This window comes from Martes martes, assembly GCF_963455335.1.
Source record: "Martes martes genome assembly, chromosome: 7".
Lineage (NCBI taxonomy): Eukaryota > Metazoa > Chordata > Mammalia > Carnivora > Mustelidae > Martes > Martes martes.
In genome coordinates, this window is record NC_137894.1 from 118,639,656 (window position 1) to 118,783,834 (window position 144,179).

Consider the following 144,179-nt stretch of genomic DNA (forward strand, 5'->3'; position numbering starts at 1 on the left):
GGTAGGACTGGAAAGAAGCTATAATTTCTCACGAGCTCTGGTGGACTACCACTCCCCTAGATGCCACTGAAGAAGAAGGTGAATAATTTAATCAGAGTTCTCTGGGCTATTTTTCAGCACAAGTTGGTATTACTTAAATGCCTCCCCTTCTCTCTAATGGTTAAGTCAGGCTGATTTCAAGGAAAGTGTTTTTAAGTTTGATCTTGGATTCAATATTGGGCATAAATTGAAGAAGAGGAATCAGTATTTCAGATGGATCAAATGCTACTTGGAAATAGAAGTTCAGAAGGCTATCTAAGGTTTGAACCTGTAGTAAGTTTATATGTTTAGCCTATACTAGTTGGGAGATCAAAATCCAGAGGCTGGCACTCAGTTGGTGGGAAGGAAAGTCTCTCTGTTTTGATTTAGGACTTGAGTAGGTCAACAATCTCTGAGAACTTGTCCAAATTCATTATCTTTTCTTCTCTTTACCCTTTGTGTTTGTGCCCCACTGACCTCTGTCTGTGGGCCATCAGACATGCACTCCTCAGGACCTTTGCTTGTGTGGTTACCTCTACCTTGAATATCTTTCCTGGACTTGACTTGGCTGCTTCCTTTGCAATCTTATTTCCTGCACGCATAGGTCCCTTTCTCAGAGAAGCCTTTCTTGTTTGCCTGTGGTGGATAGTTTCTAATTGCTCCTCAGTTGCACTTACCATCATTCTCTACTCTGCTCTGTGTTCTGGGAGGCACCAACAGGCTTCCTCTTGGGATCAGAAGGTTGGGTGGAGAGGAGTAGGGTCCTTATTCTTTAGGCTCCCTCTCTGATGAGTTGCATTCTCCCAAAAGCTACTGTCAACAAGATGCTTCCTGCAACCACGGACAGATTCCTTCTCTTGCTCTGTTCCGTTGGTAAAGGTGGATTGCCAGCTTTCCTCTTGCCTTCCCTGCCAGAGGATTTCACCACTCCTTGCTAGCTTCTGTCAACCCTCCTCACACTTTTTTGGCTATCAGTCTTTCTTTAAACTTTCCTCAATTACTCTGCTTGAGTTTTCCATCTGTTACCTGCCAGGACCCTGACTAACACAGCACTCTATCCAAATGCCTCCTTCCCCCCATTATTTTCTTTCCCTTAACCTTATCTTTCTCTTCATGAACTTTTATGTAATTTTAAGTTTTAATTGCATATTTGTTTATTACATGTGTCCCCTCCTGATGGTGAGTTCCATGAAGATAGGGACAAGGCTTATTTTATTCATCAGTATATAGTCACTACCTGGTACTTTGTATCTGGCTCAAAAATATTTGTTAAGTGAGTAAACAAGCAAAGAAAAAAATGGATGGATACCAAGACAACTCATCAGGTTGCCAGAGAAGAAATGTTATTAATTGAGCAATTGCTGTTTGACAGGTTCTGTGCTGGGTGCTATCCATACGTTACCTCATTTACAGCAGCCTGTGGGTGGAGGAGATGAATGTTACTGTTACAGAAATGTGGAGACTAAACTTCTGGGAGTTTCTGTAACTTTCCAGAGGACACACAGCTAGCAGTAGTGGCTCCAGGATTCAAACCCAGTTCTGTCTGACTCTGAGTGCTGTGCTTTTCATCACTGCCCTAAACTGGCTGGTCACTGGCAAGAAGTGTAGGTGCCAGTAGCCAACCCCAATCTTTTGTTTGGCTGCAGTGGAAAATGTAACCGATAGTTGGATTAAAAGTCCTGGTCCCCCCAGGGCTTCCGGATGCACTGTTCAATCACATTTAGACCATGCAGCTGATAGAATCCCCCATCATTTGTTGTTCTCTCATCAGTGAATAATGGAACCTGGCTTCTGGCTTGGCGGGGTAGTTCTCAAGAGACAGCGGATTCTGTCTCTTGTCCATGTGTACCAAGGATAGACTTAATGATTTGCTCTTATGTATATAGAACATGTGAAAAGAGGTTAATTCCATACCAAACAGAACACCTGTCAAGAAATTAGGGCCTTAGTTTTATAAATCCCCAGCCTCCCTTTGATTATTGCTGTAACTCACGCAGACAGCAGATAATCTCCAAATTATACAGAGCTTCATGATTAAAATATTTTGCCCCTTTTTAATAGTTTGAGAAGAAAGATGATGTGGCTTTGGAGGCTTGGTGTCAAATTAAGCAGTAATAGAGCCGTAGAGGAATATAATAAATATGCATAAAGACACTAAAAAAAGTATTTCTAATAGGTCCATACCATAGGAATTTGCTATGTGTGAAATTGAAAGACTTCCTAGGGAAAATCCTTGGCCCATTTGCTTTTAAATTCACTTTTTATGCCCTTTTGTTAAAAAAAAAAAGTTTTAAGCTCCATTATTCCCTTGCAGAGGAATCTGATCAAAGGAACATTCTCGGAGCTCTAGAAAACCTTTGCTGAGGGCAGGTACCCACCGAGCCCCCTGCCAGCCCACAGTTAGGGTGGAAGATATTGCTGCTCTGGTTTTACCTCCAAAGACCAAGGCTATCACCTCAGGCATAATCAATCAATGGAAAGAACTGAGAAATATTTATCGAGACCATCTGGGCTAGGCTTAGCAGGGGAGAGAACTGGAAGGTGGCAACAGGCCCGGGGGAGCTCATAATTCAGCCGGGACACCGGACGTCCATCTGTTGTAATGGGCGGTCCCACAGATTGGTTCAAGGAACAAAATCTGGGGGAGCTCCAAGACTGAGAGCTGCCTGCCCAGAGGGATGACTTTTCAGAGGAGGCGGGGCTTACGCCTGGTGGTTGGGGATGATCTGGAGTGTCAGGAAGGGAGGCCAGGGCCCCTCAAGTGGAGCACGTCACCCCCAGAAGTTTGGAAATGGGTCTGCTGTGAATAAAGATTCTTGCTATCTCAAGGGCAGCACACATGCTGTAGAGGAAGGTTTTCAGAGCCAGTCTACATTCTGACACCACTTTTATTGCTTACAAGATGCATGTCCTTGGTTTTGCCTGCAACTCTCAATTTTCATCTTCCTAAAATAGCAAGAAGGGGAATATTGGAAAAGACAATGGAGATGAAAAGAAGTCTTTTACTCTTCAGAATATTCTATCTGTTCTAAGAAAGCCTGCAAATTTGCATGTGGTTCAACCTCTTTCCCCAAGATGTATCACAGTCGTGAAATTACTTCCTTGGAGAGGCAAAGCTTCCAGAACTTTCCTGCATATTATTTAGGTTTTTGGTAGCTTTGTACGATTTCAATAGCTCTATAAGCTGAGGAGATGTGGTGGATTTATTTAATGCTTTCTCCATCTTAATTCAAACATTATAGTTTTAGAAAAGTGCCGTAGACTACTTAAAGATCTCCAAAAACGTATGGGTTCTATTGGTGTCTGAGAATTTGGATTATACAAGGGGCCACTCTGTAAATGAGTCAGATAGCTATGTTTTTGTTTTGTTTGAGATCTTTCATGAAGTAGGTTGATTTTTAGCTCTTGTGAGTCAGATCACATTTATAAAGCAACAGAGAAAACAAATGAGCTAATATGACCCCTGTATTTTTCATCTTGCAGACCATGAGCTGAACTTTTATAGCTAATGTTTTCCTGAAGTTTGCCTATTTTCTTTTTATCTAGAGGCAAAGAAGTGAGAACATAATGATTTATTGAGCAACTTCTACATACTCCGTGCTAGGGGGTTTACAAGTGATTTCTCATTTAGTTCTCAGAATGACAATCGAGGGTGGTATCATTTCCATCATCTGCAAAATGGCATAATAATAGTGCCTATGTCTCAAAGATGCTGTTAGGATATAATGAGATAATGTCTGTACAGTAGTTAGCTTAATGTCTTCCTCATAGCTATAACCATTACTATTATTATTATCATTTAATTTTATTTACCTCACTAATGTTATCCAATCAGCAGGAGTTAGGATATAAGCATTCTTACAAAAAGGCCAAAAATGATCCTTATCTGTAAATAAGATGGCAAAATTAGTTTATTTATTGCTGCTAATGTGCAAGAAATAGGCTTAATATTCAAAAGCTTCTTCAAAAGTCAGTTGGATTTGGATGAATCCAAATTTAATTAGCACATATTGAAGCTCAAATCTTGGTTTTTAATACTGTTTTCTAGTAAAAGGATCCAGGGCTCTTTGGAGCAGTGGCTGATTCTAGGTCTGGGAAGGATAGTCACAGGATAAGCCTAGATCATTTTGTAATGTTAGAAAGTAATGATGTGCCCCCAAACCAAACCAAGCCAAACCAAAACAAAAAACCCCACCACAATGATGGGGATATGCCAAAGGGACACAGTAGCCAACTGAGAGAGCTCCCAATGGCCCAAACTGGAAAAATATGAATAAGAAAATAAAATAATATTGAATTCCAACTGAGAGCATAAAATAAATATCTACAAGTCCCTACTGACATAAATAAAGGATTGAATAATTAAGTAAATGGGGGGTGGGGAAGAAACAACCAGTACAAAAGGATTAAAAACAGTTACTGTAGATTCCTCATCCTCAAGAAGGTAGAGAACAAGTCCATGCAGGCTGTCCACAGTGACTTCCTTCCAAAGAGCACAGGACAGAAATGGAGAAAAGAGTAATGTTATGGTAAGTAAACTTGACAAACTACCTCATCTGGGTGGCCAAGGTCGACATCAACAGAGGTTAAGTAATGTTCATAGCAGGGGTGCAAGAAAACTGTTACTTTACCTCTGTGGTCTTCCTCCTAGAAACCTATAACCCCAGTGTAATCATGAGAAAAACATCAGACAAACTCAGATTGAGGGATAGTCTATGAAATGCCTATCAGCGCTACTCAAAACTGTCAAGGTCAGCAAAGCAGAAGGGAAGTCTAAGAGACTCTCACTGCCAGGAAGAGCCCAAAGATACACCGTTAAAGTTGTGTGGTATCCTGGATGCGATTCTGGCACAGGAAAAGCATGTAGGTAGGATCTAAGGAAATCTGAATAAAGTATGAACTTTAGTCGCCTGGGTGGCTCAGTGGGTTAAAGCCTCTGCCTTCGGCTCAGGTCATGATCCCAGGGTCCTGGAATCGAGCCCCGTATCAGGCTCTCTGCTCTGCGGGGAGCCTGCTTCCCCCTCTCTCTCTGCCTGCCTCTCTGCCTACTTGTGATTTCTGTCTGTCAAATAAATAAATAAAATCTTAAAAAAAAAAAAAAGAAGTGGAAACAGGGTCATCCTGTCTCCCTCCTGTCATTAAAGGGAAACATCTAATGTTTAAAAAAAATAGCTTATGGATGCTTTTTCATTAATTGTAAAAAAATATACCATATTAGCATAAAAAGTCAGTAATAAGGGAAGCCAGGTCTGGGGTAAACCGGAATGTTCCATGTCATCTTTGTGAATTTTCTGTACATCTAAAATCATTCTGATGATATTATTTTTGCATAAACTTGCTAAAATTCACATGTCTATCCTTGTGTCATATCCTAGATAAGAAGAGATCATGGATTTTTCTGAAATATACTTTGAGGGTGGAGAAGCTGTAGAAATAGGTGGTTAAGGAAGCAGATAACAATTTCTCATCTTTTTAGGTCATGGTTTGTAAACAGAGTGCCATGTATATACTAAGGAACAAGTGAAAGGAAAGCTAATTGTTTCTCCCACATTGTTAGCGGGGCCTATGCTGGGAGGAACAAGGGGCTCTGTGAGCCTGGTTTCTAGGTCCTGCTTGAATCTCCATCCTCAGAGTTGTTCTCGGAGCAAATGCCATCAGGGCTGTGAAAGTGATTTGCCAAGTGCCGTAAGTTCCCCACCATCACTGCTCTCCCCGAGTCAGGACAGGAGTTTTAGGAACTCTACCCAGAGAGCCGCCATCATCTTGGCTCCCTGACACAAGCCCCTGCCTTCTGTTTTGTGGACCAATGGGATTTGCTTTCAGAGCAGGTGGGCATCAAGGTCACGTAATGGTTCATGACTGTAATTTCGTTGGGGAAAGGGAATGGTGCCAAGGCAGGGACAACGTGATTCCCGTCAATAGAGGAAACAGAGCTCTAGGCTTGTGTGTCAGCCTTGGAGAGAGGGAGGGACCTCCCCAAAGAAAAACTGTGGTCGAGCGCCTGGGTGGCTCAGTCAGTTAAGTGTCTGCCTTTGGCTTGGGTCATGATCCTGGGGTCCTTGGGTCGAGTCCCACACTGGGCTCCCTGCTCCTTGGGGAGCCTGCTTCTCCCTCTGCCCCCACCCGTCTCTTATGAATAAATAAATAAAATCTTAAAAAAAATAAAGAAAGAAAGGTTTTGGTGGATGGGGGAAGGTGGCCTGTGACTCGGAAAAGAAGAAGAAAAGCCATAGATAACCTTAAGGAAGATAAATGGGAAAAGAAATTAATACCATTTAAAAGAAGTAGCAGTCCAGAGAGGAAAGAATATTGTGGGAGAGAGAGTTCAAAGATATATGGAAGATTGAGGTGTGGTTGGGATATTCAGGTAGAGGCTACTGTCAGCGGATGGAGATAGAGCCAGAACTTGGAAGCCAAGCTGGAAATATGGGTTAGGTGGATAATTCGGAGATGTATGAAGAGGTAGTGTGAACAAGGAGAGCTTTCTGAAGGAGAAAGACAGGAGCAAAGGTCAGGCAGAACCTCCTGAGGGATCCCTCATGCCTGAAGGAAGACAGACGAGGAGAATCTTCATTACACACTGTGTCCCAGGGTTCCATAGCTCTCTCCATGTCAGACGCTGGGCTGGGTCACCAACTGCCTCTTAGTGCTGTTTTGCTAGAACTGTTTGTGTAAATCTGGCCTAGGAAAAGCTGGAAAGGGCCAGCTATTGGGTCTGATCTGTGGGGACCCTTAAGTTCGCATGAGGAAGGTAATTCATTTGCTTGAGGGCCTATTTCCACAGGGACTTCATTACAGGGTGACACATCAAAGGGGCCACCGTGTATTTTTATCATCCACATCAGGATACTTTTGAGAGAGGAGTGAAGTACTATTCATAGTTCCAGCAGGAGAACATGAGGAAGCCAGAGCAGACCCAGGCAAACTTGGATGCATGGTCAAACTACATATCACAACATCCACAGAACCAGAAGAAGGTTTGCCCAAAACAAGCTGTTTCTATCAAGATCCTTTGGATGAGTGGGGCCCCCGGGTGTCTTAGTTGGTGTTTTGGCTCAGGTCAGGATCTCAGGGTCGTGAGATTGAGCCCCGAGTCCCCTTTGTGCTCAGTGAGGAGTCTGAATATTCTCTCCCTCTGCCCCTCCCCTTGTTCTCTCTTACGTACTCTCTCTCTCTCTCTTAAATAATAAATAAATAAACCTTAAAAAAAGATCCCTTAGATGGGTGAATGGACTCTTCAATCATCCTTTCTCCTTTTTCTCAGAGAGCTCTGCATACATTGCTCTCTGCCTGTATCTGGCTGACACTTACTTTTAAATGATCTCATATTTACCCAGGTATTTCAGTATTGGATATTCCTGAATTGAATGTGAAAACAAAATGAACATCTCTAACACTAGATAATTTTCTTGTTTCCTAAAGAGGTTTCAAAGAATAAGCCCTTTGAGGATGAAATAAGTGGTTTGACCTGTGGGGATGAAAGAGGTTCAGAAAGCTTCCTGGGAAAAAGGGAGTGAGTCCAGGAGAGGATAGCAGTTCTCTCTTTTTCTGTGTTGTTTGTTGGTTTATTTTTTAAAGATTTTATTTATTTATTTGAGAGAGAGAGAGCGAGAGCACACAAGCTGGGGAGAGAGGCAGAGGGAGAGGGAGAAGCAGCTTCCTTCCCTGCTGAGCAGGGAGCCCGATGTAGGGCTCGATCCCAGGGCTCTGCAATTATGACCTGAGCTGAATGCAGATGCTTAACCGACTGAGCCACCCAGATGCCCCCTTTTCTGTGTTGTTTAAATTTCTGGCACTTGTAAACTGTAAGGCACTGGTATAATTTTCTGATAATTCACAAAATTCCTACCCAAAGCTTTCTTTATCCAACTCCACATACTATAACCCAATTAGCCACATTTCACGGGCTGCAATTGATAATCAGCCATTACCCTTCTACATCTCAACGTTGAAGGGAGCCGACTGCCAAACAAAAAGCAGGATCAGCTGAGCTGACAGAGTGTCGACAAGGCACCGAGGTAAGTGGAATGGATAACCGCTTAGCCGGCTGCCCTCTTCAGCAGTGAGGCATCTACCAGGTTGCTGAAAGCAAACTTCAATATGAAAATGCTTTTTTATTCCTCATAAAATGCACTAGATTCGAGGAGAGTGAAGGTGGTCTTAAAAAGCGAAGTGCCTCCAAGCACTGCTCTTGTGTGAAAGCTCTCTCTCCACAGCTTTGTTATCTTTGATGTATCCTGATGGTATCTGACTTGAAAATTAAAGCTCCTGGCAGGCAGGACAGTTTTACTGGAAGCTTTATGTAATTTGGTGGCTTAATCAATGGATCATTGTGCTATCAGGTGACTACTATCTAAATGACATTTAATATACCTGTAGAGAGTTAGGGGGGACTTGGCTTCAATAATTTAGGATATCAGTTGGTTAAGTTATAGATCTCATTTTAGAAGACAATGTGATGGTTAATTTTATGTGTTAACTTCACTGGGCCACAGAGTGCCCAGACATTTTAGTCAAACATTATTCTGGGTGTGTCTGTCAAGATGGTTCTGGATGAGATTAACATCTAAGTTGGTAGGTTGAGTAAAGAGAATTTTGCTCCCTAAAGTGGGTGGGCCACATCCAATCAGTTGAAGACCTCAAGAGACAAAAAAAGCTGCTCCTTCTGTGAATAAGACAGAAAGCCTTCAAGAGGCAACATTGAGTTTTTCCCTGCCTTTGGATTTGGATTGAAACAGTTCTTTCCAGGTCTCGAGCCTGTGGGCATTCAGCCTGGAACAATATCATTGGCTCTCCTGGGTCTCTAGCTTGCTGATTATAGATCATGAGACTTAGCCTTCATAACAACATGAGCTGATTCCTTATTACCTATTATCCATCCATCCTTCTTACTTCCTTTGTTTCTCTGGAGAACCCTGGCTAATACAGATAGCATTAGTTTTCTAGGGCTGCCTTAACAAATTACCACACACTGGGTGGAATAAACAATATACATTTCTTTTCTTATGATTCTGGAGACTAAAAGTCCAAGACCAAGAGGTTGACAGAGTTGGTATCTTCTGAGGCCTCACTCTTTGGCTTGTAGATGGCCACCTTCTCCTTGTGTCTTGACATCATCTTCCCTTTTACATTTCTGTGCCCTTAATTTCCATTCCTACAAAGATACCAGTCATACTGGATAAGGATCCACACTCGGTGGCCTCATTTTAACTTAATTACCTCTTTAAAGACCCTGTCTCCAAATATAGGTGCATTCTGAGGCCCTTGAGGTTAAAGCTTCAACATAGGAATTTGAGGGGAGAGGGGCAATTTCAGCCCAAAACAAAGACCCTCTGTATGGATTCATGAGCTTCAAAGTCAGGCCTTCGTTCTTTAAAAGTAAGTACTGGAAATGGCTTACGTAGAAAGAGAGAGAGAGAGAGAGAGGGAGAGAGAGAGATTTTAATCAGGGGGATTATGAGGCCAAACAACCTTTTCTTTAAAAGTCTGTGCTATTTTCCTTAATGGATATAGTTGAAAGGATAAGAGTGGTTGAATGACTCTAGAGATACATAGTAAGCGAGGAGAGGATATAAAAAATTGCCTTTAGATTCCTAAATGGTAAGTAGAGAAATTGCAGAAGATTGCTTGAGGGCATCTCAGCTTAAAAGTAAAGGCTTTTAACTGTGTAGTTCCTCTGTGAACTTCCTGCCAGAAGACTCTTCTTAAATGAGACACATACATTAACCTCTTGTATTAGTGAGGACTCCTCAACCAAAGGTGACAGAAAGCAAACTCATTCTACTTATGGAAAAAAGGAAATTTATTGGCAGGAATCTGGGTATTTTGTGGAAGAGAAGAACAATCAGGCAACAGGAAAGAGAAGGAGGCTGCTAGCCTTAGAAGCAACTAGAAGCAGGTATTCAAATGCCATCGGGGCTTTCTCTTTGTCTCTAGGTGTTGCTTCTTGCTGCCATTGGCTTCATTCTTCTCTTTCTTCTTTCCTTCCCTTCCCTCTCTCTCTTTCTCTACTAGTTTAGAGAACAGCCACCAACACATTCTAAAGCTTTATATCTTAGACCTTCAGCCGGCCCATACGATCATTGACTCTGTGAGATCTAATTGATACCTTCCTGGGGAGGACTCTGGCTGGCTCTGATGGGCTGAGACTGTGTCAAGTATCTGCCCCCGGACCAACGAACTGTGGCTGCTTTCACAGTGGGAGTGGGAGGGAGGAGGCTGCCAAAGAAGGGAGAATAGGCGAATAATCCTATTGTTATTCTCCATAACTTGTGTTCCTGGTTCATCTACTTTCTAGAAAAAAGACCTTTAGATTATTTATGGTTTCGTTTAGGGACTGTTCAACTTTTGAATGAAAAAAAAATTCAAACCATAAACAGTTTGATTTCTACAAATTAGGGAATGTTCTGGCATAGTTATGATGGATGGTCAAGACACTTGGAAAGTTTCAGATTTTGCTACAAGAAAACTAAAAGGACCTATGTCAGCAGCCGTGGAATATCTAGTCTTCAAGGAGCTTTCAAAAAGCAAAAGTGAATTAAAGGTTTGCAGAAAAAAAAAATCTGCTGTCTGTTAGGGTGACATATCAATAGGATGCCCATGTGTTTTGTTAGCTGATCCAGGACGGGTGTGAAAGTAAAAAGGAGGCACTACTCATAATTATGGATGGAGAATGTGGGAACATGTGCAGTCACTCTTGCTTACATTACGCATCTATTTCTTCTTGCAAGTTGTCTACTTTTCCCATTAGAGCCCTTAACATATTAACTATAATGATTTTAATTCCCCTGTATAATTCCAATATCTATGTCATATCTGAGTCTTGGCCTGATGTTTGGTTTGTCTCTTCGGACTGTTTCTTGTTTCCTTTTAGCATGCCATGTAATTTTTGGATGAAAGCCCAAGGAGTTGGTTAGTAGAAACAGAGGTAAATTGGCCTCGAATGATATTTTATGCTAATTTGGCAAGGCATGGGGTTGTGTTTAATGCTTGCTATAGATACGAGTATCAGAAACTTCAAATTTCTGTAGTGACCTTGTTGGCTGCAGGCTTCTCTAAGGTCTCCAGGCTCAGTCTGTGTTTTGCAACTATTTTTTTGAAAGATTTTATTTTATTTATTTGACAGAGAGAGAGCACAAGTAGGCAGAAAGACAAGCAGAGAGAGAGGGGAGGAAGCAGGCTCCCTGCTGAGCACAGAGCCCGATGCGAGCTTGATCCCAGGGCCTTGAGATCTTAACCCAAGCTGAAGGCAGAGGCTCAACCCACTGAGCTACCCAGGTACCCCTGTTTTGCAACTATTTGTGTTGCAGTCCACGCTTTATACTGACCCATTTTGGTCTGGTGGTTGGGTGTGTGGGAGAAGAAACATTTTATAATCTAATGGTTAAATCTCAATTTTCTACTAGGCTTGTGTTGCAGGGCTGTGACCTTCACAAGTATTTCCCAACTACTCGAATTCCTGCCTAGACGAAACAAGATGGCTGGAGTGGGAAAGTGTCTTACCCCCTGGGTGGGTACTGCCCCTCTGGTAGTCTTTTCTCCTGGCTTTTGCTACAGAGAATATGGACAATGGCTACGTTCCTCCTCTTCCTATCAGAGCCATTAGGGGATCTTTTTTGGATCCTCACTATTAAAATCTAATGAGGCTCCAAGAGGTAAAACCCAAGAAAGTGTGGGGACACCTTTAAAGCTATGGTCCGTAGGAATTTCTCACTCTTGTGCTAATGCATCTAGCATCCAGCAATTTGTCAAAATTATCATTTAAGTGTTTCTGACTGCTTAGGGCTCCGGTAGCTTGTGTTCCAGGTAAACAGATCCCTGCTATGACTTTGTGGATTCACCCATGTCTCTAGACTTTTGGTCATGGTTTGCCCTGGAACCTCAGTTCTTGGATGGATCCATGAGAAGCCATTGATCTTCAGGCTTTTCTGATCTTTCTGAATTGTAAAGAGAAGAGGGACAGCTTCCAGGGTCTTTGCATGTTGGAGTTAAAATCAAAAGTTCCTGAACCTAAAAGTCTTTATATGCTCATGATAAACTATGTTTCCAGTGAGGACAAAGTAAAGATTTTTTTTTTTTTTTTTTTTTTTTTGAGATGTAAGGATTCAGGGGTTTTGCTATGCAGGAGATAATCTGAAAAAAAAAAAAGTATATATAATCTGGTGGTTACAAAGGAATTCAAACTTCTATTTCTCAGAGAATGGAATAGACATGTTTTTCACTATTCTTGCTACTAAATACAACTAAAAATCTTAGACATTAAATATAAAACAGACATACAAAGACGCTGAAAGCTGAAGAAAAGAATATAGGCCAGTGAAGGACCTTGAGAACCTTCTTTTACCTCATCTATCCCAGGAATTGAAGAAATTGGAAACTCACTAACACAGAAGGGAGAAGCCAAAAAGCCTGCTCTGTCTAGTGGGTGGAAGGTCCAGGACAGGGCAATCAAGTAAGAGAGAAAACTTTTAGACAAGAAATAAAGCATGAAACCCTTAGTTTATTTTAACATTGATGCACATTTTATAAAACTTAACACTGACTGTATAAAGATAATGACATGTTGGAATGAGGGGCAAGGGAGGGAGGGTTGGAGTGGTGTGAGGAGACACAATAGCAAAAGTGGGGGTCTTAATTCCCTCACCACCCCCTTACCATCTAAAGATAATGGGGCAAGATATTGTGTAAAGCCAATGGTTCAAAGACTCAAAATGTATAAGATTTGCAAATATAACTTACAGAATAAAAAAACATGACTGGCAGAAATGCAGAAGATATAATATTGGAGGCAGCATAAATGAACCAAATCCCTCATTTTCATTGCAGAGAGTCAATACATCATGCTTAAAGTTAGCAAATTAGAAAACAAACTATAAGCACCCACTTAGTATTGTGGAAGTAAGCCCATAAGAATTATACAAAAGAAGGAGTTATTGCCACTGAGGAATGGAACTCTTGGTTGCAGGGGGGGAAGGAAAACTTAGTTTTTAGCTTTTGAGCCAGGCTCGTCCTATTTGAATTAGTAGTACTATATGGATAGATTTCTTTTTATATTTATTAGTAAGTTATTAAAAACAGAAATGAACATTTTTCCATAAAGGTTTCCAAGATCCCAGTAACATTTCTGAATTAAGGCTTAAGTCAAAGTACCTAACAAGCAGTTTTTTAAAAACAGATTTAATTTGACTTAATTGTTTTTCAGTGTTCCAAAATTCATTGTTTATTCACCTCACCCACTCCTCCATGCAATACATGTGCCCCTTACTACCCACCACCAGACTCACCCAACCTCCCACCCCCCCCTCCTCTCCCAAACCCTCAGTTTGTTTCTTAGAGTCCACAGTCTCTCATGGTTTGTCTCCCTCTCCAGTTTCCCCCAACACAAGCAGGTTTTTGAAAGACAGTTTATTATAAGTTCATGGGTGCTTTAACCCTGAAACAGTGGCAGTAGAATGTGTATTCTGATTTCAAAGATAACCCAAGGATTGGAAACTACCCCCACTCCTCATCATGTTTATCAATATATATAGAAGCTAATCAGAGCTTCATGTCAGCCTCCCAAGAAATCAATCTTTTGAATGTGATGATCTAAGCCAGAAAACGGATTTTCTGCTAGGAATTGAGACAAGTTTTAGGAAGGGTTGCTGGACTCCAAACCCAGAGAAGGAAAATGTGTATCTTGTCTAACTGATAACACAGTTAGTGTATCAGTTACACGGGGTCAACTACAGGGGTCTCCATATGGCATGGTCACTCCTAGTAACAATTAGGCAAAGAAAGCAAGGAGATGATGTGGATGAGAGGGCAGAAGTTTAGTTTCACCATCTAGTCCTATGAGAGATCCAGGACACTGACTTTAGGCTACTGTTGGAGAGAAGGCAACTGGTGTGTGACTTGAAGTAAAGTGATCCTGGCAAGTCTCTGCAAACCCATGTACGGGTTGGGTGCTTGGAGAGCAGGGGCAGGGTAGGGGTGTGGAGGTGTTGGAGGATGCCATCGCAGAAACTCTTTTTTGGAGAAATGGGAGTTTCTCCATTTGGTTGAGCCTCATGGATATTAAAGACCACTCAAAGTTTGCGTTAGCAGATGTTTGGAAATTTTTTAGTATGTCTGGACCCATGATGAACAAGGAGACCTGTGCTAACATACATCTGTATGCACAAAAATGATGTATATGGAACCACATCTGGGGAAGTACTGGGGTGCCTGAAGAGACTATGTGTTGACTCTGTCTTCCAAATTCTACAATTGGGAGTCACAAAGAGTTAGAGTCTGTCAGTTGCTGGATTGGACTTTGTGAAGTGAACCTGAGGCCCAAATGGCCTTCCCTTCTCTCTCTGGCCTCTTCTCTGCCTCCCGTTGAACCCACAACCCAGATCCAGAGAGACTCTTTCTCACTGGCTGGCTGCATGGAGGGGGACTGGTATACAGGTAATGTATAAACAGGCCAAGGAGTGGGAGTGATGGTGAGAGATGGGCAGAGACTTGGTTAGTGGGCCTCAGTGCCTCATCCCAACCAGCCTAAGCAGATAAATGACCCCTCCTTACAGAGAAGAGGAAAAAGGGGCTGGGGAACAGGGCAATGAGTTTCCTCCATGTTCTTCTAAAAGGGAAGACTTTTCTGTTTCAAGTGCCTAGGTAAGTAAGTGTAGGAGAGGAAAATTTTTCTTCAAGCCTCTTAGAGTCCCTGCCTTCTTCTGAAAATGAAACTGATGAAGACAGATCAACAGGAGAAAAACATTCAAATTTTAGTGTATTTTAACATATCCATGACAGCCTTCAGAAGAGAATGAAGATCTGGAGAAGTGACCAGAGCAGGAAGCTTTTTTACCTTTTAGACAAAAAAAAAAAAAAAAAATACATTTTTGTGAAGAGTTGATAAGACAAAGGGATTTGGTTTGGGGGTAATAAATGGTGAAGAAGAAATTGGGAAAGTAAGGGTTAATTTGACAAAGATTATTTGTATAAATTTCTTGGCCCCGAATTCCCCATCTCTGGTGATGAGAATGTCTTCTCCTGGTACAGGGCACATAATCTTTCCCAGGAGAGTTTTATGACTTGTTTCAGGGAAGAAGGGTGGTGGGTGGTAGGAGAGGTCAGAGTGAACTTCCTGCTACTATTTAAAAAAAAAATTCCTTCATCTTCAGGCATTTAATATTCCATGGTGCTATATTTTGGGGTAGCATGTCCTGAACCCCATCACAGGAATCTAAGGAGAAAAACTGGGTCCCAGAACCAGCAGGCATCTTTATGCTGTGCCTTGTGTCTTGTGTTTTGTATATAGATGACATGTGTGAATCAGATCTAGTGATTGGTAAAGGATATTTACTCCTTTCTCCATAAAGGCAATTCTCAAGAAGAGAGAGTTGAATATTTAAAAAATTATTTTTTAAAAAAGATTTTATTTACTTATTTGACAGAGAGAGAAAGAGAGCACAAGCAGGGGGAGCAACAGAGGGAGAGGGAGAAGCAGACACCCTGCTGAGCAGAGAGCCCATGCAGGACTCATTCCCAGGACCCCAGGATCATGACCTGAGCCAAAGGCACATGCTTAACTGACTGAGCCACTCAGATGCCCCAAATATCTGAAGAATGATAAAGGCTAAGTCAGGATCAGAATTGGGAATGGTTTGCTTTTTTACTTCAAGCTTGAATCAACCAAACCCTAGAGAGTTAAAAACAAGGGTGTACTCTCACCTTTTTTTTTTTTTTGAGTTGTCATTGTCCACCCTACCAAGGAATACATCTAGCAACTTTATTTTTATATTTTAATCTAGTAAAGAAAATGTAATCAGATAGTAATTGTTTACTTAATACCATACCATTAGATTTGGAAAGTCAACTCTGAAAATGTGTAAGGTGAGATCACTAATTAAATGAAAAAGAAAAGAGATTTCTATTGGCTTACATATCCTATTAGCCTTTTCTACCCTTTTAAATATTAATGACATTGGCTATAAAATTCTATTTGTTAACATCTAGGACAGAAAAAATATTATTTACAATAGAAAGAGTAAATAATTTAATCTTACATGTCAACTCTAATCAATTGTTAACAGCTTATTAGAATCCTGTCTTGAGACGGATTCTGAGCACACTTGTGGGACTGATAAATAGTACCTGCCAAAGCTAGGAAGAGCAGTATTAATATCATATTATTATTATTATTTTAAAATATTTATTTATTTATTTTAGAGGGAGAGAGAGAAAGAATGTGTGTGTGTGTGTGTGTGCATGCGAGCGTGCAAGTCAGGGTGGGGGAGAGTGACGGAAGAAGAGAGAGTGAGAGAGAATCCCAAGCAGACTCTGCACTGAGTGCAGAGCCTGACGTGGGGCTTGATCCCAGGACCCTGAGATCATGACTTGAACCGAAAGCAAGAGTTAGACCCTCAACTGATCGAGCCACCAGTGCCCCAGTATTGTGTTATTATTGTCTCTGGTTTGGGAGAACCACACGAAACAACACCATCAACCATTTTCTGGCATCAGATTCTGTATCTGTTTCCTCATTCGTAAAATGAGAGTGAGACTGGATAAATGTTTTACAGATTGTGGGAGAAGAGCTTTCACTGTGATAGGGGTGGATTGTGGAAGCCCAGGGAGTAGTTGCTGGCCTCCTATCCCTCTTTTAGCCAGAGCACATCCATTTTTTATGTTTTTATGTTTTACATATTGGCTTCCATATCAGCGTTTGGTTGGACAAGTGTTCTCTAAGTAAAAAGGTTTGAAAATCAATGGGTCTCTACAGTTTTGTCAATTATTCTGTGATTTCTTTTCTCTATGTTCTTCACACCAATCCCCCCCCACCCCCCGCCGTCCCCAGTAGTGCTGGATAATCCAGAAAAAAGCTTCTCAGAGTGTGGCACTTAAGTTGGGCTGTGAAGGATGAATAGGAGCTCTCCATGAGGGGTGTTTGTGTGTGTGTGGTTATTCCAGGAAAGTAATATTTCCAAATGATCTACAAATCCAAGGCCAAAGGACACAGGCTAAAATTCAGAGAGAGCTGTCACTAGTTGCCAGGATGTCCCTCAATGGATAGCCACAGTGTGGACGTTTGTGAAAGCCCATTCTCAGACAATGACTCAGGCTGTTCTAAGAGAAGATGCATAAACCAAAACACAAGTTTATTAAATTACAGAAGATCATTAATTATTAAGTCCTGGATAATTCCGAACTCCTTCTATAAATCCACGAACCAAACTGGTAATCTGAAGACTGTTTGGTGAGCTTGCCATGGTTGCTTTCGATGGAACCTTCACCCTGGCCACCAGAAGGCCTGGTGAGCCTCCCCGAACCACCTGAGAGTCCACCTCTCTCACCTGCCCTGGCTTGTGCTGGCTAACCCCTCACCGATTATTGCCCTGGACTCTCATTTCCAGATACACAGAGGCTACCTGGTTAGTACTGTGATGACCTGTGAAGGTTCCTGAGCCCCCGCGGGGGAACGGCTGGTTGGGTGGGACTGCTGACTTTCCAGGCCCTCGCTCCAGCAAGGGGGGCTCGATCTTTTCATTCAGGAGGCACCTTATTGTTCCTCTGTATTTGGCTCCCAGTCTTTCATGTTGCCCTATTTCCCCTTCTCTGTGAAAAATCAGAGGTCGGCTCTGATCCGCAGACACGTTCCCTTTCCTCTTTCAGGAGCCTGCGCGCCTGGGTTCCACCTTCCGTTCGGGTTCAGGCGAGCAGAGACTGCCTCTGACAGTGTCTGGAGGGTATCGCTGCCCTGCTTGCTCTTGGCATTCCAGAACCCTTTTCTCTCCGTCCGGAATAGAACAATGACTCTCATTTGAGTGGTTAGCCCCATTTAAAATCAGAGATGCAAACTCTCACCTTGTAACTTCTGATGGAGCCCTCGTTTTAGGAAGCTGTGTGCACCATATGTTTCAAGGTGTAATTATACAATTCTGGAGTTTGGGGTGAAAACAATAACTACAATTTAAAAGGGAATAAGGCAGGGTTTGAGTTTTGGCAAAAGGGCTTCCCTGATTGGGAGATGGCAGATGTGGCTGGGAACGTCTAAGGGGGCTGCTTCCATCAAGAAGCATACCGGGCCCCCAATTACTGTGGGATGTGCATCATTCACTGAATATCAATTTAAGTTATTTCTCATGCTGTTTCAGGCACTGTGCCGATCCTGTGGCCAGACAGACGCACATTGGTTCCTTTTCTGTTTCCCAACCTCCAATCCTTGCCAGGCTGCTCCTGGCTCCTCTGGGGTTGAATTTAAGGCAGGGAGGGAGCTGAGGGGTGGGAAGATTCTTACTGAGTATGGTGGGCACAATAACGATGCCCCAGAGACATCCACATACGAGTCCCTGGAGCCTGTGTATACATTCTAGCTAGAATGAAGGTTGATAATCATCTGACCTTGAGATGGGGGCGATTATCCCGAGTTACTCAGGTGGGCTCAGTGCAATCACAAGGGTCCTTGTCACAGGAAAAGAAACGCAGAAGAGAGTCCAAGTGATGCGATATGAGGAAAACTGACCGTCGCAGTCAAGAGCCTAGGAATGCGGCTGCCTCTGGAGGCTGGAATAGAAAACAGACGTCAGGTTTTTATAAACTGTAAATAATCAATTTGTGTTGTGTGAGGCCACTAAATTTGTGATGATTTTCTGTAACAGCAACAGAGGACAAACACACGGATACCCGAAACTCACTCTCCGTGAGCTGGACTTTGCACTCCTTGGGCTTGGCAGTGAACAGCTGATTGTTCCTCGGATGGGGTTACCTTCCTGTTTCTTTCTTCCTCCAGAGAACTCCTCCTTCCCACACACCCTCCTCCCAGTCCTGCAGCACAGACCTTGACTAGCGATCCCTTACCTGTTTTCCCCCAGGTATGGTGAATGTCCGCTCCAACTGGTCACTCTGGGCTCCTTCCTCAGATCCTCGGCATTTCAAACTCGGTTCTCTGAGGTCTTCATTATTAGTGACCCTTTCAAACCCTCTTGCTAGCTCTTCTTCTTGTGGCCTGGATATGGCCAACAGGAAACGTTTCTGCCTTTGCCCCAGCAAACTTTCTGGATGCATGCCATTCTAGAACCGCCTCTCTTCTCCACCAGCAGGAGGTCTGTGTTCTTTGTGTTCCTCAGGAGTGAATCAGCTACCAGAGTCCCATGTCCCCCATTGAGGGGACACTTAGCAAGCTCTCCAAGTAGTACTTATGAAGTTCCTTTCCCCAGCTTGAAGGGAGGGATGCCTAACCCTTGGGAGAGCAGACCGTCACACCCACAGCTCTCCAAAAAGAGACCCTCTTCTCTTGTCATTTCTGCTCATGATCCTCTTACGCCCTCTGTGTGGCTGAAGGCCGAGGAGTGGCCACATCTCCAGTTACACCGTCTTGGAAAGTCCTGCTTGGTGGTCTCAAAGCTTGCTTTGGAATGTGAGAGGAGTTGGCATTTTACTATTCTAACATGTAATAATAACAAAAACAAAAACAAAATACTGGCATGTTTATGGGTTGCTTCATATGGCCTGGGCCCTGTGGTAAGAACACTGTAAGAATTACCTTGTCGGCTCCTCAGGAGGGCCTTATAGGAATAACTTGCTCTTGTCACAGGAAAACAAAACACAAAGAGTTGAAGTCATTTTTTTTCAAGGCCGTGCAGCTAGTAAGCGATACACCCAGACCTGCCTGCTGAGGAGTCACACCCAAGCTGCTCCCTTCATGGGGATGCCCTGTCCTTCCCTCACACGTCCCCACTGTTCTTCACGGCCTCCTTCAAGTACCTCCTCCATAGAAGTCTCCCCGATGGCTGGAGCCTTTGCAACATTTCCTTTTCTCTCGTGAACTTCAATCACTGCATGGCATGGACAGTTTGTGCCGATTGCTTTACGCGCATCAGTCTGACCTCCTGAGTCAGAGTCAAAATGCCCACAGTAGTGCATACAGTTCTCGTAGAGCAAGTGACAGCTTGCAGGCCCGGTGCGGCCCGAACGTGGACAGACCAAAGAGCCATTCCTTGCTGCCCAAAGCCAGGGACCTGGCGGGACGTGGCACTGAGGTGACTGCAAATACCAGGTTCCATTGCCATAGAGATCACTTCTCTGTGCCTCTGAAATGTCTGTGATTAGGGGGGCTCATAGTCTTTCTCAAGAAAAACTGGTGGTTTTCTTGAAAGAGAGAAACCGTTGCCTCAAAGAGGTATTCAAATCTCCAAATTTGCTGAGACAGAAAACTGCCTGGAGATTGGAAACAAATACCCCCGACCCTCTACTCCTGCCTCGGGCCTCCTGTGATGTTAGTGCGGACCCTTCTCTGTAAGGCAAACGCCGCGGGAGAGGGCATATCGGCCTCATGGCACCTCACAGCAGGTCTGGGAAACACAAGCCCCTTTCTGGGCCCAGGGGTCTTCCCTGCAAAGTAGCCTGGGGTCTGGAGCATTCACTCTATCTCTCGTTTTCTACACACTTCCTGCTTCTCTTTTCACCTTCCCACTGTCAGCAGGGAAACAAAGCCATCGGAGGGCACCTCCTTCCCGGTATAAACTCACTGCCTCCATCGCTTGGGCTCTGCTCCCTCGTTTGCCTCAGCCAAGCCGCCTCAGCCCGGCCTACCTGCAAGCCGGATTCCGTGGTCTCCTGCCTTCTCTGGAACCTGACGCAACAGCTCACGGCATTCCTACTATCCTTGCCCCCCACCCCAACACTCCAACGAAGTATGCTGGCTTCATTGCTTCCTGTTGATCTTGTAATAAACGTGGAAAGACCCTCAGGGGTTGATGAAGCCCTGTGTGGTTGGTTTGCCTCCCAGACTCATTTTATACCAAGGTCCTCCTTGCTGTCTGGGCGGCGGCTGGTCGAGCCTGCTCTCAGTAGCTATGACATGCCCTGGTCTTTCCCTCCACAGCACTTCCGTCCTCTCAGCCTAGAAAGTTCTCCCCCACCTCTCTCCCTTCCACCTAGTTAATTCTCACCTCCTTCAGATCTCAGCTCCACTGTTGCCTTCTGTGAACTTCTCTGCCCGGGGCACGTCCTCCAATTGTCTGGTCCTCTCACAGTGAAGCTGTGTAGCGTTTATTGGAGTCAGGAGGTTACGTTTATGTGGTGCTTAAATTTTTTTATTCACGTTTCCTTTCTACACTATGCTTTGGGTGTCTCCAAGGCAAAGATCGTATCTGTGACTCGTGTTGGTACATCAAAGGTGTTACATTAATTATTCTGACTTATATTTATTAAGCCCCTATTTTAAGCTCTATAAATTATAACTGCCATGGGATACACCATGAGAGATGGGGCAGATCCAGGTTTTTGAGACCTGGGGCATCTACAATTTGGAGGGCCATCTTACAGAAAAATAGTAACAGATCATGGTTATAAATTGTCTGTAGCCCTTCGAGAGAGGCCCCTGCTACTTGGGGTCCCTGAAGTGTAAGCTTCATTAGCTTGATGATGAATAAGCTTTTGCATAGAGTACAGCATTTGTTCAAAAGTGACTCTTGGGCTGGTTGGTCTGGGTTTGGCTGCTGAGAGAGGAGAATCTGGGGGATGGATGTCTGCAAGGAGCAGGGCAACTCTGCCCATGGGAACCAGCTGACTGGGGATCATGGGTAAACTCCATTTGTGCCTACTGGTATCTCGACTGGGTCAGGGCGCACTGGCCTCCCCTCTGAGACAGCTGGCAGCAGGAAGCAGGAGGTCAAAGCCCTCCTCTCTCTCTCTCTCTTTTTTCCCCAAAGATTTATTTATTTATTTGAGAGAGAGAGCGAATATGTGCGGGAGGGGATCACAGGGGGAGAAAGAATCTCAAGCATGCCGTGCTGAGCATAAAGCCCAATGGGGGGGCTCAATCCCAGGGCCCTGAGATCATGACCTGAGCTGAAACCAAGAATTGGATGCTTCACCAACTGAGCCATGCTCAGAAACCAGCCCCTAAAGCTGGTTTCTTTTAAGAGCATGAGCACTGCTTCTTGCTTGAGGCCAGGAATTAAGAGCATGTGGGATCCAGGGCCCTAGTTGCCAGGCGATTTTTTTCTGGACTCCATGATAATGGATTTTCCTAAAAAGCTCAAGGAATAATTCCCCTCAGAGTAAAGACACCATTTCTGGTAGCTGCTTCGTGCTCTTTGGCCAACCCCGACCCCTCCATCCTGCTTCAGGTGCCTCAGAGAGTGATGTTCTGGTCCATTTCCTCTTCCTCCTGACACCCCAGAGGCAGCCTTGAAACCTTCTCGTATGTGAAAGGGGAGTTCAGAAATAGGTGGTCAACTTGGTTCCCAAAGGAAAGGGTTTGGGACTTTCTTGTGTTCCAGGAAGTTGCCTAACCTTCATTTGCATGATGGGACAAGAATAACTACCTTTAGGTTTATTTTTGATTTTCCAAAATCTATAATTTAAATTCCTAAACATTTTTTTTTCTTTTTGTAAGAGACCACTATATTTTCTTCCATGACTTGTCAGGAGCCCTAAATGAATGAGAAGTTGCATGGTTTCCTTTCCTCCTTCCTCCCTCCCTTCCTTCCTTTCTCAAGTTATTTGTTTATTTATCTGAGACAGCACAAGGCAGAGGGAGAAGCCGGCTCCCTGCTATGCTAGAAGCCCAGTGTGGGACTCGATCTCAGGACCCTGGGTTTACCACCTGAGCTGAAGGCAGACACTTAACTGACTGAGCTACCCAGGTGCCCCATTTCATGGCTTCCTTAGAAGTTTTTCTCTTACATTCCTTTTCCCAATTTATGTAGACATCAACAGAAAGGAGACACAGAGCACAGATGGAAAGAGGGAGGGACATGCAAACTTTAAAAAAAATCGAGTTCTTGCATCATACTTGAAGAACTGCAGATTCCCATGGGTCGTAAGATGTGTCTAAGAAGCTCTTCTCCTCTCTCTCCAATGAGCTGGCAGGTTGGGTGTATCCCTCATGAGGTCAGAGGTGGAAACAATGTAGAAAAGGCTCCAGCCTGCAGTGGCTGGCTCAGTCTTTCAAATTCTCTTATATGGATATAATCTGAAAGTGAAACAACATCCAACATGGAGACCATGGGTGCTGGGATTCCACCCTGGTCCGGGTGATGGGCTTTTTGCCCTCTGGTATTCACAGGCCCTTTCCTGCCCGCTCTTTTGTACCTTTAGGGTCACTGACAGAACAGATATTTCAGGTTACTTTTTAGTTGTAACTACAGATAAGGTTTTCTTGGGATATTGTAGTGGGTTGAATGGTGACCTCCCCCCAAACTCCCTCCCCCTAAAATATATCCACAGCTCAATCCCCAGAATTTGTGAAGGGACCTTATTTGGAAAAAGGGTCTTTGTAGATGTAATTAAATTAAAGATCTCAAGATGAGATCATTCTGGATTATACGGGAGGGCAAATCCAATCATGAGTCTTTGTAAGAGACACACAGCAAGGATACCAAGTGAAGGGGGGGGTGGGAGTTGGTGGGATGCAGCCACTGGCAGGGAAAGCCTGGACCCATGGAAGCTGGCAGGACACAGGAAGGATTTTCTCCTAGGGCCTTCAGAGGGAACAGGGCTCTGTGCACACTTTGATTTCAGACTTTGGCCTCCAGAAGTGTGAGAAAATGAATTTTTGTTGTTTTAAGCTACCCCATCTATAGTAATTCATTATGATAGTGCTAGAAGACTAATAAAGGTACATATCAAATTCCAACTTACACTTAATATTTCCAGATTTTTCATTATTTTTACCAGCTTATGCAGGTACCAGTCATTGTTTTTACCAGCTTATGCAGGTGAATGAATGTGTGTGTGTGTGTGTGTGTGCATGTGTTAACAAATACAAATGATACAGAATATGTCTGTCTTACCATTTTCATTTGTATCAGTCTCTAATCATAAGGGTTGTTTGCTCAGTACTGCTGAATCCAAGGGAGACCCATTAGCAAGTGTGCGCTGAAGAAAGCAGATGTTCCCAGGAATTGGGGGTTGTGTTCCCTAAATCTCTCTATACCATTCTATATGCACAGGTGCTTAGGAAACATGCTGATACATGTTAGTCATTACTATTTGGTAACTATGTGATAAGTTGAATTCTTTTGTGTGTAACTTATATGGCAATTACAAAAGTATGAGTCTAGGCTTTATCTGGTGTCTGTTTGAAGGCTTTTGGTTTAGCTGGACAAGAGAATATAGCTCTTCTGATAATGAGATCAGAAAACACAAGCTACTTTTTTGAAGGGATGTGTCTATCACAGTCAGGGCATAAGACTGCACATAAGACCCTTCCTTTGCCTGTCAAAAGCAGCAGAGAAAGAATAATGATAAATCATTGTAACGACAGTGGAGTGGCAGTGGACTGTCAGCTCTGTGAGGGAATCCGGATGAACATCCCTTTTCAGGCCATCAATTTTAAGCAAATGAGATGCCCAAAGCAAAGAGTAAAAGTAACTGTTGTAAACCAAGAGAATGACTCTAGATACAAGAGATATTAACTGATAGGATTTCCTTTTTGCACTTTCTCTTCAAGGATGACTGGATACTGTAAAACCTCTTGAAATCAAGGGTGTTACATTTGCAACTTCTTTTCAGCTCTGACAAGGGCTGTGCTTGAAGTTCCTTATTTACCTTTGTCTCCCCTGCACATGGCAGGTAGGAATAATCACGAGAGTGACAGCGATCACAAACACTTTTTGCAGGTTTAGCTTTAGTCTGGCGCTGTTCTAGGTGCACTGCATATAATTTATCTTTGCAACAACCCTACGATGCAGGTACTGTCATTATTTCCATCCACACAAGAGGAAACTGAGGTGCAGAGGTTGCCCAAGGAGGGTTGGTAAGGTTTGCCCAAGCCTCACAGTTTGCATGAGTGGAGGTGACATGTGAACCCAGGTCCTGTTCCAGAGCCGTTGACCTTGGCAGCTCCAGCAAGATCAGCAAATGCTCAGTGAACCACAACAAGAAATTCACTATTACTCCACACTTAGTGGGTGCCTGGCACTGTTCGAAGTCTCTTGTATGTGTTAACTCATTTAATATCCATATGTACTTTTTCATAATACTTCTTCCTGCTTTGTTGCCCTATCATTGATGTATAACATTGTGTAAGTTGGAGATGTACAGTGTGATGATTTGATACATTGCAAAATGATTACCACAATAAGATAAGTTAACCCACCCATCACCTCACATAGTTACAATTTGTGTGTGTGTGTGTGTGTGTGTGTGTATGGGTGGTGAGAACATTTAAGACCTACTTTCTTAGCAACTTTTAAGGGGTTGCCTGAGTGGCTTAGTGGGTTAAGCATCTGTCTATGGCTCAGATCATGATCTCAGGGTCCTGGGATTGAGCCCCATGTCAGGCTCCCTGCTCTCCCTCTCCCCTCTGCTTGTGCTTTCTCTCTCTTTCTCAAATAAATAAATAAAATCTTAAAAAAAGTTTTTAAGTATATAACTGTTAACTATATAATGCAGTACTATAAAATATAATCACCATGCTGTATATTAAATCCTCAGAATTTATTCATCCTATCATAGGGAGATTAACCATTTGGCCAGTATCTTCCCATTTCCCTCACCCCTGCACCTGCCAATCTTCTCTGGATTCCTAAGAATTTGGCTTCTTTAGATTCCACATATAAGTGAGAACATACAGTATTTGTCTTTCTCTGACTTACTGTACTTCGCATAACACCCTCAAGGTTCATCCGTTGTTGCAAATGGCAGGATTGCCTCCTTTCTCATGGCTAATATTCCATTGTATATATGTATATGTGTGTGTATATGTGTGTATCTCTCACATCTTCTTTATTCATTCATCCATTGATGGACACTTCGATTGTTTCCCTGTCTTGACTACTGTAAATAATGCTAAAATGCACACAGGGGTACAGATACCTCTTCAGAATAGTGATTCACTCCTTCCCCTCAGAACTGGAATTACTGGATTGTAGGGTAGTTCTATTTTTAATTTTCTGAGAAAGCTCCATGCTGTTTTCCATGGTGGCCGCACCAGTTTGCATTCCCACCAGCAGAGCACGAGGCTTCCCTTTTTACCACCTCCATGCCAGTGCTTGTCTTTTTGAAGACAGCACTCCAACAGGTGTGAGGTCATAGCTCATTGTGGTTTATTTCATGATAAGTCATCTAATCATCACTGATGATTAGTGATGTGAACACACAGGTACTTTTTAAAATTTTTTTTTTTTATTTTTTACTTTATGGATAAGAAAACTGAGGCACTGAGCAGTTTAGGAAATTGCCCAAGGATCATAGCTATGAAGAGACAGTGGCAAGTTTCCAAGCCAGGAGGTCTGAGCTACCATTGTCAGGTGAACTGAGGAGTTGCTGGGCCCTGGGGCCTCGACCCAGCCAGACCGAAGAAGTTGCTGAAGGTTCTTGGTCTTGTCACCATTATGGATTCAAGGACACACATAAAGCACAATGGACAAGTGACACAAATAGGAAAGTTTATTAAAGCAAAAAGTACACTCTTGAGAGATGAGAGTGGGGTGGGGGAGCCTGCAGTGTCTGAGAGAGACATGGTTGGGGGAGGGAGGGAGAGAGGGAGGAGTGAGAGATGGAGAGGAAACAGATGGGGGAAAGAGGGAGGGAGGGAGAGGAGGAGAGGTGAAGGAAGGGGTGAGAGGAAAGAGAGAGAAAGAGGGAGGAAAGGAGAGGGAGGAAGAGAGAGAGCTGGGTTCTGGAGGTTGGATTTCTATCTCTTATCAGCAGTTGTTAACTAGGGGAGGAATATTCATTACCTGGGGCAAGAAGCAGGGTTTCCCACTTTTTCTTCCTAATTTGATCAGGGGTTCCCTGTCATGGCATCTGCCATCTTGGGCCTGGCTGATTTGATCAGGCTCCCTGTGGAATGCAGCCTGGACAGCCCTCGGGTCTTCCCTATAGTCAGCCATAACTTCCTCAGTGCTGACCTCCAGGTATCCTGTTAGAACCTAACTGAGCCTCAGTTCACTATTGTTTATACTCCTAACCACTCAGCAGTACCAAATCCTACACGAACAAATCATGAAATTCATCTTTGTGGCTGGGGGTGGAGGGAGAGATTGGCTGAAAATAATCATTGTAAAAAGCTTTTTTTAAAGATTTATTTGAGGGGAGGGGAGGGGCAGAGAGTGAGGGAGAGAATGTCCTAAGCAGATGCTGCCCTGATTGCAGAGCCCGATGGGGGTCTCCATCTTGGGATCCTGAGATCAAGACTGGAGCTGAAACCAATAGTCCAATGCTTAACCGACTATGCCCCTCAGGTGCCCCTCATTGCAGACTTCTTAAGGCCATGTAGAAATAACCATTTGCTATAGTCGACTAATAAGCAATTAACTCGAGAACATTGTTTTTATACATTCATTAAAGCAGCTTTTTCAGAACCTTAAAGTGACTGTCTAGTAGGGCTTTGCTACGCAGTGTGGCCCTCAGACCCATAGCATTAGCAGCACCTGGGAACTTTTTGAAAAGCAGACTATCAGGCCCATCCAAGGCTCATTGACAGAATCTGCATTTTAATCAGATTCCTAGTAGATTAAATGTAAATTTAAATCTGAGAGTGGGCTCTGGACCAAGGTTCTTAACTTCAGTTGCATAACAGAATCCCCTGGGGAGCCAGGTGATTTTAATTGACCTGGGGGTGTGTCCTGAGCAGGGGAATTTTAAAAGCCCCCCAGGTGATACTAATGTGCAGTCAAGGTCAAGGACCTGGGGAGTTGGTTCTTACCACTGTCAGCACCTCTAGGTTCATCTGAAAATTTTAAAACTGATTAATCTCCGGGGTTGATTTTTTTCTTTTTTAGAAGCCCCTGGTGATTCAAGTGTGCAGCCAAGGTTTAGAACAAGTGTAGGAGACCAAAGTTAAGTTTCTTGGCTTTGCTAATTATTCATTCAACAACTATTTTACTACTCTTCAATAACACAGGCAGGGAGGTGGGTACCAGGGCTAAGGAACACAGCAACTAGACCCAGCCCCTGACATGAGGGAGTGAGCTGGGCAAATTACTTCTCTCTGAGCCTCAGTTCACTCATCTGTGGGAGTGGGATAGTAATCAGGGGACCATTTCCCCTTCTCACCTGCGGGATGAATTCTTGCACACACATCTCACTGACTTCAGGCTTCCAGTGAGGCCAAAGCTGATTGGATGAGGGTGAACGTGTGATGGAGAAGTGGCCAATCCATGGGCTGACCAAAAGCCTAGGACTTGTGCCATTAGGGAAGTAATAATTTGTTTGCTGTGTTCTTTGACCGGAAAATACTGCTTCCTAGAACTAGAATTATGACTGAGAAAATACCCAAAGTCTGTGAGTGCCTGTTTGCTCCCAAGGGAGCTGACCTTTCTGAAAGAGCCTTTCTCAATGTACCTTGCAGGAAGGTGTAGTCCCTGAGAATAGCCAGCCTGGGGCTACCCGGAGGACAGCATTTGGGCTTGAATGGGTAAGGAGGCACTAGGGCTTACTGGTCTATTTCTTGGGGTTTTCACAGACCAATGCAATAGCTCTTGACATTGGAATGATGATTGACCTACGCTCTAAAACAACAAGCAGGTAAACATTTTTTGTCTACTCAGGGTCTCCCATGGTATTGGGAACATTTAAGTTCTTTTGGCTTTGCAAGGGAAATAGGATTTTCTACATCCTGAAGGAATTGGGGCCAAGTTCACCTAGTAAATTCAAGTCTGCGTGATTTCAGAGCCCATGCCCTTTCCATGATTTTTGATTTGCCCTTCTAACATTTTCTACAGATGTTGCTACTTGCTTAGGATAATTTCCTTAGGACTTTTCTTCTTGATAAGGTAAGTTTTTAGAAAAGTGAGAATGCACATCATCGTTACCACTTAGAGATTCCTCAGGGATGTATTTACCTATTACTCAACAAAATTTTCTAGAAAAATAAATTACTTTAAAGTTGAACGAGATCAGCATCAGTTTTGGCTTATGTAAAAATTTTTCTTAGTCTTCTCATTTTTTTCTCATCTTTTCCCTATGTAGGCATAGAAGCCTACCTGTGTGATTTGAGGAATGGTAGAGGTTGACCACTTAATGGATTGATTGCCATAATTCCTGAACATTTTAATCAAGGTGTTCTATATCTCTGTTAATGCTGATGCATTGCATTAAAGGTGCATCTATGTCACAGTTAAATTAATTTATTGGACATGGTTACCAGCTAATCATTGAGAGAATGGACTGCTAGACAGATAAGGTTTAATCAGATAGAGATATGCTATCCAAAATGGTAGCCACAGCCACATATGGCAACTGAGCACTGGAAATATGGATAATTTGATTGAGATGTGCTATGGTTGTAAATGACACGTTGGATTTTTATAACCAAAAAGAATGTGAAATCTTCCGTTAAATGTTTTTATATCAATTATATCTTGAAATAATAAAATTTTGGATATAATAAGTTAAATAGAAATATTAAAAACTAATTTTATCTGTTTCTTTCGACTTTAATGTGGCTATTACAAAATTTAAAATTATATGTGATTCACATTTGTGGCTTGCATTTATGTTTCTATTGGACTGTGCTACCCTAAATATGGAGAACTCCAGCCCTGGAAGAACTAATGTTTATGAAGGGGACAATGGTAGAACCCAGTAAGCAAGAAGGGAAACAAAGAAGTGTTAGAAATCTGTCCTATTTCACATTTTGTTACAGGTACAATGGACTTTTTCCAAAAGACAAAAGGTAACTTAGTTCACCCTGTTGCAAACACAACCTAGTAGTGGGATATATATCTCTGTATTTTCTCTTCATTTCTGCTGTAATGGTAATTCAGTCACCAGCAGAATCTGGCTGACTCACCAGCTGATGGTTGACCAGAAATCCCACAGCTTTCTTCTTGGGTGCTCTGAAGCTGAAAATGAGTGTGGAGAACAGAGTCTCTCAGGAGGCCCTGGGAAGGGCTTGGGTGTAATGGGGTTGTTGTTGTGATATGATGGGTGTGCTCTGAGTGGCCGAATCAAGAGTGGGAAGCTCAGGCCCACCTGATACTAGTACTTCTGGATCAGCCTTGGAGATCAGGCTCAGTGATGGCTCAATCATGATCAGCCTGCTTGGAATGGCTTTAAATATTGGCTCCAGGGGCCCCTGGGTGACTCAGTGGGTTAAAACCTCTGCCTTCGGCTCAGGTCATGATCCCAGGGTCATGGGATCAAGCCCCACATTGGGCTCTCTGCTCAGCGGGGAGCCTGCTTCTTCCTCTCTGCCTGCCACTCTGCCTACTTGTGATCTCTGTCAAAAAAATAAAATGTTAAAAAAAAGTAAAAATAAATATTGGCTCCAACCTCTTGCATGTTCCTTACAGTCTTCAGAACTGCCTCCTATGGCTGATCTGAACTGAGTCAGAAAACCCCACAGTGAATCTGAATATTACCTAGTATCTGCAGTTTGGGATGTGCTTGGCTGATTTTCGACAGGTTGCTAGAAACCTCTGTTTTGCTTGGTTTTGTCATTAATCATGTACCATGTATTCTCACAGGTATAAAGCTAGATTATTAATATACAAATATCTCTTCAAGGAGATAAAATGATAAAAAAGGAGATAAAAATACTGAAATTTGCTCCTCTAGTATGAAGATGAGCCAATTATTATTTGTTCCAACCTATCATACATCTTTTTATTTTATTATTTAAAAAAATTTTAAATGATGGTTTTCTCAGTGTCCAACATTTTTGTTGCAATTGGGTAAAGCAAGGATTATTTTACCAGCGTAATATAAACTTGCTTGCTACTCATTTCAGTTATTATTGCTATGTAACAGACTACCCCCAAGGCATAGCAACTTAAAACAATAGCCATTTTATTTCTTAGTATTCTGTGGATCAGAAATCCCATGAGGTCCTAGCAAGGACAGCTTGTCTCTGTTCCATGGGCAGCTGAGATAGCTCAAATAGGGGTTTGGCTGGGATGGCCTGACTATAGTTCTTGTTTTCAGCTGGGTATAATGGTTTTCTTTAACACTATCTCTTTATGTGACTAGCTTGGACTTCCTTATAGCATGGTGGTGAACTTCTTATGTAAGTGATTGGCTTAACCCAAGCTAAACCAAGTTCTCAAGACTCTTAAAGTTTATTACCCTATGAAAGAGAAAAATAATCCTTGGCATGTGGGAGCTGGCTGGGCACTATCCGCTAAACCCTGGTGTTGCTAGGAACTGTCCTGTACTCATTGATAGACTGTCCTGTTTTCCTATTAAATATGAACATTTTCACTGAAGACTGACATCAGACAAGTCATTCTGTGACCAGGGTGGGGGCAAGACAAAGAAGAGTCCATTCCGGAATCATGTCCAAATGCAGACACAGATAAGAACCTTGTGGCTTGTATGAGTGATGCCTGCTTCTTTACTAATTCTGACATAAACTTCATTCTGTTCTTTCTTCTGTCTAAATAGAAATTAAGATACCCAATCATGGAATTACCTCTGCTTCCTGACAGCATCCATTCCAGAGCCAAGCCTCACTTCTTGGACTCTTTTTTTTTTTTTTTTCTAAGATTTTATTTATTTATTTGTCAGAGAGAGAGAGAGAGGGAGAGAGCACACAACCAGGCAGAGGCAGAGAGAGAAGCAGGCTCCCTGCTGACAAGGAGCCCGATACAGGACTCGATCCCAGGACCCTGGGATCATGACCTGAGCCAAGGCAGCAGCTTAACCAACTGAGCCACCCATGCATCCCTCCTTGACTCTTTTTAAATTCACCTACTGCAGACCCAATCTCTGGAAGGTAGGGCTCAGACTGTTTTATTAAGATACTCCATGGTGCCCCCTGGTATGCATGCTCTCTCATAGCAGTTAGTCAATAAATTCAGTTTCATTTGGCTGCAGGTGTGCTCCTGGTAGTCTTTGTCTAGGGGCTATCGGCACTTCCATAGGGCACAGTGTCACTTCCATTGCATTATATTGGTCAAGGCAAGTCACAAAGCCACCTAACTGTGAGGAGAGGGGAAACAGACTCCTCCTTCTGGTGCGTGGGGCAGAATGGGCACACGAGGGATGAGTGTGCCCATCTTTGGCAACGGAACTGTAGCATACTCACTCATACTTTACAGACAGCAGTTGAATTTTACTTGGGAAGTGGACGTGGGACACTGGCACCCACCACCTGGTTGGGCCATGTTTGGTGACTAGGCCTTATTTACACTCTCAACATATGACTCCTTCAGTCTTTTTGTTTTTGGAATAAGGGAGGCTGCCTCCTATCTTTTCCTTTATCCCAAATGCTTCATACAACACCTCTGCTCTCCACTGGCCTTGGACAGCTACTTCTTATTCTGGGGCGTGTCTCCTTTCTGGTCACTTTGGGAACTCTGGGACAAACACCTTTGCTGGTTATCTTGCTGTTACCATTGTTGTGCCGTGGAGGAGAATTGGCGGGGCCAAGGCTACTCTCCTTCCCCAGCTCCCTCTGTCCTCCTGGATACCACCAACTGCAAGGCTGTTGTTCATAACAGAATTCAGCAGTGGTGAGGTGTGGCACAGAGGGAAAGCTGACAAAGCCGTGTGTGGTAGCTCAGTCCTTTACATCTGTCTGTCCCTGGTTTATCTCTCCTGCCCTCCTCCCCTAGGGGGACAGCGGACGCTTTCCAACAATTTCCGTTGTTGCTGCCTTTAGTCTTGATATATACAGCAGTCAGACAGATGAATCACCCTAGCATTAACCATGGTAATATCTACTTGTGCAAGACTGTGGGTGTTTTTTCCCTTCTTTTGGCTCATCTGTATTTTTCTACAAGGAGGGTGTGTTTCTTTTGTAATAGGACAAAAAGAAAATCAAGTCTCTTTCTAATTACAAACAGAAGAGGGGGCTGTTCACAGAGATCCCTTTCCTTAGGAAAGACTTTCCCCATGAGCCTTAAATTTCTCATTACTTTCTGTTTAACCTTGCCAGAGACTGTTTAGGATGTAGTATGGGACGAGACAGTGTAGTTTTTAATGTAAATGCTTAATGGCTTTTTCAATACTTTTCAGACACGTGATCAGAGAGCCGGTCCTAATAAAGAAATGAGGTGTTGCCTGACTTCGTAATCAATTTAGTTAGTGAGCAGCTTGAGAGAGGAAAGAGGTGAATTCCTTGGCAGGCAGCGACTGCATAGGTAATACTCTGGAGCTTCAGAAAATGGCATTGTAGGAGTGTCTGTGGAAGCAAGATAAAGATGAGGGCATCTCATACTATGATCTTGCAGACACTTCCTCATGGGCGGAGTTCTATAAAGTCCCAACTCAAAACAAATTCTGCTGGAAGCAAGGGGTGTCCTGCTTCTCCTGCTGAGTGCCTTTTCCTAGCACATGGCCATTGAACTTGAAGGTGACAAAATGAGAACAGGAGAGACGAATATACATCCTGTAAGCACAGGAAAAGGGGGATCATGCATGCCTCCTCTCAAGCACTTTGGCTTTTATTTACTTTGTTACTGATTCACTTTTCCACTTGTAGGCAAAGAGGTTGAATGGAGGGTGACGAGGCTAAGGATGGAGGTTTCTTCATTTAGGGACCTACGTAAGCACTTACTGCATACCTCATACTGTGCTATACACTTTCCCATTGCTAAACAATGTATTTTTTAATCTTTTTTTTATGCTAGACAATATTTATGATAGCAATAATACCCATTCTTGATGCCTGTTGTGTGCCAGGGTCCAGGGGTGGCCGCTGTGACATTCAGGCCTTAAGACCACCCTGCAAAAGTTCAGGCCAGTCTCATGAACTCTTCTACAAATGAAGTAACTGATCCTTAGGAAGTGTAAGTGATCTACCCAAAGCCACGTAGCGAATATGAATCCATTCTAGGAAATTAAACACAGCGTTAGGGTCTCCTGACTCTCAGACTTGAGGTATTTCCATTAACTTCGTTCTGACACCTCCTTGATTTTGATTATTAAATCTGCTCTTTTGCTCTGAGCAAGTGGTGTTTGCTGTTTTCCTTTTGATTTGACCCTTGGGAGCCAATCTTTTACTGGTACAAATGTGATAAAAGGATTAAAATGATTCCAGCAAACTCCCTCTATAACGTTCTTAAATTTTCCCTCATCCCACATCGATCTACTAAGTATCTGGCCTCGTGCAAACATATGCAGTGATTCCCTCTCACAATGTTTTACTACTTATTGAATTTTCTCTTCTTGGTCCTTGGGGCCCATATTGTGAGAACACATCCACAGCAATCCCTTAATGGGAGCAGAACCCCTGAAGGTCTGAAGAGCTGTGTGAGCATTTCCTATCAGCCTGACATTTTTTTTCCCCCCTTCTGGAATTCTCTTCCATGAATGATGCAGTTTGAAACAAATTCCCTCATAGTGAGATACCTAGGGAAGCTCAGTGGAGAGCAACAAAAATGATGAAATGTTTTCAAAATAAGACCCTTGAGGAAGAAGTAAGAAACCAAACCTGTTCAGCCTCGTGTCAAGAAGACTTAGGGGAGAAATAACTATAAACATGTGCTGATGTAGTGGACAAAGTAGAAGGTAGTTTGCCTCATTATAGAGGAGGGCAAAGGAACTAGGAAGGGGGCTGAGTTATAGTATGGAGAATTTAGTCTAAAAGAGGAGATTAACACATCCTGAGGTAGCTTACTGAAAATCCCATTTCTACCCATTATCACTACAATGTATTTACCCCCTGTAGGCACACTTTCATATCGGGTTGACTATGGCAGAACATGGTGAGGAGCGGGCGGGGTACGGGGAAGAGGGTTCTTGTATTCATGGACAACCGTGGTCTTGTTTTGTACCGAACTTGAAGGACTGAGCAAAGGTCAATGTTTGATCAGTTTGTGACTCCTCTTTGACAGTTACAGAGCAATTTTCTATATTCATAATAATAATATAATGATAACAACAACAACAACATTTACTGAGCACTTCTAAGTGCCAAGCATTGTGCTAATAAGTGCCTCACATGTCTGGAAGTTAAGAGTGATTGGACACTGGTTTCCTCATTGGAGAAGTGTGTCTGATAGTCATGGTGGATCTGAGGGCACTCTACGTATTTAGCCAATGGAAGCCAGGTTTGCTCTGGGTCCTACAATGCATGAGGCAGTTTCCTGAAGTTGGCTGGCTCAGAATGCCAATAGAATTTCTCTTGAGAACATTTTAGCTCTAAAGAAACCCCTAAGTTTCGCACAAGCCCCCCAGCTTCAATGTGACATGAAGCTCTTCACCGTATGATGGGGCCTTGGGAGCCTTCTGCCAACAGCAGTAACAAAGCTGTAAAGGCAGGGGAGGGTGATTACTGAAGCTAAAGGATTTTATCTGTGGCATCCAGGGAGTCTCAGACCTGACAGACCTTAAGAATCTGCTGGAAACCTTCGAAAGCTACAGATTTCCTGGGCACCAGCCCTGGAAATTCTGACCCTGTAAGTCCTAGGTGGACAGCTAGCCAGGGAAACTTTGGTTGTTGCTATCCCACAAGGGATTCTAACGGCTAGCTGTGGGCCCCACTACCCCTGTCCCATCTGTCCATTTATGAATGGAGGTTGTGAGCGCTCGGGGATGCAGAGCTGGACTTTGCAGGCAGGTCTCCCGGTTACCCCTCTTGCACCCCAACACTCTGCTCATGGCTTGTTGCTGCTGCTTAGTGTTGGGTCCTGATAAAGAAAGAAAAAGAGAACATGAAAAAAGGACATCCCAAATTTCCATGATAGGTTCATGATTGTGTGCAGGTCCCTCCCTCCCCGTGGGCCCTCTTCACTGGGTGTTTGCTGGGGTCTGGATTGTAGGCCATTATGCTTTATGATGATTAGCGCAGGCCCAAGATTGATGTGAGCACAGGCAGAGCTTGCAGCCACCCAGATAATTAGGGAAGCTCTCTAAATAAAAGTCATAGCTCCAGTACTTCATTACTTAAGGCTTGCGACTGTCAGGGAGTAACATAAAACGTGTATTTTTTTTTTTTTAAAGGGGTTGAGATGACGTCAGGAAGGAGAAGAGTCAAAGGAGCCCTTTCTGCTGGGGAATCAAAGTGGGAGAAGCCCAGAGGAAGTTGTTTGTATTTTACCCAGCGCCCACTGAGCTCCGGAGTCGCTGAGGAGGGAGCGCTGGTTGAACAGGTGACTGAGTCTGTTTGTATAGGGTGTGTGTGCATGTGTGTGTGTGCGTGCACGCGTGCGGCAACTTCAAATCCTTGAGGTTAGGGGAAGCGTTCAGCTCATTTCAGAAATAAGTTAAATGGAAACCCAGCAAGAGGTTAACAACCTGCTTAGGTCGGGGGCACAGCTGGGATTTGAACTGCAGCCAACTGTCGAATTGCCAAGCCTGAACACAGACCTGCCGCTCTTCCTGCCCACAGTGAGATGGTTGTATCGGGCCAGGGCAGAACAGAGCAAGAGCCCGTCCAGGGGTCAAAATCCACATGCTAACCTGAAGGTCATTTGTCCTAGTCCCAGGCTCAGAACTCAGTCTTCTGTTCTCATTGTTCTGCTTAAATTCTGGCTTAAGTCTCTTTGCTCTGGATCACCCTCTCCTGGCCCCATCCTGGCTGAGCAGTTTAGTGGGGGGTGGGGGGTGGGGGGAGTGGTGGGGGAGCGGGGGGGCAGAGGGTATGGGGGGTTGGGGGGTGGGCAGGTGGTGCTCCTGGCCCTGCTGCCTTACCTGTAGCTTCCAGCCTTGCCTCAGCATCCTCACTGGGACTCTTGAATGGCACCTACTCACCCACAGTCCCTATGGACCTCTTGAATTGGAGCCAGTCTTCAGCTAAACCCATTCTGCAGTGCGCTGCCTTGTGGGGCAGAGAGAAAGAGGGGATTCAGTGCGGAGTTTGTCTGGGAGCGCCGCCGTGAGACCTCAGCAGGACAAGTCAGAGCTGGGGGAGGGTTTCCTCCCAGGGAGTGCAGATTTGCCTTTTCTGGGACATATGCCAGGGTGGGCAGCTGCCCCATGGAGTAGCACTTATGGCCTCTGGTGGGAATGGCATGTGGATGGCATACATGACACAACCAACCAGATTTTTGACTTTGAGTTCCAAAGACCTTGAGCCTGAGGGAAATCAGTAGCAAAAGTGAGATGTCCAGCTGCCTGCTTCTGGAGCCTCGGCTGAGGGGGACATGGAAGAAAAGGAGGAGAGAGACTCAGTTTGGGGGCTGAGGCTTACAGCTGCAGAAGTGGGGGGCTTCCATAACCCCAGTTAGGTTTGGAGGAACTGGAATGGAGGAAAAGCCTCTAGTGCAGGGTCCCCATTTCCCGCAGAGATTCAGGAGATGTTGTTCCCCAGGACGGAGGTGACTGCACAGGATATCCAATAAGTTGTCCTGAGACGGCCTCGCTCACTGCACCCGCCAAGCCCAGCATGGCATGGCACCAACAGGGCCATCCCCCTGCACCAAAGAGGAGGATATCAGAGGCAGAGATTCTAGCCTCACAAGGGTCCCTGTGCACCAGCGTGATGTCAGAGCAGCTTTCCAGAAGAAGGCAGGGAATATAAGAGATAGCAGGATCCAAAGAGGCTCCGGAGATCAAGAATAAGGACTGAGACTGCACTGAGCAATGTAGACTGAGGACAGGTGTAGACTGAGGATAGGAGCCTAGTTGAAGAGGGGGGCGTGTCCTGACGCCAGAGTGGGCAGGTGTTGAGTGAGGGCCAGCCAGCCTCTTGTAGAGTCTGAAATACAGACACAGCCCTGTGACTTCTGGGGCCAGGGAAGCAGAGAGACTGAGTCTCTGGGTTCACATCCAGCACCTTCCACTCCTCCCACGTCTTTGAGAGCTTCCCTGCCCAGAGGCAGATGGCTGCTTCTGACAGCCCAACTTCCTCCTTTTGTGGGCTGCTAGGATTTAACCTCTGCAAGATCAGCTTTATTATGATCACTCCAATTTATCTGGTACCATCCCAGCATGCGGCTGCTTGCTGAAAGGTACGGTCTATTAGGGGACGTGGTTAAGCGGTAGGAGGAGAGCAAGGACATGGCTGCTTTGCTGCTGTCCCTATAGTTTAGTGTTTGACTGATAGGTGTGTAAACAAGAAAACATTGTGGCTGGATCCCTGCGCTTCCAAGGAGTCCGATGACATACAAGATGATGTCTTAGTTGCACTAATATAGCCAAATTAATTGATATCCAATAATTGATATCTATAAATATCTAATATTAGATATTAGATATAAAATTAATTGGTATTAACTTAATTAATTAATGGCTCAGATCTGTGGAGCACCCATTATGTGCTAGGTTCTATAACAGAACACTAATGCCCTAGAATAAGTATATATACATATATATTAAATATATATATGTGTGTGTATATATATACATATACATATACATATATATATATATGTCAGAATCCATATAATTTCAAATCAGAAAATATATATGTTTTCTATCAGAGGAAGTTTCTTGAAGCAGCTTTCCCGACCAGTTCTATTTTTAGATTCCGACTTGTGCCTATTTCGTTCCGATTTAACCATGAGTCTGCAATATAGGCATCTAATAGTTTTTTCCCCTGGTAGCATTTAATCCTGGCTTTAAATGTATTAATAATTGCTTATCATTTATTAATACTGGTCTGTGTGTATTCCGCATGTGGCACATCTCTTAACATTATCTCCTTTAAACCTCATAAAAAACTAGTGAGGTAGAAATGATCATTTCGGAACTACCCACTGAGAAAGGGATTCTCAGAGGGTTTGCTTTGCCTAAGGTAACAGAGGAGGTAAGTGACAGACAGGACTCGAACCTTGACCAGCTTCTCTCCACGTCCCTGGCCATACTGAAATGCACAGGGCCCTTGCTCTGTGTCTAGCACTGTATCAGGGGGATCCCACTCCCGTCATCTCCTTAGTCCTCACCAGAGCCCTTTGAGGGCTCTGTTTTACAGATGGAGAAGCTGAGGCGCAGAGAGGGTGGTAACTTGCCCAAGGCTGAAGACTTTGAACCCTGGTCTTTCTGATTTCAGTAGCACCTATGTTATATCTACTTGTGTACATTTAACTGATTATATCCAGGTGGAAGGGAAGAAATTAATATTTATGGAATGCCTTTTCTGAAATAGCTCTATTAGGTGGAAATTATCCCTACTTACTGATAGAGCAGGTTCTCTGGGCAGGGGTTCTTTACTCACTGTCACAGAGCAAGTTAAATGTGAACTAACTTCCCAAAGAAATAAAAATTCATGTACAAAAGTCATTTTGTGCATTCCTTAGGTTTAATTCCTGGAGGACTAGCAAAGAAAAACACCTATGGCTAGTGGTGGAGGTCAATTCACTTAACTCATTGAATGATTGGTACTGCCCCCTGTGTTTTGAAAAAAGCATCTTCTAAGTCATAAACATGAGTGAGTTGTGATGCTTCTAGTTCTTGTTGGGTTTATTTAAAGAATTTTTTTTTAATGGTTTAGGTTATGGAGATATATTGTCTCTTGCGCACGGGACATATCCTACTGCCCATGGCTTGAAAACGCTGTATGTAGGCTTATCATGTGCCCAAATGGGTAGTAAAAACGATTTTTATGATAGAGCATCATTGTAACTTATGAGAAAATATAAAATAAGGGACTGTCCTGTGTGGTAAAAATAAGTCATGGATAAAAATAAAAGAGATAATCCAGACAAGGTGATGAGAAAGTTTGAAAGTATAGAAACTACCTTATAGGGACAGATAGCATTGGGCCCAAACACAGAGGTCAGGAGCCCAAACTTCATAGGTAACTACCGTGTGTCTGAAGGGCGCTGTCCAGCAATTTATCATAATCCATCTGCAGGAGTCATTCCTCCCACTAAAAATTGGTATGCAAATTCCGCTATTACAGTGTTGAAGGTTAGGATGCCTAGTAGAATGTTAGGAATTATGAATAAAGCCCTGAGATTCTAGGAGCCCAGGGAAATTTAGGAAAGTCACAAGTTTTTTGAAAGCTTCCAAGATCCCATTAAAAGAAGTTATGCCTTGTGATGCAGAGAAATAAAAGCTTAAAAAAATTAGTCTGTTTTATTTATTTTTCCTTTTTTTAAAAGGAAGAACCGGTACTTAGTGACTTTAATCAAATGTATTCTTTTTATTTGTTGCTTTCTTTTATTGGTTTCTAGAACAAGTAGAAACTGTGTGTGTGTGTGTGTGTGTGTGTGTGTGTGTGTGTGTTGGTGGGGAGTGGGAAGACTTGATGTTATTGCCGCAATAAATATTACAGTGCAAAATCCTGCCAGACCATTTCCTCTAGAGATAGCTGTTTGAGAGTGTACTAAGACTTGGTGTCTGTGAATTCATGCCTTGTGTATGTTATTGTAAAATGAACATTGTGACAATACATTGCCTTAATGGATCTGGAATTGGCAATGAGTAAGAGAGGCAGGCTAAGCAAGGGGGCCAGTTACAGGAGTAGCTGAGAGACGGGGAGCTGTGGCCAGTTTGTCAGGAGGCCAACTTGCATCTTTTTACTGTGAGGAAACTTTCAGCACTGCCAATTATTAGCCTCAATTTCTGTACTTAAAATAATAATATTTGCTCCTGAAGTTGTTTTGAGGTTGATGAATTAACATAAAGTGATGTAATGTAACATAGTCTTAAATAGCCGTTGAACCAAGGTCCCCTCCCTTCTCTTTCTGTTTTGATAAAAACAGTTTCCTCTTTTATTTCCTTGGATACTCTCCAAAAGTCTTATTTAATGTGATTCTTACTAATGACATAATATGAACACTCTTAGGAAAAGTTTTGAAAAGGGACTCCTGGAAATAATATGCTTTGATGCCACAGAACTACTTTGGGGCCACAGGGCCCCTTAAATCTCATGCACTGAGTAACCGATGCCTATCCCCAAAGCTTAACTATCTTGAGATGCAGGTTTCATTTGCTCTGGTGTTGTCTTTGACAGATCAACATTGGCTTCATCTCAGTTATTGGATTTTGATTTATTTCCAGAATTACCTGGACTGAGTTCAATGCCAGAGAGTATTTGAAATGATGGACTATCACATGGACTTCATTTTCTTGAAATGTCGCATGTTCTAATGTTCCAATTTTTCTCAGCAGACAGTAGTGTGATGGTTAGTTTTATGTGTCAACCTGACTAGGCAACAGTACCAAGTTATTCAATTAAATGCTAACCTAGGTGTTGATGTGAATGTATTTTGTAGGTGTGGCTAGCATCTATAATCAGTTGACTTTAAGTAAAAGTGATTAACTGTGATAATCTGGGAGAGCCTTAACCAATCATTTGAAAAACCTAAGAACAAACTGAGGTTTCCCTGAGGAAGAAGAAATTACACATCTGGATGCAGCATCAGTTCCTGCTCAAGAGTTTCCAATCCTCTGGCCTAGTTTATGGATTTCAGATTTGCCAGTCCCTAATTTTTATCTCTCTCTTTCTACCTATCTTGTTCCTCCCTCTCTTTCTCTTTCACCTTCCTGCTTTCATCCCTCCTTTCCTCCCTCCCTCCCTTTCTGCCTGCCTTCCTTCCTTCCTTCCTTCCTTCCTTCTTCCCTATTTAAATTGGTTCCCTTTCTCTTTTAGAACACTGGTTGATAAAGAGTTTGGTACCAATAGTAGTTCCAGAAGTACAGAATCTCAAAGACAAGTTTCTGAATTGATTCTAGCTTTTCTGGAATTGGTTTTCTAACCTGATTGGATCAGTTAGATTATTTAAATTTAGAGGCACTTGTAACTCTATTTCCTGTGGTGAAGAGAGCACTGGTAGTCTGATGCTGTGGCAATAGAGAAACAAAATATCATCATTGGATATTCCTTATCAAGTGGATATATAAGGCAAAGTTCCGGGTGACTGTATTTGATTGGTACTTCAGAACGTTTAAGTCAAATTAAGGAGTATAATGAGATTGGTTGGTTACTTCTAACTGCCCTGGAGAAACTAGGGAAACACAAGGATGAACTCAGAGCTGTAAATTACTGCTTCAAGCTCTACATACATGTCCTGAAAGAAACCCTGATCTTCTATAGTTGCAGGGCTGAGATTTCTGAAAGCCAAATTCTAAGTCTTATCCTATGAGTAGCTGTAATAGAGCAAACACTGAATCCCAACCTCACAGAGTTTCTTCTGTTAAAGTGAGCCCATTTATGGGAAGGAATGGGATCCTGAACATTGGAATGGGGAGGTGGGATGTGTGAGGGAGGAGAGCCCAATGAACCTGAAGATATCTAACCCTCAAATTCTGCTCAGCCTTCTTTTCCAATAGTAGCTTCCTTTCCTTCTCTGAGGAGGTTAACTCTGCTTTGGCTGAAGGATCTGTAATAATCTCCTTGATGCAGTTCCCTGACAAGACACTGCTGATTTTCCTGAGGACATACTCCCTTACCCCTCTTTGCTCCTAAAATTATAATGAGACTGAAGTTCCAGAGGGTAAGGTACAAAGTGTGGTGCATGAGGAAATGCAATATATACCCAAAGAAGCGCATGAGTTCTCCAATTCATACAGCCAATAATCTGTGATATGTCTGAGAATTGATAGTGAGGGAGTGAGATATACTGAAAGAAACATAAAGTTGGGTCAGGCTGAATTTACTGACATGCATTCACTAAGCAAAATTTCTGGATTCAGTTTTTTAGCCTGAGGATTTAGGAAGAGCTCTAAGTTCATCTGGTCCAAAGTGTCATTCAAAGCTCTTGTTTCTTTGTTGATATTCTGTTTAGTTGACCTGTCTAGTGCTGAGAGTGGAGTGTTAAAATCTCCTACTATTAATGTATTATTGTTGATCTGATTCTTTATTTTAATTAATGGCTGGCTTATGTAGTTGGCTGCTCCCATGTTGGGGTCATAGATATTTACAATTGTTGGATTTTCTTGTTGGATAGACCCTTTAAAAATGATACAGTGTCAAAAAATGATATAGTGTCCCTTTGGATATGTTATTACAGTCTTTGGTTTAAATTATAGTTTATCTGATGTAAGAATTGCTACCTCAGCTTTTTTTGAGGTCTATTGCCATGAAAAATGGTTCTCCATCCACTCATTTTCAGTCTGGAGGTGACTTTAGGTTCAAAATGAGTCTTTTGTAGACAGCATATGGATGAGTCCTGTCTTTGTATCCAATCTGCAACCCTGTGCCATTTCATGGGAGCATTTAGGCTGTTCACATTGAGGGTTGCTACTGAAAGATATGTGTTTATTGCCATCCTACTATCTGTACATTCCCTTCAATGAGTGGTACTGGGAAAATTGGACAGCTACATATAGAAGAATGAAACTGGACCATATCCTTATACCATGCACAAAGACAGACTCAAAATGGATGGAAGACCTCGATGTGAGACAGGAATCCATTAAAATCCTAGAGGAGAACATAAGTAGTTACCTCTTCAATATTGCCACAGTAACTTCTTTTAAGACAGGTCTCCAGAGGCAAGTGAAACAAAAGCAGAAATGAACTTTTGGGACTTCATCAAGATAAAAAGCTTCTGTGCAGCAAAGGAAACAGTCAACGAAACTAAGAGGCAGCCCATAGAATGGGAGCAGATATTTACAAATGACACTACAGATAAAGGACTGATATTCAAGATCTATAAAGAACTTCTCAAACTCAATACTCAAAAAACTAATAACCCAACAAAAAAAATGGGCAGAAGACATGAACAGACACTCGTTTAAAAAAGATATAAAAATGGCTAACAGACACATGAAAAAATGTTCAACTAAATTATCATTCTTGATCTGTACAAGTGGAAGGGTTGCAGTTTAACCATCAGGGAAATACAAATAAAAACCATAATGATATACTACCTTGCACCAGTTAGAATGGCAAAAATTAACAAAACAGGAAACAACAAATGTTGGCAAGGATGTGGAGAAAGGGGAACCCTCTTGCACTGTTGGTGGGAAGGTAAGTTGGGACAGCCACTCTGGAAAACAGTATGGAGTTTCCTCAAGATGTTAAGAATAGAGTTACACTATGACCCAGCAATTGAACTACTGGGTATTTACCCCAAAGATACAGATGTAGTGAAAAGAAGGGGCACATGCACCCCAATGTTCATAGCAGCAATGTCCACAATAACTAAACTGTGAAAGGAGCTGAGAGATCCTTCAGCAGATGAATGGATAAAGAAGATATGGTATATATATATATATATATATATATATATATATATATATATATATACAATGGAATATTATTCAGCTATCAGAATTGATGAATACCTACCATTTGCATCAACATGGATGGAACTGGAGGGGATTATGTTAAGTGAAGTAATTCAAACAGAGAAAGACAATTATCATATGGTTTCACTCATATGTGGAACATTAGCAATAGCATGGAGGACCATAGGGGAAGGGAGAGAAATCCAAAGGAGGAGAAATCAGAGAGGCAGATGAGCCATGAGAAACTATAGACCCTGAGAAATAATCTGGGGGTCTCAGAGGGAAGGAGTGTGGGGGGAGAGGGTAACAGGGTGATGGGCATTGAGAAGGGCACATGCTGTGATGAGCACTGGGTATTATACTTAACTAATGAATCACTGAATACTGCATCAAGGACTAAATATGTACTATACAGTGGCTAACTGAACATAAAAAAAAAGAGCTCTAAGTTTGTTCAATTGGCTGAAAAATGGACCAAAATATTGTCTACTCTAAATTAAGTTGATATGCCAGAACTGCCTTAGTACACTATAAAGGAAGGTATTTAAAGGCTTAGGGAGATTGGAATTGTAGAGTAGATTTATCACCTAAGAACTGCTCATCTACCCTGAGAGGATTTAGGGGACACGTCTTTCACTACAACTGTGAGAAATAAATTTTTGAGGGCAGTCTCAGTGTCCTTCAAGAGTTCTATGGTTGCTCTTCTCTTCAGGTCAGAATTTATAGTGGGAACTGTTGCCACCAAAGCTGTAAGTAGAATAATCTGACTCACAAAGACCTATGGTGCTGGTTAGTTGATCATGGTGTCCCTAGAAAAGGAATAGTCTCCTAAATTCTCATTCTTGATCTGTGCAAGTGGAAGGTTTGCAGGTTAGAGGGAACAGAAAGAAGTCTAACTCAAAGCACTGAAACAGAGACTTATGCACTGAAATGTGTCCTCCCCAAATTTGTATATTGAAGCCCTAATTCCCAATGTGACTATATTTGGCGATAAGGCTTTTAAAGGGGTAGTGAAAGTTAAATGAAATCATAGGGGTAGTGCACTAATCTAGTATGATCCATGTCTTTATAAGAGGAGGAAGAGATACTAGCGATTCATGAGCACAGAGAAAAGGCTATGAGAGGACAAAGAGAGCCATCTTTAAGCCAACTAGAGAAGCTTCAGGAGAAACCAAACTTGACATCTTGCTCTTGGGCTCCAGGGCTGTGAGAAAATTTTTGTTGTTCAAGTCACCCAGTATTTTGTTGTGGGATTTTGTTGTGGTCACCTGAGTGAGACAGAAGTAAGACAGAAGTAAGAAGTAAGACAGAAGTTAAGAAGTAAGAAGTAAGACAGAAAGTCATGATGTAAGACAGAAGACAGAAGTAAGAAGTAAGACAGAAGTAAGAAGTAAGAAGTAAGACAGAAAGTCATGACTCCTCAACTACCAGACTTGAACCAGTTAAGGCCAAGTACTCTCAAGAAAGGACCTGCTACCCTGCCAAAAATGAATCCTTTTAATCTTACTTCCAGACTTCCTTAAAGTGATCTATGGACTTTTACCAGAATAACTGCCCTGGGCAAAAGGAAACAATCAGAACTTTCAGGAACTACTGGACTCTTGCTCTGAACTGATACTGATTTCAGAAGACTCAAAACATCACTGTGGTCAGAAAGAGCAGGAGTTATGGAGATCTGGTGATCAATGGAGTTTTAGCTCAGATACATATCACAGGGGATTCATTGAGTTACTGAACCCATGTTATGGTTTTTCTTTCAATTTTGGAATGCATAATTAGAAAAGACGTACTCAGCAACTGACAGAATCCACACACTGGTTCCCTGACCTGTGGAGTAAGAATTATTATGAGGAGAAGCCCAACTGGAAACCGCTAGAGCTTATGCTACCTAAGAAAGTAGTGAACCAAAAGCACTACTGTGTTCCTAGAGGGATTTCAGGCATTACTGTGACTAATCAAGGACTTCAAAGACACAAGGTGGTGATTCCCACCATATCTCCATTCAGTTCATCTATTTGGCCTGTGTAGAAGACAGATGGATCTTGGAGAATGACAGTGGATTATTGCAAACTTAACCAGCAGCTGCTGTTCCAGATATGGTTTCATTGCTTGTGCAAATTAGCATATTCCTTACTACTTGATATGCAGATTTTGCACTGGCTTATGCCTTTTAAAAAAAGTATCTGTTAGTAAAGATAATCAATAACAGTTTGATTTCAGCTGGCAAGGCCAGCAATACACCTTCAATGTATTATTGAATGTATCCCAACGTATCCCAAGCAATACATCTTGGGAATATATGAATTCTCCATCCTTAGGTCACAATTTAGTCTGTAGGAACCTTGATCAACTTTGCCTTCCACAAGACATCATACTGGTCCACGACATTGATGCTGTTATGCTGATTGGTCAGTGCAGATGCTTAGGACTTTGGAGCAAAGCCTTGCCATCCCCTGTGGATAACTACTCTCCTTTGGAGAAACTACCTTTTTTTTTTTTTTTTTTTTTTTTTTTTTTTGCAACTGGGCCTTAATAGAAACTGAATGCTTAACCAGAGGCCACCAAGTTTCCATGTAACTTAGCAAGTTTCCATGTATTCATGACAGCATAATGAACTTGCTATTGTCTTATCTGCCCAAGTCAATGGATGTGTACAGTGGCATTCCATTTTAAATGGAGGTGGTGTCTACAAAATCAGATATTGAAGTCACAATAATTTACATGAGGACGTGACCAAATGTCTATAGTTCCTAATCCTAATCTATTACCATCTCTCTCCATACCCATATCTATGGTCTCATGGGGAGTTCCCTTTGATCGACTGATGAAAGAGGAGAGACAGTTTTGATTGACAGATGGTTCTGCATGCTGTTCAGGCACCACCCAAAAGTGGACAGCTGCAGCACCACAGCCCTTTTCTGGGACATTCCTGGAGAATATGGTGAAGGGAAAGCTCTCTGTGGTTGCTCATTCTGCTTGTAGGAGAAATGGCCAGACGTATGAGTTTATATCGGTTCATGAGTTATAGCCAATGGTGTGGCTGGATGGTCAGGGACTTGGAAGGAATATATTGGAAAACTGGTGATAAGAAGGTTTGGGGAAGAGGTGTGTGGATCAATATCTTTGAATGGGAAACAAAGTGACGATATCTGTCTCATGTGAGTGCTCACAAAGGGGTAACATCTGTAGAGGAGGCTATTAATAATCAAATGGATAGGATGACCTATTTTGTGGATACCAGTCAGCTTCTTTCCCCATTATTTCCCAGTGGGCTCATGAACAAAGTGGGTATGGTGGCAGAAACTGAGGTTCAGTAACATGAATTTCTACTCACCAAGGCCAGTCTATCTACAGCCATAGCTGAGTATCAGTCTGCCAGTAACAGAAACCAACAGTGAGTCTCTGATATGGCACCATTCTCAAGGGTGATCAGCTTGCTACTTGGTGGCAGGTTGATTACACTAGACTTTTTCCATAATGGAAGGGACAGTGTTTTGTTCTTACTGGAATAAGCATTTCTCTAGATATGGATTTGCCTTTGCTGAATACAGTGCTTCTGCTGAGTTACCATCTGTGGACATACAGAATTCCTTATCTCCCATAATGGTACTCTGCACAGCATTGCTTTGGATCAAGAAACTCCCTTCATAGTGAATCAAGTATGGCAATGGCCCCATAATCATGGAATTCATGAGCTTTACCATGTTTCACATTATCCTGAAGCAGCTGGCTTGATTAAAAAGTGCAATGGCCTTTCGAAGACTCAGTTGCAATGCCAGTGAGATGGTAATAGCTTGCAGGGCTGGAGCAATGTCATATAACAGGCTATATATAGTCTGAATCAGCATTTAATACACGGTTCAGTTTCTCCAATAGCTAGAATTCACAGGTCCAGGAAATGAGGAGTAGAAATGGAAATGACACTATTTACTATTACCTCTAGTGATCCACTAGCAAAAATTTTATTTTCTGTCTCTGTGACCTTATTCTCTGTTATTCGAGAGGTCTTAGCTCCAAAGGAAGAAATTATTTCCCACTAGGAGACACAATACTGATTCCACTGAATAGGAAATTAAGACTACCATCTGGCCACTTATGGCTCTTTAAGCCTTTAAATCAACAAGCAAGGGAGTTCTATGCTGGATGGGTTGATTGATCCTGATTACCAATGGGAAACTGGAATAGTAAGGGTGAGGAAGAACATGTCTAGAATGCAGATCTCTTAGGACATTTCCTTAACCACTATTGATGTGTGATAAAAGTCAATGGAAAACTTCAGTGATTTGATTCAGGCTGGACTAATGGCTCAGACCTTCCAGGAATTGAAGGTTTGGGTCACCCCACTAGGCAAAAACCCATGACTAGCTGAGGTTCTTGCAGAAGATGAGGAGAATATGGGATGAATTGTGGAAGAAAGTAGTTATAAATACCAGGTATGACCATGCGGCCATTGCAGAAACAAGAACTGTAATTGTTGTTAATATTTTTCCCAATTTTTTATGAATGTATGTGTGTCTATGTATACATGTGTCTATTCATATGTGCAATATTTTTGTTTTCTTTTCTCTCTTATCCCCTTATCATTTAACATAAGATGTATTAACAATAGTTAAGTTTACATCACAGTATTTAAGTTATGGAATATAAAAGACAAGTGTGAATGTCACCTAAAAACTTTGCATCCTCTTTTAGGGAAGAAGGGTTAGTACATTTTCAGTTATACATAAGATAGTTGTGTTCTATTAGGCAGAAGTATTACTTTGTTTTTGTCTTTGGAGGTTATGTATGGTTTAGGGAGGTGTGTATGGGTGCCAACTTGATAAGGAGGGGAATATAATAGCTTCATATATCAACTTGGTTAGGTTATAATACCCAGTGATTGCTGTGAAGGTATTTTTATGTGATTAATACTTCCAATCAGTTGAGTTTCAATAAAGAAGATTATAAGGTAGGTGAGCCTCATCTAATCAGTTGAAATGCCTTAAGAGAAAAACTGAGGTTTTGCTGAGGAAGAAGAAACTCTACCTCAGGATGGCAGCATCAGGTTCTCTCTGAGTTTCCAGCCTGCTGGTCTGCCCTAGAAACTTAAGACTTGCCAGTCCCTACATTGTGCAAGCCAATTCTTTGAAATATGTGTGTATTTGCATACATGTGTGTGCATATATGTATTAAATATGTTCACATATTATGTAATATATATAATATATACTATATCTGTCCAACTCATTCTATTTCTCTGGTAGAATCCTGACTAATCCAGATAACAAAGCAGATATGCAATGAGGTAGATATCACCAAATACAAAATTATATTAAGCAAAATGCTATGTAATGTAAGCATAATGCTGAAAACTCATGACCTTACACTTCATCCACCTAGGAGAAATGGAAAGAAAACACTTTCTGGCTATTTGTCACCCAAAGCCATATCAATTTTAAGAGTAGCCATTTATTGAATGCCTATTTATATAAGCCAGGCAGAAAGCTGGGGGCTTTACATTTATTTATGATTTTAAAAATGTGGCAAAATAAACATCATTTCTAATTTACAGAGTATGAAATTAAGTTTCAGAGAGGAGGAATAATTTACCCAAGCATATGCTTGTGAAAGGCAGTGCCAGGACTTGAACTCAGATTGACCTGATTCCAGAGTCTGGGCTTTTTATAAAACAGATGATGGTCTTTCAGCCTGGAACGTAGCCCCATGTCTATGGGATTTGGTAGTAGCTTTCATGGCGACAAGTGACATAAATGTCATCTTCATGTATGTTTTTAGTGCTTGTGAAATGAAACAAGGTACTTTGTCAGCCTCCAGACAACTGGTATGCTGCTTACGTAGTGTAATAACCATTCAACTCTGTGATGGGGGCAGTAAAAGATCCCAGTACTGATCTAGTTGTGTGTCCATGCTTGACGTAGTCCTGGACAACTTATTTTTTAATTCTCAGGACCACTGTTGAGCCCTGAAGTTGAAAATCATATAACACAAAGGCAGACCAGAGAATACATGTAATGAAACCCCTGGTTTTCTAAACCTAATGCTCTTGGTTAGAATATTTCCATCAGTCTGAGATTTCTAACCTTTAGGATACTTATGGACTGATAATCAGGGCTGGGAAAGTTGAAATTTAGAGGTGAAGTTGAAATCAGTTATGAGGCATCTCTGGTACAGCAAAGAGAACACTGGACCAGGAGTCAGGAGACCAAGACTGGACATTGCAACTTTACACCTTACTAAACACTGTCACCTTGTCCAGGTCACCTAACATTCTCAGTCCTCACTCTTTCCATCTATGGTATGAATAGAAAATCCCACAAGATGGCTGTGGGGTTTTCAGCATACTTAAATAAGAACACATGGGTTGAAAATTATGTAGCATAATTCTTGGTTTGTAATAGGTACTCAATACATTGCATAACTTAGTAATCACTCCCTTTCAGGCTTACTAATGCTCTGTTACCACCACAGAGGTCTTAGTGAGAGAGTAATTCCAGACACCCCCTACCCAGGAAGCCAAGAGGATGAAGGTCTTTCCACTCCAAGCAAGCCGGTGAGCCCAGTTAGCCTCTCTTCCCTGGGACATTGCGTCTTCAGTGAAAGAAGCAAGGTCAGAAGAAACAGAGATCACTCATGTTAGGGACAGTGGCAGCTGAGGCTTCTAGTTATGTGGACATTGCTGGGTTGTTTGCTTCCAGCCTCATGTCCTTTAGGAGCTTCTGGCTCCCTACTCATTCCTAAGTTTGGTCTTCCAGCTTCTCACTGATTATGTTAGCAGCAGCACCCTCCCTCCATTGATATTCTTCTGACAAAATCTTCCTTTGCTTAAATTAGCTGAAGTTAGCCTTTATTTCTTGCCATTAGGACCCTGGCTGACACGCATGCCAAGAACTGATTTGAGACAACAGGTAGACTATGGCTTATAGTTGTTTGCATATTTCACTAGGTTTGGTGAGTTTGCAATTGTTGGTGTGGATGTAAAATTGCGATTTACTTCTCTAATGTACTCTTCAAAGATTGACCTGCTCCTAATTCAGCTGTACATTATTATAGCTAAATGTTGATTGCTACAAAAAGACCTTGTTTTGACCTCATAAGAAAACAGCATTCAAAATCAACTGGAGGAAAGCAAAACACATGGCCCAAAGTCAGGGAAGAAGTTCACTGCATGTGTGTTTTAGGGTTGGCTGTGTCCTTATTACCATCCCTTTCCTAATACACTAACTGTACATTTGACCACTATTTAACATGATCAGACAAAAAAGGAGACATCCTGTGTTAAAAATGACCCACCTTCTTGGGTGTGTTTTGTGATTTCTGTGGCTGGAGGTTACAATAGGCCATTTGATTAATGAGCTGTTTTATTGGGATGCAAATAATGCATAATGTCATAAGATCCATATGTTGTACATTACTGAGGCATAAAACTTACCTTGGCACAAAATGGAAAATTTAAAGCATCTTTCTTGAAAAAATATATCATGCTGAACAAAAAGCATGTGGATATTTCTGGTATTTATGAAACTGATGAATGCTGTGCCAGATTTGTTTAGTTTTACTTCTAACTCTGATCTTGTCTCTGTGTGTGTGTGTGTGTGTGTGTTCTCTATTCATCAGAAGTACCTTTATGCTTCTGTTCCCTCTTAGTCTGTTCTGAATAGTTGAAAAGAGCCAAACAGCTGGTTCTGATAACACACAGTAGCTATAACTTTCATGGTTTAGAACTAAAACACTAGATACTGGAAAAAATGTAATTATAATAAAAACAGCAGTTGGAGATTAGAGATGTAATTGCCCATGCATCACCAGAGAGGAGGAACATGAGAAAGATGTGTAAATACTCAGTCCACTGGATACGAATCTCAAAGAAATAAAACCTTTTGTGGATATAGAGACTAGCAGTGTACTGGGAGTGAAGCAAGGTGGAACATTGAAGTTTTGGTTAATATGGAGATTTCACATTCAGGGAAACACTCATGAGACCAGATGAAACGGATCAACCATCTTCCCAGAGCCTTCACATGGGTAACTGCTTTTCATCCTTCAGCTTTTGCTCAAATGTCATTTCTCAATGAGCCTTTCCCTAGTCAATCCCTGGCTGCCATGGTTACTCTTATTCACATGATGTTATTAACATGATGTTATTCTCTTCAGGAAAATTTTAACTGCCTGAATCATCTTGTTTATCTGTTGGTTTACTTAGGTAGTGTATGTTTTGTATGAGAAAATAGGCTCCTGATGACTGAGTTCATAGCTTTAAACTCTGATCATAGCCTGGAACACAAGAAGTGCTAATAGATATATATTAAATGTTGAATTTGAGGATAATAATAGTCCTTCTCCCCTTTAGGGAATTCTGCAATGTTTAATTGAGATAATCTTTTTTAAATTAACATATAATGTATTATTTACTTCAGGGGTACAGGTCTGTGAATCATCAGTCTTACACAAATCACAGTACTCACCATAACACATACCCTCCCCAATGATGAGATAATCTTTGAGAACTTGGCATTACAGTGCCAGGCACAGAGTAATTATTTGGCAACTGTTAGCTAGTATGTATGTATGTATGTATGTATGTATTATGAAGAATTGACTCATTTGATGATTATGAAGCCTGAGAAGTCCAATAACCTGCCATCTGCAAACTGGAATCCCAGGAAAGCTGATGGTGTAAGTTATAGCTCAGTCTCAAAGTTCTGATAACCAAGAGTGCCAGTGATATAAGTCTTAGTACAAGGGCAAGAGAAGGCCATGTCCATCTCAAAGAGAGAGAGAGGGCAAATTTCCCTTCCCTCTACCTTTTGCTCTATCCAGGCCCTCAATGGATTGCATGATGCTGCCTGCCACCCCCCCACCCAACCATAGGAGGGAAATCTACTTACTTAGCCTACCAATTCAAATTCTTTGTTTGTTTTTTGCTTTTGTTCTTTTCTATTTTTCTTATTGTGTTATGTTAGTCACCAAACAGTATATTATTAGTTTTTGATAGAGTGTTCAATGATTCATTATTTGCATAAAACACCCAGTGCTCATTACAACATGTGCCCTCCTTAATACCCATCACTAGGCTACACCATCCCCCTAACCCCCTCCCCTCTGAAACCCTCAGACTGTTTCCCAGAGTCCAAAGTCTCTCATGGTTCATCTCTCCCTCTGATTTTCACCCCCTTCAGTTTTCCCTTCCTTCCCCTAATGTCTTCCATGCTAGTCCTTATGTTCCACATATGAGTGAAACCATGTAATTGTCTTTCTCTGCCTGACTTATTTCACTTAGCATAATCCCCTCCAGTTCCATCCATGTTGATGCAAATGGTGGGTATTCATCCTTCCTGATGGCTGAGTAACATTACATTGTGTATATGTTCCATGTTTTCTTTATCCATTTATCTGTTGAAGGGTCTCTCAGCTCCTTCCACTGTTTGGCTATTATGGACATTGCTGCTGTGAACACTGGGGTGCATGTACCCCTTCTTTTCACTACGTCTGTATCTTTGGGGTAAATACCCAGTAGTTCAATTGCTGGGTTGTAAGGTAACTCTATTCCTAACATCTTGAGGAAACTCCATACTGTTTTCCAGAGTGGCTGTGCCAACTTGCCTTCGCACCAACTGTGCGAAGATTGTTCGCACAGTTGTAAGATTGTTCGCACAGATTGTAAGAGGATTCCCCTTTCTCTACATCCTCACCAACATTTGTTGTTTCCTGTTTTGTTAATTTTCGCCATTCTAACTGGTATAAGGTGGTATCTCAGTGTGGTTTTGATTTGAATGTCCCTGATGGCTAATGATGATGAACATTTTTTCATGTGTCTGTTAGCCATTTGTATGTCTTCTTTGGAGAAGTGTCTATTCATGTCTTCTGCCCATTTTTTGACTTGATTATTTATTTTTTTGGGTGTTGATTTTGAGAAGTTCTTCATCCTGCAGGTAAAGGATACCAGTGCTTTATCTGTAATGCCATTTGCAAATATCTTCTCCCATTCCTTGGGTTGCTTTTTAGTTTTGTTGACTGATTTCCTTTGCTGTGCAAATTCTAATCTCCTTAGAAACACCCTCACAGACCTATCCAGACATAATATTTAACCAAATATCTGGGAATCTCATGACCCAGTCAAGTTGATATATAAAATTCACCATTATACTTATGATGATATACCATCAAAAAGAATATTTAATTGACACCCACAGGGAATGATTTAACTTGGCTATGTTAATATATAACTTACCCATTTAAAAAGTTTGGAAAGTAAAGTTTCACAAACATAGCTCAAGAATTAATTGCACAGATTATTAACATTCTCCATTTAGTATGGAAGTAGGATTATGCCCACTGTCAGAGAATTATGATTTCACCAAGAACCAAGAAGTTACAACATAGACTCAGCAGGAAAACTCCACAGGAAAGAAGTTGAGCTAGAAAGCTCTTTCAGATCTTGTGGTGCCTCTGGGTCATTGGGTTATCATTAGGAACATTAATTATTTCTGAGCTTTAGTTAAGTGCTTTCTCAGAAAATTCTGGCTCAATGTAATTGTAATTACTTTAGATCATTTGATAGCATTTTACTCTGTACAATTAATAAGGCTGCTTTTTAGGAAAAAAAAGATATATCAAATTTCTTTTATTTACAAAACACAACATATGTAGGCTTTATTCTTAAGCTCCTTACCCATAGAGTGATGGGATACATGATCTTTGCTGATTCAAGTCCCACTCTTTAAGCAAAAGTTGTGAATGTATTGCTACTTCTTTTCTCATTGATAGAATTTTACTTTCCATCCAGGTTTATCTCACCTACCAGAAGGTCAGGGCATGGGGCAGTCCCAGCTTGGGAGGGACCATTATCCCCATGAAATGTTTCCTCACTGGTTCACTGCATGCCAGAGCTCCCATTCACAGCTATTGATTTTTGCTCAGTGAAATTCTGACCGCTTCCTCAAAGGGGCCAATTTTTTTCAGATTAACAGCTGCTCTGTTAATGTAAGAAGAGCTTGGTGGCTAAAAAAGGTCTTTATTTATGGACATCAAAGAGCATGTCTCAAAACAGGCCCCTCCAATTCAAAACAAAAGAAACATAATAAATGGAAAATCACAGTTTATATGAACTATCCTTTTTCAATATAACACACTTTGAATAATAATGTCAGGAGATAAGAAGACAGGAGGCATTCTCATTATTTATGTGGTATGTTGACTTCATGCCATTTCTACACGGGCAGTAAAAATCCACACTTAGTGTTCTTTTAAATTTTATTTAATTTTATTAATGACCCAAGCAATGACTTGGTTATTTTTTTTTTTCTTCTTTTTCCTGTTGTAGTAGAAACAAAGAGGCAAGTAGGCATGGATCATCTTTTATAGTTCATGAGATCATTTGTAGTCTAACATGAGTCATGGTAGGAGACAGAATCTGAATGGAGCCCAGATATCAGGGCTGGATACAGACTTTCTATTTATCAGACCACTAGCTACTTATCCTGGAAGCAGACAGTGAAGGGGCTCTTTGGCTAATAGTTGATCAGGTTTAATACTTCTGAATGAACAGGAGAGATCAAAACTGCCCCAAGCAAGAAGACAGAGAAACGGCCCTAATATGTAGGAAGGTGGATGACTCTTGCCACCCCACTGTTACATGTGGTTCTGAATCAAGGAACTTGTGTGTGATGTAGTGTGGTCCCCCACAAGCCTTCCAGTTTTCAAGGTTTCCCAGGGTGTGCTTCAGCTCCCAGGTAGCTATCTGTCACCTCTCTCTCCATCTTTCTCCCTATGGCCCAATTCTTCATCTCTGAAAATGAATTTTTATCAGAGTAATGCAAGCAATAGAGTAAGAGTCAAATATTAAAGAGCCTGTAATAGAAAACAGCTGCAGACAGAAATGCAGCTTGAAAACATGGAGGGGAGAGATGCCTATTCTCTCTTTGTCCTCTTGCCTTGTGATCTCATACCGGTGTCTACCATGGGCCAGTCCTTATCCGAGACAGGAGCCTGCATGATGCATTCAACAGGGCAGAAGATGGGTGAGTGGAGAATAAATGAAGTTGGCAGACAAGCAAACAAAAATAACCAGTTCAGGAGTGAATACCTATGTGGAGCAGCGAGGGTGAGACCTGAATGAGTAAATATGACGAGCACCAGGTAAAGAAACTGGCAGATGGTCGATCCTCAAGGATGTGTTTTCCTCTCCCTTCTTCCCCTTTCTCACTGATCAGAATCTGTTCTTTAAAAATTGTGATTTGCTCATTACATAAGCTGTAAATATCTTGGAAAGGATTTTAAGAACAATAAGACGATTTCAAAGCATTTTGGATATTTTAGGGTTAGTAACTTGTGAGTGGTATTTTGGTGGCATGGATGGGCAGGAGAGGCTCGTTTCCATTTCTTGTTTGTGCTGCAGGGCAGCGGCCTGTTCAGTTTGCCCTGCGTTGTGTGGTAAGGTCCTGCCTGCATTGCTCAAGGGCCCTCTCAGCTTTTCCTGTAGGACTCCTGGTGACTGTTCCCACAGAAGGGTGCTGTTATCTGAAAATGTGGGTCATTTATCTCTCTGGAACCTGGGAAGCCTGGTTGCCTCGCACCCCTGTGCTGTTGCCCGCAGACTGTCTTGCTGCCATGTGTGCCCTTTTGCATTCTCCAGCATGTTTGCCACAACCACAGGCCATTTGGTTGGTGCTAAAGAAACGACTTTCTTCCCTCCAACTCTTGTTTCCCACCAGTCTTGCCCCTGATGCTGTGGGTTTTGAGGGGTTGGCAGTGCTCCCTGTTCTTTAAGATTGACTTCTCCCTGGCCCTTACTATTAACCCTTCAGTGGATCCAAGTGAATTCCTGGGTTATCACTGGAGCAGTTGCCTGATCTCGGGAGTCTGGACATCTTTCTGGTAGAGAGAGATGGTTTCCGGTATTGCAATACCTGCTTCAGTCACTGGAGGCTGAGCATCGACGCTGCTCAGGGAAACTTTCCTGGCTTCTGGAATGGGCTGACCAGCAGAGAGTACCCCGGGAGCTGGGCTGGCCTTCCCGTTGGGATCTGGGACAGCCCCCAACCACATGAACCCTGAGGAATATAATTTTCTCTCAGGGCTCCTATCCGCTCTCCCATAATCCACTCCACTCAGGTTCCTCATTAAAGTAAAAATCATCAGTGTTCTTTTAATGTGGCTTTTTGTGTTTCATTTCCTTTGTTGGTTAAAAATGTTTCCAATGAAACATTTTATAAGATTTCTATACAGTGCATACATTTTGAACATTTTGTTCCTATTAACATAAAATATTATTCTCATTTCCTCTTGTGTTGGGAAGAAAGAGAAAAAAAAAGCATTATAAAAATTAAAAATAATTTCTTTGTTATTAAGGAAGTATGAATGATTTATGAGCACAATAAAGGCAAATCTCTTTGGTCAACATTATGAATTTGAAAATAAGACTTCTTTTCAGATTTTTGAAATGGCTTCAGTGACAGTAGGCCCTAAAATAACAAAGGAGACCAGGTTATAATACGAAATTCTTTCCCTTGACTTCCTTTCCAGGGGACGTGGTGTGCTCTTACCTTTGAGAAGCAAAATTGAATCATCCCAGGGCAGAGTCAGGGAACTCTGTGTCAAATAGCTTGTTTCCAGATGTGTCTGTGGGTCATCTGCATCTGTACAGTGATGCATTTTCAAATTCTCTCTGTCATTTTGATGTACCCTTAAAGGTCATATCTAGTTGGGTCTTACTGGAGTCACCCATGTTGACTGACTTGCCCTGCCATGTTTCTCTCAGTGACACAGGAGCTCCTGGTTTCTCCCACATGCTGACGGCTTGGTAGCTCTGTGATTCTGCTCTTCTACTGTGTGTTCTCAGAGTAATTCCCCCGTACCTCCACCAGGTCCTGCCTGTTAAATCTCATGCTCTCTAGAGTGAGGGGCTCTATATTTGGTTTTTGGTTCTGGGTCTTGTGGTTCCCAGCCCAGAGGTCTAGTTCTGTAACATTAGAATATATATTAAGCTGAGGGTGTCACCAGGGGAAGCTGACATGTTGCAAGGGGGCCCTTAAATGGCATTTCCTAGGAGAATTCACCGAGTTTAAGGTCATGTAGCTGGCAATGCATGCTCAGAAAACAGATTCTCTTAGCATATTAGGAATGTTCTGGGGAATGGCCTTCTATTAACCAACTTATAAGGCTGAGGAAGAGCCTGGCACTCCAATTTCTTAGTTTACAAGATAAATACCTCCTTCCAAACCCTTGTATTTTCACTAGATCATTGCAGGGAGAAGGTACCTGCTTCCTTCCTTTCCACCTAGAAAGACTGGTGTTGACATCATTAGGATGCCAGCTGCTGGAGGTTCAAGTTTTCAACAATTTACTGATCAGGTTGAGGGCAGGTTCTAGGCACTGGTGGTGCAGCAGAGAACAAAGCAGACAAGAATTCCTGCCCTCAGGAGCTTATGTTGTAGTGACTACTTGAACCCAGTAGTTTGAGTATCTCAGTCATGCCCACAGATGTTTGGTTTTCCATTTTCTCTGCTTGAAATTCCACAAACTCACACCAGAAGTAAAAGCATACTGAGACAGTCCTTTGGAGGAATCACATAAAGAGAGGACAAGATGGTGAGATGGTGAGAAATTTTTCTCCAGACTTTCAATTTTCATCTAGAAAATTCTATGCATGGGAATAAGGACATGATTTAATGTGTTGTTATGGTTTTCTTTCTTCCCCAATTCTGCTAACTACAGAAAAGGTGTTGCCATCCTACTTAGTGGACTTAAAATGGAAAGAATACATGAAGAGGGAGAAGCCACAAACTGAGAGAAAGGAGAGAAGCCACATCAATCTTCAGGATTAAAGGTGAGTGGTGCAGAGAGAGGGCCTGACTTGCCAGATCCAAAGCCATTATGAAGAGCCAGAGATGTGAAGACAGGAGGAAGGGTTTTCAAAATGGTTGTGGTGAATTATGAACTGAATTTCCTTTCATGCTTTTTTGAATGGAGCTACTTTTGAACTACTTTTGATTACTAGTCTGCAAAGATTAAGCTGTACAGGGCCCTAGGATTTATTAAAGTTCATGAATTCTGGAAAGTTCATTATGTATTGATATTCTGTTATGATAGACAAGGGTTTAACTCTCATTCTCTAGCACCTCCCACCCTGCCTACCTTCTCTTCCTACGCTCCTGTTCAAATTATATAAACAGTTTTTGATTAAATCAGCAGTCAGGATTGACATTACTGTGACTATGAAAAAAGTTAATAACCATCAACTGTGTCTTTCTTGTACGTATTCTATTTTTTCCTAGAATTAATATTTTCTTCACTTTTTTCATTTGCTTCTGTTTTTGTGTGCTTCTATTTAATATTTTTTATGCTCTATCATATTTTCTTATATGTCCATCAATATTATTTTCCAAATGGTCAAACAAATAAAATAATCTATCAATTAATTACTTTTCCCTCTGCATTCCTCTCTCCAAGTGCATCCTCTCTTGGGTTCCATGTGGACCGTTGCTTCCCAGACATGCTGCATGGCTTTCATCACGGATTTCCTTTTCTGTGTCCTTGTGTCAGATCCCCTGTTTCCTAGGAAACTCATTTTGCATTCACTCCCTCACTTTGCTGGAGCATATGCTCTTGTACCTCTGGGAGGTTGTTTATGATATGATATGATATGATAATTATATTTTTAAAGTCTTGTGTCTGTGTTTCTAATCTACGTTCCTACTTAGTTGATAATTTAGCTGGGTATGTAATGCTAGGTTGCAAATAATTTTGCCTAACGATTTTGAAATTATTTTTTCTATTGCTTTTTAACCCCCGGATTTGTTGTCAAGAAGTCTCATATTATTCCATTCCATACTCTTTGTCAGTGACCTTTCCTTCCACCCACAAAGAAATTTATAGGATTTCTTTTTTTTTTTTTTAATTTCTTTTCAGTGTTCCAGAATTAATTGTTTATGCACCTCACCCAGTGCTCCATGCAACACATTCCCTCAGTACCCACCACACTCTAGTACTCTGAAATTTTATTCTCTGTGCCGGTCTGTTCTTTCAGTCTGGAGAGTCTCGTATCTTTCAGCTCTGGAAAATGTTCTTTGGTATAAATTTGAAAAAAACTTTCTTTCCATTTTTTCCCCTCTGTTTTGTTAATCTCTTGTTGGATTTCCTGGGTCAATACTCTATTTCTTATCTTTTCTCTTCATAGTCTTTTGATTTTATTTGCTCTACTTACTGAAATGCTTCTTAATTTTTCTCTCTCAAACCTGGTGTTACATTTTTTATGTTGACTAATAATTTTCCAGTTTCTTCCAGTTGTTCCTTAACACATATCTATGCAGCTTCCCATCTTATATTTGCCGTATCTTTTCTTATCTCTCTAATTTTATTCTTTCTAGCTTATTCACTAAGCTCATAGTTTTCTTTCCTTCCCTCCCTCCCTCCCTCCTTAACTCCCTCCCTCTCTCCCTCCCCGCCTCCCTCTCCCTCTCTCTCCTTCTTCCTCCTCCTTTTTCTGTCAGTTGTGGTGTTTGAGGTTCTTCTAGAATTTTGAAAATTTTTGCTGTGTTTTGGGTTCTTCTCATGTTGGATGCTTTTTTCCAAATGTCTGTTTGCCTGTTCACATTTAATAGTGATGACTAAAAGCAGATTAGAAGTCCTGAAAGTAGAGACTGGACATAGTCATAAATAATTTTTAAGATACTGGGATTGAAAGCTACCTATAGAGGTGATATCAGTATCTGACAGCTTTTTGTTCGGGGATCTTAGGTTTCTCAAAAGAAGACTTTTTACATCTTCTAACTATAAGGCCTATTTCTAGAACTAGAAATTTCATTTAAAGTTCTATTTTCAATTCTTGACTTTTCTCTTTCCTGGATTTTGACTAATGTCCTGAGCTTTTTCTGTTTTTCTCCTGATAATAAATCATGAGTTTATTATCACAAAGTGATAATAAGTGTGTGCACTTTGTGAGGTGAAGGAGGAGACAAGGAGCTAACCATTCCACAAAGGACTTTTGACTCTTTCCTTTGTTTTATGGGCTGAACTGTGTGTCCTCCAAATTCATATGTTAAAGTACCTCAGAATGTGACTATATATGAAGATAGTGTTTTAAAGTGGTAATTTAATTAAAATGAAGTCATCAGAGTAGCCCTAATCCAATATGATTGGTATCCTTATAAGAAAAGAAATTGGTGGGGGCACCTGGGTGGCTCAGTGGGTTAAGCCTCTGCCTTCGGCTCAGGTCATGATCTCAGGGTCCTGGGATCAAGCCCTACATTGGGCTCTCTGCTCCGCAAGCAAGGAGCCTGCTTCTCCATATCTCTCTGCCTGCCTCTCTGCCTACTGATCTCTTTCTATCAAATAAATAAATAAAATCTTAAAAAAAAAGAGAAGAGATATTGGGACACAGGCAATTACAGAAGGAAAACTATGTGAAGATACAGACAGAAGACAAACATTCACAAGCTAAGGAAGGAGATCTCAGAAGAATTTGGCTCTGCCAATATCTCGATCTGGACTTTTAAACTCTGGAACTGTGAGAAAATAAATTTGTTTAAGCCTCCTGTCTGTGGTACTTTGTTATGGTAGCCCAAGCAAACTTACGTACCATGTTTTCAGCCTTGTTCTTCATCCCTAAATTTTTTGATGCCTGCTGCCTCCATAATCTGTTCCTTCCAAGGTCCTGTGGGGTGAATTGGCTCACATCCCCTTTGCAGGCATCTTTGGCTATAGCTGCAACTACTCTATGTCATTTAGCATGCTTCCCTCCATTTTCTTTGTATCTTCCTAAAATTTGTTGAATTATGAAAATGTCTTTAAGTGTGCCTCCTACTGTCTTTATTCATTAGAGTTTTATACTAGAAAAAAAAAATCCTTTACTGCCATTTTTGTGGGTTTTAGGAGAGGGAAGAGTTATACCTCCACTTTGACCTAAGCTGCATTTCTAAAATTCTACTTTTAATATAGCAATAGTGATAATCAACAGAAGTTATGAAATTGTTCTTTTGATATATTACATATGTATTGGCATCCAATGTGTTCATTCTCAGCTCCAAACTCATGCTTCTTTGCCCTGTTTCTGATATTGGAGCTGTATCCTGTAAATAATTCTGGTTTACCAGATGGCTTGATAGTCAGCTTCATCAATAGGAGACTTTGGGGGGACATGGTTGGGGGAAGGGATTCCTCTTCCTGGTTCCCCTGTACTTTTATCTCTGGCTCCCATGGTATGAGGCTGCCAAAGGCATGTGGGGCAGCCAGTGGCACAAATACTTCAGTGAGTTTCACAGCTACCCATCTGTGAATTCCTAGTGAGTTCCGGGGCCCCCTAATGGGGGCTTCCTGGTGAGTCCCATCACAGTCCAGTGAGCAGTTTCCAACTTGACAGCATGGGCTTACAGTATTTAAGTGAGTTTTCCTGCCATCCAGAGGGTCCCAGTCACACCTCCTCACATGCTGTCTGAGTCTCCGCCTGGTGTGGTGGGGTGCTTTTTTTCTCAGATTGTTCTTTTTTTTTTGGAGGTGGGGAGTACTCTGTCTCAGCCCTAGAGGTAGTGGCATTCTCCTTTATCTGCTATTCTTGAATTCTCTAGAGCAAACCATTTTTGGAAAGAGCCAGAGAGTAAATACTTTAGGCTTTGTGGGCCACAGGGTCTCTATTATCCAATGCAATGTTGTAGTGAGAAAACAGCTGCAGACAGCAAACAAATGAATGGGTATGGCCAGATGGGCCCAGAAGCCTATTCCTGCTTTCATGTGCTCCTTACCCCGTAAGTATCAATCACCTTTTACCAGTTAACAGTTCTTTTCTCTTTTTAAATAGATTTTATTTATTTATTTATTTATTTATTTATTTATTTATTTATTTATTTATTTGAGAGAGTGCACAAGCAAGGGGGAGGGGCAGAAAGAGAGGGAGAAGCAAGCTGCCTGCTGAGCAGGGAGCCTGATGTGGGTCTGGATCTCAGGACCCTGGGATCATGACCTGAGCTGAAGGCTTAATGGACTGAACCACCCAGATGCCCTAGTTAACAGTTCTTTATATGAAATTCTCACTGTTCAAATTACTGGAGTGGTTACTTCTTCTGACTGGATTCTGACTGGTACACCACATTGAAATTTTAGGCAAGGTCTTGGCTTTTGACTGGGACCAGCTCAGAGGGTTTGCTTGGATCTTACAATTCCGGTCAGTGTTGCAGTGGAGGTGGGGTGGGGTGAAGAATGAATGAGAGAAGGAGTGAATTTGTGGCAATCTTAAACAAAGAGAGTAACAACCAGGTGGGCATTTTAGGCAGGGCTTTCTTACCAGTGTACAGATGAGACTTGGAGAAAGCAGCAGAAAAGTCTTCTCTTCTTGTCAGTTGTAAACTTCAGGTTCACAAAATGTTCCCTCCCATGATCTACTCTATAAAACTTTCATGTTAGATGTAATTTCCCCCAAGAACTTCAGGTGAAAGTGATGGTCTAGGAAGATGTAGGGTGTTTTTCTGGGGCTCACTCTCCCCTTGGCTCAAGATGGCAGTGCTCCTGGGGAGCGTGTGTTCAGTGCTCTTTGGAGTGGCAATTTCATGCCCTCTGCAAGCTTTTCTCAGGCAAAGTACATTGCAATTGATTAGTTTTCTGCTTTCTAAATTGCTGTCAAGTTCCAGACTCATCTCCCTGAGATTATTCCCATCATCTTTATTGGAGGTTTGGGTGTCTGCAAATTCTTCAGTGACACATTTACAGGCTGTCTTTTGTTTTATGCTCACAGATGGCTAATCACAATCATGCCGTGAATTTTACTGGTTTAATTCTCGGAGGGTAACCTCTTTTCCAAAATTTTGTTTCTCCATGTATTGCCACTCCCAAGGAAATGTTCCCTGATCACACTGGGGCAGAGAACACTTACCCAGAGGCTATCGCAAAAACATGGCTCTGCGACTTCTTGAAAGTAGAACCTTGCCTAAGATGTTTCTGCCAGGTTCCCTATGGGTTTTAATTCATGTGATGGCTTATGGAGAGAAATGAAAGGAAAAAGCGTGCTCACAGGCAATTCTGGTGCAAAAGCAATAGTAGTTGGCAAAACCTTTGCCCTCACTGCCTATCAATTTTTCTCTTTGTTATGGTACAAGCAGGGAAGGTTGTAAGATCAGCTGTTGTAAATGATGAATTAAGCCAGAATTACAAGCAGCAGATGCCTATTGCTGGTGTCAGATTTAAACCTCTGAAGGGAAAAAGGGGAAGAGGGAAAGAAATATTTTTTTCCCTTTGCTCATTTAAGGCTTGGAATTGACTATGAGAAGACACCTCGATCACCAGCTGAGAGCTTTCCACTGCCCCTCCCTCCCATGAGACCAACCAATATTCTTTGTAGATAGAATACGGGGTCCACAAAGTGCCATACATTCGCAAGAATTCGAAACAGAGAATTCACAACAGAAAAGAATTTGATCGTTCCCTGGGTTAAGCTATAAAACTGACTTAGATCCGTGTGAGAAAGTGCAAAGTCATCTTAGAAAGAAAATGTTTTCTAGGCTAAGACATCATGAGAAATGGACTGTAGGCACGGACACAGGCAGAGGAAGAAAATGCTTTTCAGAAAGAAGTTGAAGAGAAGCAGCTCATGTCCAGGTCTGTTACACAGGAGAAGCACTCCACATCCAGCCTCCATCCCTGTGCTATCAGGAGCATCAGCCATTACCGTATTTACTCTCATCACCTGCCTTATTTGATCTCTGCCTGGCCAACTGCTGCTCATGGTCTTGTTCCCTGGGTGGATTTGTCTACAAAGAGAGAATGGCTTGATCTCCAAACATCCCTATCATACCCACTTGACAGCTGTTGTCTCATGGGATATGAACAAATTAGCAACATGATAGCTGCAAAGCTGGTTGAGTGCTATCTAAAACTTGGGGTGCTAACAGATCAGTTATCTGCCATGTTGGATAAGGAGCCCCAGTATGGGACCAGCCAGACACCTATGATATTTGTAAATAGTCCTAAAACATCTCTGAACTTTTTTTTTTCAGATAATGACATTTTTATTACCTAGAAACTTAATTCTAAGGAGAAGAAGTTGATTAAATTGCCACTACGAAGAAACTCAGAATACTGTAATGATTAAGAGCAGGAACTTTGGGCTCCAGTCCTGGTCCTCTTGTCTTTCTTCATGAAGTCCAGAGGCATTTGGTTGGTCTCTGTGTGTTCCGGTTTCATCTATAAAGTGAGAACAGTAATACATGAGAAAGTGTTTATGTACCAGGCTTGTTGTGAGCCTTAAATGAAATTTGCCCATAAAGTACTTACCACAATGCCTGGGGCATGGTAAGGGATCAATATGTTATAGCTGTCATTATCATAATTTTTATGATCAAGTATTTTTTCTCCTTTTTAAGGATCAAAGTCATATGCTACTGCCAATCAGAATTTAGATCAGCCCAAGAGAATCGGTGCTAAAAACCCAAGTTGAAAGAACTTTTGACCAGCAACAATGGTAGTATAAAATAAAAATTATACTCTGATTTAATGAAGGATATTGAATTTAATTTCAGATAGTAATAAATGAAATAAAAGGGAGATGAAGGCTGTGGGAGGGTGATGGTGCTGATGTTAAAGGAGCTCTGCCAGTTTTAGATGCAAAGAACGATCGATATGAGCTGGATGGGCTGAAAAACCCAACGAGGAAGTGGCATCAGAGCCCAGAGCCAAAGGATATGGTGAGCCCTTTAGGATTTGCAGGAAAGATTCGGGAAGGGGGTGCAGCTAATACAGCCTGGAGGGGGGAAAGGCTTGGCATTTTCTTGAAATAGAAGGAAGGCCAGTGAGGATGGAAAGCAGTGATGGGGGATGGAGAGCAGGGTGGGTCTGGAGGGAGGACTTGTGGTTTCACACCCAAGGGAGAAGGAATGACTGTGGGGTTTGAGGCAGGGCAGCCCCAGACTGGAGTGTGGAGAACGGACTGTCACGGGGTAATGTATCCCCGAGGAGCAGGGAGAAGGTCTGGAGGGTAACAGGCTTAGGCTGGAGCAGAGAGAGTGGAAACGGAGAGGAATGCTTGGATGTCTTTTGGAAGTAAAACTGATAGGACTTTCTGACAAATTGAATGTGGGCAGTAAGGACCAGAGAGAAGTCAGAGATGATTGTTGGATTTTTGGCTGGAATAGTGATGTGAATGATTGTTTCAGTGAGGCGGGGTGGATGGACTAGAACAAAGTCGATTTGGTGGGAAAATTAGGTTATTTGAAATAAGTTTAGACGACTAGATGTCAATTGGAAATATTGTTTTAGATACTTCAGTGGCCTTTGCAGGGAACGTTTGTGTTTTCTATAAAGTTTTAAAAATCAAAAAGCCTATTTTGAGGAGCTGCACCACCCTAGAGCCCTGTTCTGGGAACCGCTCTTCTTGTTCAATCCTTTTGTTATACATGAAAAAAAAAACGTTATTTTGCGACGAGATTTCCACTGTGACTCGGTGGTGGAGCTGGCCCTGGCACCTGAGCTTATTCACTGATCTATTTATTTCTGATGAGTTATCCTATTCTGAGCTTCACATTAGCCCCAAGATTATCTCTATAATAAGAAGAGTCTTAGCATGCCCTGAGCATAAGAATGCCTTTTGGGTAAAGCAAGGATCTTGGTTTCATGCAAATGTGGTCTCATACATGGAGACAGGTGGAAATGGAGAGAAAGCCAAGTTGTGGAAGCTAAATAAATTTTTAAAAAAACACCAACAACTTCTTAAGGGATTGTTTGCCCAGTTGGGTTTATTGGGACTTCTGGGAAAAACCAGGTCATGTGATCATGTCCAAAGAGTAGGCCCTGTCAGACACAAAATAATTATTTAAATTGTATTATTGGGATCCTGTCTGAATTCATAGTTTTCTGCCCCAGGGATTGGGGGTGGTCAGGGAAGCCATTAGTGATTGCTGAGAAACCAATACTACATATTCCAAATAAACCTGCACACGGTCTCCCATAAAAATCTCATTACTCACCCTGTTCTCTCTGAATCAGCATTCTGGGCATTGTCAGAGATATCCTGTAAATTGCACACTTATAAATTACTCATTTATAACATCTGTCGGAAAGCAGCTACAGAGGCAGATAATTTTTTTCCTTCTAGCCTCAGTTAGAGGAGCAGATTGCTTTCAGATTGAATTTTGGCTTTTTTCGGCATCCCTGAAGACCTCGACCTGTTGTTGACTGGCTTCAAAGTATCTGGGAGGGTTCCAGTTAATCTGGACTGCGTCTTTGACCCAGTCATAGAGGAGGCTGGAAATCAGCCATGCGCCAGGAATTAGATCTTGGGAATGAAGAGTTGGAAGAGACAGTCCCTGTTCAAGACAGCCACAGAGGGCTCAGAAAATTCATGAAGACAGCACAGCACGAAGAGGACTGCTATAGGGATTTGCACAGGGTATTGGTGAGAATGGAAGAAGCATCTCACTCTGCTTGGGTAACACGCCAGGAGAAAAGAGGTGGGGGAATGCTTCAAAGCGACACCCGAGGAGCTCACACACTGCTGGTGGGAATGCAAAATGATGTAATCACTCTGGAAAACAGCCTGGCCGTTCCTCCAAAGGTAAAACATCGAGTTACCACCATATGATCCAGCACTTGCACTCCTAGGTCTCCACCAGAGAAATATGAAAACACAGGTTAACAAAAAAAACTTGCCCATGAATGTTCAGAAGAGTATAACTCACAATAGCGGCAGCGTGAAAACAACCCAAGTGTTCCTCAAATGATGAATGGATAATTAAAACATAGCATCCATACATCCATATAGTATTTGACATTAAAGAAAAAAGAAGCCCCAGTGCATACTACAAATGGTTGAAGCTTGAACCCATGATACTGAGTGAATTAAGTCAGTTAAGGCTCAAATATTGTGTGATTTCCTTTTATGAAATATCTAGAATAGAGGAATCTATAAAACCTATAGAGACGGGGATTAGATTACCATTTAGCAAGGTCTGGGGAAAATGGGAAGGTTGAGGGGTTATGGCTAAGGGCTGCAGGATTTCTTTTTCGGATAGTGCTTTGAAATTGATTGCTGTGATGGACACACATCTTTGTGAGTATACTAAAAGCCCTTGAACCCTATACTCAATTGTGTGAATTCACTCAATTGTGAATTGGGTGAATTTTATGGTATATGAATTAAATATAAATAAAGTTGTTCAAAAACACAGCGACACCTGAGGACCAGTTGGGGAGAAGGTTACTAGGAAGAGAACATTCTGAGGAGTGACAATAATGAGCAAATCTACCCCATTAGCAACCCCTCTTGACTCTACTTCCAGAATGCAATCCAGATTCCTTCTAATCCTCTCTATTCCCACCACGACCCTCCTCATCTGGGCCACTGGCATCTGTTATCTGGACCACTGAAGTAGTGTCCTAACTCCTGTCCCTCTGCCGGGGAGTTGAATGGCAACGACTGTCCTCCTTCTCTGTAGGGGCTGAAAATATGGGGAGATCATTTTTTAGAGGCCCTGCTGCCAGGTTCCAGGCTGCTCATGCCCCTTCCCCACTGCCCCTTCCTTGTTCTGATTGTCCAGCTCAACCCCAATTGCACTGTCCTCCTTGGTGACACTCGATCACAACTGACAGTGGTTTTCTTTGTAGCTCCTGACACCTGCTGAGGTCACTTGTTCATGTGTGTCCTTTTTTGTTTACTCTCTGTCTCCTTCCTAGAATGCAAGATCCATGCAAGAGGGACTTAATTCACAGTGGTACGTGCAGTGTCTAGTTCAGTCTCTCATACACAGAAGCTTCTCAGACTCTTGCTTGGTGATTATGCCAGTGAGGAGGGACGAGGGAGGGAAGGGCCTTGAGCACCTATTTCACACCTTCCACAGCTGGCAATTCATAGGGTGGATGTGGCTGGTGGAGGGAAGGGAGTGTTGCTGGGGAAGACGGGTCACACAGAGCTTTTTCATTCCTCACTGTGCCATCTTAGAAAAGGCATTTCATCTCTCCAAGCCTCCATTTCTCTATTTCTAAAACCCAACTTGTGAGGGTTAAATGGGTACACATTCCATGAAAACCCTGTGGAAATTACAAAGTGACCTATTCATACATTTAACATTGACTATTATCATGTACCCACAGGGGCTCTGAAAATTTGGAGATTAAAAAAGATATATGTTCTCTGTCCTTGAGGAACCCATGTCTGCCAAGGAAGACAGACCCACAAGAAGTTATGAAGGGGTGTCTTACATGATTATTGCCTCGAGGCCTCCCAGTTGGAGTACCTGATCTCCAGTTGTTTCTCATGACCTGGTGCCTGTCTGCTTTGTGCCTTTATTAGTGCTGGGACCTCTTCAAGGACAGCAGTGGGCCTCCATGGCTTCCGCAGGGCCTGTGGGGTATCCTTGGGGTCCAGACATTCAGGAACCCCCACCTCTTCCCTTGAATGGAGGGCTTAGCTTGTCTTCAAAACTGTAGGATCAAAAAAAAATGTGGGATCAAAAAAAAAAAACAACAAACCAAACCATGGGATCAAAAATCCCAGGTCTCCCAACCTTATACCCTGAGTCACAAAAAGACATTTCCTTTGATAACAGGAGGGTTCTTTATTCTCCTTATGTCGCCTCTCCCAGATGGTTATTCCACCAGGGGCCATTCTGATGTGGCTCTACTTTTCATGTACAGTTTCATTTTGTACTGCCTTGTTGCCGCCTCATCTCTCCCCTTTCATCCTCTTCCCTTTGCTAAGATTTGTTCTGCCCTATGTTCATTTTTTTTTTAAACAAGCTGCTGCGATTCTTTGTGACTAGGGACTCTGCTCCGTACCCTTTCGGGTTCTCAGAGCCTAGCAGCGTCCACAGAAATGTCCTCTGTGCTCCCCAGAATCTTGTCCAAACCCCGTAATTGTTTTGGGCACATGACAGGGCAGTGTGTGTTTCTCAGCTGCTTCTGACATGAGACAGAGAACTCCCTTGGGAGGACTTGTCTCTGACACCTTGTCACCGCGTGTGCCTGGCACAGAGTGGACCACGGTTTATGGGATGGAGGTGTGATGAGTCATAGTGACAATAACATCCTCAAAACTATCCTCTTGCTCTTCCTTGAATCTAAGTAAAAACTTTCAGGTGAACAGCCTCTTCCCTCTCTCCCTCAAGCCCACAGGGATGTCTCGGTTGCCTGCAGGGTGGTTCATATGGGGGAGATGCTGTGTTTTACTGTCATATCTCCATTCTCGAAGTTTCTCAAGGGCTTCATTTCTGTCTCTTGACTGGGGGACTCAAGGGTCTGAGTGGGGTGGATTATTTTCCCAGCTTCTGATTCACCTCAGGACAGGACCTGCAGGCTGTATCTGAAAAGGAGATGGTGCTGGTGGGGATAGAAGGAGAATGAGGGGTAGGTTTTGATTAGAAATAAATGGAGGAAAAGAAGACCCAGGGAAATGCTTTCTTCAAAGATTTACAACATGTTTGCTCAATAAACCTTTATTTATTGCCCAAAGTCTGATTTCTTTCAGAAGATTACTTTGGCATAGAGTCATTAAGTAAAGGCGACTTAGCAGAATTGGAAAAATCTAGGCAAAGGGGAGCCTTAGAAAGTGTTGTCCATCTGTGTGAACTTTTACACAACTTTTTTTTTTTTTTTTTGGTGGCATTGGATGGTGATTGTATGGAGGAATTGGTCCCCTTGGAAGTCAGCAGGAATGCAATTGTGCTGTCCTGGGTTTGACGCTTCTACTGTGAAATCTTCATCTTTTACCTAATTCTGTCTGCTTCTGATCAGCCCTTCTTGGGGAAAAATGTTTTCTCCTTCTAACTACACATCTGACTGTACATTTGTCAAATTGTTGATCAAGGGCTCTTTCTTCTTTTAATGTGATGTATCCATTCCAAAGTGTTCCTTCTATAATTAATAACAATAAGATCTGGTTACCTGGGGAGAGTGGAGACATTGAAAAAGAACCAGAAGAAATACAAGATGGTATCAGCAGCCCAACAATAGTGTTCTCAGCCTTCTCTCGCCCCTGCCCAGACTCTGCCTGCTACCCAGAGACCCCAGCTCCCTGTGGAGGGCCCCTGGCTCCCTTCAGGGCTCTTCTTGGTGCTATATTTGTAAAGGAGAAAAAGCTAGACTGCAGCAAGAAGATATATCTCATTTAAGAAGGATAAAGATAAGATAAAATATTATACTTGCAAAACAATAATGCAAGCAGTGTTATTTGTCCTGGACACTTATTCACTGAGGGTCTGTCTTGTCACTGGTCACAATGCAAATACAGAGAACACAGGGAGACCTATGATACCCTTCTGGTTAAATTCTCCTCCTTCAAATGAACTGTTTAGGACAGACTGAAACCCAAGTAAGAGGTGATTCTGCCCAGACTGTTCCAGGCATCACCTGGGAAATTCGTTGTACTTTTATATAATACTAACAGCTACCTTGTGGAGAGCTCTGCATCACCTGTGTTATTTATAGTCATCATCATAGCTAATATTTATTGAAGCTCTCCCCAGAGGTCAGGTGCTGTTCTAAGGCACTTTATGTGTTTGATGGATTCCTCCAAAACCCATATGGTAAAAGACTTGCCACATATTTTTTCTAAATTAAGTCAACTCTAGTCCTGATGCTGCATTTCACAATGTTGTGGAAAAGTAACTTGTTAGTCTCTTTCTCTTGAGTCTTACCAGGCCCTAGGGCTAAAGTACTGTAGGAAAAAGGGGCATGAGTTCTCCGTGCATGAAATGGTTGTGTTGTGGGGGCGGTCCTTGCCAAAGTCACTGCTTGGTCACTTGGAGGGCCTCAAATATGGATGGCTCCATTGATAGGATCTAGATCTAGATCTGCGTACTATCTAGGTTTACATATATCCTATGTCACTGAAGAACCCTGACTAATACACTCCCCTTAGTGAGACCAGACCTGGAATAATAGTCTTATTAGGACATGTTTCCAGGGAAATGGGAAATTAGCTCTTTTTAGCTCTTAAATGAGTTATTGCCTTTTTCTAGAGAGAGCCTAGTCTTCAAGAACCAAAACCTGTCTAACTCTTGGGGCAAGAACAGGAAATGGTTCTTTTAGGTTTTTATCTTTTTATTTTTTAAAAGATTTTATTTATTTATTTGGCAGAGAGAGAGAGAGAGTGAGTGCACAAGCAGGGGGAGCAGCAGGCAGAGGGAGAGGGAGAAGCAGACTCCCTGCTGAGCAGAAAGCCAGATGTGGAGCTCCATCCCAGGATCCTGGGATCAAGACCTGAGCTAAAGGCAGATGCTAAACTGACTGAGCCACCCAGGCGCCCTCTTTTAGTCCTTTTAGAATAATCCATATGAGCAAGAAAAACAACACTATTTGCTAAATGCTTATACTGCTGTCCACACGGTTTGTCTTTCATTCTTGCAATAACTCCCTGGGGAAGGGATTGATAGTGTGATCATTTCCTCTTTCAGATAGAGACACTGAGGTCATAAAGAAGTCAGGGAACTTGCCCAAACCATTCCAACAGGTCGATGCTGTTAAGGTCAGGATTTACACTTGACCAGGCTGACTCCAAACCCATTCTCTGGATATTGCTGTGTGTTAATCTCAGTGCTTGGAAGTGGATTGCCTGTGAGCTTTTCAGGTAGTTTTGGGTGACATGCTGGCTTTGCCACTTCAAAACTGCATGGATGCATTGTGTGACCTCAACCGTCCCCTTCCCAGTGCCTATTGCCCCTTTGGCCACACTAGCTTTCTTTCTGCATCTTCTTTCTGCCTTCCTCTGGGGTGCTTTGTCCTCTCTCTTCATTCTGCTTAAAAAGCCCACACCAGCACATTTTCATGGATGGTCCATCATTACTGAACGCTCTACCCAAATGTCCTTGCCTCTGCCCTAGATCCCCTCCACCAAATCACCCTGTAACAAATCAACTACTACTTCCCTTCATGGCACTGATTTGTGCTTGAAATGACGCTGTTTGTCAGTTTCAGTGTTTATTTTTATTTTTCTCTACCAGAATGTCTGTTCCTTGTAGGGCCCTGTGTCTTTCATATTCACCACATCCTTAACATAGAGAACTCATGGTGCCGGGTCCATCATGGATGCCCAAAAAACATCTATGAACTTCCAGACTCTCTGGCCCTCGATTTATTTTTGGGTATAATATTGGGAGGATATTGGTAACTTTCAGCATGATTGTTAGAAATTGAGGGATAGGTACACTAGCTGAGTGCTTGGGGCTCCGTAAATAGTAGCTGCTCTGGTGATCATTGTCTGCTTTCCTTTTCATGACCCAAGGGCTTGGAAAAATGTTTCATTGAATGCAATCTTGGCAGCAAAGAGGTCCCCAAAGCATTGCCTTGCCTGTCCTCAGCCTTGGGGAAAATAAATCACATTTTCTACTGAAGGGTGATGTAACATTGCCACAAAAAGGAACTTTATCTGTTTAGCCCTATCCATCATTACTCTCTCCCTACCCCTCCTGGCCTCTCCCTCCCTGGGAAGGTGCTCACATTTACCATGTGTGCTCTAATCTTCACTGTGTTTCTGTCTGCCATGATGATTGATCTTTAGCTAACAAATCAGCTTGGATGGCAGCGTGGCCGCTGTCGCCTTCCGCCTCTGATGGAAGGTGTGGCTGCTCTGTAAATCATCCTGGGAGATGCCGGCCTAGTGCTGCTGGGGCACAGCTTCCTGAGGGTTCTCTCTCCATGGAGTTGTGCTCTGTCGAAGCGGCTCCAGTGTGCACTCTCCTCCAGGTGAGGTGGCGGTGTTTTCATCGGCCCTTGGATCAGGGCATGGATTTGTGTTTTTGTGGCCAGTTCCTTCGCTTCCTTCTGTGAGCTCTTAAATCAGAACTGGGCACAGCAGAGAGGACAGGAAGCCAGGGCTTCCTGGGGTCTTGGTTGGGCCTTTTCATGACTAATTACAATAATAAAAGGATTGAACAAGGATCTTTGAACATTCTTTAGCAGATAAAATAGTCATGCTTTGTTGGGAAATTCCTCCTCCTTCCCCCATTCGCACCATGATGAGAAATCTGTGGGGTAGGATCTCAGGCAGCGTCACAGGTAAAACCCAGCGACCCCTCATGATGATGATGACGACGATGATGATGATGACGATGATGACGATTATGATAGTGATGGGCGTTAACATTTATGAGACCCTACCAAGTATCCTGCACCATTAATCACTTTATATACAGATGTATTTAATCTTCCAGGAATAATGGACTAAGGAAGCAGGTTAGAGACCCATTTGGTGGGAAAGCATGCAGGGTTGGAATCTTGATTTTAAAATTCAGAAAGGACTGGGCAGGAGGGACTGGTATTCATCTGGTACCTATGCTACGTTCAGCCCTTTTATGTAAGGTGTGCCTCAACCTCTTACCTCCATTTTTACAGGTGAAAACTGAGACTCTAGAAGCCATAGTAGCCTGTCCAAGATCACACACAGTTGCTAAGAGGCAGAGCCAGGATTTAAACCAGGTCTGTCTGCCCCCAAACTCTGGTTATAGAAAGAAATGGTCTGAACAGGGTCTGTCTTGTATGTAGGCAGTCAGATGAGAAGTCCCTGTATTAGAAGAGCTTTGCCTCCAAGCCTCAGAGTTTTCTCGTATTCCTAATGCATAGGCAAACCACTCTCCACATACCCAAGTCTAGGGGTGGAACTAGACAACCTTTGCAAAGCATCATGAAACCGAAGAGACTGAACTATTCAAAGCTTTCACTTTATCACTATTCCAGCTTCTAAACTTGTCATTTTTATAGTCTATTGAATTAATAAAAGAAGCGAATACTCGTTGACATTGACAGAGCAGGACACTATGTATTACATAAACTGCTCTCTGCAACCCCATCTGATTGCTATAGAGACACAAATTCATACTTTTCACCATCGTAACCCATAATCGTAACCCAACATCCATTCAAATTAAAGCACTGTAACTCTTTTTAGGAGTAGGAAAAAAAAATAGTTGCTGCTTTTTACTAGTTGATTTATTGTTACACGACAATATTGGGTATATTAAATTTTAATATTGGTGCTGTCTTTTCCACCATAAGTCTTGTGCTGAGGAGTTCAGAAATTATTTCATTTTAAAAGGGACATTTATTGCTCTGTATAGGCAGGTAGGTAATTCCTTCCTCTGAGAAACTCGCGGATTATTCTCCTTCTGAGGTGTGAGGACTTTTGATTTGCACTCGCTATGGCATTAAAGTGCAAAGGAAAGGTGATTGACTGTTTCCATTGGCATAAATAATGTGCTGTTTGTTTCTGCATCATTTTCCAACACCCACTATTGATAGTGCCTCACAGTTTACTAGGCAGAGAATTCAGCCTTTTACTGTAAATGTCAGGGAGAGAGAATGGAAAAACAGCTTTGGATTTCAGCCTAATGTTTAGATGGGTCCCTAGTCACACTGGAAAGAGAGAATCCAGTCATGGTGGGCTAGTGCTACAAAGCACCTATCCTTTCTAGTTCATTTCTTGGAACCATTAAAACTCTTTAGGGAACATGGCAACCTTCTGATCCTTCCAGTAAGACAATTCCCTGGATAATTTATGCTTTTACCAAAGATGAGCCCTCTTTTCTGTGACTACTTCTCTCATCCACCCATTTTCTCCATTCGACTCTGACCTTTTTACCACCAGTTTTTAAAAATATATGCCAATCTGTGAAAATATTATGTGAGAATTGTGACATAGCACAACTTTCTGGGGATCTCTATAAAACAGATATGGCAGGAACTATTTGGTACTGATCCGATGTCCATTTTCCTTTTCTTCCTCAGTTATAAAGGCTGCTTTTCTTTGGAGTGATATATGCTCACCTGAGATACAAATTCTTCTGCTCCCATTACAACTTCATGTGGCCATTCTGGCTAATGAGGTGGAAATAGAAGTTACTGGGCAGACACTCTGGAAACCAGAACTGTGAGGCAGATGATTTGCATGGGCCCATTTTTGCCTTTCCCTTCTAACTTCTACTTCCTGTTGGATTGTGGACAGATGGCTGGATCTTTAGGAGCCATACTGACAGAGGAGGTGACCTTAAGTTCTTATAATAAGGGTGGGGGGACAGAGTGATACAAGTATACAAGGCACCAATGACATGGTGCTACTATGCCAATCACATTCCACCTGCCTTAGGACTTTGATAAATGACAGAACACATATCTACTTTCTTTAAGCAAATATAGTCATGTCTATTATGAGCATCTGGGGTTGCCAGTCACCATAGTGTGAGGGCATCAAAGTGGTCCTCTGAGGAGGTCTACACGGTAAGGAACTTAGGCCTTCTGCCAATAGTCAGCATTGACTGGTCAGCTGTATGAGTGTGCCATCTTGGAAGTGGATCCTCTAAGACCAGTCAAACTTTCAGACAACTGGGAGATGCTGGCTCACAGCTTGCCTCTGACCTCACGAGAGATTCCAGATAAATGTTTATAGTTATTTGAAGCTGCTACAGCAATATATAAATAATATATATTTTTAGTATTAGGTATGTAGTCTTATGTATATATTTTAAAACTGATGTGATCATGTGAGTAATGCAAACTCTTAATGTTCTGAAACTCTACAAATGAAAATACCCATAAAGGTATTTAAGTGCTTCCTCTTTTTAAGGCATCATAGTTAAATATGGTTGCATACTTAATCACCTTTTAGCTGCTCTTATGAATACAGTAGATAACTATCCTCATGAATTTCACATTCCACTAAACAGGCCATTTTCTTAACTGACCGCATGACAAGTCAGAATTAGACTGAAAAGCCCATATTCACCTCCCCTGCTTCCTCACTATTGTGGTCTCCCCCTCCCCTCAGTTCTGGAAGACTAGAGTGACTCCTTAGACCCCAGATCATAGAGAATTGAAGATTCCCAGCCGCATCCCCCCTCTTTATGATATGCAGTGTTTCACGGGGAAAACTAGCCTTTGGAAAGGACCATGACTTCCCAATTTCAAGTTCAATTTAACTTGATGGGAATGAACTTGCCTTCTCAATTTAAAGGGAGATCTGTGTGGTTAGCTGCCTGAGTTCTCTGACAATGGACCCCCAGCTCCTTTCTTGATTTTCAAAAACACCTACTAAGTTTCCAGATACCTGGTTTCATTTATAGCAGCCAGCAGGTTCTTCATAGAGCATGAACCCTCCACCCATTCTGAGACTTCTGTAGCTTTCCATCTCTTAACTTGCCATACTGACCCCTGGGCATTAGGTGAGGTTGTTAGCCAAGCTGCATAACATGACACCTACAGTTCTAATGTCCTTTAGAGCATCTTTTGAGCTGGAGCTGGAGCATCTTTTAGGTTAGATGCTGAGTTTCAAGACCTGATGTTTACTGGTCACTTAGTTATGATTAACTACCACTGGTTGCCTTTCCTGTGCACCAGATCCTGCCTGCCTGGTGTATAAAGTCAAGTAGCCGAATAGTGGCACAATCTTGATCAAAGGAGGGAAGTCATGACAATTGCAGAGTGAAGGGGGCTGCAGAGCATTTCTGGGGAAACCCCCACTTGCCATAACATCAGGAATGAAGGCTGTCCTACCCGCAGGGTGATTCATTATCCCCTATTTCAAACCTATTCCATTTGTGACTCCATTTGGTTGATAAATATCAAGGACTTCAGCAGGGTAATGGTAAAGTGTCCAGCTGAATTTGCTTGCATCCCCCTGTTAAATCCTATCTCACTGCTCAGAGCTATCATTATCACTTACATGCCACCTTTTAATTTGGATTTTGTTGTCTTCCCCCTTCTCTTCTGCCCTCTCCTTCTCTTCCTTTTTCTGTCCATATCCTTTCAGGTGAGAAGTTGGGTCTCCTGACTTAATGCTTGTTGGTTGGATCTTCCCTCCCTCGTTTCTTCCCTTCCTTCCTTCCCTCCTTTCTTTTTTATTTTCTTAAGAAGTATTCAATTATGTGGTGTGCAAACTTCAGAACACAGAAGAGGAATCTTCATTGGCTTAGCTCTGTGCCAGAAACATTTAGAAAAGTGTGGGTAGTCTCCATTTCCTCCCCTTTCAACACTATGTTGGGGTAAGCCTTCATAATAACACCTTCAGCTGGCCAGCCACAGATGGGTGATCTCTATAGAATTTGGAATTGACTGGTCAATCAGAGCTCCTCCTGCTGGAAGGAGGGACTAGTGCACCTGTGTCCTGGTCCGTGTTTACTCTCAACCTCAAAATTAAGCAATTTGGTGGCAGGTCTGATTGCAGAGGACTTTTCTTTGGTTGCGGGTGGGGTGGGTGGAGGATGAAAAGGAAGTTCTCATTAAGATACTGTTCTGTTCTTGCCAAACAGATAACATAAAGGGAATCCATTGCTAGATATTCTGTTTGTGGCCATTGAAGGGTAAATGCTGATTTTTATCCTTTTCTGAACAGGTACCTTATTTCCTGCTCTCATCCTATGCCCAAGGTAGCAATCTCAAAGGGGCTTGAGGTAAATGGCAGTGAACAATCAGATGTACTTTATTTCCAGGCTCAGCTTGTGTATTGTAGTGACTTCACTCCAGCCACTCTCCAGTGACTGTAGGCACACACATATGTGCTTACACATACACGTAAATGTATATTTCTTTCTCTCCCACTATCTCATCTGAACCTTGTATTCATTGTCAGAGGTAACAAGCCTAAACACACGAATGGTTTTTGAGTGAAATGAAGGTATTTGCCCCTGCAGGGTGAAAACCCAAAGAGATAGGAACCTTGAGTTAGCAAGCTTACTCCGGCATTTATCTCTTTTGCCTCCAGGAGAGTTGTAATAATAGTAATGGAAAAAAAAAAAAAAAAAAACCCTGCCATTTAGGGAGCCTTGGCCATGTGCCAGGCTCACAGTAGCTTTCCTTTGTTGGTTAACTTCCTCTTCCTCTTCTTTTTTTTTTTAAGCTTTACTTATTTGAGAGGGAGAGAGAATTGGGGAGGGGCGGAGGGAGAAGGAATGAGAGAGAGAGAAGCAGACTCTTTTGAGTGTGGAGCCTTATTCAGGACTTGATCTTATGACTCTGAGATCATGACCTGAGCTGGAACCAAGAGTCGGATGGTTACTGACAGAGCCACTCTGGCACTCCAACTTCCTCTTCTTATCAACCTCATCCAGTGGGTGGGTGCAAAATCCCATAGTCACTCTGTGGGGAAGAATGAGGTAGTCCTACCCGCTGTGGCTAAGAAGACCTAAGGATTAAGCGTGATCAATAACTCTCTTCTTTCTTTCCCCCTCCACACTAACTCAGATTTTCTTCCCATACATCCTTCCAGTGGCCATTCTGGACATGTAGATTTGTTAGTCTTTATTCCAAACCCCTGGTTATTGTTTGACTTGGGGAAAGAAACGTGCTATGTGAGCATTTGTCCTGCTTCCAAAGCCCTTTCTGTGTAATGCTTAGAGACCGCTCCGTGGGCCCTGCTTTGAATGTACAGCCCTTTATAGAACAAGATAATGCTGCTGATACCCTCAGAGCCTTTTTTCTTTCAGGAACCATGATGGGGTATGCGGAGCTGTCCACACTGATCTCTGCCGTTGCGCTGTGTCCCTGGTCAAGGTTAGGCATATAGGCAATACCATCTTAAGAGCTCCAGCTAGAACACCAATCTGAGTTGGGTCCAAATCCTAACCACCCTCAGTAGCTGTGTCAATTTGGTTAAGTTGTTGTTACTCTTTCGTAGCTTTAGTGTCCATGTTCAGAAAAGTCAAGTTAGTACTAGTGCTTACCCCATATTTGTGACAAAGTTTAAATGGAATCATTTATTAGTTAAATGAAAAAAGAAGGTGTCTACTGGGTGCAGGTGCTTTTCTAGGCATTGGGAATGGAGGGGTTAATAAGCAAACAAACTCTGCCTGTGGTCACAGTGGTTATAGGCTGGAGGGTAGACGCAGGTGATACATAAAGGAATCAGGAAAGAAGATCATTACAGAGTGTGAGAGTACTGTGAAAAAAGTAAAACTAACTCATGGATATGTGAAGAGCAAGTTGGGGAGGTGGGGTTATTCTATACTGGAGGGTCCAGAAAGTTTCTCCAAGGAGGAGGTGAATGAATGTGAATTATGTAGCTCTGTACCTGGCAGTAGCTAAGGACTCCACAAATGTTGTTAAATTAAAATACAGAAAACTCTCTATTTCTGCTATAGCTAGTAGAGTTTTGCAACCTGATGTTATGGTGTTATGATCAACCCCTCTGCCCTCTTTTCTGCAGGCTCCAACCCATGGAGCAAACAGTAAAGCAAAGTGCTTGGAGAGAAGGTTTTATTCATTCTTCATGTACAAATAAGACACTGGCCTTGCTAGAAATCAGTGAACAGGACAGTCCTTGGATCGAATGTGAATATCCAAATTATCTTTGATAGGAGGCTTCCCTTCTGTGATACGCTGTGATTCCCTAGGTATAAATAGAGGGGAGTTGAAATTGACTTTTTCCTGGGTGATTGTGAAGTGGGTCTTCCACTGTGGCCGCAAAAGCACCCAGAATATTGTCTCACTTGTGAGGAGGTATTGTTCTGGAAAGCCCAGAGACAGAGATAGATTCCCAGGGAGACACTGAGAAACACTCTTCTTCCAGCCCTATTTTGGTGAAGGGCTTCACTATTCGGCCCTTAGTGGAACCAGGAACCATGGCATCTGCTTGAGACCCTCCTCCACCTTGCGTTCAGGTGGCCAGTTCTGCAGGGTTTACCTCTTCCTTGTCTCACCCATTCTGTTCACTTCCTCTCCATCCCCACTGCAGTTGCCTCTTCTAGACTTCTATCCACTCTCTCCCTGTGATCCACTACTGGCTTCACTTGAAGGTCTTGACTCTAGTAGCTTACAAAATATTAAGATCTTTAGGGCAAAAACCAGGCCTCTCTTGCATCTCTTTTGCCTCCTCTACGATTCCCAAGTTATGGACTGAGAACTTCTTGGAGCAAGGGCTAAGGAAATATGGCAAGAGACCCTTGGATTTGTTATCTGTGGATTGGATAAGCAGTAAGTGCCTTTGTCTGTTTGGGCAGCTATAGTGAAGCACATAGACTGGGAGCTCATAAACAACAGAAATTTATTTCTTATTATTTAGGAAGCTGGAAGCCCAAGATCAGAGTGCCAGCACGGCTGAGTTCTGGTGAGAGTCCTCTTCCGGTTGCAGACGGCACTCCTCTTGTGTCCTAACAAGGTGGCAGGGGCTAGGGAGCTCTGTGGGGTCCCTTTTTTCACTTACTAATCCCATTCATGGGGGCTCCATCCTTATGACATAATCACCTCCCCAAGACCCTACTTCCTGATGCCTTTATGCTGGGGAATAGGGTTTCAATATATGAATTTGGGGGAAGGGGACACAAACATTTACTTCATAAAAGTAAGTTCAAAAATAGTCAAAGATTTTCAAATATATGTAAATACTGTTTTGAGGATAAGATGCAAAATTACTGATAGACTTACTGAATTGATTTTTTCATTATATATTTTTTAAATCAGTAAATGCTAAAAAGGAATCTTTTCTACCTTAAGGGTTTCATGACAGCAATTTCATCTGTAAATGGGTCTTTGGACTTGAGACAGAGTCTTGGTCACCACTGGTGTGAGGTATAAGACTGCTCCGGCACCCACCAGTCCACAGTGCTCAATAAATGTAGGTGTCAGTTTGGACCAGCATCTTGTGTGTGGGTTTGAAGAGGGACCTCACCAAACAGTACTACGATCCCTAAAGTAGGTCAAGGGATGCAGAAGCAAGCTATCTGGTTGCTGCTACCCTCAGGTGCAGAGGGGATAATCTAATCTGGATCCCATTCGGGCACCATTTTCGTCTTAAACATTTGAGGGAGTGAAGTGTGCTCACAGTTCATAGAGAAAACACAAGGGGATTCTAAATGGCAGTTTTTACCAATTTGTATTCGTGTGAAAGGTTGTGTCGGAGCTGTTTCCATCTCTGCTTGCTCTGTGTATTCAGTGTGAATGTCTGCAACGTGCCCTTGTTCTGCTGACTTTTATCAGCGACGCCATCCCAAGGTACCACGGGGAATATCTTCATTATTAACATAATAAGAGGAAAGCAGGCTGCTTGTGGAAACTGTCTGCATATTTCTAGAACGTGCTTTGTGTTATGTACTGGCTGCTAATTAGAACCCAACGAACAGCAGCAGGATATCAAAGGAGGAAGTGATCCACAGGAACACCATAGACTGTTAGGACAGTGGCTAGGGTGACTGCTCTGTTCAGAGTTTGCCTTTTGAAGAAAAAAGTTACAGGAAATGGAACATAATGAAGAGACGCCTACTAGGGGGTTTCTTGGAGCCTGAGAACTGAGCAGGTACATGCTTACTTCTGGGGAGAAGAGCCTATGTCTATCTGTCCTTCCCCAGACATCTCTTCAGCACGTGATGGGACCATTCCTTTGCTCACTGATGTAGCCCTGAGGTACACGTGACTGAGTTTCTCCGAGGGGCCAGAAAAGGAGTATCAGAAAGGGAAGGGAAGGACATTTTGCCCCCTCTGGATTGCTCTTCCACACTTTCAATTACTATACAATTAAAAAATTGTACATAATGACAATATAGTATTGTAAATTCTCAAGTAATTCCCAAATGCATAAACAGAAAGTGAGAATACTTGTAATTGAGCTTAAGTTTTAAAGCATTGTGGTCTGAAAATATGCATAGTCAAATCTCAATCTTTTTATATCAGTCAAGACTTGATTTGTGACCCAGTATACTGTTTATTCTGGAGAATATTCCATGTGCACTCAAGAAGAATGTGTATTCTGTTGCTTTAGGATGAAATGTTTTAATATATCTCTTAAGTCCATTTAATATCTCTCTTAAGTGCATCTCTTAAGTCTTGGTCAAAGGTGTCATTCAAGGTCCTTGTTTCCTTGTTGATCTTCTGCTTAGATGATCCGTCCATTGCTGTGAACAGGGCTTAAAGTCCCCTACTATTATTGTGGTATTATCAATGTGTTTCTTTAATTTTGTTATTAATTGGTTTACATCCAGAGGATGCAAACATAGTGATTCGGAGGGGAATGTTCACCCCAATGTTTATAGCAGCAATGTCCACAGTAGCCAAAATATGGAAGGAGCCAAGATGTCCATTGACAGATGAATGGATAAAAAAACATGGTATAGATCTACAGTGGAATATTACTCAGCCATCAAAAATGAAATCTTGCTATTTGCGACGACATGTTTAGAACCAGAGGGTATTATGCTAAGTGAAATAAGTTGGAGAAAGATAACTACTATTTGAATTCACTTATATGTGAATGGAATGTAAGAAATAAAACAGATGACCACAGGGGAAGGGAAATTAAAATAAAATAAGGTAAAGACAGAGAGGAAGGCAAACCATAAGAGATGCTAAATTCTAGGAAACAAACTGAGGGTTGCTGGAGAGGAGTGGGGGGAGGGGTTACTGGGTGTTGGGCATTAAGGAGGGCACCTGATGTAATGAGCACTGGATGTTATACGCAACTGATGAATCAACGGAATTCTACCTCTGAAACTGAAAAAAAAAAAAAAAAAAAAAAAAAGAGGTGAGAATTCCCCTTCATGTCCCCACTTGATCCCACTTTCCCCTCTGGTGATAACCATGTGAAGACATTTCTACCATATCTAGAGTTCATATCCTCACACATTTAGCATTGCTTTTCCCAGTTCCTGTACCTTGAAATCTTGCCATGTCATGACATGTGATGTTAACACAAGATGACCTAACTCATTTGTCATAACTGCATAGTATTTCAATTATGTATGGATGTACTATAATGCATTTGATAATTCTTTTATCCACAACATTTTTTAAGTCTTTGAGGAAAAGCCTTGGCAGGATTTTAGCCCTTTATATTTTCCCTGTTTTTTTCTAGCTTCTGCTTTTCCTACATTTTTTGAATAATGCCCTCTATTCCCCCAGTCTCTGGAAACAGTGAATATACCCTTATATGGCAAAGGACCTTAGTAATGAAGGACTTGAGATAGGGACATTGTGCTGGATTATCTGGGTGAGCTCCGTGCAGTCACAAGGCTCATTATAGGAGGGGCGGTGGAGGGTTCAGTGGGAGGGGAGAGCAATGTGAAGAAGTAAGCAAAGGTTGGAGTCATGTGGCCATAAACAGAGGATGCCAGTGGTGTTTGGAAACTGGAGGAGGCAAGGGATAGATTCTCTCCTGGAGCCCCCAGAAGAAGCCAGCCTTCCCTGCATACATCTTGATTTTTGGACTCCCTCTTTTGTGGTAATTTTTTATGGCACCAATAGGAAGCACATATAGTTGGCTCATCTGGTTGTATCCTTTGATTAACTGATCATACCGTCTTACCATTTCCCAAAGATATTTTTTGGAAAAAGAGAAAAAAAAAACCCCAAACCTCTTGACTCTCATACAGATATAAAAATGAACATGTGCTGGGAGGTAGGAACAGTTCATGAGCGGTGGGGGCGGGGGGCGGGGGGCGGGCTGGCCTTGACTCAGAGGAAGATGCTGGGGGCCCAGAGCTGGTCTGCAGGACTCGGTCCACGGAATGGCAGGGAAACTCTGCAGAGAATGAGCACCCTGGGTATCCTTCATACTGATCTTCTGCATATTCACCCAAATATAAATAAGTGAAAAATGAGCTGAAATGATCAGTGGAGGTATGAAGAATGTGGAGATAGACTGAACACAGGCAAACGCTTAAGCTTTGAAACACTATTTATTGTTCTACGTCTAGTTCCTCTCCCTGAGCAGTGTACTGTGGACATCTTTCATTGTCAGTGGATGTGCACCTGTCTCTTCCTCCTGGTAGCTGTAAGGGGTCCCTTCGAACACACGCCCCACAATCTAATTTCACTACTTTTCTATTTTTTTATTTTTATTTTTTTACTGCTGGGTATTTAGGTTGTTTCAAAGTGTTCACTACAGTCAAAAAAGGAAAGCTTCAATATGCCTTCTTGTTAGTTTACTTAAAAACAAGGTATATACACAGAGAGAATTCTGGAAGAATATACATGGAAATATTTACTCAAGTTGTCTTTGAAGGTGGGGTATTTTGCAGAATGTTTTCTTCCTACTTTATTTATTGCTGGGCTGTTTGGATTTTTTTTTTTTACAAGAATGTATCATTTCTTTATAATTAAAAGTAACACAAAAAGAGTTTTCAATGTTGAAAAGAAATACAGCCTAATTGAAACTGTTAAGCTGTCACTGATGTTCTGTTAGATGCTCGGGTAGACGTTCTGTTAGATGCTCAGGTATTTCTGTGACAAACGCGTTTTTGGCTTTCTGGGAGGGAGAAGCAGTTGGGAACTGCTGTCTCAGAGTGCGGGCAAGGAAGTGCAGGTGTGTTTTAAGCGGCCTCTAGCCTGAGCTTGTGTCCGGATAGCAGGAAATGTCCTTACTGAGGCATCTTGCCAGGTGGTGAGGCATACATGGGAGAGGGCAGAGCGTCTCCAACCAGATCTCCTGGGGGCTCCTGGGAGAAGGGGAGGTGGTGGTTCAGTGTCCACAGCGCTGGGCTTGTTCTGAAATGACTATTGCATCTGAAGGGGTTAATAATCTAGTAAGAGCTCTCCCAGTCCTAGAGATAAAATCCTTTTCCTGATGAGCTGCTGTACAAACTGAAGATGAGCAGAGTCTGTGGGACCAGTTTTGTCTGGATGAAGGGGTTGCTCACTGCTACAAAGGGGGACGTGGAAAAGCCCAGCTTAGGTTGGGGGACACCCAGAGGATGGAGGGCACAAGCAGACAGGAGAGCCACAGCCTCATGCCAGGGTTGGAGAGGAGCTCAAGTTCCAGTGTCTCTGGGATTTGAGGGATGCAGGAGAGGTAACATTTCACTCTCTCTTTTAATAGATGATTTGTGACATTGGGGGAAGGGGTAGACACTCCTTGTGCAGCTGGAAGGGAGGGCCGCAGTAGGAAAGCATCAAATCCCTCCACAGCAGGCTTTTTCAGGGACACAAAATACCAGCTATAGCAAACAGAGGCGAATAATAACCATCATTTTAAGATCGCAAGACTTGGCCCTCAGGCCCTTTGCTTTCTCCTGGGTGCTGAAAATAGTCCTGGAAATGGGACTTCATGGATGGTTCTGAGCATCCTGCAGCTTCAAATAGCGGAGCAGTCTGCCTGGTGGGATGGACCTTTAGCCTGCCATCACCTTCTTTGTTTTGTCAGCATTACGGGAAAGAAAAAGGGTGAAAATCACTTGCACAGTGAATCACTTCTCTTTCTGACATTATTTTGCCCAGACTTTCTTTCCGAGGGGTCATATTGAAAGCAGATTAATATCAGAAGCATGAAGAATACATCACCATTAACCTGGGATTCAGTGTTTATTTCAGCACAAAAACTCAAAGTCATGATCTGAGAGATTCCCCCTTTGACTCCTCTGCCTTCTCAGAAAGGATACTGCTGATTGTCTTTGCAGAAACTCTGGGATACAGAGGGCACTAATGCTTGTGCCTTAGACGAGTCTTGGCATCGGAAGCATAACTCAAGGGTAGCATTATTCATGGAAGAGAATGAGTCAGCCTAGGATGGAAAGGTGCTTCATGAAATTGTTGTGGATCATTTTCCCACCATGGAGAGGCAAACCACCGTCTCCCATCCCTCCAGTCCCAAATCCTACAGCTCCTTGGTTCCTGTCAGAGCTCAGGTTAAACAATTACTTGTGTCTTGGTGTTTTCTCTACTTTCTCTGGCTGCACTGGCTTCGCCTTTCTGCTCTTCTTTCTTGCCTAAATAGCTGCCCAAACAAATACCCCGATTGTGATGAATCACGACCCTAAATAACAGCCATGTGGCATCTTAACTGACAAAACTCTTCGGTATTCATTTTTTAGGTTTGGGACTTAGCAGGCTTGTGAGATCAGCAGGGTAGCTATCATTCTGTGCATGGAATAGACACAGAGATAGAGGTTCACCAGAGAGGTTATATGGCTAGCCCAAAGCCACACAGCCAGCGAGTGCCAAAGCAGGAAAACAAATCTGAGTTTGTCTGACTTCAAGTCCACTCTCTTTGTCTGTCTCTAGTCTAAACAATGACACCACCTTCCATTTCCACCACTCTGTGTCCTTTACAAACACCTTCACCTTACAGGACCCGACAACTAGTGACCAGGACCCGACCACCAGAAAAAGAGAACTCCAATGGCCAAGGTGACAGAGCTGGTCAGCAACAGAATCAGGATGTCAACTCATTTTTGATGAAGCCCAGTGCTTTGTCCTCTCTCCTTGTCTTCCCATCAAGGAAGCATATGTATCCGTGCCTTTGTGTGGTACTGACTATGTTTCTTAGAGTCAATGTGTATCTGCAAAGAGAGGCTTCTCTGTGACTTGATCATGGTGACTAACATTTATAGAGTTCTTACCATGTGGTAAGCAGTGGTGTGTGTTTGTGTGTGTGTGTGTCTGTGTAAATTTCCTCATCTAATTCGTCTTCATCACAAACCCATGCAACATGTACCATAACTATCCCCATTTTATAGGTGAGAATCTAATGATGTTGAGGCTCAGGGAGATTAAGTAACTGCCTGAGGACACAGAGCACATGAGGCAATATTTGACTGCTGGTTTGCTTACTTCTAGTATTTTACTTATCAGCACATAGGTCATTTTCTGGTCTTCCTCTAAGCTTCACAGGAGACTATTCTATGCTTCATGTGGGTAGCTCTCTGTGGCAGATCCACTCTCGACACTGTTACCTGATTATCTGACTGTAATGAACACCACTGTAATGTGAACCAGGGAACATCTCTCTCTGTTCACCAGATGTAGTGTGAAGAGGAGCTACCTTCATTGAGCGTCAGCTCCACTGCCTGTGTCAGCACAACTAGCCCTCTAACAACCCGTGAGGGGAGATTTCCTTCTTGTCACAGTGACCAAGAAGTGGAGTGTTAGAGATGTTATGTCACCTGCCACTGTTCCAAAGACCGCAAGTGTGGGGGTCATCATTTGGACATCTGTGCCATCCCAAACCTCAGAGAAGTCTCCAACTTGACCCAGACCCCATGTGCCACCATTAGGTGGGTGCCTGAAACCCATGGTAGGTGCACAGGAGGATATTTGTGACATGATTGACTAAAACAAGCCCTCTGTGATTTTAGACTTCAACTGAAGGTTTTGAGGGAGTGGGCATGGGAGGAAGTCCCAGTCTCTTCCTGTGTCTCCAGTGACATCTTCAGACCCTGGAGCCACAACTCAGCTCCCACTTCCCCTCCCAGAAAAGTTCTGCCCAGACCTCAGGCATTGAGGTCTTACCAAGAATGATAGGTTTTCACACACTGTAGCCTTATTCTGTAGCAGCTGCCAAGAGGAGGCATATTTCATTGGGTTGCATATCAGTTGCTGTTATCCATGGTGCATAGACAGAGTTTTCTGCATCTAAGGAGAGAGGAGGACACGGAACTCACCTCTACATTGGCCACCTAATGTTTTCAGAACAAACAGGAAGAGAAATGATAAATATTTCAAAGCTGGAAGGCAAGCTTTCCAGCACCACAGCCTTACAAATGTTCTAAGGCTGCTGCAAATCTCCTCTACGAGTGCATTAAGGTGATTCACAAGAATAGGAAATTCATCCTTGTCAGCCAGGGTTGAGCAGGACAGATCACCTGTGGGGCCGCTATTACACCTGTTCTTAGTGCTTCCGCAATTACAGCTGACATTTATTTCTAATAAGTCATGGGGAAATCGGTGAGATAGTTTACCTGTGCTAGAAGATAGAAAAGTCCTTTCTTTCCCCCCCAAACCATATCATTTTTTGCGTGTTTAAAATAGATAAAGCACCCAGGGAAGGGGATATTCTTTATAAAAGAGCATAGGAGGCAGATTGCCCTGGGGAATCAACACAACTTGATAGCAGACCATTGCGAGGGTGGCTTTTTCCTATCAGGTTGCTTGTAGCTGGTGTCCAGGGGATGACGAAGGATAATGCCATTTGCAGCTATAAAAGCCAGGGCCAATTAAAATCATAGTTTCTAAAATGTATGCAAGATGGCTTTTGGCCAGGCAGCCGCCTAATGTTCAGGAAATATTGTGTGTGCCTGTGTATGTTTGTAAATGTGTCTGTGGGTCTGTGAGTGTTCCCTTATCTTCACCACATCACATAGCATCTTCCTGAGTGGTTTCTTTCCTCAGTCTGGCTTGGCTCTTGGCTCAGAATCATACTTGCCTCATGGGCTAATGTATACTGTCTTACATTCTAAACTGGCTTGCCGGGAAGGAACAAAGAAAGGAAAGCACAGTTCCCAAGTGTGGATAACATGCAGGAGTGGTAAAGGAGTGGAAAGTGGACTTTCCTCTGCATTGTTGGGGGGACCAAATACTTGTGTCCTTTTTATATCCAGAGAAGTAGCCATTTACCAGCAATTTCTCCTCCAGATTTTCTTGTACATATGAGAAAACAATATATAATATTGTTTGTAATAAAAACTGCAATCAAATTAAATGGCTAGCCATATGGAACTGGCCAAATAAATTGTGATTTACTCATGTAGTAGAATATTACACAGCTGTTGAAAAGAACGAAGGTCTGTATATGCTGAATTTGAAACAAATTCCAAGATATATCATAAAGTAAAAAGAACATGTTACAGAGCAATGTGTATTGCTGGTTAACTTCTGTGGAAAGAAGGAAAAGAAAAAGAAAAGAAAAAAAAGAGAGAGAAAGAAAGAGAAAAGAAAGAAAAGAAAAGCAAGCAAGCAAGCAAGCAAGATAGAAAGAAAGACACTGTCCATCACTCTTGGGGCCCCTCGTTCTTAGTACTCACTGTCATGTGATGGAAAGTATTGAAGGCAGCCAGTGGTGAGCATCTGCTGGCTGCTGATCATCTCCTCTGGCTGCTGGGAATGCTCAGCCAGTAGGCAAGGCAAGACAAAAGAGGGGTGCCTTATTGTCTCAGAAGCAGCCTCTGACCAGTAATAGGCAAGGAGCCTTCATCTCCTACTTCTTAGCTTTTCAACTGGGATGACTCCAAGGTAGTGTGTTCTATACCAGCCCCTGGAATTTCCTGGTGGATTTAAGCTGCAACTGCCCACTGTAGTGACTCTGTCCATCTGTGTGGTGGTTCAGCTCAATAACAGCCCCTTCACTGACTTTCTTCCCTTCCCTGTATCACTTCCACTCTCTCCATTGACAGTTTCCTGAAACCACCTCCCCAGCAAACTACAAAAAGATGTCATATCCAGAAAGAAGTATCCTTAGAGAAGTATTCTCAAGTGATTTGCACTAGAAGCCACGAGAGAGGCTTTTCTCCTGTTATAAATATAAACACCAAGAGAAGTCCGCAACCCACCCTAGAAGACTCCAGACTGCCCCCTTGCAAGTCCCAGCTTAAGTGGTGTCAAATCCCGTTCAGAATCGAGCTGGACTTTTGCATGGAAGATGCTTCCCAAAGCTGGGTTCTTACTCCAGCTCATGAAGGCTTCAACCTTAACTGTAAAGTTTTCCTGCTCTTTCAATCTGACCTCCGAATTAGTGCTCTAAATGCAGCTTTTGTGATGTGAACTTCTCTTCCTCTGAAGGGATAATCAGGTGAAAAAGAAAAAAAAATAGGCTTAAGCTCAAATGTCATTTCTGGTTCACATGAGATTCCTCTTGGAGCTGAAGGACCAGGAGGGCAAAGGACTCAGCCCCAAGATCATCCTCGGGGTCTGGGTCTTATACCAGATTCGACCTTTCCCACACACCTGTGTTCTGTGAGAGCCAGAGGCTGGGATTTGGTACAGAGAGTAAGTCGTGGAATCTGGGGACAGGCTAATGAATCCTTCCTGCAGGTACAGGGGACTGTAGCTGAGGTCCCACAGGATGTTTGTTGCCCAGGCGACCTGGAGAAAGCCGTCGGGTACCTGAGAACTAGCTGAGAGGAAGCAGCTAAGGGCTTCTGGGAGTTTTTAAAACTTCCACTCAAGCCACTCTCAAGGATGGTCACACGTTTGTCTGCCAAGCTCCATACAGATGATCAGAGGCATGTTTCTCCAGAGAGAATCACCCAGTGGTGATTCTTGGTGAGGCAACATGGCAGAGGTAGATGCTTGGAATGTGGGGCCTGGATCCTTAGACAAGATCATGCAGGATGCTGGTTGATATAGCTCAGAAGCTGACTGACCTGGTGGTGACCAGTGGCAAAGGGACCCCTCCTCTGTCTTTGCTCTGTCTTCAGTTTCTAGAACCTTTGCATTCCAGGAGCCCTTTTTTGCTAAAAATGAACAGGACATGGAGATTCTGTGGCATGACAATGGCTCAGGAGGAGGAGAACATGACTGTTGCCTGACGAGCTGGGGAGTGTGGAGATGTGGTGGGTTCTAAGAATCAGAATGCTTTGTGCATGGGGATCTCCAATCGGAATGCCTTGCACCCTCCTTCCATGACTCCCGCGTGTGCGAGTGTGAGTGAGGCTTTGTGCAAAAAAATGAAGGATGGGAGGGAACTTTCGCTTTGACGAGGATAAATTGCCTCTGCTTCTCTCTTCCCACTGGGCTTTCTCCTGTTGTTTAGAAGTGGAAGAAGAGGAGCACCGTGTTCTACCTCTGGAGTCATGGGCTCATTTGTTCATTTGAATCCAGTAGCTTAAAAACACGCCCTCCTAGGGGACACTTGGGTGACTCTCAAGGACCTTGCAGCTTTGTGCCCTCACACTGGTGGCCTGTGCTCTCATACTTTTCTTGTTCTCTCTTGTGTTCTCCTTGTCCTGCAGTTCTGTATGTCCTGCTCTTCTACTTCTTTAATATGGATCTTTTGCTGCAACAATGGCCTAGCAGAAGCTGGTGTTTGTAGCTTAGTATTTGCAGCTGGGTGGAAACCACACTGGGCTTCCTGCCCCATGAAAATCTGGATGCCGTTGAGAAACAATATACCTGAAGTCAGCGGGATCTCTGTGGAGAGTCAGCCTGTAGGGAGCATGGGTTTTCCATTTTGACATCTTACCACAATGACCTTGGCATAGTCCATATTATCCAGGGGAGGCAGAAGACTCTAGCATCGAGGGTATGGATATCAGCTACGTATGTGACTTTGGAGAGCTCTTTAACCTCAGTTTCCTTATAAATATAATAAGATAATAATAGCTTTCCTTCAGTTGTGAGAATTTAATGAGTTAACAAGGACTTAGAATAGTACTTGACACAAAGGCATTCGATAAGTGCTAGCTGATTTTAGTCTTTCTTTTGTTTTCTATTTGGCCTATATTGTCTTTCAATTAATTATTACAGCAGCTCCATGAGGGGTGTGTTTTGTCTCCCCCATTTCTCTACCATAATGTCTAATGGGCACCTCAAGCCTAAATTGTCTAAGACCTACTTCTGGATACTTGCTTTATTATTTCCCATCTCAGAAAATAACAGCCCTCCATTCCCACCCTGCACCCCCTTTTCCCCTTGTATCCTATTTGCTCCACTCCATCTCATACTCCTATATCCAATCCATTAGCAAATCCTCTTGACCTTTACCTTCAAAATGTATCCGGAGCCCAGTCCCCTCTCCTTACGTCCACCTCTGCGCCTTGGTTCTGCACTGTCCAAATGGCTTCCTGCCAGTTCTCCCTGCTTCTACCTGTTGCCCCTCCCCGGAGTCTATTCTCAATAAAGCGAGGTTGATTCATACCCTTGTAGGGCATCCTGTCTCGGAGAAAAATGTATTGTCCTTACCATGACCTAAGATTTCTGTATACCTGCTCCCCTCTTGACTTCCCCCTACACAAACCCACAGAATTCTACCTCTTTGTCATCATGTCTTATTACTCTGGCCCTGGGTCACTCCTCTCCAGCTACCACACTGGCCAGATAGCCCTTTTTCCAATACACCAGGGACTCAGCACCCACTGTCTCCTTGCCTGAAATGCTCCCCTCCACAACTTGCCATGGGCTACTCCCTCACCTCTAGGAGGCCATTCCTCAAAAGTCTGTATCCCTGTAAGACCCCCTTTGGCCACCTTATTTAAGATTATATTCTTCCCCCGCTCCTTATCTACCTCCTCTGCTTTGTTCTCTCTATAGCAATCACCACCATGCAACATTTTTTATCTATATCTTCTGTCTCCACAGCTAGAATGAAGACTCTAGGGGTTTGTGTGTGGGGAAGGGATTGATTTCTGTCTGTTATGCTCATTGCCATATCCCCAGTACTTAGAATAGCATCTGGCATTGGAGGGGGAGACGAGCCATGAGAGACTGTGGACTCTGAAAAACAAACTGAGGGTTTTGGAGGGGAGAAGGATGGGGGTTGGGTGAGCCTGGTGGTGGGTATTAAGGAGGGCACGTATTGCATGGAGCACTGGGTGTGGTGCATAAACAATGAATCTTGGAACACTGAAAAAAAAAGAATAGAATATGGCAAATAGTGGGCACTAAACTAATATTTAGTGAGTAAATGTCTTCACTGATTCAGTTTATAAGTGAGAAAACAGAATCTCTGAGAGTTTATGCAATTTATATCACTGGGCACCAATGGGCATTATAAGACATTGCAGGGCAAGTAGGTGGCCAGTGTGAACCCTCCTTTGTTTAACTCTCAATCTTGGGATTTCACATTATGCCATTATCACTGTGATATCTACCTATCTATCCATATATATGTATCTGAATATTCTTTCCTTCCCCACTGCCTCCACAGTGAAGAAAAGAACTGAATGTTATGGACTGAATTGTGTCCTCCCCCCTCCCCCAAATATTCATATATTTAAGCCCCCCCCCAATGTGACTGTATTTGAAGATGGGGTTGTAGGGGAGGAAAAATGATTTTCTCTCTACCCTTGTAATTTCCTGGGTGAGACTCTTGTAATAAAAGACAGATGAACAAGAGAAAGACAAACAGAAGATTGTTAACATGTATAACTCACGAAAGCATGCGGAAGAATGAATAACTCTCTAAGGCTTAGAATTCAGGCTTAAATATCATCTCTAGCTAAAGATAAAAGGAAGAAAGGTATGGGGAGGCCAGTTATAGGGAGGTACCACAAAAGCTTGTCAAGGATGGTAGGATTTGATATGCAGATGTAAGCCAGTGCCTTCTTCCCTGATAAGGTCCAAAGTTGTCTTCGGGAATTAGCATTCCTGGTAGGGAAGAGAGGAGGGACACCTTTGTATATTTATGTCCTGCTTTGAAGCACATAGGTGGAAGGCGAGAGCTTTTCTTCTGTCTGCTTCTTTTCAATTGCTTTTGGCTCAAAATAATCCTTATACCAAAATGGCATCTTTTGTGGTACATATTCTGCGACCCTTCAATGCCTTTTAAGAGGTAATTAAGGGGGCATCTGGCTGGCTCAGTCAGCTGGGCACCTGCCTTCGTCTCAGGTCATGATCCCAGGGTCCTGGGATTGAGCCCCCCATCAGGCTCCCTGCTCCACAGGGAGTCTGCTTCTCCCTCTGCCTCTTCCCCTGCTTGTGCTCTCTCTCAAATAAATAAATAAATAAAATCTTAAAAAAAACAAACAAACAGAGGCAATTAAGGATAAATGAGGTCCTCATTGTTGGGCTGTAATCTAATGTGACTGGTGTCCTTACAAGAAGAGGAAGAGACACCAGGGATATGTAAGCACAGAGGAAAGCCCATATGGGGGTGCATCTACGAGCCCAAGAGAAGGGCCTCAGGAGAAACCAAACCTGCTGACACTTTGATCTTGGAATTCCAGACCCCAGGACTATGGTTGTTTAAGCCACCAGCCTCTATATACCCAGCCTGTGGCCCTTCGTTCTGGCAGCAGGCCTTGACTAACATGGTGAGACCGTAAGTCTGTGTACCTACTATGTGCTTAAAAGGAATAGGAGGAGAGGGTGCCTGGGTGGCACAGTTGGTTAAGGTATCTGCCTTCCATGCAGTTCATGATCCCAGGGTCCTGGGCTCCCTGCTCAGCGGGGATCCTGCTTCTCCAGCGTCTCCCTGCTTGTGTTCTCTCTATCTCTGTCTCTCTCAAATAAATAAATAAAATCTTAAAAAAAAAAAGGTGGGGGAGGAGATGAAATAGTCTAAAGAAATAGCGGGCTTGGAGTTCCATGATCAAAGGGAACCACATGTGAGTAGCTCGAGTCGATAGGAATCGAGCGTGTTAATGCAAAACAAATATGTGTTTGTGGAATCTGTGTACAAGAGAAATAGGGTTAGAAGGTGACCCGTAGGTGACTGCTCTCAAGGTGTCATGTACACCTTCTTTAAAGCATGGATTTGAGAAATTCACAACACATGAGGAAAATCCAGCCCCCCTCCCACATGTTCATGTATCCTGCATCTGTGATTCATGATGTCTGTCTTTTCAAATGCAAGATGGCAGGCTGTGGGCTCCTTCCCAGGGTGCCTCTAACTCAATCAATACGCTCTTTTCTGGAAAAGGATATTTATTATTTTAACAGCTGTACTTCTACTTTCTCAGATTTAAAAAAAATTACCTGCACTCACAAATGACTTACAGGGATTGGAAAGTATAGTGTTGAAATTCCCAATTTAAAATATCTTCCAGGTTCTACAAAACTGTCCCCAAACCACAGCATTTTTCCATTCTGGCTACCTCCTTATCCCTGGAAGGATTAGGGAAATCAATAGCACTTGTCAGCATCCAGAGTTTGGCTGGAGGGTTGGTCCAAATTGTGTTCATGGCAGGGCCCAGCAAGGACCAGCCTTCTTTGGATACCTGCTGATCCAAGGAGAGCCCAGTACCTTTGAGATTCGGAACTCTTTGCAAGTTTTTATTTAGTTTTCTTCCAATGATTTGTCTTCAAAGAAAGATTTGCTTTTGAAGGGTTGCTGATGATATTGCAGCCCTAAGCTCCCTGGGTTATTTGTTTTTGAGATTGCATATAAACTACTAACATTATTATGACACAATTACCAGTAAGTAATCATCCAATTGCCATAAACATGTCCCTCTCAAAATATTGCAAATTAATATTCATGCTTTCCTCAAATCCACCATTCTGAGCTAATGTGTGCCTACATAGTTCATCAAAATATGCATTTTTTTTCCAGTGAAAGGAAGAATTATAGTTCAGTTCTTCATCTTGAGGTATGGGAAGATTGTTTTGACGGTAGCATTAGTTGCTTTGAAAGACAATTTCCCTGTGAAACTGACGCAGCCACCAGCAATGAACTATGTGTTTCCAGGTAAAGCATTTGTACTTCTTTAGCGCTATATTGTTCAAAAAACTGTTACAGTCATTCAATCCTGGCAGCTGAGAAATCACACCAACTACATGATCATATGTAATTGTCATCTGTAATGATAATTGTATATGTAATTCTAAGACCGTTTAGTTGCTGTTAAGTGGAGATGCTAGAATCTCACCATGAAGAATTCACTGCAGATTCCTCTCCCTAAACCTCATACATCTAGATAAAGCAAAGAAGCCCCTAAACATGCTATTTTGTAGAAACACGAAACTCACAAGGGTGATTTGAAAGTGAAATCTGGACCAAAAAAAGTAATCCTATGACAGGTTTTATATATTTTAAAATGGAGTGTAAGTAAACTTAATTTCACTGTGTATAAAGCATCAGATAATAATACTGTTTTCTGCTAATCGAAGGGGTTTCATCAAAGGTGATAAAATATATGGGCTAAGCCTGAATTCATTCAAATTTGGGAAGTGATTTTAAAACCCTCAGTTTTGTGTATTAGACGCATATGTACAAATGCTTATACACCAGCTGGTGTGTATGCTGGTGTGCTGGTGAACGTCTCACAACTGGTTCTCCTAAAACTGAAAAAAAAAAAAATCCAAACCCAATTTATAGCTTATTCTGATTCTGTGGTATCAATACTCTCACCATGGCTGGTTTCAAGCTACCATCATGATGTCGTTGAATACAGAGTTGGGAAGAAATGTGCACAGCTGGCTCTTGGGAGCCAGAACTAGATGTGTCCAGCACGCCCCTGGTTGTACAACTAAATATGAAATTGTGGAGAACAGTGTTCTCAATGGATCATGTGGTTTTTAAATGAACAAGTCTGAAATGAAATCTTGCTCTGATGTTATATAGAGGGCCACTGGGCTAAAGGACAGATCTGAGAAGGAATGCTAGCTTGTTTCATCTACAGTCCAACACTGTGACTTGGTTGGTTTGGATGCTGTCCTGTCCTTGTGGGAATGATGTGTGTTGTGAGGTCTGCAGGCCTGGGTTTGAATCTGGTCTCTGTTACTCTGTATCTGTTAATTTGTGGATGAGACCCTTAGTTTCTCCCTGCCTCCATTTCTTCATTTGTAAATGGGGATGCTAGAAGTCATGTTGGCAGGTTATCTGGAGGGTTAGTTATAAAGCACATAGCTTCTAACAAAGTGCTTGGCACAGGGTAGGTAGGTTTTTCAATATCATTCTTCTATTCTTTATATGAAATAGTTGGGTTACATTATATCATAGGTTCCTTACAATGTCTAAATCTCAGAAAAATATTCTACTATGTAGATTTGATTAGATAAAAGATGCTAAGTTCCCAGGCATTTAAGAAGTATTTACTAAATACTGTTAATGGATGGATATATATCTGAAATTCATATTATCTCTTGGTTTTTCTATAAACTAGAAATCTGTGAGAGACAGCTTTGACTCTCTCCCTCTTTTTTTTTTTTAAACAATCATCCTCCATATTAACTAAGTTACCAGCTACGAATGATTTTTATTTCCTAAATATATTTTAAAGGGGCACCTAGGTGGCTCAGTCAGTTGAGCATCTGCCTTTGGCTCAGGCCATGATCCCAGAGTCCCAGGATTGAGCCCTGTGTCAGGCTCCCTGCTCAGTGAGGAGTCTGCTTCTTCCTCTGCCCCTCACCCAGCTTGTGCCCTCTCTCTCTAAGAAAAAAAAAAAATTCACCCTCCCCTGTTTATCTACCAATGCTGTGCCAGGTCAGTTCATCAACTTGTTCTCTGCTTCCTGTCTTGAACACCTCCAAACCATCCTTAGTAAAATTGTCTGTCTTCAACCCAACATTCTAAGCAATTTGAGGACAAAGATCTTCTTTCGTTTATTTTTATCTCAAAGTCCAATATAGCTCCTGGCACAAAGTATATGCTAAATAAATGTTTATTTGATTGCATAATAAATGAGCCAACTTTGGGAAAAGTAATTGGCATAGGTTTTTTTTTTTGGGGGGGGGGTGGAAATTTCCTCCCAAAGTAGCATTACCTATGTTTCCTCCTGTGTTTTCTCATATGTCATTAATGTCATAGACCTTCCTATGCCATAGGACTTGTGTTTCAGCGCTATGTATGGGTTTAGACATTTCATGAGCCTGCTCCTGCTCTGTGAAGCAGGGTGTGCTATGGGTGCCTCTGCTCCCTAGGCCCTGGCTCTTTTTGCACCATCTGGAACTTTCCTGCATCAACCCACCTGGGGAAGCCCTTTTTCTCCCTTGGACTCTTTTCCATTCAGGTGAGCCTCTTTCCAACTAGAGGTTACTGACAAGGTAATTAAGGTTTACTTCCCTAAATTAGTGCAGATTGGGCTATATTTTACAGGGTCGAGGTGGAACACACTGAGACCTTGTGTGACCTTAGCTGTCTGGAGTGGATTTCTGTGAGTCTGAATGAAAGCCAGCATGTAAAGACAGAATCAAATTAGGTGCTTCTATTACTTATCCTTAGATACTATCTTTTAGCATGTCCAAATAATGCAGCAAGGGTGAAAACTCCAGTAAAAGTAGAGTAAGAAATTAGCAAAAGTGAAAGATTGACAACACATTGAGTAGTCACTCACTTCTTCCAAATTCTGAACATCCAAAATTATGATAATTGGGACATTTACAGTTTCAAACACACACACACACACACACACACACACACACACACACTTATATTCTTCCTGTTGTTTAAAACTTTCCCTTTAGTGTAAGAATTTGACCACTTTTGTAACTCAAATGTCTTAGTCTTGGAACAGACTCACGGACTTGAACTTTAGGGTTACACACCCCTGGTGTGAGTCTGGGCTCTGCTACTTACAGGTGTGTCATCCTGAGTAAATCGCTTAACTTTGCCGAGCCTCAGTTTTGTCATCGAGTATCTGCCTCAGGGGTAAGCATGAGGTCGTGGTGAGATACCACATGTATTCCCTCCAGCAGGGTCTTGCATACAGCTGATGCCCCAATGGAGATTAGCTTCTTCCATCTTCTCAGTGAGGGGAGGGTACTCTGTTCTTATGACCTGATATTTGTCTTCTTTTTCTTCCACTCTCATGGGTGCCAGCTTCTGTAGATTTTCCTTTTCTATTGTTCTAGAGCTCTCACGTGTTTCATAACCTTTATGCTGTTATATTTGGGTGTATTTCCTTACTATGAATTGCACCAGTGTGTCTGTGTCTGTGTGTCTATGCTTCTGTGCCTCCTCTTCTCAGCCAGACTTCAGAGATCATATTGTATTTTTTTTAGTATTGTTCTAAAGGATTTAGCAAACCAATCAGTTTCTTATACGAAGTATGCACTGAAATGATATTTGATTGACTTTAAGCTCTGAGATTGGGCCAGTAAGTGATGAATTATCATTTGACTCCTAAATGTCTTTAAAAAAACACCATCCATTCTAGATCATTGTTACCTGATAGGGGAAAAAAAAAAGACAAGATCAAATACGCAGAGGAATCTTTTCCAGTTCTTTTCTAGGAATTTTACTATATAAGGCAAGAAGATATTCTGTTTTCATTTAGTTATTCTTTTGATATCTCTGTGCTAGGAACCATCTGATTAAGGAAAACAGAGCTCTACTAATATTCTTTGCTGGCCATTTTTACCCCACTAATGTTGTTTGGATTTGGAAACAGATTATTGCTGTCAGGGAAACCACTCAGAGGGTCCACAATAACATGGTGCTATAATGTGTCTGGATTTCATAAGAATTATTTGCTAGTCACCAAGAGTCACCAAGAGCTGTGGAGGAAGATACAGCCACCCCTTCCTTCCCTTGAACTTGACATTTTCTTGATCAGACTTGACATTGCAAGATCTCAGATCCAATATAGTGGAGGAAGGATTTGGCACCCTTGGCTGGAGTGGGCAGAAGAAGGGAGCCAGCATCTGAAATATCTGCCCATGATTATTCAAGGTATGGCAGGAACAGAGCTTTCTGTATGCAAGCCAAATGAAATTATTAAAGCTAACCTTCTCACTCAGTACTTAATAGGTAATCAATTTTCACTACCAATAGTGGAGGGTGAAAACCAAGAAAGGAATGATAATGATGCTTCCTTACATTTGTGAAGGGCTTAGAGGGTACAAAATGATTTTACCTGTTTTATTTCATATAGTTTTCATGGCAACATAAAACTGGCCAGGATACTCATGCATGCATGCCTGTATTCATTCCATAATACTTATTTAGCAAATATTTTTGAGGCCATCGACTATATGCCAGCCTGTGTGGTGAGCACTGGAGAGAGAGTGGAGAATAAGGCAGAAAAGGTTTTATCACCTTATTTCAGCAATGAGGAAAGAGATGGACTGGGAATTCATGTGAGTTCCCAAGGTCAAATGAGGACATGCCAAGCTGGGAACTTCGTGTGGTGATGTGAATTTCAGTCCATAAACATGGTCTTATGGAAAATGGAACTTTATGTTCTATCACTCAACAAGCATATCAAATTCCTGTCTCACTGGGCTGATGAGAAAGATAACATGAGTTCTGTTGTCCGCTTCTTCCTGGTTCATGTGAGATTCTGGGGGCTTGGATAGTCCCATGGCATGGGGGGGAGACCTCTGTTCGTTTGTCATCTTTCCAGAGATTTCTGTGTGGTGACACCACCAGTACTCTTGACGGAGACATCATAAAGGCAATGTTGCTCCGGGACCTATAGCCTTCCTCCTTCGGAGCCAGCAAGCAGTGTGTAAATCCTCCACCATCCTTCTTCCCCATTACTCCTCCCAACTTCCTGGTCTCTGGGAAAGCTTTGTCCTTCAGGTCTCTTCCAATATATCTTTTCTGTCCCTCTCCTCTTAGGCGTGAGGATTTGGACAGAAAAGCTTTCATGTCCCAGGTATAGCACATCTCATTCTTCTGCCGAGGCCAAGAACACACAGCCAAACCTCCTTCCAAATGGAAGGCAGAAATAGTCACAGGCTTTGTACCAAAGTGACTTAGTGACATACCACAGGAGACGTAGGTCAAGACAATGCCCTGTGGAAACTGACCATCATATGGATATCCTGTTTGCCTATGATTAGGGCTACAAATAAATGCAGAGAAATCTGAAAATCAGCCCTGGAAGCCACTGGCCCTCTCCATGGAGTGTTGAGGAGAAAGCCCCTAAAACTCCAGGCTCAGATGTATAAGTCAAGACTAGGAAAATGTTACATTAGAGAAAGAATTCAAAGTAATTAATGGGATGGAAGGCCCTGCCTGATGGTTTGAAATTGAAATAATAAAATGGACATAGTTTTCCCAAGCAATTATTAACTGAAAAAGATGAGAAGTGCCAGCCATTCAGAGCAAAGGGATGAAATGAAATAAGCAAAGGGACACTTTATATGGGAAATAACTAGAACCCATTTTCACAAGGGAAGAACTTTTAGTTTTTGGAATGATTTCCTTTTAGAGGAAAGGGAGGTCCGTTGTACCAAAAAAAAAAAAAAAATTAAGAAGGACACTTAAGACGATATGCCATGCACATCTCCAGATTTCACAGCCTGGAGGGACATTTGGGAACACATTAATAGTAATGTCCTGATTATAATGACTTTCATTCCTTTCACCGTGTTGGGGCACCTGAGCCAACAATGCCTTTTTTCTATCAACGATAAGAAAGCAAATCTTCTGTTCCTGCTTGAGTTACAAACCACCAGAGAGGTCTATACTTCCCAGAGGTACAGAGTTCAAATTTGAGTTCTGTTGGGTCAATACAGCAACAGCCTGGGACCATCCTGCACAGGTCAGCCGGATGGGGTGGGTAGAAGGGGGTAGGTGGTGGGGGGCTGAATGAGGAATTTGCTTCTATTACTTCCAAGGAGACAGTGCCAAGTTTGAGACCTTTCCCCAGGATATCTTAATTTATGAGAGAAAAAATAGCATTGTGCCTGTTCTTCGCTTTTCCTCCCTCTGTCTGTCTCTCAGGCGTAGCATCAGAAGATGGCAGCAGAGATCGCTCTCTTCCCACTGCGGAGGCTCCTGTCCTGTCTGCCTGGCAGGATGCAAGTGTTCACCGGCAAACTTATGGCAGAGTCCTTTGCAAAAACATATTGATTTCATTCAAGGAAGATAAATTCATAAACTGTACAACTGTATTCATCAGTTCATTTGGGGGGAATGCGATCTAGGAGTTATGCAAAAATAAAATTCCCAGTGGCGGGCATCCTCTGTTATCTCTTCCATATGTGCAAACGCTAATGCTCAGGATAGGGTGAACTGCTACTGAATCTGACAGCTGCCTTTCCAAGTATCCTTGCTTAACCCAGAACCACCGTGTGGAGCCCGTCCAGGGCTCCTACTGAGGCGTTGTCGTTCGTTTGTTCTTTTTTTTTTTTTTTCACGTAAACCATGTACTCCAAATCTCTGACTGACCTGAAACACCTGCATGTGTTCTGCCCACATTTCTCAGCTCTTTTCTTTTCTTTTAAATATTTTATTTATTTATTTGTCAGAGAGAGAGAGAGAGAGAGAGAGAGAGGAAGAGAGTGCATAAGTAGGAGGAGCAGTAGGCAGAGGGATGTGGAGCTCAACCCCAGGACCCTGGGATCGTCACCTGAGCCAAAGGCAGATGCTTAACCAACTGAGCCACCCAGGTGTACCTCAGTTCATTCTTTTCATCCTGGCCCTCAGTCTTGCTTCATACCCTGGTCCCGAAGCCAAAGAAACCCACTCTTCCCGGTTTCTACCTAGATACATAAAGGCGTGTGTGTGTGTGTTTAGGGATATAGATTGGGTAACTTTCTCTTCTTTCTAATCACTACAGGAAAAAAAATTTATCCTGATTTTTTTTTTTTTTGGTTCTTTTCTACTTTTCCACTCCCATACCTATTGTCCAAAAGGATATTCAAATTATACAGGGCCGCTAATCATGAATTTATAGAAAGCCCTCATGACAAGGTAATAGAACATGTATACAGATTATGTAAAATATTATTTTTAAATTGATGTCCCTTCAATTACAAAAGACTACCTGACTAAGCTCACCTACTAATGGGGGATAATTATACCACTTGTTGAGAGGGGAGGCAGTCTCAGGCTTGGTTAATTCAGCAGACCAGTGGTATCTGTGCTCTTTCTTCCACTTTCTTGTCTTCCTCTCATGGCTATAAGCTGTAGTGCCCAAATGACTACTTTAAACTATGATATCTACAGGGACACATAAAGGAGACACTTTTTTCCCATGTATTTCCATTTGTCAGGAGAAAAGAATCTTTCTTAAAAGTCATATACTTTCTGCCAGGTCCCATTGCCCAGAACTAGGTTACGTGACCACCTCTAGCTCAATCACTAGCTTATAGGAATGGGTTTACCTGTATGGGTTTACACCAGTTATGACTCTTAGCCTGGGAATGGGGCCACCTCCCTTAAGCATACTGCTATGAATACATGAACAATACTGGGTCTCTTTCAGCAAGAACGGAGTATGCCATAGTTATTGGATAGACAAAAGGCATGATGTACAGAAGTGCATAGCTGCACCAGTAGAGCCCTACTCAAGGGTATTCCTAAAGAACAGAATGAAAGGGAGCTCCTCCCCGTGAGCAGGACTTTGAGCCATGCACCTGACTACTCACTTTGCCTGGAAGGAAAGGTGGCAAGCGATATGCAGCTATAGTGATTCCTGGGTAGTGGGTGATGGTTTGGCTGGTGGTCAAGGACTTGGAACAAACCAGGTTAGAACACTGGTGACAAGGATGTCTGGAGGATGAGATATGTGGATGGACCTCTCAGAATGGGCACAGAATATGCATATATTTGTGCCATATGAAAGCTAAACAGAGGACAACTAATGAAGAGGCTTTCAATGATCGTGTGGCAACAAAACATGAATGCCCAACCTGCCAACACCAGAAACTAAATTTAGACTCCTGACGTGGCTCCGTTTTTTGTTTTGTTTTGTTTTGTTTTTTTGAAGGGACAGCAATTTGTCCTCCCCACAGTGTTTCTGACAGCGTCACCATGTGTGGGTTTTTGAAATGACTCATTTACCATAATGATATTCTACACAGCTTCTCTCCTGACCAGGATCTCACTTTAAAAAAGGGTTTATACCCATGAAGTTCATTGGCCTTATACATGCGTATATGTATACATATACTTAATTCATTCATCTTATATATACATATTCATTACTCCAAAGAAGGTGACTTAACATAGCAATAGAATGGCCAACTGAACACTTGGTTTTAACACTGATGGGTGAAAACACATTTCAAGACCAGGTGAGATTCTCCAAGGTACAGAATATGCTCTGAACCAACACGTAATATATAAAATATAATGCTCTCTCATAGACAAAATATATGCATCTGGGAACCAAAGGGAAGATGTGGTAGTGACTTCTATTACTGTTATTCCTAATGATTCCATAATGAAGTTTTTGCCTCCATTCTTGCAATTTGGGTTCTACTTCTTTGGCAGTGTTGGTTCCCAAAAGAGGACCTCTTTTACCAGATACACAATAAGACTTCCATTGAACTGAGAACTGAGACTGCCGCCTGGCCTTTTGAGTTATTTATGCTACTGAACCAACAGGCAAGGGAGGGATTACTACTCTGCACTTGCTGAGATGATGATGTGATTACCAGGTGGAATTAGGGTTGCCATCATGTAATGGGACACCAAAAATGAACTGTAGTATAAACTGTGGACTTTAGTGATTATGATGTGTCAATGAAGGTTCATCAGTTGTAACAAACGTAACACTCTGGTCAGAGATGTTGATAACAGGGGAGGCTATGCAGGTGTGGGGGTGGGGAGCATATGGGAAACACTTGTACCTTTCTCTCAATTTTGCTACGAACATAAAACAGCTCTAAAAAATAACATCTTTAAGAAAAGTTAATGGAAAACTATAGTAAGCTTATACAGGCATAGATCCTTCATGAGTAAAGACTTGCATCCCCTTGAGAGGTAAAGTGCCATGACTAGCTGGGGTGCTGAGTGAGGGCAAAGGGAATATGGAATGGACAGTGAGAGAAGTAAGTTACAAAACCTGACTGTGACCATGTAACCCTTTGGGGAAACAAGGAATCTATTATACAAGGAATAGTTATACATGTTTTCTAAGCTGCTTGATACTTCCTTGCTTCGATATATTTTCAGTTTGTATTATTTATTATAATTATTCACTCGTTTTCCCCTTTTCCATTGCCTCACTATTGAACATGAAGTGTCTTAGTTGCAATATACTCCTGTTTTGGTATTTAAGGTTATAAGTTATTAGAAGAGGAATAAATACTGCCTACAAATAAACAAACTGAAGTGTTTTATGAGATGTGTCTTCCCTGTAGGAGAAAGAGTGAATACATCTTTAGTTTTACCAAGGATAGTTTCAAGACAAAAGCATGATATTGTTACTACCTTCACTCAGAAGTTAAATATGGATAAAGTGGTACACAGTATTGCTGAGAAAACAAAAGAGTGGACTATGCTTGATTATTTGTTTTCTTTGAGTTAGTGATTTCATTTCATTTGGATATATACAGAGAAGTAGGATTGCTAGATCACATGGTGGTTCTATTTTTAATTTTTTTGAGGAACCTCCATACTGTTTTCCACAGTGGCTGCACCAATTTACATTCCCACCAGCAGTATAAGGACTCCCATTTCCCCATGTCCTCATCAGCATTTGTTATCTCTTGTCTTGGTACTAGCCGTACTAACAGGTGTGAGGTTGTGGTTGCATTTTCCTGATGATAAGTGATGTTGAGCACCTTTGCACATGACCATTTGTGTATCTTCTTGAGAAAAATGTCTATTCATGTCTATTGCCCATTTTTTAATTGGCCTGTTTTGCTGTTGATAGGTTTCTTATATATTTTGGGTATTAACTCTTCATCAGATATGTGATTTACATATATCTTTTCCCATTCCATATGTTGACTTTTCATTTTGTTTGTCATTTCTTTTGCTGTGCAGAACTTTTTAGTTTGTTATAGTCCCACTTTTTTATTTTCACTTCTGCTGCTGGTGCTTTAGTGTCAAATCCAAAAAATTATTTCCAAGACCAATGCTAAGGAGTTTTTCTTTTTTTTTTTTTTTCCCCTAGGAGTTTTACTATTTCAGTTGTTACATTTAAGTCTTTTTAATCAATTATAAGTCAATTTTTGTGAGTGGTGTAAGATAGTGGTCCAGTTTCATTCTTCTGCATGTGAATATCCAGTTTTCCCAACACTATTTTTATAATTAATTAATTAATTTCAGTTAGCCAATGTATAGTACATCATTAGGTTTTGATGTAGTGTTCAGTTATTCATTAGTTGCATATAACACCCAGTATTAATCACAATACATGCCCTCCTTAATATCCATTACCTGGTTACCCCATCCCCCTACCCTGCTCCATTCTGGAAACTTCAGTTTGTTTCCAGGAATCCAGAGTCTCTCATGGTTCGTGTCCCTCTCTGATTTCTTCCCAGTCAGTTTTCCCTCCCTTCCCCTGTGGTCCTCTGGACTATTCCTTATGTTCTGGATATGAGTGAAACCATATGATAATTGACTTTCTCTGCTTGACTTATTTCACTTAGCATAATCCCCTCCAGTTCCATCTATGTTAATGCAAATGGTAGGTATTTATCCTTTCTGATGGCTGAGTAATATTCCAACATTATTTATTGAAGAGACTATTCTTTCCCCATTGAGAATTCTTGACCCCCTTGTCAAATATTAGTTAACTGTATATGCATGGGTTTATTTCTGAGCTCTCAATTCTGTTCCATTGGTCTATGTGTGTCTTTTTTTTCATGTCAGTACCATACTGTCTTGATTAGTATAGGTTTTTGATAGAGTTTGAGGTCAGGCGTAATCCATCAGCTTTGCTCTTCTTTCTCAAGATTGTTTTGGTTATTTGTGGTGTTTTGCAGTTCCTTATAAATTTTTGGATTGTTTTGTATACTTCTGTGAAAAATGCCATTGGAATATCTGTTGTCAACTCAGCATCACTGCCATCCCCTTCTAAGGTGACTTCTGTATCAGAGAAGAGAAACTGGGAACTACATTTTCCTTCATTGTGTGGTTCTGCCAATGAGAGGAAGTCATACAAGATATACAAGGTAGACTGTAAGGAGAGGCCATTAAGATTCCTTAGCAGTTGCTGTCCAGATATGTGAGAATATATCAGAACTTCGTAACAAGCTCTTTAAGAACAACTATCTTTGCTGCTGTACACTGAAAAAGTTGGTGGGGAGATTTCCAGAGGATATTGAAGGTTCCAGATGCTTCACAGTGAACTCTTGAGAACAACTTTTGTGCTTCTGGTTGATGTTTCTGTGGTGATTTCCATGATCTCTTCTCCCTATGTTCTTCCAACTATTTGGTAAGCCTCAAATTTTCAGCATTAGAACCTTTATTTCTGCAATATTAATACAGTTTCTGTGTTCCTGATCTAATTTCAATTAATTTAAAGATCAATTAAAGGTCTAACTTCTGTATTTATGAAATACTTTTCTATTTTTTATGTGCATGTGTATGTGTTATCTGTGTGTACATGTGTGCAAAATGGAAAGAAAGAGGGAACTTATCATTTTAAATTATGAAAGAATATATCATAACTGTGAAAAATGAATATGGAAGTATAGAAAAGAAAGTTCCTGTAATTTCCTTCTTTTTCTAAATCGTTTCTCAGTTTTAGCCACTGTTAAATTTTTTTAGTGCTTTTTGTGGCTCCTAGCATTTTTGTATAGATGCAATTCTATCTTTTTTACAAAACAAAAAATGGATTTATACTGTATATTTTGTTCTATAGTTTGCTTTTGGGGATGTGACAATATTTCATAGCCCTCCTTCCAAGTATGTATATGTAGTTGGCACAACTTTGTTGTTTTTTAGTTTAGTATGCCATTGAATGGCTGAGCCATCATGTACATAACCATATTTACCACTGATGAATATTCCAGTTACTCAATTTTACCTTATTTAAAATAATGTTATAAGTGGCTATCCTTATAGGGGATATCCTTGCATATCTGCCTCAATGTTTTAGCAAGAGAGATACTTAGAAGTAGACTTGCTAGGTCAAGGAACTCATGTGCATCACATTGTGATGCATTCTGCCAAACTGCCTGAAGGAAATCTCAATTTGGTTTGCAAAGATGATTGGAATTTCTCAAACAGCCTGAAATCATACATCAGATACATTCCTACTAAAACCAAGAAAAGAGTTTTTGAATTTGATACCTAACATGCTACTAACCTATAGCAGACAACCTCTACTTGGAAGGAGATTAACTTTGGAGGGTCCTTTATATTTCCACTGAAGGCTGAAGTGCCCTGGGGAGAAATAAGGGTGAACTTGCCTCTGACCTGAACTCACCAACATTGGCTCATTGGCTTATGCCCAAGGACCATAATCTCAGTCATTTTCCAGAATGCAGCATGGACTGTGGCTGTGTTAGAATATATTTGCCTCCAGCTTCTTGTTTTTAGACATGGATTTAACCATTCTTGAGACCATTACTCCTCAAAGGACCACTGGGTTTCTCAGCTGATTAACATGGAAGTGATCAGAATATACAGCACCACAGCTTATTAGTAAGAAATGGGCAGAATTTGGTTCAGATACTCCTGTAAGCCCCGTCTGACTAACCTGATCCCTTGGGGATGGAAAATTTGAGCCAAGGATCTTGCTAACAGAAATTTTTTCTCATTAGGTACTTGCTGGCTCTAAATAAAGTCTAACTTGGCTAGTCCCAAAAAACCAGGATATCAGATCCAGATTTGAAATTAAGAGGAATTTTAATATGAATGAGTGGGAACTGACAATTACTGAATGCTCACTCTGGGCCAGACAATTTATATGGATTGTCTAAATTAGTATCCATGCCACCCTGTGTGATAGTTGGCCACAATCCCATTTTTCCAAAAGGCAAACTGCAGCAAGGGGTATGTAAGTAAGTTTGACCAACATCATCCAGCTGGTCATTGGCACAATTGGGATTCAATGTCAGGTGTGTGTAGGAACAGAATCTATGTATCCCCACTTACCCATCCTGCATCCTTCTGCCCTCCTGGGACTACTGTGTGACTCAAAGGGAAGAGATGAACTAGACATATGAATGATGAAATCTGGGATTAACATTTGTGGTTTATGTTTATCACCTCTCTGTTGTTTAAGGAAAGATAGTTCTTCACTTCACAAGGATGTTTAGTGGCATCCTTGACCTCTACCCCTATATGCCATAACAACCACCACCCAAGATGTGAGGACCAAAAACATCTCCAGACATTTCTCTCGTTTGAGAATTGATTTAAAGCAGAGATAGGTCAAGAGAAAAAAGAAGGAGAGGGGGAGAGAGAGAGAGAGAGAGAAGAAGAAGAGGAAGAGGAAGAGGAAGGAGAAGAAGAAGAAGAAGAAGAAGAAGAAGAAGAAGAAGAAGAAGAAGGAGGAGGAGGAGGAGGAGGAGGAGGAGGAGGAGGAGGAGGAGGAGGAAGAGGGGTAGGGGGAGGAGGAGGAGGAAGGGGGGAGGAGGGGAAGGGGAGGGGGAGGAGGAGGAAGGAGAAAAATCTATGGAGAATTGCTGTCAGGTTCCCCGTATCCAGTGCATATGTCTAAACAGATTGGGGAGTAGGGGTGCATTTTCAGCATGAAATGCAGAAAAACAGGTTTACACTGACTTCTTGAACATAAATAGGAAAGGTGTATGTACACTTAGTAAAAATGTGAAAGTGTTATCCTTATGGGGACTATGGATAGTTGTAATAATTTCAGCCTGCATCACAATCTCTCAGAGAAGGAGAAGTAGGCAAACAATTCTGATTTCTAATTATCGAGTTGTTTAAAATCCTCTATGAAAGTGGTAGTACAGGCTTAAAGTTAGATGTGCATTTCCTTCTGCTCCTAATCGTTTGATGTAATTCCTTGGATCCAGCACAGGAGTCTTTAACTGTTTCAAGCCAAGCCTACTGGGAATGCGGGGAAATGGGCAGTGGCTGCTGGCTTCTAGGGAAGTAACATGGTAAAGTGGAAAGAACACTGGGCTGGCTAAAAATCCTAATTCTGGCTTGTGGCTGTCCTTATCAAGATGTATGCCCTGGGGCAAGTCACTTTAATGATGTGAGTCCAATTATAGAAGAATTAAAAACCAAAACCCAAAACCGAGCATGCCCTCTTCTGCTGAAACTAAGATGTGATAGATTGGCTGCATTAATGCCCCAATCCCATTGTCCCCATCTAGACCCTTCGCCATGTCATTTTATAGTCCTTCTGCTCTGATGTTGGGCTTAGCCATGTGGTTTGCTTTGGCCAATGGGATATTACCAGACTTGATGTAAGCAGAGAGTGAAAATGTGCTTGTGTGTTTGTGCTTATGTTTCCCTTCTGTCATCACTATGAAAAGGATATATCCCACTCATCCAAGGAGAATGAGAGGCACGTGGAACCAGGTTGTCTTATCTTTCCAACAGAGGCCACCCTAGATTTCCCAGATATGTGAGCAGACTCAGCCAAGATCAGCCGAGAGGCTGAGGTGACCACTTCAGATGTGTGAGCCACGGGCACTTATTTTGTGGTTAGCTGTTATATAACATCATTGGGACCATGGATAATGGATAATAAAGTATGTGGGATCGTAATTTCAGGAGAAGTGGATCTTTATTTAGGAAAAGACTTTGATGAGCTTCCTTGAGTGTGGAAGTTGAGTTTACACTTACAAAAAGCAGGGTCTAGAAGAAGAAGGCAAGAGAGTTGAATCACTCTGCATTTTAAAAAAAAAAAAGGAGATAAAAAGGACTTGTGAGTTTCTGAAAGAACCTGAGAGAAGAGAGATGGAGGATAGAGAGGAGGGTAGAAGAGAGACATTTGGGGAGAGAGAAAGGAGACAAGCAAGATGGAGGCTCACCAAGGAGGCCTCAGTCAGTAGCGGTGTGACAGGAGGAACTGTTCAGCTGTGGGGCACGAGTCCACTTTCAGTGGTTTGTTGTTCTGTGGACTGCTATCATCATCCTAGGATAAATCAAACCTCAAGTAAAAGTCAGCAACACACACCCTTTTCTTTGTACCATGTCCACCCCAATCCATGATCCATGGAGTCATCAGATGGACCTTAAAAATAAAATCATTTCGAGTCCCTCCCTGCTTACAGTCCTCCCTGACCATCCCTTCACCCCCATGCCCTTCCCACTGTGCCCCAGCTGCCTGGGCAGCTTTTTGGTTCTGAGTCTTCTCTTCTCAGTGCCTGCTCCCTGCATGCCACACTTTCCCCCTACCCTCATTCATGCACACACAACCTGGTGGTTCCTTCTCAGACATCAGGCCTCAACCTCCATGTCTGCTCTTCAGAGAGGCTTTCTTTAACTATCAAGCCTAAGAGAGGGTCCTGGTAGTGTACTTCTTTTCTTGCTTGCTTGCTCTTACCATCACTATGTGACCATTCTTACTGTGGATCTTGGCTGCATGGCTATCTCTGCCATTCAACTGTGCTCTGTGAGAGGAGAGACCATGGCTGTATTGCTTGCTCCTGTATACTTGGGGTCTCACACAGTGTGTGGCCCCCAGTAGGTAACCTGGTTTGTATTTAGGGAGGGAATGGATGCATGAGCAGTCTCATGTTAGTGGTTCTCCAGCAATGACCAGAAAGAGGCACAATGGGCTTGGTATGTTAGGAAGGGACAGATCACCCATAGGAAGAAAAATCGTTATAAGACCCCATTTCTCTGAGGACAGAAACTTAGTGTGAGTACTTCCAAGGACCCAGAAGAATCCGTGGGAGTTCCCATCGACACAGGATCTTGTCATTTTCATCCAAGTGTTCCATGAACGGCAACCTCAGAAGGCTGGAAGAACTGGGGATGTCCCAAGGGCAGGCATAGGGATTTTACAAGGGTTTGTCTTTGAAAAGTGAGGGGTTTGGGGCTACAGCTTCAGGATTCTTTGTTACCACCTTAACAGGGTGGGAACAAGAAAATGGGCCATTATAGAAGAGTGAGAGATTTGTATGGTTCGAGGGAAAGCTGGCAAGGGGGAAGGCTAGTGAAATCATTGCACAGGATGGTGGGTGCCCTGGGAAGCATTCAGCCTTGTGCTGATCTTCCCCTCTGCAGGGCTCTCTCCGATGGATAAACTGGCTCCTTTCTTCAGCTAGTACTCCGTCCTTCCCTTTATAAAGGAAGGGAAACTCAATGCATCCCAAATGGTAGAGTGCATTTGTAGCTCGAATACGTGATATTTAACTATGATGAATTACTTGGGCTAACATAAGGTTGACAAACCTCAGCTGCGCATCACACGCTCCAAAATGAAATAGAAATCAACGAAGCAGCTAAATGCCCCTTAAATGCCAATCCCCTTTTCTGCCTAAACCCCCTTCTAATTCTTTCGTGGAAATAAGGGGAAGGAATCTTCATTATATATTCATTTTCTGAATCCATTTTGCTCATTAGGCTGAAATAAGGGGTAGGTGAGGGTTTATTAGGGAGTAAGCATATCTGATAAGCATTAAATTACTTCTGATGGCTTTATGTATTTAATAGTGTTAGCAAATTAGCTTGGTCTTTGATCTAATGGAGTTGATGTTGATGAGGGCTGTGGATTTTAACCCTGTGAGTTAAACAGAATGCTGACCGGGAACAAGGCGGGGTGGCTGAAGAGCCCGTGCCTGCACTTCACTTTTGTCCTTGGAAGTGTTTCCCTTGTTCCCTGTTTCTCTAATTGCCTCCCTGTACATGACTTCCCCCTCACCAGCCCATTATCTCCAGCCCTGTCCCTGAATGTCAGTCTTTGGGCTCTGAATGCCTCCTGTACTGTGGTACCTGACCATCCCCATGTTGCACACAATTAATGAGTCAGATTTCCTCTCCCTATGATCTGTTCTCTTCCAGACTCTCCGATCAGCCACTTGTCACACCATCCTCCTATGACTCAAAGTCTTACTGTTATCCAGATCGGCACACACATTTAAAAATAGCTCTTTCAGTATTGTTGTCACTGTTGTTTTTAGCTCACTCTCATGACTCATGGTGGCACTGCCTCTTCATGTTCTCAGTGAGGAGGGTGTCAGACTCTGGGCTAGGTGCTCTGAAGACAAGGGTACAAGGCAGGGTTCCTGCCTCTCAGAATCACATAGTGTAGACAGAAACTAAATATGTCAATGGATAATTATAATCTAACAGACATACGATATTTATAAGGCACACAAAAGGCCACCTTAGGGTGGGAATAGGTGGTGAGCAAAGGCTTCGACAACAAGATGACCCTGGACTTGGCTAGGAAGAATAAGATAAAGTGTGTCAGGTATTCGTGTTAGGGGTGTCAGGATGCTCCCATCGCAGTCTCCAATTACCTCTAAGGTTTCCCCTACGTCTTGGGCATTTTGAATATAGAAGGTGCAATCCCAACTTACCCATCTTCAGTCAAGTTTCCTCCAACTTTGGGAGGATAGATTCACAAGTCAGGTGGAAGTCATGGTTCTGACAGGAAAAGAGACTTTCCAATACAGAGATTCTTTCCAGAGGGGAGGACAGGGTTTAGGAACTATCAAGGGAAACTGAAGCACCCAGTAATCAGAAATATGGAGAAGTAATATCAGGATAGCTTTCACCCCAGGTCTTTGGAGGTGATCAGAGGAAACAGGGTCTAAGGAGGTTGGCTGCCCACTTCTGATATAGAAGCTCTTCTCATAGATGTAGCTGATATCAAAGACTTGCCTGAGCAATAAAGATCAGGACAAGGAGTATCTATAGCCAATCTTTTTTGTCTCCTGCCCCCATTGGCCAATCCCAAGCAGAAGCCAGTGAACAAAGAGGCCCTATCACATGATGTGCAGAGGCCAGCTTTCCTGCACAGCAGGCAGACAAGGCAGAGAGTGAATCTCCTGGTGAGGGTGGGGAGGGAGAGGAATGAAGACTAATCAACACTCACAGAACACTTTCTCTCAAAGTAAATGGGTCCCATGTCCAACTGGCTTGGCCATCATTTCCTGGGAGGGAGTTCCCCTTTGTAATTTGTAAGAGTAAAACAGAAGTCAAAAAGGACTGGGAGGAATAGGGTTGTGTGTAACCATGCTAAGCAGAAAGAGGAGTTTCACTTTACTCAGTTGACTCTGGCTTCTAGGAATGAATAGGTCATAAAAAAAGAGAGAGAAAATAATTAATCTTTTTGTCAAACTTATATGGCAGAGATGGCTGGTGGCCTATCCCATGACTACTCTCCATCCCTCTTTAAATATACTGATTTTTGAGTCCAGCAAAAGGGTTGCAGTTCTCAGTCTCCCTTCCTGAAAGGGGAGATTAATAAGTGGAAGTCATCATGTCGACTTCCAGAGGAGCCCTGTCTTGGGATACCACTTTTCACTCATTACCCTTCCTTCCTTTCCTACCTGGAATCATGGCTTGTGTCCATCTTGTGTCCTTGGGGGTGAATTCACGCCCTAAGGATGGTGGGGCTCAGTTATCTCAATTGATTCTCTCTGTCAGTCAAACACAAATTCTAATGGATACATTACATTTAGATGAGTCAGATATGCTTATAACTTCTTGGCAGGTCAGAGGGCTTGGCAGCAAAGTAACCACATAAGGTTTTTGATCACCTTGCATGTAGCAGGTACTTGTGTTTTGTTTTTGGATGGATTGCGTGTTGTAGCAATAATTTCCTCTACATCACATCACTTATTGATGGTATGACAAATGCATTTTCTGAACTAAAAACTGGACTCTGCTGACAAGCATGAGCACATTCAGAGGCACAATAGGAAATGACAACGGACATCGGAATTACACTAGACACAATTAAGAAGGATCCTTGGGCCATTTGTAAGTGAGTCCCCCCACATGGAGATTGTGTGTCATTTTGTGCCTTTGAAGAGTTCTAGTAAATTTCTTGTGCAGAGGTCTGCAAATGCTTGGCCTATGGGCCAAAGCTGGCCTGATTCCTGTTTTTGTCAATAAAGTCTTATTGGAATACAACTAAACCCAATCGTTTTCCATTTGTCCATGGCTCCTCTTATGTTACAAAGGCAGAACTGCTGTTTGGCTCTTTACTGAAACAGTTTGCTGACCCTTACTCAGTTATGACCACATCTCGTGTCTGGAACCTGGAACTTATTTGAGTTTTGGAACTGACTCAATAGTTTAAATTTTAGAGAACAGTAGTATGAATATTACTGAAAGTTACTGACCTACTGTTTCCTCCTATCCTCACCCCTGAGGAGGTATCAGAATACTTCAAGTCAATCTGTTACGTCGCCAACAATGGCTTAGCCATAATTGATAATCATTCAGAATTGCATTTTAGGGAATTTGAGAAATAGATTATTAGACAAATTTAGGTTTACTATTGCCTTGAGGCAATTTATTTGAAAGTTTTCATTTTCTACCAGGTATGGTTTTAGGACAATGTACTTGAAAAGATGAGGGATAGAATGAGCACAGTGAATTCATCTGGTGTCAAAAATTCTTTGTAGTATCTAGTACATACAAACCCCTAAACACTGAGATATCTTGATTTGTTCTAATTTACTACCAATCCAAATAACTAAACTGTAAGTTCTTTATGATCCAGATTCCACCTATTGGGTGATAACATGTTCAAAATTTCTTGATTAACTGATCAGGTCGGAAGCCTGGCTCCACCAATTAACAGCTGTGTGATCTTGGGCAAATTACTTAGCCTCTCTGTGCCTTTTTGTTTTTTATAAGTGGGAACAATAGTAGTAGCTCACTATTAGAATTATTAAAAAGATCCAATGAGCTGTCAAGCATATAGATATGCTTAGAACAGAGCCTGGCATATTTTAAGCACTCAGTACATGTCGACTATTTCTGTTGTTAGATTCAACTTCCTTTTAATCTCCTCAGGCCTCCTGTTTTCATGCTAGCTCATAAAACCAGCCTGCTACCAGACAATGTTAGATATCTCATTAGGCAATGTTGGACATGTTCATATGTTATTCATTTCAGTATTAGAATCCTAATCAGGTGCACTCTACAAAGCAAAGTCCTGTTCTGGGTGTCCCCTCTGTAAAAATTACGGCTGTGTGTTTATAAAGTTGCATGTGTATTTATTCATTAAATGAATCCACAGTTTCAGTTAACCTGGGGAATAGAATATTGATTTAAACCATACTTTAGGAGGCTTATCTATCACTTTGAACAAATAAAAACTTATATGAGATTGAATTTCACTGCATGAGACAGGAAAAAAAACAGACTCCACTGAATACAGCCTGTGGTTGTAAGGCCAAGTTCTAGAGGTATCATCAATATATTGGGTTCCTGCTTTCACTTTTTAATGATCTCTGTCAACTCTGATAAAGACGCACTCACTTTCATTGCAGCAGAATTCAGCCTGTCCTGTTATTATTATTTTTTTTTAAGCACACTTCAGCCTGTCTCTATCCCAGAATTGGCATCTCTACCCTCAAGATTTGTTAATGTTGGAGAGTTAATGTGTTTTCAAGAAATTCTGTCATACGTTGGCTGTGGGTTTGGAACTTTCTCTGTGTGGGATTCTACTAATTTCTGAACAACTTTCATGGATGGAGAAAAAGACTATGAGTTGCAAGCCCAGAATTCACCAGCAAAGCCCTGCTGTCCTCTCTTTTCTCAGCTCCTGGGCATGTAGCTGGATAGCTGAATCAAAAGCTTTCTGAAACTTTATCCAGTTTTAGAGGCAATCAGTCCTGAAGACAGTCTTTCTGGGCTTGTGGAAGAAGCCACAGGTTGTACCTTGTTTTCTGTCCCTAGACTGTTTTCTTCTGTTCTTTCAGTAATAGACCTTTAGCTCACATGCTCATCTCACTAAGGACTCTAACTTCCTGCCTCCTTTTAAACCAGGGATGGCTACATGGCTTATTTCTGGTTTCATGGGGTGTGAGTAGAAAGGAGGCAGGCCAATTTCATGTTATACCCCAAATAAAGGTCATGGTTCCTCCATGCTCTTCTCCCTTTCTGGTGGTTGGAACACAGCAGCCTCTGGAACAGCAACATTGGACCACAAGGTCTGAACAAACCACTGAGGATGTGAAGCACCCATACAGAAGGAGCCTGGGTCCCTGAAGACCCACAGTGGCACAGCCCAGACTTAGCAAGGTCAGACTGTCCTAGAAGGAGAAATGAACTCTTTTGTTTAACCCATTATTATTTTAGTCTTGCTGCAGCAGCTAAACTGGTTTCCTCACTAATGGAGAATTTGGGATTCAGATGTGGGGTGCTGCCACCATAAGACATAAAATGTGATGCACTATTGTCACAGTACTGGGTAGTAAAGACACAGCTATTTCCAGGCAGAGAGTCGGTGCTGCTTGGTGTGGCCTGGAAAAGCATTTAACAAAACTATCACCTGCAACATCTCAGAAGGCAGGCCTAATGCCCATGGAGTGCATGACTCCAGTAGAACTAGTCGGAAAAACTCAGGATATTGGTGTGTGGGGGATGATCCTTCCTGTGGTTTGAATGGCCATCAAGAGATGAACTCAGGTGGATGATGAAACAACAGTAGAGATTACACTGCCCCAAGCCTTGCTCAGGGGTCTCTGTAAGTGCTCTTGGCCAGATGAGGGGAGCCATCCCAGCTACAAAATCAGATGATGGCACCCTCTTCCCACCCGGGGCTTTTGTGTTAGGTGGCTTCAAAAGAGTCACCATAAAGGGGAGGGAAGAGGGGATTAGGTAGAGCATAAAGGCCAATATATAAGCCCCAGAGGTTTTAATACACAAAAAGCAGGTCCAGATGAGACTTTTGGTTGTGGTTACATATACTTGTGGAAGCATCTAGAAGAAAATACATCCTGACAATTTTGAGAAATAGTATTTCCAAAGAAATTGCATGCAAAGGACATGATTATTCAGACCCAGATGTTTTTAAATGGACCACTAGGAAATAGTGAACCTCTGCAGCCCTCAGGAGAGAAACACTCTCCAGGACCCATGCAATATGAGGCCACGGAGGACCTTATCCACTGTCAAGGGTGTTTCCCCCAGAAAACCAGAGACTGCCAAATAGCCTATCCAAGGATCTTGTTTCATTGTCCAGCAGGATGTGAAAATCACTGTCGACAAGAGGCTGCTTTGTTTTTCACTGATCCCTTTCCTGAATGGGAGTTTTTATTGCCGTTGACCTGACTCTACTCAACTCTGTTGCTATGGGGATGATGACTTGTAGGCAGCTCCGACCGAGGGCATCCACAACAGGCCCAGTGGGGAGGCTGCCTAATAACCAGAGTTACTAAATTTGAGCTGCATGTGGGAACTGGGCACGACTTCGGGCTGCCCCTCTTGGGGTTGATGATGTTCCATGCCTGGGAGGAAGAGTATGCATAAATATTTGGTTGGCAGAAAGGTAAGCTTGTATCAGAGAATGCTAGCTTCCTCAGTGTCTATTGGCTTCCCCATGTTTTCTCTTTTGTAGTAGAATTTCTAAGATTCTCCCCAATGCATGGCTTCTTAGCTAGGGACTACATTCTATGTCTTCCCATTCAGCCTAGTGGCTGCTTGACTGAGTTCTGTCCAATGGTATGTGAGCAGGAGATCAAGGCCTTAAAAGGAACAGACATGTTCTATGTCCCCTTCTACTTTCCCCCTTCTGCATCTCTGCTGGTTGGAATGTGAATATGGTGGACAGAACTAGAACAACCATCTTGGACCACGAGTAAAGAGAATGTGCATATTGAAGAAGCATCAGATGTAAGGCACCTGGTTCCCTGAGACGACAGAGCCCTGTGCAGGCCTGGACTGCTCTGTATAGACTTAAACATGAGAGAAATGGGCACTTGTATCTCGGCCTCTGTTTCAGCAGCTGAAATGGTGTCCTAACCAGTTCAACAGAACACTATTTCTTCTGGAACGGAGATTAAGGAGCAGACATTTCCGCCCCAGATTGGGACTGTAGGAACATTACCAGTAGCCTCTGAGATTGTTCTGCTTGTCCCCCACTCTGCTGTCCAGGGGCCCAGCCTGAGGCCCTGCTGGGTGACAGGATGCCTGGGGGTAGCAATTCTCTGGCCTCTGTTGGAGCAGCTGGTGGCTATGTCTGGTGTAGAGGCTCTGCATCCTGCTCGCAAACAGGCACCGTCTGTCTGAACTGCGGAGATACCGAGAGCTGGCAGGCCTGGAATGAACTAATTGAAAAGAGGCCCGTGACCTCCGACTCCTCCTCAGGAATCAGCACAGCTGTCATGTGCACCTGCCTGCTGAAGAGGACTGCCACCTGCTCACGCCAGCTCTGCCTCCAAACTTCCCGAGTCCCCAGGCTTCCAACACAGCTTGAGTACAAGCAGTCAGCTATGTGAGAGGTACTTTCTCTGTCCACACACTTGGTTGAAGAGGCAGAATGTCTTGGTCTCCGAGCCAGAGGAATTGTATTAAATTCTGCCATCTCTTCCCATGGGTTTCAAGCATGACATAGGATTCAAGGCAAGGTCTTCGAAAGAGCATCATATTTCATTGAACAGATAGACATTTTCATCCTAATTCTGTCAAGTTCTGTAGCCTCGTGGTCGAGATCAGGCTCTAGAATCAATGAGTTTCAGTTACAATTGCTGGCTCTTCTCTCTGTGACCCCAGGCAAGTTACCTCTGCTCTTTACACCTTAACTGTATCATCTGTAAAATGGGGATTCTTGTGGTGAGGATGACCTGCCTGAGTTCTTACTCAGGGTTAAGTAAGCTCTCAGTGTTGGATAGCATTGACATTTTTATTATGGTAACTATGCACCTCACCCAATGTGTGATTAGTTAATCACAAATGTCCTTCTTTTACTAGAACTCTGAGACACCAGAAATTCCTGATGGAAACAGTGATGAAGATGTTGATGATGATGATGCTGATGACAGATTTGTGAGGGAGGGAGTACAGTGCAAGGAAGGACAGGAAGACAAACACATTTGGCATAATTACCTTGAAAGAGGTGTGGCAGAAAAGAAAGTGTGCACCCAGGTAATGAATATATATTAAATACCAATCCAGGGCCAGGCTTTGGTCTGGGTGGAAAGAAAACAATAGACGAAGCTGCTCGTTTGCTGGGGACACATTCTGGTAGGGAGAGCCATTCAATAAACAAGAAAACAACTACTTTTGGGTTGAGTAGCCAACTTTCCCAAACTCATATAGCTCACCAGTTAGGTGGTGCAGAGCCTAGATTTGGTTTCCAAAAGTCTGATCTCTGAGGCTTTGTGCTGTCCTCTGACCTTTTCCTGTGGTCCCTAGAAAACTCATTGGAACGGATGATCACAGGAATCTCCTTGTTACAGTTCATTAAGGCAATCAACATGCCCCGAGTCTCTTCTTTCTAAGTACTTGACAGAAATTATTTCCCTACTTACAACAGCACAGCGTACTTGGAAGAAGGCTTAGAACACACTTTGATCCCCAGCTCAGCCTTCTGTGAGCTGTGTGACCTTGGACAAATTATGCAACCTCTCAAGGGCCAGTCTCCTCATCGGTGCAAAGTGGGGACAATGGTACTGACTATGGATCGTGTGGGTGCGTTGCTCTCCTGGCTCCCTAAACCTGCCCACTAAAACTCTGCCTGAGCGCACTTTCAAAGGAGGGAAAGACTGTGATTCAAAACAGAGCCACTTAGCTCGTGACATTCTGTTTGGGGAGCCTTCCTGGGCTTTGCGGACGGGGACGGACGCACACTGCTTTGGCTGAGGAGCAGGTGCCATCTGGGGCTGCTGAGAGGCCGGACAGAGCTGAGAGTGAATGAAAGCAGGGCGGCAGTTCAGCAAAAAGATTTCAAAAGGGGATAAGGATTAAAAAGCTATTAAATGGATGGAAGGTTCATAAAAATAGTCTTTTGGAATAAACAGAAGCTCATTCAGACAGTGAAGGAGATAATTAGAATAGCCTATGATAGAACAGAGGGTCCAGTTTGGGAAGAGCAAACTAATGGAAAGGCTGTCAGTTCGATCCAGAGTCCCTACCTGCTTTCTCTCTCACCTGGGGGTGAGCGGGGCTGGGGAGGGATACCAACCAGATGATGACGACCAGCTCCTTCAGCTGAGGCCTGGAGGTTCTTATCCGGCTCTGCAATTATGCACTTTGGGCCTGGAGGTTCATTTGTCTGGGTTCGGATGTGACCATCCAAGTCCATGCAGTCATGTTGACTTGAAAGATTGGATGAAAGTATGCATTTTATCTAACACATTAGTGTTTTGTCTTGCATTGGTACAAGCTTGCAAACTGTCCAAATTCTACCTCAGTTCCCTAAGATGTCTCACATGGCTGTTCTGGAGGGGACAGAAAGGTAAAATAAAGAGAAAGAATGGACTCAGGGTCTGGTAGACCTGGATTCAAGGTGTGGCCGTGTCACTGACCAACTATGTGACTTCGGGAAAGTTGCACAACCTTACTGAATCTCAGTATCTCTAACATGGGCAGCATGGTATCTACTTTGTACGGTTATGTGAGGACTTGAGATATAGATCAGTGCCTCGTACAGTCTCCAACTTATACTAGGCACTTTTTAAATAACTATTCTTAATTTAATTTTTTTTAGTTTAAATTAGATTAGTCAACATAGAGTATATCACTAGTTTCAAATGTAGTGTTCAGTAATTTATCAGTTGCATATAACACCTAGTGCTCATCACATCACATGCCCTCCTTAATGCCCATCACTCAATTACCCCATTCCTCCACCCCTCCCTCCCCTCTATAACCTTCAATTTGTTTCCCAGAGTTAAGAGTCTCTCATGGTTTTTCTCCCTCTCTGATGACTTCCCATTCAGTTTTCTCTCTCTTCCCCTATGATCTTCTGAACTGTTTCTAATATTCTGCATATGAGTGAAACTGTATGATAATTGTCTTTCTTTGATTGACTTGTTTCACTCAGCATAATACCCTCCAGGTCTAACCATGTAAGTGGTAAGTATTCATCCTTTCTGATGGCTGAGTAATATTCCATTATATATATATGCCACATATTCTTTATCCATTCATCTGCCAATGGACATCTCAGCTCCTAAAATTTATATGGAACCAGAAAAGACCCTGAATAGCCAGAGGAATGTTGAAAAAGAAAACCAAAGCTGGTGGCATCACAATTCCAGACCTCCAGCTCTATTACAAAGCTGTAACCATCAAGGCAGTATGGTACTGGCAAAAAATGGACAAATAGATCAATGGAATAAAACAGAGACCCTAGAAAAAGACCTTCAACTCTAGGCACCTGAGTGGTCAGTTGGTTAAACAACTGCCTTAGCTCAGGTCCTGATCCCAGAATTCCAGGATCAAGTCCCACAACGGGCTCCCAACTTCATGGGGAGTCTGCTTCTCCCTCTGACCTTCTCCCCTCTCATGCTCTCTCTCACTGTCTCTCTCTCTCTCTCAAATAAAAAAATAAAATCTTAAAAAAAAAAAGACCTTCAACTCTATGGCCAACTAGTCTTCAACAAAGCAGGAAAGAATATCCAATGGAGAAAGGACAGTCTCTTCAAAAAATGGTGCTGGGAAAATTGGACAGCTACACGAAGAAGAATGAAACTGGACCATTTTCTTACACCATACACAAAGATAAACTCAAAATGGATGACAGACATAAATGTGAGATAAGAATCCATCAGAATTCTAGAGGAGAACACAGGCAGCAACTTCTTCAACCTTGGCCGCAGAAACTTCTGGCTAGATACATCTCCAAAGGCAATGGAAACAAAGGCAAAAATGAACTATTGGGACTGCATCAAGATAAAAAGCTTCTGTGCAGCAATTATTCTTAATTTTAATTGATTATATAATACAAGGCAAAATGAGTAGTATTCTGTTTAGGATCTATTTTTTTTTTTAAGCTTTAAATACCTCTCATTTGAAACCTTAAAAATGAAGCTATCAGCCATCATTGTGGGAGTACAGCTAAGGGTAGAATTTGTTCAGATTTTTTTTTTCTTCACCACACTTCTCTTTAATTTTAAGCAAGTATTCTTTTCTTAGAAATCAGTAGGAATCATAGATGTAAGATAAAGGGTAGAATCAGGCTTAAATTTTTTTTCAACTAATCTTGGATAAACAGTTATTTCAAGATTAGGGACAAACCAGAAGTTTTGGTCTTACATAGAGGACCACTTAGGTCAATAACAATTCACTCTACTCTGCCTTGGTTTCCCCATTTTTTCCTTTCATTATCACCCAAACATATCATGAGAAGCAAGTTTCAGCATCTGACATATTATGAAGTTCTCAGAAATAGACATCCTTTGGCACCAGGTAATGACTCCCAAATTTTAGATTTTTTATTATTTATTTATTTACTTACTTACTTATTTTTAATTTTTATTTATTTGACAGAAAGAGAGATCACAAGTAGGCAAAGAGGCAGGCAGAGAGAGGTGGGGAAGCAGGCTCCCCGCTGAGCAGAGAGCCCGATGTGGGGCTCGATTCCAGGACCCCGAGATCATGACCTGAGCTGAAGGCAGAGGCTTAACCCACTGAGCCACCCAGGCGCCCCATGACTCCCAAATTTTAAATGAACCATTTTGGCAGTTGGAAACAGTTGTCTATAAGCAGCTCTGATTCTCAGAATCAGCCACTTTCCCTTCCTACCATTTATAACATTTTCTATCATGTGCTAAACACTGGGTTAAGTACTTACATGTCCATTTTTTTTTTAAAGATTTTATTCATTTGACAGAGAGATAGAGATCACAAGTAGGCAGAGAGGCAGGCAGAGGGAGAAGGGGAAGCAGGCTCTCCGCTGAGCAGGGAGTCCGATGTGGGGCTTGACCCTAGGACCCTGGGATCATGACCTGAGCCAAAGGCAGCCACTTAACAGACTGAGCCACCCAGGCGCCCCTTACATGCACCTTTTATTTCATCCAAACTATAACCCTGCATGATCTCTCAGGCTGGAGAGGCTCTGGGATATTTGCAGATCACTCAGCTAGGAAATGGCAGGGCGCGTGTGTCCCCGGTGCAGTTTGTCCCATAACTGGCTACAATACGGCGCTGGGAGATTATGGCGACCCGTTTCCACGATGTGGTTAAGAACCATGGCTCTGCCTGATCACATCCCTCCTTTTTAAAAGAGGTTTTGAAGGTGCCATTTACAACAATACCCTTGTTCTGCACAAAGCAGGAAGCCATGGGCACCAATGTTGAAATGAGTCAATGATGGGAGGAGGGAGTAGTACAAGCTCCCTTTTCTCTCCTGCACTGCAGGGAAATGGTCGGGGCTTCTTCCCACGGTGCGGATTGCTACGCACACTCTCTGCACGGAATCGTGGGCCCATCCGGTTATCTCTTCCAATGACAGCCAGCCAATCGTTTCAGGCTAATCACGCCCTTTGGCCCGTCTGCGCACAGATCTCAGCCTCCCCTGCCTTCCGCTGTGGGAGAAGGAAGACCAAGAGAGAAAGCCTCTGGCCTTCAAGTGTCTGCACAGGACGGCTGAGTGGAGTGGAGCCGTGAGATAAGGGGTATTTCAGGCTGTTTTCCCTGCTTGCCTGGATAGCACATGATTGATTTCAGAAAGAGAAATTTATTTCCCTGCAGACATATTTTTATCATTTGCTTGAATTCCTTGATGCCTTACTCACCATATGTATAGAAGAGCCAGGTCTCCTTCGGAGGGGGATGGAAGGGAAAATGGATAACACTTTAAACCTGAAAAAAAAATATATAAAAGGCACTGCCAGATAAAATGTTCTGTGACCTATAAGCTTTGGAATGGGTCAGAAGGATTATACTGAGGCTGACATTTAGAAATGATGAGATCCGTTGGCTGCTGCCTTTGCATGTAGCACGCCAAAGTACCGTCCAGAGCTTTCCTTCTGGGGAAGCCGCCATGAAGCCCCACTGAACAGCAGGCTTTTTCACCCCAGGGGTGAGAGCCAAACTTACAGGGTCACTTTGCGCTGACTTTTACAGGGTGAGATAACTTTATTTAAAGGGACATATTCAATTTAGTTAAGCTCTCAAATTTATGTACTCCTAAAAAAGAAGGCTTAGGAGAGGCTAATATAAATGGAAATGATTTCAGAGGGAGTGGAGGAGAGGAGGGAGCACAGTGGATGGTGGACAAGGTAGGAGGAGTTGGTAGAGAAATAGGAATTTGTATGCGATGAATTTCTTAGACACAAGCATTTATTATTGTTTTCTTAAGCCTGGTGTTTCACATTTAGGTGAGAATGAAAATGCCCATGGGATGGGTTAGTTCGGTGAGATTTAAAATTTGGGGCAATTTTCAGGATCGCTTAGTTACCCTGGTATAAAGTTTGTGCTTTGGAGATACATCAGCTGGGATGTGAGTGCCTTGGCGTCCACCCTGAGAACAAGGTGATAAGATCAGGCAGTGTTCAGACAATATCATTGCGGGGTGATTTGCACAGGTGGAGGCTGAGCAGTGGAGCAGAAAACCATCAGGGCTGGGTTTTGAAGGTGTTTTTGTACTTACATGTGAATACCAGGGAGTCTGACATTCTGGGAATGCACTTCCAGGCAAATTCTCTAGAGACGCAGACCTGTCTCTGGGACGGCTGGAGGCTGCCTAATCCCCCAGCTGGCTCCTTCCTCCACTGTTCTCTGCCTCTCATCTAGGGTCCTGCTGGGAACTGACTGGATAGGACTGATCCATGGCTCACCCCCTCCTAGAGTAGAGGTAGTTCAGAAGCTTGTCTGCACAAGAGGCAAACAGAGCTTGGAGAGGGTGTGCACACCAGGCAGATTAATTGAATAATCGAGAAGCCAATGATCAATAAAGGTGAGTGCAACCTTATACATCTGAGACTGACTGTTTATTAAGCAGGGGTGATTAAAAAAGAAGGCTTTGAGAGTGAAATGTACACAGACCAGTTCAGCTAAGTGCTGTTTAACTTGCCCCCTGATTTTTTAAATTCCAAAGTAATTATTTTGAGGTTTTGATTTTATTCAAAATTCATGCAATTTTCCTATCTTTCAATTCTTTCCTTCTGGGTTCTAATCCCTTCCTTACCATCTTAATCATTTTTATCTATTCATTTCATTTTCTCTCTCAGATTGCTATTTGTTCAGGTCCCAGAGGACGGATTCTCCCCTGTCTTTTACCTGGTGACTGGCTCTTGTCGTGGACCATTTTCTTGGTCTCTTCTGGATTCCACCCTCTGCACCTTTTCCCTTGGCTGACTTGAATCCATATCCTTCTGTTGTAATAAACTGTAAGAAATGGCTTTTCTGAGTTCTGTGAGTCCCTCTAGGGAACCGTCAAAACCTGGGGGAGCCTCGGGTGGGGGGGGGGATGATTCCCTCAGAGCAGGAAGGTACTTAGTTTCAGCTCCATGTTGTGTACATGTCTCCCTGTGGGTGTTATAATTTCAGCATTTAATTCAAAATATTTAGTTCTTATGAGTACTGTGATCTCTGTAGGGGACAACTTTCTTTTCCAGGGCTCCTACAGTGTTAATGCAGATGCTGGCTTGAAGGAAGTGAGCAATGGGCCCCCATGTTATCTACCTCTAGTTTCTGTATCATCTGAGATGGAAACAGGCATGTTGCCAAATACACGTGCCTGTTTGCAAGCCCTGTAACTTTTTGTCTTGCAGCCCCTATGCCTACTTCAGATGAATCCCAGTTTCTAAGAAATGATCTTTTTTTTGGTCACTGCTTACATGTTTTGGACCACTCTGAACCTGGCACCCAGAAGGTTTCCAGTACATTCTTGGCCTTTGCTTATGGAAAACCCCTTCAGCCCTTTAGTCTTTTTAAAACAATTATCTTTCTTGTTTTCTTTGGCCATGGAAAGAATATTCTGATTTATTCTGTGGCTCCAAGATTCAAAGCCCTAGACTTTGAAGTCCAGGGGCAGGCATAATGCCTGTCTCTCTGTGTGCACCAGTACCTAGCCTAGAATCAGGCACGGCATCAGATAGTCATTGAACTCAGATAATCACTGAGCTGATCTGAAGACATGCTTTAGAACACCCTATTCCCTGTAGGTATATCTGTAAAAATGGAACAGAGTTTATCCCCTAAAATCTTGCTTCCTTTAAACATTAAAAATGAAGAAAGCAGTTAGTTGTTTACTCTCTTCCAAATCCCATGAAAATACTCTTGTATCTCTCAGTTTTCTCTTTTATAAATTAAAGGATATCACTCCTCACTGTCTTATTATGTCCAGCTGTGTGATCCTGTTCACCATCCCTTTCTGATCTTCTTCATCATGCCCTGTTTTATGGTAGATGCAAAACTGACATTCAGACAATTCAGTAATGGGCTGGCTATAGTTGAATGTAGCAACTGTATTATTTTAAACGCCTTTTGAAAACGTGACAAAAACCAACTTTCTTTCCCTCATTTTAAGTTTATGGAGGCAAAATTGATGTATATAGTTATAAGATATTTAAAGCATATGTCACAGTGATTTGATAGACATACACATTGTGAAAGGAATCTCCCAATCTGGTTCATTAGCACATCTATCACATTTATCTTTTGGCTGTGTGTATGTGAGAACATAAAAGTTTTATCCTCTCAGGAAATTTCAGTAACACAGTGTTATCAACTATAGTGACCATGTCTATATTCTGAGATCTTATTCCTATATAGGTTTACCAACTTCTCCCTATTTTTTCCACCTTAGAAACCCACTTTAGGGGCACCTGGGTGGCTCAGTGTGTTAAGCCTCTGCCTTCGGCTCAGGTCATGATCTCGGGGTTCTGGGATCGAGCCCCACATTGGGCTCCCTGCTCAGCGGGGAGCTTGCCCCACCCCACCTGCCTCTCTGCCTACCTGTAATATCTGTCAAATAAATAAATAAATCTTAAAAAAAAAAAAAAGAAACCCACTTTAGACGAGCTAGGCAAACAGGAAGATTTATTAGAAAGATATTATAGAAACTCACAAAATCAAAGGAAGACTGGAGAATTGCTAATCTTTCCCAAATGAAAAACATTTTTGTTGGTAGCTCCAGATTTCCTGTTTCTAGTTCCCAAGAGTTCAGGGATCCTTCCCTGTAGATTTGATTTAAATAATTTGGAGGAGGTACTCTGATTGGTTGAGCTTGAGTCATGTGCTCACTGGTGAACCAAACATTGAAGCTAAGACTATGAAACCCTCTGATTGGCCAGGGTTGGATCGCATGTTTCTCCCTCTGGACCCTATCTATTATCAGAGAAAGAGAATGAGATGGGTAGTGAGGAGAACCAGTTGTTACCATTTTGACACAGAGTGGGTTTTATATTCCTAATTATTTGGGAAAAGATCATAGCAGATGTTTTCCTTCACAGTGTTAAGTTGCTGACTTAGTGGTATCTGTATCACAAATACTATCTCCTTCAAAGTTATAATTTGGCTTAGTTATTATATATGTTATGTTGGCCAAGCTGGCTTAAAATCATGATTTTGCTAAATGGGTTTCTTTTAGCTCATCAAATACTCTTCCAAAGAACTGAAAAGAAAAGAAAAAACCCTACAATTGCTCCAGGATAGGAATTTGATGGTCATTCAGCATTCTCACATTCTGTGTGTTCATGCTAAATCCATCACCCTGTTTCCTCAGTTGGAGAAAACTGTCTGCCATTTCTCACAAGGACATTTCTGGGTGGAGGACTCAGTTAACACTTTGTTTGCTTATCACATCACTTGATTAATCTGAAGGTAGAGGGAGTGAGGTAGAAAGTTTGACAGGCAGTGATAGCTTGGCCAATCAGGCTCAAATACCACTGCATGAGGATAAACCCTTAGCCAAACAGACCTTCCAAATACCATCAAAAAGCAGGAATAAACCATGCAGACAGGAATAAGGCTCCCATCCAAGCATTACAGAACCTCTGTCACACTTGAACAAACTCAAAACACACATGCGTATATGGATATATCCTTTGCTTTATTACTGGTAATCAGAGAGCTAAGGGTGTAAGTTTAGCATCACACAAACTCAAGTGTTGACAACTTATTTTTACAGGGCAGCCTTGAGAAATCCAATGGGGTAAACCAAGGGAGGGGGAAAATCATAAAAGAGGTGAGGGCACATAATTTAATCCTTGTTATTGGCACTCACTGGCTTTTAGAACTCACTCACTCCCACCCCATTTTCCACCATAAGTTTTCCTGATAAAAAGAGAAGTAAAAAGAGCACAGAATACGAAGGCTGAAAGGGATACTGCAGTTCTGTGTGTGTCAGGTTGTGGGGAGAATGTGGATTAATGTCTAAGGCAATGATCTCAGGGAGGCCTGGGGAGCACTAGGAAAGCAGCATGCTGTTGATTTCTTGGAGGTCACCTCTTTCTGATGAGGGAAGCAAACAGGCTGCATTGCTAATGTCCTAAATAAAGCATGAACTTCCAGGCTTTCTGTCAAGACCAGTTCATTGAACTGGTTTGGATTTGTCTTGCCTGTTACAACAATAATAACCCGTATTAGCCTCCTATGGCAGCTCAGCACTCTGGAGAGAACACTGAACTGGGAGTACAAAATCTGGACCAAGTCCTTGTTTTGCTTCTTATTGTCCACTCTGGGGAGCCTGACTCTGATCTGTAAAATAGAGGGAATAATAGCCTCTTTCATGAAATAACTGGAATTCAAGGGAGCGGTGCATAGGAAATCACTTTTAAGATGTCTGGTGCTTTACAAATACAGGTGGTTATTGTCACTATTTGTGGTCCGTTCCTGATCTCAGTTCTAACTCTGATAAGAAGACACTTAGCAACAACTTCAGCTGAAAATCGGCCAGAACCCCTTACATTTTCTTTCACTGGGCTCAATGACTTTTTTTCTGTTACACTTAGAACATTCTAGAAACACATGGGTGAGGGTTCTAGAATGTGAGAATGGACAAATCCCCTAGGGAGGAGGGGGAGGGTGTTCCTTCTGACACATTGGACAAAAATACGTTGGTTTATTTCAGTGGTTCTTAACTAAGGAGGATTTTGACCTCCCTCACCCAGGGCCCTTTTGGCAATGCTTGGAGACATTTTTGATCAACAAGGCTTAAGAGGTGCTACTGGTAGAGGTCAGGGATGCTGCTAAACATTCTATTAAACACAGAATAACACCTAAGAACAAAGACTGATCCAGTCCAAAATGTCAATATTCTGAGGTTGAGAAACCCTACTTTATTATGAGGAGATATTTTCTGTCCTTAGGGTTCTTAGATGGGTTTTGTCAGTTGGCAAGCTTCTGGGAGGGCAATGGCTACAACCACATCCCTATTGCTTTTTCTATTTTCCTATTATTGCTGCCCAAAAAATTTGCAAGATTACTTTTCATATTCTGTATTCAGATTCCCCTCTTATTGTTAGCATTTTATAACATCTCCTTTGTTGATCTCTCTTTCTTCTTCATTCTCTCTAGAAATACACACACACACAGATAATTTTTCTTCCTAGCATTTGAGAATAAGTTACAGACATAGTGCCCCATTAATACTAAATACTTCCATGTATATTTCCTAAAAATGAAGATACCACTTTATCACCAGAGTATAAACAGCAAATTCTGAAAATGAATACTGATACATTTATAACTTTCTTATCTATAGACTTTAAATTTTACCAATTGTCCCAGTAGTGTCCTTTATAGCAAAAGATCCAATTTGGAATCATGCATTGTATTTGTATTTGTATCTATTTGGCCTCCTTAGAACTGGAAGTGTTCCTCAGTCTTATATTGTCTTCCTGACCTTCTCAGTTTTTTGGATATAATATTTTGTAGAATGTCCCTTAATTTGGTATTGTCTTATATTTCCTCATGATTATATTCAGATTTGCATTTTTGGCAAAAATATCACAGAAGCGATGCTGTATTCTTCTCTGGAGTCCCTATAATATGGTACATCATCCCACTTGATTCCTTTACAGGTGATGTTAACTTGCTCACTTGCTGAAGGTGGTATCTGGTAGGTCTCTCCATGGTAAAGCAACTATTTTTCCCTTTATATGTAAAAAGTATTTTGGGGGGATATGCTTTAAGACTGTGCAGACATACTTTTCTGTATTAAGACTTTATTTGCTAGTTTTAGCATTCATTGAATGATTTCTCCTTGAATCAATGATTATTATGATGGCTGCCAAAAGGAGTTTTGTCTAATCTATTTATATTTATTAGTTGGCTGTAGGAAAGAGCTTTCCGTCCACTCAATTTTTTTACTCATTTATTTATATCAGCAGGGACTATTTTATTTAAAGCATGATATGCAACTACTTTAATTTCTTATCTTTAATCTCAAAATACCTCAGATTGGCTAGGAGAGCCTGGTCAAGCTGACTTTGGTGCTCCTTTGACACCACTTTTTGAGACTTTCAGTACTTTCTGGCTTCAGCCTGGAATGAGACCCAGCCCTGGAATCATCCGTTTCTCCAAGGAGAGTAATATTTAGAAACCACGATCTCTGCACATAGTGTGCTTATTGTCTCTGGGATGTCACTGATCCTAGGTGCTAGCAGCAGACATAGTAGGAAACACCCAATCCTTCCTTCCCTCCTTTCTTCCTTCCCTTCTCCCTTCCTCCCTTCTTCCCTCCTTTCTTCTTTCTTTCTTTCTTTCTCCCTCTCTCTTGGATGAAGTTGGAAAAATTGATCAACCTTCCAATTATCTCCTTATTTGTAAAAATTGAGATGTTAATAATTTCTTACTCTTGTGGTTGTCTTGGAAATTAATGAAAGTGTGTGTAAATACATGACATTGTGCCATACACTGAATTAGCACTCAATGAACATTTGTCAAGTGCAAATATATGAATGTTATAGTTGGTATTTATGAATAATCAAAATAGTAATGTTGATTTTTTGGACATTGCTGGGTCACATTGTTATAGTTAAAATTGTACATTCTCACTTCTTATTTGAAAGTTCCTGGGCCTGTGGGTTATGTTCCCATCCCACGACTAAAGGTGATGGCCAGTGAGGCTGGTGAAGAGCCTGCATTTGGGGAGGAAGTAAGGATTTGTTCTCTAAAAGAGGCAAAGAACCCCCAAACAAACAAACAACCGAGTGCACAAAGTGATAAGCAGACACCACAATTGTCAATGCAATCTTTTAGGAACGTGCTCTCACTGACACACAAGAAGAGAACATCCTGGAGGGAATAAAGGGTTTTCCCACATTCAGTCCCATGCTTACTAAGTAACAGAGTGAGGTTCAAATCTTGCTCAGAGTACTCTCACATGCCATTCTGCCAATAGCTGTACTGTTCTTGAACTGATTAATTTATATATAATTTTAGATTTTGTTATCTTTTATGGGTAGGAAATACTGCCAGTTAACTACCTGCTGAGCTAAGTGCCTTCTCTGTGCTTTGAGCAAAATTCCTTATTCTGGAGTCTTGTGGTTTCAGTGTATCCATTTTTTGTTACTGTTCAACAAAATTGTATTGATACCTTCTATATGCTGAATTATATATTAATGAGTGTTACATAAATATAAAGACAGAGTGCATTCTTTTAAAATCGTGACCACTAGCTTTGTGCTTTTGTAGATGTCTGAGCTACAGACTGCACGGGATTGTGTGGTCAAAATGAAGTATGCACGTTCCCTCCTCCACAGGTTGTGAGTGCTGTTCTCATCACTTGGGACACTCCTTTGGCCCTACTCTTCAAATGGACCTCTTGGGCAAATTCCTTGTTGTTTCTTTATCAGAAATAAGACATTTGTTAGGTGCCAGTTGCTGTTGAGGTGACAACGATAAATGCTAATAGTGTCTACTTTGATGATAACATATAGTCTAATTAGACTATTTTCCCATGTCATCACAGTGAGACTTGGCTTTTGGCTGTCCTGGATATGTCTGTCTCTCTCTCCCAGTGCATTTCATTTCTTTCCTTGAGGCATTTCCTGGACAGCATTTATTTTTCTTATCGTCTAGCATGGAGTGTAGCATGATGTCCTAATTTTACTTTCAGTTGGTTTAGAGATCAAAGTCTCTCAGTCCCCCATATATCGATGTATCCATCCATCCAACTGTCCATCATCTGTCCATCCATCCATCTGTCATTTTCATGTTTAGTTTCTATTTATTGAGACTAAAAAATGTCCTATATTACCATTTACAATGAAAGCTAGAAAAAGGACTAACACTTTATAATATTGTAGGTTAATTCTTCTCAACTGGGGACATCTTTGTCTGCCCCCTGCCCTCCCACAGGGGAGTATGTGGTAATGTCTGCAGACATTCGTCATGACTGAGGGACTGCTACTGTCATCTAGTGGGTGGAGGCCAGGGACTGCTAGTCCTACAATGCACAGAACAGTCTCCACAACAAAGAACTGTCTGGTTAAAAATACCACTAACATGGAGGTTGGGAAACCCTGATATAGATTCTTACAACTTTTAGAATTGGTCATAGCCCTATGTTTAATCTTGAAAATCACCCTAAATCTCTCCAAAAACAGATAATACAGAATCAGGAATACCTCTCACTTGGAAGCTATGAAACTTTGGTTATTTTAGTTTCTCCTCACAGCACGTCTGAGAGACAGAGGACATTCCTGTTTTACTGATGAGCAACTCTGGCTGGAAGAGGTTAAGTAACTGTCAGAAAAAGTGTTCACTTTTCCTCTTTCATGAAGTATAGCAAAGAGGTTATTGAGTTTTTACTGAAAGGCTTACTCTGGGCTGCTGGGTGTCAGCACTAGCATTTTTGGAGGAAATTCAAGTCCTCTCTCTATAGAGCTGTCAAGTGATGACTCGTCCTTAAAGGTGGGCCAAAAGTTCCCCTATAGTTTTTCAATTATGTGAGAACAACAGTTAAGGAGTTATTGATCTCCAGGGTATGTGCTGGCACAGGGATGGAAGCATTAGCCAAGAAATAAGACTGTGGTCACTGGTCATTTTTCCCACTTCCGCGAGGCTTTGTACAAATCCAGTGGCTTTTACGTGTCTGCTCCATGCAACTTTCTCTGGTCGTCCTTATCTGGCTCCAAGCTCTTCAGTCCTCCTGGTCTCCTGGGCACTTAGATAACTCTTCACCCTTTGCCAACTACGCTTATTTATGTACCATGTTGCTTTGTAAGGGTGTTTTTGAAGTTTCATTTGTGCTCATTTTGTGTTTACAGCCTGATTGTCAGCTTCTTTCTGAGCCAAGGCTAAGAGATACTATCGATCAGCAAATATTCTGTGCAAAAGAGACTCCTCTTCTGCTCCATTCCTCCATTTATTCTATACAGGTTTCCCTGCTACCTGAAAGGAGAGCATTCCTTTCATAAACCTTTCATAAATAGAAATGGTGTAAAGTGAAGAAGCAGTTACCCTTAACTTACATTGGAAAATTGCTGAGCATTCTCAGAGCCCCAAAATAACCTCTCTTAGGCTTTTCTGATATCTTAGGACAATCTTGCTAACAGAGGCACAAAATAAATGGAGGCAAAGGCAGATGCTTACGGGCAGTTCAGAGCTCCAGTGGCTTGAGGCTGGGCTGCTCAGCTTAGTTCCTGGGGGAACTAAGCTTCGGGCGCCATTTTTGCTGCTCGAGGTGCACACTGCCTCCATCATGGGCTCTACTTGCTGCAAAGCAAATGATAAATGCTATTTTCACCTTTTTATTTTTTAAAACTAAAAATCCTCTGGGTTTCCTCTGGGTCGTGAAAATAGAGCCCTAAGTAGGACTTCCGTAAAAGTGAGATGGCCTGACACAAACGTTCAAAAGGTGGGGATACCTGTATGTTCCGAAATCATTTACCTAGTATTTGGTGCATACCATGTCTTGTGCCAAGGGGATATAAAAGTGAAACTATTAAACACTACAGAAATAAATGATACTGAAAGATACAGTGAGGGTAAAGGCCATATGTAAGTGACTCATGTGGCATAGTGCTTGGTACTCAGCCACATGTGATCCATCCATCCATCCATATCAGACATTATTATTACAATTTCCCCCCAACACATGGACGTGCTCTGAAAGTAGTGGGTGTTTTATACTCGTTTGTTGTGTGATTGAATGAGTATACACAGGGACCCAACATGTGTGACAAGATGCTAACAAGTATATTTGTAGCCCTCAGCAAAGACTTTGGGTGAGTAAACATTTTTACAGATGCATCATCTACCAGCTGAGTTTGCTCTGGGAATATCTGACAGGGAAATACATTTTTACAAGTGAAGTGAACCACTGGGGTCAGCATGGGGAAGAAGAGTCAGATTCAAACACACTTCTCAGCTCTCAGTGTAAATGGCATTTGATTTCCTGGGAAATCTCCCGGCTGCTCCTTACCAGGTTCAGATTCCACTGCAGGGTTCTGGAAAGCAAGATTTACTGTGTATTTTATCAGAGAACACCCTTGTAATAATAATAGCTCTAGTTATATAAAGAGGGGTCAGGGAAGCCCAGTAAACAAGTCTAAAACGTCAAAACACATAGTGAAAGCAATAAATTGTTAAATTTGGAAGAAAAAAATTGTTGTATGTAGACATCCATTTGAGACATGTTTGCTCCAGGGCATATCATGCATGCTGAGGGTTGAAGGAGGACAAAACCTGAGATCCTTGCTCTCCCTGAGAGAAGAATCCCTGTGGTAGTAGTCACTCAGTGTTGGATATCGTGGGCCCTGCCCCTGAAAGAAGGATGCCAAGGGCCAAGATGAAGCATTGCCTTGAAAGGTCTGCACACCCCGTGAATGGAGATAACAAGTCTTGGCCTAATCCAAATCACTCAATGAATGTTGAAGTCAGATGATACACTCTCTGTGAAAATGCTAGGACTCCTGAATTTATATTATTGGGTTCAAGCTATTTTCTCAGTTTTAGACTCATCTTTCTTTTAAAAAAAAATTATTTATTTTTTTGGAGGGAAGGATCAGAGGGAGAGAGAAAAAGAGAGAGAGAATCTTTAGCAGGCTTCCTCCTCAGTGTGGAACCAGATGAGTGTCTTGATCTCGTGACCCTGAGATCATGATCTGAGCCTGAACTTAAGAGTCTGATGCCTAACTGTCTGAGCCACTCAGGTGACCCTAATCTCATCTTTCCAGTCTTGGCTCAGGCTGACACATTGAGCACATGCCCAAACAAGGCTTTCCATTCCCAACTTTGCTTCCCTTCAATTTTTACATTGTCTATTAAAAGCTTTTGTGGTCTTCCTTGTCAGAAGGCTATATTCTTTCTTCCATGACGAAACACATCAATTATTGGTTCCTATGCTGTTCCTTGATCTATCCATAGTAGCTATCACTTAGTAGGTTCTCACCTGCTATTTCTTGAGTAAGTAAATAGATGCATTCAGTTTGTCACCAACAATTTCTAATTCTGTCTCATAAGATCTCTTCACTCTATTGCTTCTTTTGCATTCCTACTGCTGCTGTATTTTTTGAAGACATCATCGCATCTCACTTTGATTATTGCAGTGATCTCCTAGCTGGTCTTCCTGTCACTGCTAGGGTCTCTTAAGTTCTGCCTCTTCTGCCCTCTCTTTTTTAGTTGCTCATCTACAAAACTATAGGCCCTTGCCCTTTGTTTGCTCAGACTCCAATGGCCTCCCTTTGCCTAGAGGATGATCCTAGAGCTCTCACTGTGCATATAGAGTTTGAGCTGTGTATATGTAAGGTGAGCCTGGCTTGAGCTAAAAGTCCTCACTCTCTAGTTCTATCCCCTCATCCCAGAAAGCTCTCTCCATTGTCCCCATTTGGCTTCTTGTTCTCCATCTACATCTCCATTTCAGGCTAGTTTATACCTCACGACTGGCAAAAACTCTAATCTATATTTAATTTTTTTTCCCCTCTGTATCTTCATTTGACAAATTCCCAGTCACCCTTCAAGACCCAGGTTAAATGTTACCCTCTTCCTAATCAGCTAGTAGACCAGTTATTCTTTTCTTTGGCTTACTACAAAATTTTGTTTCCATGTCCATGAAACTACTTACTATTTATTTCAATTAATTTTTTCATGGGACATTAACTCTAATGTTCGTGGCCCTATTATTTACCAAACTGTTTGGCCTTAGATAAACTGCTTAACTTCTCTGTGCCTGAGGCTCCTTGTCTGTATAATGAGGGTAATAGTAGTAAGTACCTCCTAGGATACTGTGTGGTTTAAGTGCATTGCAGAAATGTATCATTCTTATAGCAGTGCCTAATGATCACTCAATAAATAATTGCTTTATTTAATCATCACAACAACTCTATAAGTAAGCATTGTTATTATTTTTTAGATGCAGAAACTAAGGTCCAGAGAAGCTAAAGGAGTTGATTAATGGTATAATGACTGGTAAGTGGAAGAGCCAAGGTTTGAAGCAGAGTCTGTTGACCCTGGAGACCTGAGCTTCCCCCAGCACACAGCGTTGCAGTTGCACAGGTAGTACACAGTGGTTAGAGTAGAGATCTCTGTTTCAATGTCTGCCCTTACTGGACTGGACACATAGGGAGTACTTGTTTGTGTAATGTCACTATCTAGGGTGACATCCATCATGCTGGAGATACACAATGAGTGAATCTGAATAAGATCATGACTATGCATTTTAACATTGGGACTGGCATCAAAGGTTGATGCTTGGAACATATGGCCATCAGGAATATAGTTGAGCTGTTCGGTTCCACTGTGCAGATCCCAAGTGAGAGCTAGACCACATGAGAAGAAGGGGAGAGGGTGGAGCAATGAATGAGTCATGAACCCCTTTTCTCTTTCCCCTGTTTTCTGGGTGGCTGCTTCCAGAAACAGCCATGGGGAATTATATATTGTATAATCCCAATGGGAAATTGTATATTGTATAAAAACTTGCCTTGTGATTTTCAATCCATAACTAAAGTGCAAGGAATGTCACATTCTTTATTTCTTGAAATCATTTTTTAAAATATTTTTATTTATTTATTTGACAGACAGAGATCACAAGTAGGCAGAGAGGCAAGCAGAGAGGGAGGGAAAGCAGGCTCCCCACTAAGCAGAGAGCCTGATGCGGGGCTCGATTCCAGGACCCTGAGATCATGACCTGAGCTGAAGGCAGAGGCTTAACCCACTGAGCCACCCAGGCGCCCCCTGAAATCATTTTTATTCTGCTCTTGGCCCTTTATCACCTGGTTGGTGGGAAATGACCTGAGTCATGCTAGGGATTCCCTTTCCTTCTCTGTGGGATTGATGATAATCTCAGGCTTATCACGTGTTGAGAACTGGGGCACTCCTGAGTCTTTGGCCTAGGTTGCTCATCATCTTTGCCCCTGCTTCTTATCTTTCTGGCTCCTGTTGAGAGTGAGGCCCATGCAGAGATACCTCTGGGTAGCCTAAATGTTTTCACCTGCCTGTCCCAGCCCTTGCAAGCATTCCAATATGTCTTCCATGAGGGCTATGGCCACATGGGCAAGAGAGGCCTGGCTTTCTGCCATCATGCCTTATCCCCGACCCTATGCTCTGATGTTTCAAACTTCCCACTCATTTGGAAGTTTTCCTGCCTTCTGTTAAAGAACCTCCTTTCTCCCTCCTCTCTGAGGTGCTTCAGAATGACTCAGCACAGTCCTCCTCCAGTGGGTTCCGGAAACTGCAGGCCTCTCCTTTGCCAACACTAGTTAGTACGTCATGTATAACAGAGCTATTGATACAGGTGCATGTGTTGCTGTGGGCCTGGCAGGGAGCAGCCAGCTGGAATGGTTGGGACTGAGGGGGCAGCAATGGAAATGGGGGAAGGAAACTTACCCTACAGAATCATCTCTTTGTATTTTCCTGTCTCTCTGGGTCTTTGGGAACTTCTCAGTTTCTCATTCTTACCTGATTATCTTTCTCATTTTGCAGACCTCAGGTGTGAGTGTTTTTAGACTCTTGTGCCAAACCAGACCTGACTCCTATATCCCTGCCTCCAACGGGCTTATTGAAAAGAATAAATCATTTTTGGTCTGCATGTTACGTTTGAGTTTTCTTTTGAAACCTCCTGTGTAATTTTGCCGATTTCACCTGAGCGAAGGGAGCCTCTGGCATTTCTTATTTGGTGGCTTCCTGGCCATTATTTCTGTATTGGAATGCAGCAAATAATGTAATTTTATCTCTTTCTGTACATTGCTTTCAAGTTTTCTGCCAAAGGCGCATGTTGCTTTAGGTGAATTTTGCAGGACTTAGCAGACTTGTTCATTCTGCATTTTATTCACCTCAGATACTAGGTGGTATAAACACTCTTGTTAGTATTTGGTGCTTAAATAATGAGGCTATGGCTATATCTATTAGCCTAATTTTTCTAATTTTATCCCTTATAAAGATGATGGATGATATTATGGGAACCCTTGCTCTTCATTGACCAAAGTTTTCATGATGAGAGCAAGTTTTCTTTTTTTTTTATATTATTTCTGGCTGTTAGTTATCTCGTACAAACAAACTTTCCTTAGAAAAAGCTTCAAAGAAAAATGTCTTTTAAAAATGAAAGTCTCAGAGAAAATGGAGGAAGAAGCCATTTAACTCAGTCCAGCCCACTTCTCAGACATTCAGATCTATTTCCAAATGCTTGTGGGCTCCAGGCTGAGCCCGCAGTTAAACATAAAATCTTTAATAAGGACCAAAGCTTCAAGGTTGCCGAGGTTAGTTGCTTTGGTGCTCAGAGGATGCTGACTACACCAATAATGACATCTCACCTAATGAAACTGTCAATGAGAAGGCAGACCTCTGAGTACAGCCTGAATAATCAGCGAGAGTATGTGACATGGACACCACTTTCTCTGTGTCATTTGTGGTTGGCCACCTGGCATGAACCACCCAGGGAGGCACTCTGCGTGTTACCTTAGGAGCTGCCTAGTTGGAATCACCCCTGATGAGCAGTCTCAGTTTTTGAACACAAGCGCCAGACACTAAGTTAGGCACTCGATAGGAACTAATTGTTTGAAATGAGTTAGTTTTGAGTGTGTAGAATAACGCCTGCCATGTAATCAGTGCTCCGGGAATGGAGCTATTATTATCATTCCTGTTTGTCATAAATTCTCATACAGCATTGAAAAGTCAACTTTATGATTCCTTCTTCTCCTGATAAGAAACCTGAGCTTTAGAGTTAAAAACTTGCCACAGTCACAAAACAAAGGTTGGGGTGATGGCAGTGGGACTCAGTGTCAACTCAAAAGGAAGGGTGATTGGAACAATGAAATAAATAATGTCGTGTCAGATCTAGCGCCAAATGCTAAATAAATGTTCGTGAGTCTAAACTGATATATAAATGATTGAATATGTAAGTAAATGGAAGAGAAGAGATAAATCTCCCATATGGAAGAATTCTAATTAGTTTGCATAGACACTCCCCAACAGGAAGTGCAGCTTAAACTTGTGGACTGTACTTAATGGCTGCTGTCTGAACAGTAAGGATATGGACAGTATGGGAAATAACTGTAGGGCGGAGAAACCCGAGGAGAACAGAACACAGTCTCAGCAAGGATATCAAGGTTTGAATATCATCACTGATTAGTCATGTTGGTGTCATATACCCTTGATGTGATATGAGCTTGGCACTTCCTTTCTGTGGTTGTCCACCTGGAAACCTATAATTCTAGTATAATCTTGAGAAAAATATCAAGCACACTCAAATGAAGAGACGTACTGTGAGATACCAGACGGTATTCCTCTAAACTGACAAGGTCATCAGATGCAAGGAAAGTCTGAGAAACTCACAGACAGTGAAGGCTGAGGCCACAAGACTGAGGTATCCTAGATGGAATCCAGGAATGAGAAAAGGACACCGGGAAAAAAAAAAACACCTCAGTAAAACCTGGGTAAAATGTGGAGTTTACTTAATGGTCACACACCAATGTTGACTCCTGAGTTGTAGTGAACATACCTTGGTAATGTATGAATCTATGTAATCTATGAAGAAAATTGTGTGCAGAGTATATGGTTACTCTGTGTATGATCTTTGCAACTTTCTCATAAATCCAAAATTTTTCTGAAATAAAAAAAATTAGAAAATAAAACTTATACAAAATAGGATATATCTTGTTATATATAGACCCATATACAATACCTTATATAAATAAAACAACTTAGGATAAGATTGCTTAGTTAGAGTCAAAACTGATTAATATGTCACAGGACAATTAATAAAACCATTGGATTTTTCTGTTTCATTGGCCAGAAATTATTTGCACCTCTATCAGCAAAACTCTGCAAGGTAACTTCTGGCCCTGTGGAATTGTAAAGTAACCCAGTCAATAGAAAGTTGAGTTTAGGACTGCCCAGAGCAAAGGTGAGTGATCTCTTGTTTATTTCCAGGTTCAGGATATTTTTGCTCAGAGTCTCTCGTCTATCAGTGGTGATCATGAATAATCGGCAGAGAGTATTCTTGATCACACAGAGAGGCTGCTCTCTTGTATTTGGCTTGATTATTTACAAAGATTCAGCAAGAGTGTTAATTAACAATACAGGCCTCCTCACGTTTGTTTTGCAAATCCAGAGCGGCATGATACAGAGCATCCACAAAAGCCTGAGAATTAACTCTGATCAGGTTGAACTGTGAAAGGCCTATATTATTTAATCTTCTCTCCAAAGCTAGAAAACCAAGTCTGAGACGTTCTATCAGATTTCAGCAGCAGTTACTATAAATTTGAAGGCATTCCTCTCTTTGCGGTCTCCCGAATTTGTGAGGGCCTCTGGCTTGCCTGAGTGACCTTCCCACCCCCTCAGGGACTAGGTCCCTCTCTGTAAGTTCTGAGCCAGTTTTCTTGGGAACTTGGGAGATATTGGCTCCACATAGGAAGTCAATCGTTGTTCCTTAATCTGAGCTTGTTACTTCTGATTAAGAAAGCATCATTCACAAATATGACACTCTAGGTAAGGCCTGGTTGTACAATCTACTTGTCCAATTACATCCCAGAAGAAGGACGATGGATTCCTACTGAACTTATTCAAATAAGTGTATTGCCATGAAAAGCAGAAAGACTTGGTCAAAGTCTGGGTTTCTGTATTTCGAGGAGACCATGAAAACCAGGTACCATTCAAAAGTGTTTCATTTTAGTTTATGAGAGGAGAGTCCGCTCAATTGAAGGTCAGAGGTGGTTTAAGAAAAAAGAGAAAGGGCTCCATCATGTATCTATAGAAATCAAGTGTGAGCAGAATGAGGCAGACCCTGGACCCCTATATTGTCATTGGATTTCCCCAAATCTCTGTTGTTAAGTGGTAGCTCCCCCCACATAACTCCAGAGCCACCATTTGCATAGATGCCCTTGGGGCTGGGCCACAAGGCAGCAGGTGCTAATCAGATTCAGAGAGCTTAACATGAGTGTTTTGCTTCTTCATGGAAAAGTCAGGAGGGAGGTGGGAGAGGGAGACAAGAAACAAATTTCTCAAAGCTAATAAGGTCTCAACAAGACATAGGAGACAAATCATAGTGTACATTATGTTTGTGCCCTCTGTGATAAAGAAATACGCAAAATTTAAACAAACAAAAAAAAGGTGTTGTACTTTTTTCTCTTGTTCTGCTGCTGGCAAGGCTGCTGTAGAATTTTATGGAAAACGAAATCCAGAAAACCCACTCAGCTCACCTGAGTCAACTCATTGCCAAAGGTGAATCCTTATAAAGACAAATGAGCACATACCCCATGGCGGCAGGCTATTTGTAACTGTTTGCTTTATTTCCAGTGAATTTTCAGGAATTAGGACTCATACAAAATGTATTTCCTGTGTTATTTAATTATTAGCTTAACTCTAAAACACATTTAAATATTATCAAAAGTTAAAAGTGCATTTGGAGAAAAGAAGGAAAAGGAGTAAGTAAGTTTCTGTAAATAGAAGATCAATTGACAAGTGGCATTTTCTAAGGGACCATATTGTTGGCGCCTCCCCTGGGGGAAGTGCGCCCACCCTCAACAGCACAGCCATGAATGGCATTTCACAAGTATTTTGGCTGTCTATACAGATATTCACGCACATTTACTGGGTTTTGTTATTTCCTTTGTATCAGTCTTTCCTGATCTATTTAATTTATCTGCGTTTACTGTATGGGAATTGGTTCAACGTACTTTATAATGGAGACTTTTTAGTTTGTGGTGTTCACTGAAGAAATACAGGACTGACATTAGTTTTTATAGAAATGCTGTACAGTCTGGGGCTTCATGTACCAATACAGTTATGGCTTTGGTGGCCTGCTCCATATTAATGTTCACCGATACCAATCTCTTTCCTTTATGCTTGTAATTTCATATCTTTTATTTTAAGATAGGTAAGGAATCCTTCTGGGCTCTAGTACATGATGTTCAGCATTTAGATAAACAAAACTCTGTTTGCCAATAGAAAACCACATTACTGTCACTTTCAATACAACTGCAAAAAAAATATAGTGCTACTATGTTATTTCCCATCCCCAAATCTCCTTATAGAACTGGAATAAATTTTACATACTTGTATCTTATACAGTGTTGACATATAAAATATTTAAGGGTTAGGTTTCTACTTACTGAACACTAAAAAAGAAATCAAAAGAAACCCCAACAACCCTTAAACCTTGTCTTTTTTTGACGTATCTTTGGAATGGTAAGCAGCAAGATCAGACTTCTCTAAATACAGTCCACTCCTGGCCAAAAAAAAAAAAAAAAAAAAAAAGAAAGAAAAAAGAAAAAGAAAAAAAGAAAAAAGAAAAAAATATTTTTATCCTGAGGAGGAACTACACAATCAGCCTCTGCTTGGAAACCTCCCCATGCATGGCTTTCAGTTCCTGCATCTGAGAAGGACAGATGAGAAAGCCTTCCACCCCATTGCCAAGCCAGGGAGGCATTCAATCTCTCTGCTGGTTCTACCCTAATTAAATGTGGACTTTATGTAAACCACAACCCAGACTTTTTATGAATTCAGAATATGTTGGCTTCATTATTCTTGTCAGGCGGCAAAACTAGACCATGACGGATGAGTTTCTCAGCATTTGCTGATCATTCATCTACAAAACATAATAGTTTGATTCTTTCACTTAGGGCTATTTACAGAAACAGAAGTTGATTAATTGAAGCATCAGCACTGGGTAAATTCTCATTCTCTCTCTCTGTCCTGAATCTACTTTTAATGTGTCTCAAGGAAATCATCATTAATAATACATTACTGAGGGAGGAATACTGTGATTCATTCCCTCTAGAGAAATTATGTGATTTCATTAATCTCAAATAAGTGTATAAGTATTTCTTTAACTCTGTTTTATCTTTGTGTGAAACACATACTTGCGTTAATACTGGAGATTGTACTGAGTTCCAAATACACGGATGTGTCCATACTTAAAAGTATTACAAACCATGGACACAATGGTAAAAGTAATATTCATAGTAATAATATCCAACATTTATTTAACACTAAGTATGAATAAGTTCTCTCAAGTACTTTGTTATTTCAAATCCTCACAACAACTCTGATAAATGAGCATTCTTATCTCCATTTTGCAGAGAAGGAAATAAAGACACGGAGAGATCAGGTGATTTATCCATGGTCAAAGCACTCCTAAATGACAAGGATAAGATTTAAACTCAAATATAATTGGCTCCAAAGCCTGTGCTCTTAATCACTGTCTCTATTATACTGTGGATGAGTCAAATCAGACCACAGAGGGGTG